The following is a 144,179-nucleotide window of genomic DNA, read 5'->3' on the forward strand; positions in this document are numbered from 1 at the left end:
GTACAAGGGATAATATGTAACTAATATAGGGGCAGATTTACTTAGACTGGCATTTCATACGCCAATCTTTTTCTAGAGACTTTGCTGGGCTAAAACGCACCAATTTTATTGAGAGGCGCACGTTGCTTAATACATTTGGTGCATATTTGGCAGCCAGAACTTGAAATCTATGCCGGCTATGAACAGGCATAGTTTTGCGCTATGACTTAATTTGTTAGTGTGTTTTGCGACCCTGTCCCCTTATGGCTAACGCCGCCCACTTTTGAAAAGTGGCGATAGGAGAAAAAAGTCACAAATTTTAGCGCAAATATTGCGTGTGCTAAAATATGCAACTTTTTATCGTTATATATGCGCCATAAAGCCGCTTTTACGTTCCCCCCCATATCTCTTATTATTAACATAACTCACATTGGTGGGCAGTTTGCAGGCAGACTAATTGCGTATGGCTATAAATCCGACAGCAAAGACGTTGGAAACTTGTGAGGATCAGACCTTAGTCTGAAAGAGAGATGGGAACCCATGATCCATAGAGTTCTAACAAACACCACAGTCCCTTTGTTCTAGTGAAGCTTGCGCATTGTACCAGAAAGATTTGGGACTACTTAAGAACATGTATGTATTGTGTGTGCTGCACTTGAGCTGTGTTGTTTGTTCATTTTCTTATTAGTGCACATGTATTCGGATAGGAAACCCGCACAATTGGCACACGGGCATCAGTTTGATCCACACGCTGACTTACATCTTATGCTATCACCATCTGTAATGTCTAGAAAATAATTGAATCCCTTTTCTTTTTTAGACCATAATATGCTCCACGTTAACTTTGCATGTATATAAGGAATTGTAGCTGCTATAGAATTTACCCCTGCATTGATATGCATGGGGACTTTTCTGCAAGTGTTAGCCTGACAGAATGCAAAAAAATATTTGTTTCTCTTCACACACTATGGGGAGAATTTATTAAGACTGGAATTTCAAACGCCTCCTAATAAATGTGTTGCATCTTTCGGTCGACCATGAGCCACAAGTGTGCGCCATGCATCCCTCCATTTCCCATCGGACCAACTGAACAATATAGAAGAAGTATACTCACATCTCCTCTTCTCCCTTCCGGGTCCCCTCAGTGTGCGCTGGCTCATACAAGATCCTGACGCCGAGCAGCATCAGGTTCTTATAAGTGTGACGTAGCACTTAACGTCAACAGTGCTGCGTCACATACAATGTCCTGACGCTGCCCGGCTTCAGGACCTTGTATGAGCCACCACTCGCTGAGGGTAGTTGGAAGGGAGAAGAGGAGCGGTGAGCATTCATTTTTAATTAATTGTCCGATGGAGGCAGGGAGATGATTGGGGGGCAAAACACGAGTCTCGGCACAGACCTCTACTTTGCTACATCCCACAAAGTGAAAACTACGCTAGCTAATAGCTGGTGTCGATTTCTACTTTATTTTACTCAACTTTTCTGGCCTAAATTCAAAAAAACATTTCAGGGTGCTGTGGCCCCACCCAGGGCCGCACCGTTCATGAGGCGAGGAGAGCATCTCGCCTCAGCCGGCGGCTTGCTGCCTTTCTGAGGGGGTGGCGGCGCCACTGAAACCAGCCATCGCCACCCCCTCCTGCACTATAATTGTACCTGCGTCTATAGGACAAAGATACCAATACATGCATAAGCTCTGAATGGTGGGGTACCAAACGTGCCCCGTCATTCAGAGCCTTTTAATGATGTAAGGAGTGCGATGACGGGAGCACTATACACAGGGGGCTATATGTGGGGTACTATCTACACAGGGGAGGCTATATGTGGTGCACTATCTACAGAGTGGGCTATATGTGGGGCACTATCTACAGGGGGAGTATCTATGGGGCACTATCTACGGGGAGCTTTCTGTGGGGCACTATCTATGGGGGCTATTATCAACAGTGGCACTATGTAGGGCACTGTCTACAGGTAGCTCTATCTGTTTACAGGTGGCTTTATGGGAGGGACTATCTACAGGGGGCTCTATGGGGGCCACTATCTACAGAGGGCTCTTTGGGGGGCACTATCTACATGGGGCACTATGTGTGTGTGTGTGTGTGTGTGTGGGACACAGTGTATGGCGCTATTATAATCAGGAACACAGTGTATGGTGCTATTATAATCAGGGACACAGTGTATGGTGCTATTGTAATTAGAGGTGCAGTGTATGGCACTTTTATATTTAGAAGTTTAGTGTGTGGCACCATGAGACTTTTATCTTCGTTTATAGGTGCAGAAATGTTTAAAAAGTGAGAAACTCTAGATATCTGAGCGGAAAACTGCAGAAATGGGCTGTGGCCGGGAGAAGTCATCATAGAAGTCTGGACCGGATGGAGAAAAGAGAAAAAGAACAACTAGAATCTGAGAAGACGTCACCTGAGCCGTCAATGTAAATGTTTATTATGCATCTAATCTGTACTGTAGTCACTGTATGATCTGCAGTGAGATGATGAGTGGTATGATTTTGGTTTTTTTCTATGAAATTGCAACTCCCAGCATATCCTTACCATTGTTCGGGTCATGCTGGGAGCTGTAGTTTTACAAGCTTGGTTCTGATGCTGTATTTATGTACTGAGCTTGGTTCTGGAGCTGTAATTATATAGGATATATTTATAATAACAAAATTGCAGGGCAGATGGAATTGTTTTCAATTCATTGTATATTTAATGGGTACATGTCAGGTACTTCTTAGTAGAGGAAGGATTAGTATCTAAAACTTAGCTTTTAATAGAACTCATATAAAATTGAATATCAATATAGTATTGTTTATACTGTTGTATTATTGGATATACACATCAATATCTATTCACAGTGATGAATACAGGGTTATAGTTCCTTGAATGTACAGCAGGGTAGGCTTGGATCATATGAGCTTGCACAATGGCATTCTGTCTGTCACTTAAACCTCACTCTCAACCCTCACTGTTGACAACACACCGGGCACTCGTTCTGAAATGAACGACCCTGTTGTCTCTGGAACCTATCCCTAATATTGTGATAGTTTCCCTAACTGAAGCTCCAGCTCCTACGCGTTTCCCCAGTTACATACTGGTTCGTCAGGGAGGTATTGAGCATAGCAGTGTAGCAGATCGCTGCCATATGATCTGCTACACCTGGCCCCACCTTATTTTGGAAAGCCATAACATTTTTTTAAAAAGTGGCGAGAGCGTCTTTAAAAGGCTAAAAGTCGCAAATTGTGACTTTTGGAACCTAATACAGCTTTTCAATGCCAGAAAATTGTCATAGAAAGTTAATACATTTCCCAGGGGTATTAGTCGGGGCTCCCTTGCCCCTCTGCAACATGAGAAGACACCGGTATTATAAATGGCACAGGGTACGTGGGGTCCCTGTTTACCACTATATTGACACTCATCAGTTAGTAGTGTTGATCTTAAGGATACACTTTTAGTATAAAAGTCCCAGAAATACCCTCATGCCTCCTTCAACACTATTAATAAATCTGCTCCTATCTGTTCAATCTGTAGAAACGCTGTGGAGATGCTGCTGGGACTTTGGTTTTATCTTTCTGTAGCTTTGGACTGCTCTTGCAGTGAGGACAGTATATTGCACTGTATATCCTAAAATCAGAGTCCCCCTTCATTTACTGAAACCCGAACAAATCCTATACAAAGTTTAACAGGCAGCAATCATACAGTATATGTTTTCCAGATCTGCACCAGTTCTTCACTTTGGAGCAGCTTCATGAGAAGTGGAACATGTATCATATCCAAAACAGGTATTCTGTCTGTCCACAGCTTCCACAAGGGGAGCTCATTGAATTCATATTAAGACAGCTAACATTGAAGTCAATGAAACACTTCCAGCAGCCTTTGCAAAAGATACAAAAATATATAACAATAGTCACATGGCATGCCCATTCTGTACAGTAACTGCCACTTAACATTCACACCAGCATAACTCACCTCCTGCACTCTACTCTTGTCCCACGGACATTACTAACAGAGCTGACACTATCTGTGGGTGATGCTGCCACATGATGGCTTTAATTAGGCATAGATCTACTATATGAACAGTACAATAGAAGGAGAATGATAGCAGCAAATTAAACAGAGCTATAAAGAGTGGTACATGCCTGCCATCACGCATAAAACTAGACAGATGTGTTCGTAATTAAAGCATTATCATCAAGTACCTAAAGATTCTGGGCTATTTTCGACGCCAGTTTTCTAGTGTAGAAAAGTCGAAATAGGCAGGGAAAAAATGGTGACTTGTGCCATTCCCGTCACTCACAACACTATTCTAAGAATGCCGTATGCCGCGCTACGTGTGGCCCTACCCTAAATTTATTATAACTGAATGGTGTATATAATTATTACTGCTAGGCAGGGTGCTTCTTCTCTCCACATAGAACTATAAATAATATCATATAGAATACTGCCATCTAGTGTTCAGTCAGGAAACCACAACATGATTTGTAGATTTCCTCTTTTCTTAATTCTTAAGAATAAAGTTCCATTTAAATTGTCGTTGCAGAAAATCCGCGGCATAATACAGTAGCAGCAGAGTGGATGAGATTTTATCAAAACTCATGCACACTCTGCATAAAAAATCAGCCGAAAAAAAAAAAGAATTTCTGAAATTATCCTGCTGTGCGTTTTTTTTTTTATAAGTTCTCTTTTTATTAATTCTCAAGAGTAAAAAACAAAACAATGACAATTAGAGTTCCAATGTAGAAAGTCGAAGTAGATATACAAGATATTATAAAATACAATTATACAAAACTGGTGAAAAAAGCAATGCATATATGACCCATAGATCCTGAACGAAAGGGATAGTAGAAGCTACGTTAGTAATAGGTCAAATTGCTCTGCTACTTTTAACTAGGCCAAAATAAATCATTGATTAGAATTTGTACATGTCAAAGAAATCACATAGAACATAAAACAGACAACAGACTTAATCTCAGTCTCCTTAATGTATTTGGTTACAAATATTCAATATATACTCAGGGTTCTCCTAAAATAATACAAATATAGGTTCTCACAATGATGTTGCCCTTCATAAAAATTAAGGGAGGGAAACCAACTAATTGACTAACCAAACAGGGAAGAAGACATTCAGAGAGTACTTCCAGTACTACCTTAACGATGAAGAAAATCTCTCCAAGGTTGCAAAGTATGAAGAAAATAATCCCTTGTGAAAATTCTTCTTTCTCCCACTCCACCAAAAAAAAAAAAACGTTTTGATGGGGTATGACAAAGAAAGAGGCCCGCATATATTTTGGATAATGGTTTGAGTGTGGCATTGAAGGCAAAAGTGTATAACTCTCCAGCCAAGTGGAATCCGGGTAGGGGGTGGTTTGTTAGCAGTAAATTTGCAGCATGCTGAAGGAGAGTTATAGAGGGAGAAGACAGGCCAGCCTCTGGTAGTTGTGTGAGGGGAGAATTCAAACCAGGAGTGCTGGAACTGTTAGTAACATCCCTTATTTTTAGAGCATTAAGTAAAGGCCACAAAGAGGAATTAATAGCAGTAGTCTTATCCGTATAGTGTGGAAGCACAGCTAGACATGTCAACGAAGAGAGATTACCCTTAGCCATGTTCAGGGCGGGTGATTTCTGACACATTTTAAACATTCCCCGTGGCTGATCACTTACAAGTGAAGAGGACGTCGTGGGAACCGGGATAGGTAAGTAATTATGTTTTATTTATTTATTAGGTACGCACATATGGGGCATTATACTGTGTCACATATGGGGCATTATACTGTGTCACATATGGGGCATTATACTGCGTCACATCTATGGGGCATTATACTGCGTCACATCTATGGGGCATTATACTGCGTCACATCTATGGGGCATTATACTGCGTCACATCTATGGGGCATTATACTGTGTCACATCTATGGGGCATTATACTGTGTCACATCTATGAGGCATTATACTGTGTCGCAGCTATGGGGCATTATACTGTGTCACAGCTATGGAGGCATTATACTGTGTTGCAGCTATGGAGGCATTATACTGTGTCACAGCTATGGGGACATTATACTGTGTCGCAGCTATGGGGGCATTATACTGTGTAGAGGCAGCTATGAAGGGCATTATACTGTGGGGCAGCTATGGGTGGCAATATACTGTGGGGGCAGCTATGGGGGACATTATACTGAGCAATTACTAGAGCTGCATGTCCAAGGGGGGAGACGATGTGTAGCCCAATATACAAGGGGGGATTGTTGTATAGCACTATATAGAAGGGAGCGCTGTGTATCACTATCTAACGGGGATTGCTGTGTAGCACTATATACAAGAGGGGGAGGGCTATGTGACGCTATTTACAGAGGGGGAGGACTGTGTAGCGCTATTTACAGGGGGCTGTGTGTGGTGCTATCTACAGTGTTTGACACAATTATATTCAGGGGCGCAGTCTATGGTGCTATAATATTTAGGGGCACAGTGTTTGTACTATTTTATTCAGGGGCGCAGTGTTTGGTGCTATTATATTTAGGGGCACAGTGTGTGGCACCATGATAATATTATCTTTGTTTATAGGTGTGGAAATGTTGGAAAAGTGAGGAGCCAAAGACATCTTAGTGGCAAATTCTGCAGAAATGGGTCATGGCCGGGAAAAGTCGTCATGAAGTCTGGACTGGATGGAGAAGAGGAAAAAAACTACGTTGTCACCTGTGAGTCACTAGATTTATAGACACTCTGTCATCTCTACTGACATGTTTATTATAGGAAATCCTTGTATTTCACAAAGTCCTTGTGCAGTCCAGGACTGATAGACAAATAAGTGTTACTATTCCCCTTGTCAGGAGAATGTGTCCCTACACGGTGCGATAAAGTCAGCGATGGTTGGAGACTGTCAGTATGTGGGGACACAGCCTTTTGACAAGGGGAGTAGTAACACCCATTTGTTAATGTCTGGACAAAAAGGAAGTGTTAACAATAGTTACAGGGCGGCGGTGGAGAAGGGGGGCCCAACTATGGGTAACAGCCCAGGGCCTATGGTCTACTTAATCCGCCACTGTAGGCAATGCAAGGTATACAGGATCTGGGGAAGTCCATAAGTGCCTATCCAAGACAGGTAGGGGATTTTGAGTTGAGAGAAAAAAATATATATTTTTGGGAGAAGGGGGACAAATTTCAGGGAATAAAGTTTAGTGGTGTCAGCCGGTATCATAACCCCTACATACTTGATAGCAGTTGGGGGCCACTTAAAAGGGGAGATAGCTTTTAGTTGTGTTATTTGATCTGTTGTAAGGGCGATTTCCAAGGCCTCCGACTTTTCGTAGTTAATTTTGAACTTCATTTGGGATTTGTGACAATTAATAATAAATAGTGAGCGAAAGACACTAGTTTCTGTGTATGGTTTGCCAATCGCAGGCCTTGTATGCCCTCGGATTGGCAGATTTTTTGGGCCAATATTTTTGCCCACCACTTCAGATCATAATTAAAAGTGAAATAGCTCTATAACTCCCACACTGCTCAAGATCCTTACCCTCCTTAGGGAGTATTGTGATAAATGCTTCTAAAGATTGATTAGGAAGGGGGAGCCCAACAGCAGGGGGTACAGACGTCTGTTAATTTGGGAATTAAGGGAATTTGGGATTTTTTTTATAAAAAGAGATGGGTAGGCCATCTGGTCCAGGACTTTTCCCAGATGGGATTGAGTCCAACATCTTTCCTACGTCCGCTTTGGTAGTCGGTGTCAGGAGCATGGAGCAATCTAAACCGGATAGCCTGGGTTTGGAAATAGAAGATAAAAATTCCTCCACTTTCCCCTTTTTCTACTGTGGCAAAATAGAGATCCACGGAGGAGTCATTCAAGTTATATAAAGATTAATAGAAAGCCTGAAAGGCCTTAGCTATAAGGGAGTGGAGTAACCCTAACACCTTAAACTGTTTTAATGGCTTTAATAAATGCCCGAGATTGTTTTTATTTGATCGAACGAGTCATCAATTTTGAAACTTTGTCCCCATGAAGGTAAGTCTGACTATGAGCTACTTGGAGTACTTTAGCAGTTTTAAAATTAAGAACATTTGTAAGCTCTTGACGGAGAGAGCAAAGTTCCCTATATTCTGAGGTAGAGTCTGTCCACTTGTGTGAGGTTTCAATACTGGAAAGCAACACATTAATTTGTGCAGTTCTCTGTCTTTTAAAGGGACAGGGTGATGATAATTTTTTTAATTAATTTATGTGTTTTTATTGAATAAAATATTATATTGACTTTATTGAATTTTTCACACACAAAGTTTTTTTTTATTAACACTTTCTTACTTTCCTTAACGTCCTCAGCAGCAGCACCCATGGGGATATTCTATCCTCCTAGAATATAGGACAGGTGGTATAAATGTATTTGAATTAATTGGCTACTCTATAAGAGCTAGCCTCACAGCTGGTCACATTGTGTTTTTATTTCTGTCCTTTCTCTAAAAGGACAGGTGGTGTCTCCGACCGAGAAGCGACAAGGCTGGGAAGTAAATTTTGATTGATTTATGCTCTATTTTCTTCCTTGTTATTGTGTACAGTTATGCACACATGCATGTGTGCATGGGTGTGTGTTGCTTTTATGTCCTCTCCTTGTTCCCTGTCTTGGGATCTTTCTAAGACCAAGGAAAGGAGTTGCCTGTAAACTTATATAAAAAAAAAACATCAGGATTACCTGTATGGTTTAGGAGGTGAAGCTTACACTCCAGACAGCCACCTAGCAGTATCCGGCTTTCTAAGTCCAGGACGCTGGGAATAGGGGATCCGTCTGAGCATGCACAGGCGTGTATCATGCCGCCGGCGCCATTTTCCTGTAGCCGGATTGTCTCTACTATCATTATTTACTGCACATGCGCCTATTCTCGGCCGCTGATTGGTCAGCCACCGAGAAGGGACACTAGGGAGCATTATTTAAATCAGCCAGGAACGTTCAGCTATCTGACCGTGTGTCCTGGCTGATCCTGGTATTGCAACTGCAATTTAAAGGTACAGTTCTCCCTATCTTACAGTACCTTTTTTTGCTGAAGCACAAAGTGTTTCCCTTCTAGTGTGCTGATTGCATATTCTCTATCCAAGGCTCTGGGGATAGAGGATCCGTGAGGAAGTCCGCTGGAAAACACAGGCATTTGTCCTGCAGGGCATGTGATATTCTGCTGCCAGATGGTAGCGAATATTTTTTCTGTGCTGATTGCAGATCCAACTAATTTCCCATAGAAGACCAAACCATGTCCAATAAGGAAATGTTATTATGGATGAAAGATTTTGTGCATGACTCCATCTCTGAATTTAAGGAATCCTTCTCCCATGAGAAAGAAAAATCAGGAGAATCATCTCAATCCCATCACAGACCAAGACCGTTAGGAGAAGGTGTGTCATCTCCTAGGGAGTCAGACATTGTGGATGGTTTCAGGGTCATCGATGAAGTTAACACTTCCCCATCCGAAAGTGACGATGACCAGGAAATAAATCTCTTCCCTATAGAAAAGATGTCCAGACTCCTTAAATCCATCCGTTCAGATGAACGAGTGCAATATGATGGAATTGGGGAAGATGGATTGCCCAAGAAAGTCAGGGCATTCAAAGTTGACTCCATCACTAAGAAATTAATTGTCAATGAATGGAAGTCCCCAGACAAAGCTCCCATTCTAAATAAAAGGTTTAAAACAATGTTCGTCATTGACGATAAAGAGGATAAGGAATGGGGGGACCACCCTAAAGTTGATGTTGCGATTGCAAGACTCTTTAGACATACAGTGGTTCCCAGTGAAGACAGTTCAAATTTTTATGATCCTATGGACCGCAGAATCGATAGCGCGTTACGAAGAGTGTACCTAACGGCCACAGCTCAAGCAAAGACGGCATTAGCCTCTTCTTCTATCACAAAGAATATTCCTCCAGATAGAGGAAGACATAGACAATGGCATTCCACGAGACGACATTTTAAAAAGTTTTAAATAGGTCTCATTAGCCTCAGATTTTCTTTGCAACGCCATGGTCCAGCAGTCCAGATTTGCAGCCCGTGCAATGGCCCTATCATCAGCTGGTAGGAGATCCCTCTGGATAAAACCATGGGGGGCAGATGTGCACTCTAATAATTCACTTTGCTCAATGGAGTTTCTGCCTAGTAGGCTGTTTGGAGCGGAATTAGATTCCCTAATGGAGAATCTATCTGACAAACAAGGTAAATCTCTCCTTCAGTCAGGGAAACGCAAGTGGAGAGCCTCCTTTCGTGGCCTGTCTAGAGGTCAAAGCCGAGGAGGGAGACAAGAAAATTCCTCCTCAAACAGTATACAATGCTCCCAGAGAGGCTATAGATGTCAGAGAGGTAGGGGAAGAAACCATCCAGTCCCTGGCAGGAAGCTGGATTTCTGACACCAGAGATATACCTGTAGGAGGAAGATTGTCATTCTTCTACCCCCAATGGGAAAGGTCTATAAAGGACCTTTGGGTACTAGACATAGTAAAAAATGGCTACTAGATTATGAATAGAGTTCATATCGCACCCCTCAGACAGATTCCTTACCACTTCAAAATTTGCCAGAACCAAACAGTCTCTCCTAGAGAAGGCTATTCTAGAGTTTATAGATATGAAAGCTCTAGAAAAGGTTCCCACCGCGGAACTCCAGACAGGAGTTTACTCAAGAGTATTCTTAGTTCCACGGCAAGCAGGAAAATGGAGAACAATAATAGATCTCAGATATCGAAACAAATTTATACGCAGAACAATATCCCGTATGGATACCATCCGTTCGGTACTCTCTCTACTGGACAAAGGGGATTTTCTCACCACCTAAAAGATGCGTATCTCCACGTACCGATTCATCCAAGATACAGGAAATTCCTGAGAATTGCCATCTGGATGCAGAGAGAGTTGGTACATCTACAATTCACGTCTCTACCTTTCGGGATATCATCGGCCCCCTATGTGTTCACCAAGGTCATGGTAGCAGTAGTAGCCAGTTTCAGGAGGAAAGATATTTCCATAATACCCTATCTGGACGACTGGCTGATAAATGCCAATTCAGAGGCAGCCCTCAATACTCATCTACAAATCGTGCTGTCAGAGATTCAAGCATTGGGATGGCTCATTAATAGGGGAAAATCCCACATTCAGCCATCGCAGGAGAAAAAGTTCCTGGGATTTCTCTTGAACACTCAACAGATGATGATCTACCTTCCACCAGAAAGACGGTGTCGTATACAAGAGGCCGCACGGCATCTCAGTCAGATCAGGCCAGTATGAATTCGTCTGATGATGAAAGTTTTTGGGTCTGATGACATCAGCCAGCGAGGCTATCGAGTGGGCGAAATGGCACATGCGACATCTACAGCAGGAAATCCTGCAGGTTTGGAACCGAGACATAAAAACTCTGGACAATAAAGTGATTATTTCCAGAGACACAAGAGCCTCCCTAAGATGGTGATTTCATCTAAAAAATGGCAGTTCCTTTGCCCCTCAGTCGTGTGTTGACATATCGACAGACTCGTCCAGCTCAGGTTGGGGAGATCATATGGCAGAACAAATGGTGAAGGGCACCTGGTCTCTGACCGAGAGATGTCTATCCTAAAATCGCAGAGAGATTCGAGCAGTCATAAGAGCCCTTACATAATTTCACCAAGCCGTCCAGGGGAAAGCGATCAGAGTTCGCTCCGATAATGCGACCACAGTCTCCTACTTGAACCACCAGGGAGGCACCCGATCCATAGCCCTTCTTATAGAAGTGGCACCAATCCTATCGTGGGCGGAAGTTTATGCTCAACAGCTGATAGCTGATAGCTCTGCATATAAAAGGGACCCTCAACATTATAGCAGACAGGCTGAGCCGCGACTTTCCACTACCAGGAGAATGGTCTCTAAACCAACAAGTCTACTATCAGATAGTGGGATCCTGGGGTCAGCCACAAGGTGGATCTATTTTGCTCCCTGTTCAGGGCAGACAAGCCCTGGGTCATAAACGCTCTATCCATACCATGGAAGTTCCACCTGGCATACATATTCCCTCCTATCCCAATGATCCCAAAGGTCTTACAGAAGATCAAACGGGAACAAGTCTCGACAATTGCCATCTGCCCTTTCTGGCCAAAAAGAGCGTGGTTCTCCCTACTCATGTCAATGAGCAAAGGAGTCTTCTGGGTTCTGCCCCAAATTCCATCCCTTGTGACACAAGGCAATCGCTATTGTCCCCATCTAGACCGTCTCCAGTTGACAGCATGGAGGTTGATCGCTCCCTTTTAGCCAACTCAGAACTGTCAGAGACAGTCATCAACACCCTCTTACAATCTAGAGGGGTTGTGACCAACAAGACCTATGGCAGGATTATGTTGGCATTTCTGAGATGGTGCAAAGATCACCAACTTTCCTCCTCCTTCCCATCCATCCAGAAAATACTGGATTTCCTACAGGAGGGTTTTGACAGATGGCTCAAGCCAGGCACAATTAAGGTACAAATAGCTGCACTATCAGCCTCCTTAGGCAAGAAGCCATCATCTGAACCCCTCATTCAGAGATTCGTAAAGGCAGTCCAGAAGATCAGACCAACTGTAACTGATCCAGTCCCTAAGTGGGATTTATGTGTGGTGCTCAATCACCTCTGTGAACCCCCGTTTGACCCCTTGGAGTCGGTGACATTGAAATATCTATCGCTAAAAGCCTTTTTTCTAGTAGCTATAACAACAGCCAAGAGGATCAGTGACATACAGGCTCTTGGATCGGCTGAACCTTATCTACTTTTTCTTCAGGACCCTGTCCTGATGAGAACATTACCTTATTTCACCCCGAAGGTGCCTTCATTTCTAAACATTAACCAACAGATTGAGTTACCCGTGTTCTTTCCAGAACCATCATCATCAGAAGAATGGAAACTGCACACATTGGATGCCGGTAGAGCCTTAAAAACATATATTCATCGAACCAAAGACTTTTTCTATCATTTCAAGGCCAAAATAAGGGCCAAAAATAATCTAAGTCATCCCTGTCCAGATGGATAAGGGAGGTGATTACTATCTGCTACACGCAGGCTGGTTTACAGACTCCACAGAGCCTCAGAGCTCACTCTACCAGAGTTGTATCCACGTCATGGGCAGAGAAAAGCTGCATTCCAATCGATCAGATTTGCAGAACAGCCTCGTGGACCTCTCCACATATGTTTGTAAAACATTATAAGCTACACATCAGAAAAGATGGAGAAATGGCTTTTGGTCGAGCGGTCATTTTGTCCGCAATTCAAGAAGACCCACCCAAAAATGGTTACGTGCTACATTCCCATGGGTACTGCTGCTGAGGACGTCAAGGAAAGTGTAATTTCTACTTACCGTAAATTCTCTTTCCTTTTCATGTTTTCAATAGACCTTGAGTCGGTGTGGGTTTTTTTTTCTTTTACTGTTAGAAATATACAATGTGACCAGCTGTGAGACTAGCTCTTATAGGGTAGCCAATTAATTCAAATAAATTGATACCACCTGTCCTATATTCTAGGAGGATAGAATATCCCCATGGGTGCTGCTGCTAGGACTAAAGGAAAGAGAATTTACGGTAAGTATAAATTACACTTTACAGGGGCTGCCATGTTTTATTTCATCTGTGTATGTGTCTCTTAACGACACATACACAGATGGAATATGGCAGCACAGTGCATAGGAGACAATGAACATGAGCCGTTCATTGAATCTGCTATCTGGCTCTGTACTGCCCAGGCCCAGTTCAGAGCTACCCAGCAGAGAAGCTGGTTTGTAGGGCGATAGCAGGCGCCATTATGAATACCGGCTGCACTGCAAGTAAGGTGTGTGTGTGTGTCTGTCCCTCTCTCTCACAGACCCCCGCTCTCAAGACCCTCCCCTCGGGGCCCATGACACCCCCCCCCCCGGCGCCCCACCCCTGTCTAAATATGTTTGTTTTGTTTATTGGCACATTGCTGTGTGCACATATCTCTATGACAGGATATATTGGCATGCAATGTGTGTGTTTTTAAGTAGTCATCATACACTATAGTTGGTAACTATTTTGCTTCATTTACTGTTTTATATGTAGCTCTGTTTTTATGGCAATCTTTCCTTGATGCTCTAAAAGTATCAGTGTAATTTTACTTTACCACTGTAGCACTGTATGTATATTTAGCAAAAGTAGATTTTTGGGCTATGTGTGAGATGTCTGTGTGTAGCAGATCTGAGTGTGTGTGTGTGTGTGTGTGTGTGTGTGTGTGTGTGTGTCTGTGTGTAGCAGTGCTGTGTGTGTGTGTGTGTGTGTGTGTGTGTGTGTGTGTGTGTGTGTGTGTGTGTGTGTGTGTGTGTGTGTGTGTGTGTGTGTGTGTAGCAGAGCGGAGTGTGTGTGTCTGTGTGCACCAGAGCTGAGTGTGTGTCTCTGTGTAGCAGTGCTGAGTGTGTCTGTGTAGCAGTGCTGTGTGTGTGTCTGTGTGTGTGTGTGTGTCTGTGTAGCAGTGTTGTGTGTGTGTGTCTGTGTGTAGCAGAGCTGAGTGCATGTGTAAAAAAGCGCGTTGTATGTACTAACAGCGCACTTTACCAATTATTTATATAAAAAGCATAATCAAGAGTTTTTTTATGCGGTTTTTGGCACGTAAAATGCGCAAAAAAACGTGTCAAATACACGCCATGTGAACCTGTCGACTGAAAAGTCACACGCAGTGTTTTCATCCGTTTTTTGGGCCGTAAACGTCCCAAAAAACGGCTGAGAAATCGGAAAAAGAATGCCTACAAACATCTGCCCATTGGTTTCAATGGGAAATACAGTGTTCTGTTCCGATGGGACGTTTTTTACGCGACCGTTTTCCGAAAACGGCACGTAAAAAGACGTCTGCCAAAAAGAAGTGCATGTCACTTCTTTCGACGTTTTTGGAGCCGTTTTTCATTGACTCTATAGAAAAACAGCTCCAAAAACGGCTGTAAAAAACACGGCCAAAAACACGAGTTTGATTAAAAAATAGTTGAAAATCAAGAGCTGTTTACCCTTTGTTTAGTAAGCGTGTGAACATACCCTTAGCCTTTTGGTGTGTCCTATAGCTTCTGCCAGTTGCCATTTGTACAATCACTCCCAAAATGACAGCCGAACACTGCTTAGCAATTTGAAGACACCTTTTCCTGGCTTGTAGGAGGGGGGGGGGGGGGTGAGATTCCCTCCGACATTTACGGCAGCTGTGAGTCAGGTTGCCTTGCCTTATTCACCTTGTTGTAATTCTGGAAAGTGCAACCTCTGGTGGCCAACATAGGAAAACATGTCAAATTAGTATTTAATTTTTAATACTTTCCACCATGTGGAAGAAAAAAAAAAAATACTGCAAAAAACTTGAAAAATATAATAAAAATAAGTAACTCACTTAAAAAAAAAATGTTTTTTTTGCGACACCTTCCCTTTAACCCCTTAAGGATGCAGCCTAGTTTGGGCCTTAAGGCTCAGAGCACATTTTTCAAATCTGACATATTTCACTTTATGTGGTAATAACGTCGGAATACTTAAACCCATCCAAACGATTCTGAGATTATTTTCTCGTGAGACATTGGGCTTTATGTTAGTGGTAAAATTTGGTCGATATATTCAGTGTTTATTTGTGAAAAATTGCAAAATTTAGAGAAAATATAGAAAAAATATAATTTTTCTGAATTTAAATGCATCTGCTTGTAAAGTTACTAGTTACTAGTTCACATTTTCCATAAGTCTACTTTAGATTGGCATAGTTTTTTGAGCATTATTTTATTTTTCTTGGACGTTACAAGGCTTAGAACATAAACAGCAATTTCTCATATTTTAAAGAAAATTTCAAAAGCCTTTTTTTTAAGATACCTGTTCAGTTCTGAAGTGGCTTTGAGGGGCCTATGTATTGGAAACCCCCATAAAACACCCCATTTTAAAAACTATACCCCTCAAAGTATTCAAAACATCATTTAGAAAGATTTTTAACCCTTTAGACATTTCACAGGAATTAAAGCAAAGTGGAGGGGAAATTTGCAAATTAAATTTTTCTTGCTGAATTTCAATTTGATTCTATTTTTTTCTGCAGCACAGAAGGTTTTACCAGAGAAACACTACTAAATATGTATTGTCCAGATTTTGAAGTTTTTAGAAATGTCCCACATGTGGCTCTAGTGCGCTCGTGGACTAAAACACAAGCCCCAGAAGCAAAGAAGCACCTAGTGCATTTTGGGGCCTCTATTTTTTTTTATTAGAATATATTTTAGGCAGCATGCCAGGTTTGAAGAGGTGTTGAGGTGCCAAAACATTAGGAATCCCCAAAAAGTGACCCCATTTTGGATACTGCACCACTCAAGGAATTTATTTATGGTTGTTGTTACCCTTTTTGACCCCACAGTTTTTTCACAGCGCATATTTGAATTGGGCTGAGAAATTTTTTCCAATAAGATATCATTTTTGATCAAAATTTCTTATTTTCTCAGGGAACAAAATGCCTGATTTTGTTGCCCAATTTGTCCTGAGTTTGGCAATACCCCATTTGTGGTGATAAACTGCCGTTTGGGCCCATGGGAGGGATCAGAAAGAAAGGAGCGCTATATGCTCTTTGGAGATCCAGATTTTGCTGGATTGGTTTTCGGGTGCCATGTCGCATTTGCAGAGCCCCAGAGGTATCAAAGCAATGGAAACTACCAGAAGTGACCCCATTTTGGAAACTACACCCCTCAAGGAATTAATTTATGGGTGTTGCGACCATTTAGACCCCACAGTTTTTTCACAGAATTTATTTGAATTGGGCTGTGAATTTTAAAAAATGACATTTTTTCCAATAAGATGTGGTTTCCAATTTTGTAAATTCAGTGTGCCGATCTGGGTCATCCTCGTTGAGATGCTGCAGCAGCTGGAGTTTGTAAGGGTGCCATTTGTGAGTAGCTAATATCCACCGAAGGGATGTTCGACTGATGCCACTCTCCAGTGACATGCGGCAAGTGCTACGCTGTGGGCTCTTGCTGAATGAAGCTAGGACAGCCACTGATGTTTCTTCATTAGTGACAGTTTTCATGTGTCCACATTTGGGCAAATCCAACACTGAACCAGTTTCACGAAACTTGGCAAGCAGTTTGCACACTGTAGCATGGGAGATGGGTGGTCTCGTAGGGTGTCTTGCATTGAAATCTGCTGCAATGACCCGGGTACTGCGTTCACCAGACATCAACACAATTTCTATCCGCTCCTCACGTGTTAACCTCTGCGACATGTCAATGGCTGTAAACAAAGAGAAGCTTGTAAATAACTCATGAAAGAATAAAGTAACGTTAAAACCAAGCACACCATTGTTTTTCTTGTGAAATTCTCGTTAAGTTTGATGTGTCACATGACCCTCTTCCCATTGAAAAAACTAAAGTTGGATACAAAATGTCCGACTTCAAAATGTCCGCCATGGTCAACACCCAGCTTGAAAAGTTTCCCCCCTCCCATATACTAATGTGCCACAAACAGGAAGTTAATATCACCAACCATTCCCATTTTATTTAGGTGTATCCATATAAATGGCCCACCCTGTATATTAGAAAATCCCCAGAAGTCGTTTCACAGGAATTAAAGCACAGTAGAGGTGAAATGTACAAATTTTATTTTTTTTGCCGAAATTCATTACTAATAAAAAAAAAATTGTAACACAGAAGGTTTTACCCGAGAAATGCATCTCAATATTTTATTGCCCAGATTCTGCAGTTTTTAGAAATATCCCACATGTGGCCCTAGTGTCCTAATGGACTAAAACACAGGCCTCAGAAGCAAAGCAGCACCCAGTGGATTTTGGGCCTCCTTTTTTTTAGAATATATTTTAGGCACCTTGTCAGGTTTGAAGAGGTCTTGTGGTGCTAAAACAGTAGAAACACCCCAAAAGTTACCCCATTTTGGAAACTACACCCCTCAAGGAATTTATCTAGGGGTATAGTTAGCATTTTGACCACACAGGTTTTTCACTAAATTTATTGGAATTAGTCTGTAAAAATGAAAATCTACTTTTATCTGAAAAAACATAGACATTTTTAATATTTACAAGGAATAATAAAGAAAATGCACCCCAACATTTGTAAAGCAATGTCTCCCGATTACGGCAATATCCCATATGTGGTAATAAACTGCTGATTGGATCCACAGCAGGGCTCAGAACGGAAGGAGCGCCATTTGGATTTTGGAGCACAGATTTTGCTGGATTGGTTTTCGGTGCCATGTCACGTTTGCAACACCCTGGAAGGACCAAAACAGGGAAATCCCCCAAAAGTGACCCCATTTTGGAAACTACACTTCTCAAGGAATTTATCTAGGGGTATAATTAGCATTTTGAAGACACAGGTTTTTCGCTAAATATATTGGAATTAGTCTGTAAAAATGAAAATCTATGCTTTTTCCGAAAAAAAGTAGAAATTAATTTTTTTTACAAGGAATAAAGGAAAAAAAGAACCACAACATTTGTAAAGCATTTTCTCCTGATTACGGCAATACCCCATATGTGGTAATAAACTGCTGATTGGACCCATGGCAGCGCTCAGAAGGGAAGGAGCACCATTTGGATTTTGGAGCACGGATTTTGCTGGATGTATTGCAGTATATTGTTATTTTTACAGGCTGCTGTAACCGCACGATCGCTTTTCCTGTCCGTTAGTCCTGGGTGTCAGCTGTAATACACAGCCGACACCCGCAGCGTATGGAGCGGGCTCAGCACGTGAGCCCGCTCCATAAATCAACTCCCCAGCCTTAAAGGGCCCCAGCCTTAAAAGGCCAGCGCACGCACCAGTCAAGATGTTCCCTAGACAATCGCCTTACTTCCTGGACTATATATACGGCTCTGCACTTCTATTCCTTGCCTTAGAATTGTTGTTGTACTCCCATAATAGTCTTCCAAATGATCCCTTAGTTGTTATCCTGCTCCAAATGTTCCCGTATCCTACTACCTGTATCCCGTAACTGTGCTTGTTCCTGAGTTGCATCTAGTGTTGGAGTCGTGTTGTCATCTTGTAAGGGGTGGTTCTTCAATAATCACAGAGGGCAGCAGTTTAAATGGGTTTTATTTAAACAAGTGGCAAACAACACGAGCGGTCCTAAAACGAGATTGGGCTCTCCACTTTGCAGGAGTTTTAACCAAGTCGGGCTGCGCCCAAGTGACTGCAGGCTCCGCAGCCTGTTCCCACCGTGCCGCTAGGGGTCGCTGAGGGGCTACCCTCTACCCACAGCCTGCCCTGCTATGCTATGCTATGCCTCAGGTGCACCAGTCGATTTGGAGGAATGCTCTGCGCCTCCGTGGGTCACGGTGGCTGCTACACCACTACCTACACGGATCCCAACTCCCTGAGCTGCGTTACGTGCAATGTGCACATCATGTACTGTTCATACAACACTCAGAGAATGGTACAAGGCCATGGAGTGACACGCTCACACAGTTCTAAGTCCAAGTCTTTGAATTGGGTACTATCTCTTTAAGGACCGCTCAAAATAATTGCAGTTGCTTTACATTAATTCACCCATTGACAGGTCTCTTCACAATAATGCAGGAGTACAAGCAACAGACATGTCCCCACATATCTCTTCTGGGGCATACTCCAACAGGGACGCCACATTCTAATTCCTCCTAGGCTTCTCCAACTACTCACAGGGTAACCTTCTTGTAGGGAGGACCTCCAACCTGCAGCTGCTTGCCAGGCTCAGGCACTGGGAGGCCATATTCTCTTCCTACTAAGTTGCAGAAGTCCTCTCTGACTTCCCTGTGTGAGGCACGCATGCACGCACGCACGCATACATTTCTGTTTCTTGCCAGGCAGCTCTATCTCACTCATGCTGCAGTGAACCCTAGTGGCTGCACATTACATGGCAGGCATGCAACAGATAACACATAGATGTAAACATCACCTCACACAGGAGGGAACACAGAACGCAGGTACCAACAAACATGGAGGCTGCACTGGCCAGACAGTTCAATTTAAAGGGGCAGCATCGTTCCGTGTCATCCGCCACATCTGGTGTCACCCACCACATCTGGTGTCATCTGCCACGCCAAGCATCACCTGTGCCACGTGTCTGCTACTCCGAGCATCTGCCTGAACATCCTCCCAGGTACACTTACCCTAGAGACTGTTATAGACTGTAGTTGGCTAGCTGCTACTCCGCTCCAGTGGAGCGGCATAGTGGGCCCACATAACCCACAGGCGTAACAGCCACAAGGTGTGCAAACCTGGATTTAGGGATTTTCTGCCATTGTTCTCTGCAGATCCTCTCAAGCCCTATCAGGTTGGATGGGTACTGTCTTTGGAAAGCCATTGTCAGGTCTCTTGAGAAATGTTCGATTGGACTCAAGTCAGGGCTCTGACTGGGCCACTCTAAGACATTCGCAGAGTTGTCACTAAGCCACTCCTCTGTTGCCTTGGCTGTGTGTTTAGTGTCATTGTCTTGTTGGAAGGTGAACCTTCGGCCCAGGCTGAGGTCCAGAGCACTCTGGATCAGGTTTTCATTAGGAATAGCTCTGTATATATAGTACTAATATAGAATGCAAATGCAAATGCCTGTGGCTCAGCTTAGTCACAGTGCAAAACGTCACAATTTTTTTTGTACAAATGCCTCTGCCTGTGGCTCTGCTGAGTCACAGTGCCAAGCATCACAAAGAATGACAAATGTTGCTGCTAGTAGTTCGGCTGAATCAGTGAAAAAACGCACAAAAAACAGACGTCTCTGCCTTTGGCTCAACTAAGTCACAGTGAAAAATCTCACAAAGATTGACAAATGTCGCTGCCTGTGATTGGGTTGAATCCCAGTGACAAACCTCACAAAGAATCACAAATGTATCTGCCTATGCTGAGGCAGAGTCACAGTGCCAAACCTCAGAAATAATGACAAATGTCTCTGCCTGTGGCTCGGCTAAATCACAGCGCCAAACCTTAGAAAGAATTTTAAATATCTCTGCCTGTTGCTTGGCTGAGTTAAAGTACTGAGCCTCACAAAGTATGACAAATGTCTCTGCCTGTGGCTCAGCTGAGTCCCCATGACAAACCTAATATAGAAAGACAAATTTCTCTTCCTTTGGCTCGGCTGGGTCACAGTGCCAAACATCACACAGAATTACAAATGCTTCTGCCTGTGGCTCAGCTTAGTCAAAATACCAAACTTCACAAAAATTGACAAATGTTTCTGCCTGTGGCTTTGCTAAATCCTAGTGCCAAACATAAAAAAAAAAGTCAACTATCTATGCCTGTGGCTCGGCTGAGTCACAGTGCAACATATCACAAATATTGACAAATGCCTCTGCCTGTGGCTCAGCCTAGTCACAGTGCAAAGCCACCAAGAATGGCAAATGTCTCTGCATGTGGCTCAGCTGAGTCCCAGTGGCAAACCTAATATAGAATAACAAATGTCTCTGCCTGTAGCTCGGCTGGGTCACAGTGCAACACTTCACAATTAGTGACAAATGTCTGCCTGTGGCTCAGCTGAGTCACAGTTCAAAACCTCAATAAGAATGACAAATGTCTCTGCCTGTGGCTTGGCTGACTCACAGTGCAAAACATCACAAAGAATAACAAATGTCGCTGCCGGAGGCTCAGCTGAGTCACAGTGCTAAAACCTTTAAACGAATGAAAAATGTCTATCTGTGGCCAAGTCACAGTGCAAATCTTCACAAATAATGACAAATGCCTCTGCCGATGGCTCGGCTGAGTCACAGTGCCAAACCGCACAATTAATGACAAATGTTGCTGCCGGTGGCTCGGCTAAATTACAGTACCAATCCTTAGAAAGCATTTATAGCATCTCTGCCTGTTGCTCGGCTGAGTTACAGTGCCAAGCCTCACAAAAATGACAAGAGATTTGTTTGGGTCGCTTTCAGAGAAAAAAATACCAGCAAATCAAGGTCCGCCTGAAAGGACAAAATTGTATGTGCCTGAGGCTCATCTGATTATATTTACCCATCTGGACTAGACCAATCTTTGTACTATAGCTCTATATACCCGTATCCTTTATGAAATAACTTCTCAAGGAAAGACAAATTTCTCTGTCTGTGGCTCAGCTGAGTCACAGTGCCCAAACTCTAAAAAAAATTCAGATGTCTCTGCCTTTGGCTCAGCTGAGTCACAATGCAAAACCTCCCAAAAATTGACAAATGTCTTTATTTGTGGCTTAGCTGAGTCACAGTGCAACACCTGACAAATAATGACAAATGCCTCTGCCTGTGGCTCGGCTGAGTTCCAGTGACAAACCTAATATAGATTGACAAATGTATCTGCCTGTGGCTCGGGTGAGTCACAGTGCAACAACTCACACATAATGACAAATGCCTCTGCATGTGGCTCAACTTAGTCACAGTGCCAAGCCTAAGAAAAATGACAAATTTTGCTGCCTGTGACTCGGCTGAGTCAGTGCCAAACCTCACAAAAATGTCAGCTGTCTCTGCCTTTGGGTCTGCTGAGTCGCAATAAAAAATTAACAAATGTCTCTGCCTGTGCCTCTCCTAAATCAGTGCCAAACCTCAAAAAAAGAATGACAAATGTCTCCGACTGTGGCTTGGTCGAGTAACAGTGCAGCACTTTTGAAAAAAAATAACATATCTCTGCCTGTGGATTGGCTGACTCACAGTGCCAAAGATCACAAGAACCTAATTTACCAACTACCCATGCAAAGAGATTCTTTATTTAAATTTAAAATGCAACTTTTATTGGTTCAATTAGAACATATTGGAAAACCACACATGATTAGAATAACTAATGCTCACTGACAGAGTATAACCTGTAAGGCAAAATGCCTGGATATGCTGTATTGATAGTGAATGGATATCCACTTCTGTGAACGCCAGCGGCTGCAGTACTCTGTGCCCACACTGTCTAGCTATCAGCAGAGCATAGAGCTAAAAGCAAACAAGCCCCCTGCATGTTTCGCTACATATGTAGCATCTTCAGGGGTATTTTGGGGTTAATGACTGCGTGCTCAAACTTCCCGTTTTAAAACCTCCGGATGACACACAAATGGGTGTGTAATGATGAAGAGCCAATAGAGCTGCGTGCAGGGGATTGAGCCCCTCTATAATAAGATTGACATATAACCAGTCCAATCAAAAGGCTAGAATGTCCATCCGATCATAAGACTCCCGATGCACATGGGCACCAAAGTAAATGCTGCGATCAGCGTCTATGTACAAAAAATGTCACAGAGCGCATGTCAATACACTTTGAAATCAGTACATTGCAAATGCTTTGGGACTTAGTTACTGAAGACCAAATTGTCCACTAGCCACATAAACAGAAAGTGGAACCTAAACATAAAGTGCCAAACCTAAAAATAAATGACAAATGTCTACCTATGGCTCGGCCGAGTCACAGTGCAAAACCTCACTAAGAATGACAAATGTTGCTAAATGTGGCTCGGCTAGGTCACAGTGCAAAACCTTACATATAATGATAAATGTCTCTGCCTGTACCTCGGCTGAGTTACAGTGCCAAGAAAAAAAAAAAAAAGAATGACAAATGTTGCTGCTTGTGACTCAGCTTAGTCACAGTGCAAAACCTCATAAAGAATGACAAGTGCCTGTGCCTCGGCTGAGCCACATTGCCAAACCTTAGGAAGACTGACAAATGCCTCTCCCTGTGGCTTGGCTGAGTCCCAGTACAAAATCTCATAAAGAGTGACAAATGTCTCTGCCTATGGCTCGGCTAATTCCCAGTGCCAAACTTCAAAAAACTGATTGACAACTGTCTCTACTTGTTGCTCGGTCACAGTGCAACACTTTACAAAAATAATAAATGTCTCTGCCTGTGGCTCGGCTGGGTCACAGTGTAAAACCTCACTAAAATTGACAAATGTCTGCATGTGGCTCAGCTGAGTCACAGTGCAAAACTTCACAAAGAATGAGAAATTTTTCTGCCTGTTGCTCGGCTGAGTCACAGTGCAAAATCCCACAGAAATTGACAAATGTCGCTACTTGTGATTTGGCTGAGTAACACTGCCAAACTTCACAAAAATTACAAATGTCTCTACCTGTTGCTTGGCTGAGTCTCAGTGCAAAACCTCACAAATAATGACAAATGCTTCTCCCTATGACTCGGTTAAGTCCCAGTGGCAAACCTCAAAAAAAGAATGACAACTGTCTACCTGCGGCTCAGCTGAATCACAGTGCAAAATCTCACTAATAATGATAAATGTCTCTGCCTGTGCCTCAGCTGAGTCACATTGCCAAACCTTAGAAAGACTGATGAATGTTTCGAACTGTGGCTCAGCTAAATCACAGTGTAAAACCTCATAAAGAATGACAAACATCTCTGCCTGTGGCTGAGCTAAGTCACAGTGCCAAACCTCAAAGATGGAATGACGAATGTCTCTACCTATGCCTTGCCTGAGTCAGTGTCAAATATCACAAATAATGTAAAATGTCGCTGCCTGTGGCTCTCCTGAGTCACAGTGCCGAACATCACAAACAATGACAAATGTTGCTGCCTGTGGCTCAGCTGAATCCCAGTGTCAAAGCTCACAAAGAATGACAAATGCCTCTACCTGTGGATCGGCTAAGTCACAGTGCAAAACCACAAAAATAATGACAAATGCTTCTGCCTGTGGCTCGCTTGAGTCACAGTGCAAACCTTATTAAAAATGACAAATGTCTCTGCCTATGGCTCGGCTAAGTCCCAGTGACAAACCGAAAAAACAGAAGGACAAATGTCTGCCTGTGGCTCAGCTGAGTCACAGTGTCAAACATTACAAAAACTGACAAATGTCATTGACTGTGGCTCGGCTGAGTTTCAGTGCCAAACCTAGAAAAAGAATGACAACTGTCTCTGCCTGTGGCTCGGCTGCAAAATCCCACAGAAATTGACAAATGTTGCTACTTGTGATTTGGCTGAGTAACAGTGCCAACCTTCACAAAAATTACAAATGTCTCTACCTGTTGCTTGGCTAAATCACAGAGCAAAATCTCACAAAAATGTACAAATGTCGCTACCTGTGACTCGGCTGAGTCAGTGCCAAATCTCACAAATAGTGACAAATGCCTCTGCCTGTTTCTCAGCTGAGTTACAGTGCCAAACCTCATAGAGAATGACAAATTTCGCTAAATGTGACTCGGCTGAGTCACAGTTCCAAATCTCACAAAAAAATTACAAATGCCTCTGCCTCTGGCTCAGCTGAGTCACAGTGAAAAACCTCACAAAGAATGACAAATGTCTCTGCGTTTGGCTCGACTATGTTCTGGTGAGAAACCTAAAAATAGAATGACAAATATCTCTGCCTGTGGCTTTGCTGAGTCATAGTGCAACAACTTACAAAAAATGACTAATGTCTTTGCCTGTTACTCGGCTGAGTTATACTGCCAAATGTCGCAAAAGATGACAAATGACTACCTGTGGCTCGGCTAAGTCACAGTGCAAAACCTCACAAATAATGAAAAATGCTTCTGTCTGTGGCTTGGCTGAGTCACAGTCCAAAACCTTATAAAGAATGACAATTTTCTCTGCCTCTGGCTTTGCTGAGTACAAGTGCAACGACTCCCAAAAAATTACAAATGTCTCTGATTGTGGCTCAGTTGATTCAAAATCTCACAGAAATTGACAAATGTTGCTACCTGTGACTTGGCTGAGTGCCAAATGTCACAAAAGTCTCTGCCTGTGGCTCGGCTGAATTACCGAGCAAAATCTCACAAAAATGAACAAATATCGCTACCTGTGACTCGGCTGAGTCACCAAGCCATATCTCACAAAAGAATTGCAAATGTCTCCATATCGCTCAGCTGAGTCAAAGTGACAAACCTCATAGAGATTGACAAATGTCACTGCCTGTAACTTAGCTGAGTGCCAGTGCCAAAGCTCACAAAGAATGACAAATAGCTCTGCCTGTGACTCGGCTAGATCACAATGCAAAACCTCACAAATAATGACAAATGCTATGCCAGTGGCTCGGCTGAGTCACAGTGCCAAACATCACAAAGAATGACAAATGTCACTGTCTGTGGCTCGGCTGAGTACAAGTGCAAGACCTCACAAAAACTTACAAATGTCACTGCCTGTGGCTCGACTGAGTCACAGTGCCAAACCTCACTAAATATGACAAATGTCGCTACCTGTGGCTCAGCTGAGTCAGTGCCAAACCTTAGAAAGAAGGAAAAATGTCTCTACCTGTGGGTCGGCTAAGTCAAATTGCAAAACCTAAAAAAAAAAAAATGACAAGGCCTCTGCCTGTGGCTCAGCTGAGTCACAGTGCAAAACCTCATAAAGAATGACAAATGTCTCTGCCTATGGCTCAGCTTAGTTCCCAGTGCCAAACCTCAAAAAAAAGAATGACCACTCTCTCTACCTGTGGCTAAGCTGAGTCACAGTGCAAAACCACACTAAGAATGACAAATGTCTTTGATTGTGGCTCAGTTTAATCACCGTGCAAAACCCTTACAAAGAATGACAAATGTCTCTGCCTGTCACTCGGCTGAGTCACAGTATTAAATCTCACAAAGAAGTTGCAAATGTCTACATATGGCTCAGCTGAGCTAAAGTGCCAAACCTCATAGGGAATGACAAATGTTGCTGCCTGTTACTTAGCTTACTCCCAGTTCCAAAGTTCACAAAGGATGACAAATATCTCTGCCTGTGGCTCGGCTAAATCACAGTACCAACCATCACAAAGAATGACAAATGTCTCTACTTGTGGCTCGGCTGAGTCACAGTACAAAACCTCACTGAGAATGACAAATGTCTCTGCCTGTGGATCGGCTGAGACAGTGCCAAACCTCCCAAAGAATGAAAAATTTCTCAGCCTGTCGCTCGGCTAAGTTACAGTGCTAAGCCTTACAAAAATGACTAGAAAGTTGTTTGGGTTTCTTTCAGAGAAAAGAGTACCAGCAAACGTAGGTCCGCCTCAAAGGAAAAAAATTATGTGCCTGTGGCTTAGCGGAGTCAAATTACACACCTGGACTTGACCAATCTTTGTACTACAGATCTATATCCCTGGAGTCTTTATGAAATAACCTCACAAGAAAAGACAAATGTCTTGGCCTTTGGATCGGTGTCACAGTGCAAAATCTCACAGAAATTAACAAATGTCGCTACCTGTCGGCTGAGTCAGTGCCAAACATGTGGCTCACCTGAATCACAGTGCCAAACCTTAGAAGGAATGTCTCTTGCTGTGGCTCTTCTAAGTCACTGTGCAAAACCTCAAAAAGAATGACAAATGTCTCTGCCTGTGGCTCGGCTGAGTCATAGCTCAAAATCTCACAAAAGATTGACAAATATTTCTGCCTGTGGCTCGGCAGTTCCCAGTGCCAAACCTCAAAAAAAGAATGACAACTCTCTCTCTGCCTGTGGCTCAGCTGAGTCACAGTACAAAGCCTTACAAAGAATGAAATTTTTTTTGCTTGTGGCTCAGTTGCAGTCACAGTGCAAAACCTTTACAAAGAATGGCAAATGTCTCTGCCTGTTGCTTGGCTGAGTCACAGTGCAAAATCTCACAGAAATGGACAAATGTTTCTACCTGTTACTTGGCCGAGTCACAGTGCCAAACCTCACAAAAACTACTAATGTCTCTACCTGTGACTCCGCTGAGTCACAGTGACAAATATCACAAAAAAATTACAAATATCTCTTCATATGGCTCAGCTGAGTCAAAGTACCAAACCTCATAGAGAATGACAAATGTCGCTGCCTGTGACTCTGCTGACTCCCAGTGCCAAAGCTCACAAAGAATAACAAATGTCTCTGCCTTGGCTCGGCTAAATAACAGTGTAAAACCTCACAAATTATGACAAATGCTATGCATTTAAGGCCGGGCATGAACATGCGCGTGCACCCTACGGGACACAGCAGAACGAAGCGCTCTTGGATCCATGGCTGTGGCCGTCGGGGGTTGAGTAATCCCGATGCTCCATGGCTATGGGCGTTACAGTATCCCCCCTCTTACGCCCCCTCTTCTTGGGGCCAGAGCTAGAGAGAAACTTCTTCACGAGGGTAGGAGCATTGAGGTTCTCCACTGGCTTTCAGGACCTCTCTTCTGGACCAAACCCTTTCCAATCCACCAAATAAAAAGTTCTTCCTCCTACTTTTTTTGGTGGCCAAGATCTCCTTAACTTCGATTGTATATGATGAACTGCTGTCTACAACTGCAGGACTAGGAGTCTTGGTGTAGCAGTTCAGGACCACAGGCTTCAGGAGGGAGACATGAAAGGAGTTGGGGATCTAGAGGGTGGGAGGCAGCCGAAGCTTGTAGGAGACAGGGTTGATCTGCTGTAGGATCTCGAAGGGTCAGAGGAACCTGGGGCAAACTTGTATGATGGCACCCTCAGCTGGATATTTCTAGAGGACAGCCAGACCTTGGTACCTGGAAGAAACTGAAGAGGCTCTCTTCTCCTCGTTTGTGCCTTTCGTTTCATGTGGTCGACCGCCAGAAGAATAAAGGATTGGGCTTGCTGCCAGATCTGCAGGAAGTCCCTGAATGCAGAGTAAGCTGCGGGCACCTGGGATGTAACTGACACTGGAAGAGGAATTTGTGTGTGTTGGCCGTAAACAATGAAGAATGGTGTGTCAGCAGTGTACTCGCTTGTGTGGTTGTTATAAGAGAACTCGACCCAAGGAAGAAGCTGAACCCACTCATCATGCTGCCTGGAGATGAAGTGTCGTAGGTAGTTCTTCATGATCTGATTGAGTCTCTCGACTTGACCACTGAACTGGGGATGGTAGGCTGAGGAAAAGTCCAACTCTCCAGAACTTTCAGGTGAACTGAACTGATCAGACACGATATGCATCGGTAAGCCATGCAAGCAGAAGATCTGTTGGATGAAGAGGTTGGCCAGTCGAAAAGCAGAAGGTAGGCTGGTCAGCAGAAGAAAATTAGCCATTTTCGAGAATCGGTCCACCACCAACCAGACCATTTCTATATGCTGCCATGGAGCATTGGGCACAGGCAGCATCTGAAGCAGGCCAGCAGGCTTGGAGTGAGCAACCTTGTTAGCCGCGCACACCGTGCCGGATGAGACAAAGTCCATGATGTATTTGGGCAGCGTGGGCCACCAGAAATGACGAGCAATCAGGTCTTGGGCACCCGCATGACCCGCCAGTTTGGAGCTGTGTCCCCAGCGAAGAATTCTTCCTCTGTCTGCCAGGCATTCAAAAGTCCTCCCACGAGGGATGTCTCTAACTGGCAGGGGATCAATGATAATGATGTTTTACAGAGACTCCATGGTGTCCTCTGTTTTGAACGACCTAGACAAGGCATCGGCCCTCATAATTTTGTCGGTATTGCGGTAGTGGTGCTTAGACTGGAACCGGGCAAAGAACAGTGACCACCTGGCTTGACGGGAATTCAGCCATTGGGCCGACTGAAGATAGGTGAGGTTCTTGTGGCCAGTAAATATCAGGATGGGGTGAGCTGTGCTCTCCAGTAGATGTCTTCACTCCTCCAGAGCCATCTTGATGGCCAGTAACTCCCGATCCCCAATCGAGTAGTTGTGCTCTGCGGAAGAGAAAAGTTTAGAATATTAACCACATACCACTGCCTTGCATTTGGGACCTCTCTGGAACACAAGTGTGCCTGCACCTATAGAGGAGGCGTCCACCTCCAACGAAGACTGTGAGACACATCAGGATGATGGAGGGTTGAGGCTGGCGTGAAGGCACTCTTCAGGCTATTAAAATTCAGATTCTGCCTCTGGAGTCCACACCTTGGCGTTCATGCCATTTTTGGTGAGGGTAGAGATGGGCACTGTCAGTGAAGAGAAGTTTGGGATGAACTGCTGGTAGAAGTTGGCGAATCCCAGAAAGTGCTGTATGGACCATAAGCCTTGAGGGCGTGGCCATTCCATTACGGACTTTACCTTCTCAGGATCCATCTTGAGACCCTGATTCGAGATGATGTAGCCCAGGAAGTGTATAAAATTCCCCTCAAACACGCATTTCACCAGCTTGGCATATAAGCGATTCTCCCTTAATCGCAGCAGAACTTGACGGATGTGTCTCAGATGGGTCGTCGGGTCTGGAGAAAAGATCAAGATGCCATCGAGGTAGACCATGACACAGATATAGAGGAGATCTCGTCATTGTTGAACTCTTGGAAGACCGTGGGGTCATTACATAGGCCGAAGGGCATTATAGGGTATTCATAGTGCCCGTCTCGGGTGTTGAATGCTGTCTTCCATTCATCACCCTGGTGGATCTGGATTAAGTTGTAAACCCCCGTAGGTCTAGCTTGGAAAAACTCTTGGCTCCTCGTATGCGGTTAAACAGTTCGGAGATTAGAGGCAAAGGATATATGTTCTTGACCATGATTTGATTGAGACCCCGGTAGTCGATGCAAGGTCGAAGAGATCTGTTTTTCTTCTTGACAAAGAAGAATCCGGCCCCGGCTGGGGAGGAGGACTTTTGTATAAAACCCCTCTCCAAATTCTCCTTGATATAAACGGACATAGACTGGGTCTTTGGCAATGAGAGAGGGTATACCCATCCACGAGGAGGGGACGCATCAGGAACCAGTTCAATAGGTCAGTCATATGCCCGGTGTAGGGGCAGCATCTCAGCCTCCTTCTTGCATAAGGCATCTGCAAACTGTGAGTAGTGAGGGGGCAATCCTGGCAACGACCGAGGCAGGGGAGATTGGGCAGGATGGATCTGTCCCAGACAGAGTGGAGAACCTCTCTTCCAGATCAGTGGAATTCCAGTCCAGGACTGGGGCATGTAGTCGTAGCCAAGGTGGGCCCAGCTTCACAGCGTTGACGGCCTTGGGCAGGAGAAGAAAAGAAATTAGCTCTGAGTGAAGGGCTCCAACTTGGAACCTCAGCGGTTTGGTCTTAGATGCGACTGGATCGGGCAGAGGCAGACCGTTCACTCAGGCAACAGCCAAAGGCGTCTCCAGAGGAACTGTGGGAAACTGGAGGAGATCCACTAGGTCTTTTTGTATAAAATTGGCTGCGAATCCAGAGTCCAGATAGGCAGAGACCGGGTGGGTCTTCCCGCCAGACACTATGGTCACGGGGATGGACAGTTTTGAAGAGAGTTTTTTTATCCAGCGCTATATCGCCTAGGGTTGTCTCCCCAACCAATCCTAGGCATTGGAGTCTTTTGGCTTTTGAGGGCACAGACGCACAACATGGCCACCCAGGCAGCAATACAGACAAAGTCCCGAGGTGCATCTGCGTTGTTTCTCCTGGACGGATAACTTAAGCAGGTCAATCTGTATAGTCTGCTCAGGTGGGCCAACTGGCAAAGGCAACACGGATTGCTGGAATGTGGGAGCCAGCATAGGGAATCTTCTCTACCGACGAATCTCTTGAGATAATTTCCGGAGCCTCATGTCAACCCGGATGGCAAGCAAGATGAGGTCATCCAGGGTAGATGGCAGATAACGAGCGGCAAGTTCGTCCTTGATCTCGGACGACAGTCCCTGCCATAATGTTGCCACCAAGGCCCTGTTGTTCCAGGGCAGCTCACCCGCCAGGGTGCAGAAGTGAATGGCGTACTCGCCCACGAAAGTATCTCCTTGACGAAGATTCAGGGGGAGGGAGCTGCTGACGAGACCCATCCAGGCTCCTCAAATACTGTGCAAAATGTCCGTTGGAACCCCTGGAAGTCACAGGTCTCTTGTCCTTGACGTTCCCAAATAGGATTCGCCCATGCCAGTAAGAAGAGAGATAATGAAAGCGATCCTTGCGCCATCAGAAGGGAATTCTCTGGCATGTAAAGTGAACTGGATCTGGCACTGGTTCAGAAATCCCCTGCAGGTACTCGCGTCTCCGTTGTAACGAGGCGGTAGTGGCAGCGAGAATCGGGGATCAGCGCTGGTACTGGCAGGAGGTGTAGCAAGAGGGACAGACGGGGCAACCAGAACGGAGCTGTGGAGACTAACAAAGAAAATGCACCCCAACATTTGTAAAGCAATGTCCCATATGTGGTAATAAACTGCTGATTGGACCCACAGCAGGGCTCAGAAGGGAAGGAGACCCATTTGGATTTTGGAACACAGATTTTGCTGGAATGGTTTTCGGTGACATGTCGCGTTTGCAACGCCCTGGAGGGACCAAAACAGTGGGAACCCCAAAAGTTACCCCATTTTGGAAACACCTCTCAAGAAATTTTTCTAGGGGTATAGTGAGCATTTAGATCCCACGGATCTTTTGCAGAATTTATTAGGCCGTGAAAATGAATATAACAATTTTTTTCCACTAAAATGTTGAATTTTCTAATTTTCACTAGGGATAAAGGAGAAAAAAAACAACCAATTTTTGTAAAGCAATTTCTCTCGAGTATGGAAATACCCCACATGGGGTCATACATTTTTTTCATTAGAAATGAACTAACCCTTTCATGACTGATCCATTTTTTGCGCTCTTATTTTAGTTTTTCACTCCCCACATTCTTAGAGCCATAACTTTTTTTTTCCCGTCAATAGAGTAGTGTGAGGGCTTATTTCTTGCGGGAGGAGCTGTAGTTTCTATTGACACCATATAAAGTGCCATAAAATGTACTGGGAAAATGAAAAAAAATTATTTGCGGGCTGATATAGGAAAAAAATCTGATTCTACTTTTTGGGGTTTTCGTTTTAACAAATTTCGCCGTGCGGTAAAAATGAAAACTTTACTTTATTCTGCGGCTCAATGCAATTACGGTAATACCAAATTTATATAGTTTTTTTTATATTATACTACTTTTACAAAGAAAAATGTAATTGTTGAAATAAAAATTGTTTTGTTTCACCACATTCTGAGAGCCGTAACTTTTTTATTTTTCGGTTGATTGAGCGGTGGGAGGTCTTAATTTTTGCAGGACGAGCTGTCATTTTTATTGGTACCATTTTTTGGAACATAAAAAGTGATCCAAAAGTTGTATTTCATTTTTTTTTTAGAGCTAAAGTGACAAAAAAAGACATCGATTTTGGCAGTTTAAATTATTTACGTTTTTTACGGTGTTCACCGTGCAAGTTAAATAATGGTATATTGTAATAGATATACGTAGCGATACCAATTTTGTTTCTTTTTTTTACATTACTTTAGAAGAAAAAGTAACTTTAAGCTTTTTTCTTTCTCACTACTAATAACTTTAACTCTTCTACACATTTTATTAGTCCCCTTAGGGGACTTGAACCAGCGATCATTGGATCACTGGTACAATACATTATTGTTCTTTTTACAGGCTTCTGTAACTGCACGATCGTTGTTCCTGTCCATTAGTCCTGGGTGTCAGCTGTAATACACAGCTGACACCTGCAGCGTATGGAGCGGGCTCAGCATACATCAACGCCCGCACCATGACGTGCTATTAAGTCATAGTGTGCAAAGGAGTTAATGCACAGCGGATGGTGTGAATATTGCAATTTTCCACTGGAATGCCATTTTAGTGCATAATATGTCGTGCCCAGTTTGTGCCACTGAAGACAACAATACCTCATAAAACGTTAATCGGGTTCTCCCGGGTATGGCGATGCCATATATGTGGGCGCAAACTGCTGTTTGGGCACTCTGCAGGGCTCAGAAGGGAGGGACGCCATTTTGCTTTTGGAGCGCAGATTTTGCTAGGTAGCAGCTGTTTGGGGTTTTGCTAGTATTTCAGTTTATAATGTGGGGGCATATGTAAACTGTGCGGAGTACATCAGAGCATAATAAGGGGGTATAATAATGCGGTAAATAAATAATAATTCATAGATGTGTGGCTGGTGTCGCACTGATAAATGGCGCCCGATCTTATCCGATTTTGGAACACTCTGCACATTTTGCATCGGCTTATTCTGAGAGCCAAAACTTTTTTATTTTTTCTCCACCGGAGCTGTGAGAGGGCTTATTTGTTGCGGGACAATCTTTTGATCAGTTTTTATTAAATTTTTTTGCAAGCCGGGTGACCAAAAACAAGCAATTCTGACAATGTTTTTTAGCTTATTTTTTGCAGCGTTCACCGTGTGCTATAAATGACAGTTTTACTTTATTTTGCGGGTCGGTACCATTACGGTGATACCATATGTATATAGGTTTTTTATGTTTTGCAGCGTTTGCACAATAAAATAAATTTTTTATAAAATAATTTATTTTCTGTGTCACCATAATCTGAGAGCCGTAACTTTTTTATTGTTTCGTCAAAAAAGCTGTGTAAGGGCTTGTTTTTTCGGGACGGGTTTTAGTTTTTATTGGTACTATTTTCGGCTACATGCGACTTTTTGATCACTCTTTATTCTTTATTTTGGGAGGGGTGGTGACCGAAAAATAGCGATTCTGGTGTCTTTTTTATTGATTTTTTTGGGGGTGTTCATAGTGCGGGAAAAATAACATTATAATTTTATAGTTTCGGTCGCTACGAACGTGGCGATATCAAATATGTGTACTTTTTTTAATGTGTTCATTTTTTTCCTATAATGAAAGTCTTATAGGAAAACAAATGCATTTTTTGTTTATATAAAGTATAACTTTTATTTTTACACTTTTTTTAAAACTTGTACGACGGCAAATTTGTATGACGGCACCCTTCATCGAATATTCCTGGAGGACAGCCAGACTTTCGTGCCAGGAAAAAACTGAGGAGGTTCTCTACTCCTTGTGTCCGCCTTCCGTTTCATGCGGTCGACCGCAAGCAGGATGGAGGATCGAGTCTGCTGCCAGATCTGCAGAAAGTCCCTAAAAGCCGTGTAAGCAGCTGGTACCTCGAACGTATCCGGCACCGGGAGAGGAATTTGTGGGTGTTGGCCATAGACAATAAAGAATGGTGTATTCCTAGTGGACTCGCTGGTGTGATTATTGTAAGAGAATTCAGCCCATGGGAGCAACTGCACCCAGTCATCATGCTGCTTGGAGATGAAGTGGCGTAAGTAGTTCTCTGATTGATCCTCTCGACCTGACCATTGGACTGAGGATGGTAGGCCGAGGAAAAGTCCAACATTACACCTAGGAGTCCGCAGAGGGCTCTCCAGAACTTTGAGGTGAACTGAACCCCCCGATCAGACACAATATGCTGTGGCAAGCCGTGCAGGTGGAAGATGTGTTGGATGAAAAGCTTGGCCAGTTGAGGACAGAAGAAAGACCAGTCAAAGGAACGAAGTGGGCCATCTTTGAAAATCGATCCACAACCACCAGCCAGACAGCACTGCATCCAGCAGAGAGAGGCAGGTCAGTGATAAAGTCCATAGCTATATGCTGCCAGGAGCATCGGGCACAGGCAATGGCTGGATCAGGCCAGCAGGTCTGGCGTGAGCAACCTTGTTAGCTGCACACACTGAGCAGGAATAAATAATGTCCAGAAATGATGGGCAATCAGATCCCAGGTCTTACAGCTCCTCGCGTGCCCTGCCAGTCTAGAGGAGTGTCCCCAGCGAAGGATTCTCCCTCATTCAGCCAGGCACACAAAAGTCCTCCCTGGAGGAATATCCCCAACTTGCAGGGGATTGACAGAGACAATGCAAGACGGATCAATGATGTTCTGTTGAATCTCCAAGGTGTCTTCCGTCTCGATAGACCTGGACAAGGCATCGGCTCTCACATTCTTGTCGGCTGGGCGATAATCGAGCTCAAACTGGAACCTGGTAAAGAACAGTGACCACCTGGCCTGGCGAGGGTTCAGCCGTTGGGCCATCTGAAGATAGGTAAGGTTCTTATGGTCCGTAAAATCAGGATGGGATGAGCTGCACCCTCTAGTAGATGTCTCCACTCCTCCAGAGCCAATTTGATGGCCAGTAACTCCCGATCCCCAATCGAGTAGTTGCGTTCTGCGGAAGAGAAGAGCTTAGAGAAATATCCACATACAATTGACTTGCCTATGGAACCTCTCTGGAACAGGAGTGCACCAGCACCGACAGAGGATGCGTCCACCTCCAACGAGAACTGTAGAGAAACATCTGGATGATGGAGGATATAGGCTGATGTGAAAGCACTCTTCAGGCTATTGAATTGCGTTCATGCACTTCTTAGTGAGGTTAGAGATAGGAGATGTCAGTGAGGAGAAGTTTGGTATAAACTGTCTATAAAAATTGGCGAATCCCAGAAACCGCTGTATGGCCCTCAAGCCCTGAGGGTGTGGCCATTCCAGGACGGACTTTACCTTTTCTGGATCCATCTTGAGACCTCTATTCGAAACAATGTAGCCCAGGAAGGGTAGAGCATCCCTTTCAAACACTCACTTCTCCAATTTGGCGTACAGACAATTCTCCCTTAACTGCAGCAAAACTTGATGGACAGGTCTCTGATGCATCATAGGATCTGGAGAAATAAATTAAGATGTCATCAAGATAGACCACAACACAAACATAGAGGAGGTAATAGAAAATGTCATTAACAAACTCCTGGAAGACCGTGGGAGCATTACACAAGCCGAAGGGCATTACTAGATATTCATAGGGTTCATCACGGGTGTTAAATGCAGTCTTCCACTTGTCACCCCGGCGAATCGGGATTAGGTTGTAAGCCCCACGCAGGTCTAGTTTGGAAAAATCTTGGCACGACTTATACTATCGAACAGTTCTGAGATCAGTGGCAACGGATACTTATTTTTCACCGTTATCTGGTTGAGACCCCGGTAGTCAATACAAGAACACAGGTAGCCATCCTTCTTTTTGACGAAGAAGAACCTGGCTCCTGCCGGGGAGGAAGACTTCCGTATGAAGCTGCTCTCCAAGTTCTCTTTAACATAGGCGGACATGGACAGAGTCTCTGGCAAGGAGAGAGGATATACCCTACCACGGGGAAGGGATGCACCAGGAATCAGCTCGATAGGACAGTCATACGCCCAGTGTGGTGGCAGTGTCTCCGCCTCCCTTTTGCTGAAGAAAATGCAGCATAATGACCAGGCAATCCTGCCAATGACCGAGGGAGAGGAGGCTAAGCCGATCTAATCTGCACCAGGCAACGGCCGTGACACTCGGGGCCCCACTGGAGAACCTCTCCAGAGTTCCAGTCCAGGACTGGGGCATGTAGCTGGAGCCAAGGCAGGCCCAGCAGCACGGGGTTAACGGCCTTGGATAGGACATAGGACGATAGCAGCTCGGAGTGGAGAGCCCCTACTTGGAGCATCACGGCTTGGTCATAGCTATAACTGGGTCTGTCAGAGGTAGTCCATTTACCGATGCAACCATCAACGGTCTCTCCAGAGGGGTAGTGGGTAATTGAAGAAGGTCCACCAGGTCTCTACAAATGAAATTAGCAGCGGATCCAGAGTCCAGATACGCAGAGACCTGATGCGTTTCCTCACCGCACACTATGGTCACAATTATGGACAATTTAGATGGGAGTCCCCCTTTGCCCAAGGTTGTCCCTCCTACCAACCCTAGGCTTTCGGGCTTTTGGGGACACAGATGCACAAGATAGCCTCCGAGGTTGCAATAAAGAGAGTCCCGAAGTGCGTCTGCATTGTCTCTCCTGGATAGATAGCTTACATTGGTCCATCCTCACAGACTCCTTAGGGGGATCGACATCTGAGGACAGCAGGGGTTGCTGCAAGGTAGTGACCGGACTAGGATGTCCTCCCTCCTGACGAACCTCTTGGAGCCGTACTCGGAGCCTTCTATCAATTCGGGTGGCCAGAATGATGAGGTCATCCAGGGTAGATGGCAGGTCCCAAGCGGAAAGTTCGTCCTTAACCACAGTACTTGACCGGGATAGCACGGGATACAGGAACAGGGAACACTGGGAACTAGAAAACACTAGGAGACCATTTGCTTAGACAAAATAGGATACGACAAACAATGCTCAGGCATGGAAGCAAGGGGCTGGGCCTACTTATAGTCCAGGGCACTCATGGGCTGATTATACATTAAAGTCCGGTGCCCATGCTGCCTCTGCCACCGGCCGAGGTGAGTGGAAGTGAGCGCTTCTGAGGAGGAGACTTGGGCCAGTGCTCGCAGACCCATGGCTGCGGCGGTCAGGAGGTGAGTGAACCTGAGGCCCGTGGCCATGGACATGGCAAACATGACAGCATGCGCCGGCCGAGTTCCGTCAGTGATCCGGGGAAAGATAGGACATGTTCTATCTTTCCACGAATCGGGTCAGTTTTCACGGATCTGATTCACCCACTAAAGTGAATGGGTCTGTGAAGAGTATCGGGTGCCACTCGGATGCCGTTAAATACGGCCCGAGTGGCACATCGGTTGTGTGCAACTGGCTTTAGAGTATCATGCAGTGTTTTATCATATGACAGCCACTGTTTACTTTATTTACCCAGCAGGAGCCATCTGTTATCAGTTCTACCGTGAGAGATGAAGGACAAATGAAAAGTAGAGATTTGTTTTCACTTATAAATTACAGACTAATCATCTAAAATCTCATGCACACAGCAGAGCTATGTGCACAGTGGCTGCATACTATGGAGCCATAGGAACTTAGTTTGCCACCTTATGTTACTTATACAAACATGCTACTGTGCAGGACCAATCACTAAAAACCAAGTGGAAAATCCTACTATTCATGTCTCCTCTTTATTCAGGAGTCTCCCTCTAATACTAGGAAAGTGTGCATGTGTGATATATACATGTAGGGTCAACAACACAACCTACAATTTAACCCGTTTTGGAATCATCATGTTCATGGCTCTTATAATAAATCCTAAACTGTCAGCATAAATGTAATTTCCTGCACAAAGCATAAATCTAAGAGCAATTGAGGTGTTACCATCCTTTCTCTAGCGTCATCAAAACCACAACTCAGTAAGCAATTCTGATCTCTGCATTCACCTTAATCCTTTGCAAGGTTTCAAGGCTTCAGTACAATGCTTGTTCTTTGGAATCTGTTGCTTCTAGCAGTGACTCTGCAAGGCCAAAATTGTAAGTATCCTACTTATGACTTTGACCAGGTCTCCTACATGTTTTGCTGTTTTCTAAAACCAATCTTTCATTTTTTTTGTTCTGAATTGAATCCTATATTTTCATTGCCACAAAATGAAATTAGTTGTAAGTGCAGGATAATTATAGTACAGGCAAGATGTTATAGATATAGAAGTCAAAAGCCTCCTGTCAATAAGCGTTGGGGGGGTACCATTCAGTGCACACATAATATAGCTATACAGTATGGCAGTGCAGTACAATATACAAATAATAGTGCTTCTGTAGTATCTAAATAATGCTCTTACCCAGTGCCTAAATGTACAACCATACAGTGTAGAGAACCTGTCTAGCACAGCCAATGGAGTGCCCAAATATTGGTGCTTTTCAAGGTGCTAGGAGGACTGACTGTGCGAACATGTATCTCAGTGGAAAGAGCACCCAGAGGATGGAGGCACATAAGTATAAACCCCTTTTCCCATGTTATAATCCAGCACTGAACATATTGCACCTGAAATTCAAAGACATATTGACATACCGGGATCCAATGAAAAAGAAGGAGAACAATGAGCTGGATTGTACATTGTAAAGACATTTAATATGGTTATGTTTTCTTAGTGTATTTCATTCAAATAAAAAGTTGCTAGCTTATTTAATTCTTAATTTCCATTTTTTTTTTGTGACTTGCAGGTGATTCTGCAGATATTGTAGGAGGTAAAGAAGCTCGCTTAAGTCCGTATATGGCTTTAGTGAGAACCCCCGGGAAATCATTATGCGGAGGAGCTTTAATTAAGTCTGACTGGGTATTAACATCTGCAGAGTGTTTCGTGTGAGTACTGTAACTTTCCTATACTTTTTAAATTCCAGCACGACCGTGCAGAAATGTCTGGGATATATAATAGTCCTTCTCAATGAATTAGGATATTATCAAAAAGTTAATTTATTTCAGTAATTCAATTCAAAAAGTGAAACTCATATTATATAGATACATTACACACAGAGTGATCTATTGCCAGCGTGTTTTTTTTCTTTTAATATTGATGAGTATAGCGAACAGTTAATGAAAACCCAAAATGTGTGTCTCAGAAAATGTAAATATTATATAAGCCCAATTTCAAAAATGATTTTTAATACCGAAATGTTGGCCTACTGAAAAGTATGTCCAGTATTTGCACTCAATACTTGGTCGGGGCTCCTTCTGCATGAATTACTGCACCATTGCGGCGCGGCATGGAGGCGATCAGCCTGTGGCACTGCGGAGGTGTTATGGAAGCCCAGGATGCTTTGATACCGACCTTCAGCTTGTTTGCATTGTTGGGTCTGGTGTCTCATCTTCCTCTTGACAACACCTTATAGATTCTCTATGGAGTTTAGGCCAGGAGAGTTTGCCGGCCAAATTAAAAATTATTTTTGAAATTTGACTTATATAATATTCTAATTATCTGAGACACCAAATTTTGGGTTTTCATTAACTGTTAGCCATAATCATCAACATTAGAAGGAAAAAAATTCTGGAAATAGATCGCTCTGTGTGTAATGAATCTGTAGAATATATGAGTTTCACTTTTTGAATTGATTTACTGAAATAACTTATCTTTTTGATGATATTCTGATTCATTGGGAAGGACTAGTATGTAGAAGTTTAAGTTCCCCTATATCCCATGTTAATTGATGCTCCTCTTTGAGAGGAGCAGAATTCAGACTACATTTGAAAACCCTGGGTTGGAGAAACTTGGAGACATTCAGCTTGCAACTTTAGTCATAGGTAAAATCTAAACCAATGTGTGGGGCATAGTCAATTCTTTACATTTCATGTGACTAAATAGGTGGGAAATAATGCAGCAGCAAGGAGACACACAACTGTAGACTAGCCTGGCTCACCAATTAGTAGACAAGATATTGTCCTGAAAGAGCTAACATCACATGGCAGTGATGCGGCTTTACTCAGTCCTCCATTCAGGCCAAGGACATAACTTGCACTTATAGGGCTCCATAACAAAGTGAAGCGAAGTGGGAGCCCACCAACTAGTGACAGAAAAATAAAAAAGCAACATAAGTAGCAATAATTAAAGTTATGGATAATAAAGTAATATATCAGATAATCCAAATAATAGTGCTAGATAGAAGAAAGTCACCAACTTGTTATCCCCTCCAAAAAAGTAACAGTTATTGCATCTGAATGGGCCCCCTCAACATCTGGGCCCCATAGCAGCTGCTATGGTTTCTACTGCTGTACTTGCGTCCATGATTCTGGCTAATGATGCCAAGCATCACCATGCACCACATATCCATAGGCTAGGAAAGATGACATGACATGACATTCTATTACATGTATAATTCATAAGATATACTTGATTTAATTTTTTATTGCTGCATCCTTTGTTGTGATCGATTAAAGAGGCTCTGTCACCAGTTTATAACTGCCCTATGTTCTACCTAACATAATAGTCGCTTTATTTCTAAATAAGTAATGTGTTGTTCTTTTAAAAAACGTTTATTTTTGACAAAGTTATGAACATTTTAATTGTTATTCAAATTTGTTCTTAATGCCCACTTGGGCAAGTGGGCATTTTTTTTTACTTTTGACCAAGTGGGCGTAGTAAAGAGAAGTGTATGATGCTGACCAATCAGCGTCATACACTTCTCTTCATACATGTCCAGCTTAATCCACAGCACAGCGTGATCTCACGAGATCACGCTGTGCAAGCGTAGAAACTACTGGAGTAAGTGACAACACAGCGTGATCTCGCGAGATCACGCTGTGCTGTGGATTAAGCTGGACATCAATGAGGAGAAGTGTATGACGCTGATTGGTCAGCGTCCTACACTTCTCTTTACTACGCCCACTTGGTCAAGAATAAAAAAACGTCCACTTGGGCATTAAGAACAAATTTGTATAACACTTATAATGCTCATAGCTTTGTCAAAAATAAATGTTTTAAAAAAAAATAAATATATATATATATATATATATATATATATATTGCTTATCTACATTAAAGCGCCTATTATATTCGGTAGAAGGTTATAAACTGGTGACAGAGACTCTTTAAGCAGAAACAAAATGGGCGCGTCATAGGGCGTCCACTGGCAAAAATGTTGACCACTTGTAAATATGTACATAGTGCAGCTCACCTGAAACAGATCTGCTGGGGTAACAATTCAGATGGAAGCTTCTACTGTGTATTAGACCCAGAACATGATAGTGTGCCCCTTCTGATACATGCTTTAACGGTTAAAAATAAATGTATTAACAATTGAAAAGTGTGAACTTTTCTGCTACAGGTGTCAAGAAAACATGACACCCACTCATTTATCACATTTGCCTCAAAAAGTCATCAGGCCCTAGCAAATATTTACACCTTCTTAACTTGTTACTGGCATTTATGTAATTAAGCCTACATTTGACAGCAAGTTATGGAAATCACAGAGATGAACATATTCATCATTAATAAATCAATCGGGCTCTTCCATCTTGGGTGGTTTACTTTGCACGCCATTGTATCAGAGTTTTTGATTGTATAGGTCTGTTGCTTTATTTATAATTTGTCCTGTCAGACAACAACAAGAGAGAAAAATCTTTAGAATTTAACATGTAATAACATTCAATCTCATGTAGAGATAAGATGACGACTGTTGATGTGGGTGTTCACTCTATCAAGAAAATTCAAGACATCCAAAGACAGCAATTCAAAGTTGTGAAAACAATCTCACATGAGAAATTTAATAAAGATAAACACATTAATAACCTCCAGCTTTTGAAGGTAAATTTTCTTTATACTTTTTCATTCCATAAAATGTACATATATCTTTGCAATGCTACAACCAGCAGGTCACCAGATTAATCAACCGTGTCCTTACTTAGTTGTCAGGTAAAGCAAATATAACTAAAGCTGCCAACACTGTTCGTTTTCCTGAGACATTTGGGGAAGTTAAACCCGGCACAGTCTGTACCATCGCAGGATGGGGCAAGACTGAAAACAAAAAACCCGACACCGCTGACAAGCTGATGGAGGCTAGGGTGACCGTCATAGATTGGAAGGCATGTGCTTCCCAGTGGAAACCAAATGTGAAGATTACAAAGGACATGATGTGCACAAGGGAGAGAGATGCTGTAAGGGGTTTCTGTAATGTAAGTGTCAGTTTTATGAATTTTTTAATCATTCATGTTAATTCTTATCTTAATCTAATATATTCTGTTTTGTTGTACTTGTGTTGTGGGAAGTAGTGTAGCTTGATGCTCTCAGGCCTTGTATGAAAACTGCACCTGGAGATTCCCAACTAAAGGTGGCCGTACACTTTAGATAGCTATTGACCGAACACTCGTCCAGGTCCGACTGTCAGCTATTCCTCCCGACTCCCCCAATAGACATGCTCGGCAGAACGTGCATGTGTTTTTAACTAAGAGAGGGTAATAAGCTGCTGCCAGACACAGGAACAAAGGATCGGGATGTTGAAATCCATTTAAATCTTCTTTTCCCCAACAACTTATGTCGTGGGAGCCGATCCCGCTGGTATCTCATATCTATTTACTGTTGCAGTCACAACCACTTTAAGAAATCCTCTTCACCCAAACTTCCTGGTACTGCAATAGGATCTTAGCGTTTGGGGGCGAAAGTCTCTAACACAGCAGGCTGACTCAAATGTTAGCAGTCATTAATTTATGTGACAGAGGGTCTTGCCAAGCATAGGGGTCCAGTCTTGATATCTGAGACTGCTTTAGCTATAGATTTGTTCCTTTCCTTTCTACTTATCTCAACATATTCTGAGTTGTGTGGATGGGGTAACCAGCTTTGAAAAAAAAAAAAATGATTTCGCCATACTTTGTCATAAGATGTATATTCTTTTTGAGTCTATGTGCGGCCACCCTAATATCCTCCACTGGCAATAAAAGATAAATGCCAGTGGAGTATATTAGTATTAGTCTGGGAACCCTTTATGTTTCCAAAATAAAGGGGCCACCTAAAAAGGTAAAATTCCCCCATAATTTACTTATCTATGTGACAGGGCTGTACCCAATGAACAAGAGTTCAGCATTTTGCAGAGAACATTAACTCTGCAGCAATATTTTGAGATGTCTTCTACTGGACTTCTTCTACACAACCTTCTATAAAGCACCAGTGAAATCTAATTGTCACGCAAATCACTGGACCCTTATTTTATCGTTCATTGTGTTGGAGATGTTCAGTGACAGTAATTTACAAGCATTGCTCTCCACATAATGCTAAATCTCCTTTGTTAAGGCATTGATGGGGTCATAGCTCTGTATGACACAAGTTGCTAAACATTCAATGGCCGGTTAAAGGAGTCTGTTGATGAGTTCCTCCATCTGCTGTGTGACTTATTTATTGAAATTAATTTTTTATGCGGTGCACAAGAAGCTGATAGGCACACCAAGATGACTTAGGGTATGTTCACACTGCATTTTTTCGGTCGTTTTTCGGGCCGCAAACAGCCGAAGAACGGCTGAAAAATCGGAAGCAGAATGCCTCCAAACGTCTACCCATTGATTTCAATGGGAAAAAGGCGTTCTGTTCCGATGTGCCATTTTTTTTACGCGGTCGTTTTGAAAAACGAGCGCGTAAAAAAACAGCTGCGAAAAAGAAGTGCAGTTCACCTCTTGGGACGTTTTTGGAGCTGTTTTTCATAGACTCTATTAAAAACAGCTCCAAAAACGGCCGTAAAAACCGCTGCGAAAAAACGCCACGAAAAACGCGAGTGGCTTAAAAAATTTCTGAAAATCAGGAGCTGTTTTCCCTTGAAAACAGCTCTGTACTTTCAGACGTTTTTGGTTAAGCGTGTGAACATACCCTTACAGTGCAGCTCAGATTTCAGAAGGAGAGAGGGCACAGAGGATGGAGTGGATAAGCAGTATTGAAGTACACTATATTAGTTTCCTTTAGGTGTCTACCCTAGGGAGTTTATTGGGGGTCCAAAGGGTAATTTTACCTATGACCTTTACAACCAAAGGGTCAGCAGTCTGTATTGCTAAAGAGTGTATGTATGTATATGTATATATATATATATATATATATATATACACACATATATGTTCCAATCAGCATCTACCATACCATGATTTTTATAAAATTTCGTAAGTAAACCTAAGGCCTCATGCACACGACCGTAGCCGTGTATGGCCGTGATTTTCGGGTCGGCCGGCAGAGGACTGTCAGCCGCGAGCCGCCCGCCATTCGCGGGCCATGCATATGGCCGCGGCCATTAATTTCAATGAGCCCGGACCGCAGAACACGGCCGTAATAAGACATGTCCGTTCTTTCTGCCGTGCGGGCTCCCGGGCCATGCAAGGACCGTAGAAACGACGGTCGTGTGCATGGCCCCATAGAAATGAATGGGGCCGCAATTCTCCCGTGGATTTTCGGGGGAATTGCGCCCGCAAAAGCACGTTCGTGTACATGAGGCCTAATAGTTTATAAAATAAGTATGTGCCCAATTTGTTGCATTATTTAAGAGATGTTTCAATAGATTGATAAGGAAGTTTAATTCATCTGAATCTCTTAATTGTAGGGTGACTCTGGAGGTCCATTAATGTGTGGAGGCTTTCTAAAAGGTATCATTTCCTTTGGACCTATGTTGTGCGGGACTCCAAGTGGAGCTGATGTCTACACCCGCCTTACTAAAGACTACATGAAATGGATTAATAAGAAGACCAAGAGAATGCTATAATTTTTTTCCTATTGACACGAAACTGTACTAGTATTTTTTTTTTCTTTTCAAACTTTATTAACTTGGATAATTATACCCACGACTCAGAATCTCACTTTGGGCTACTCTTGAATCTTTAATAATATCAGTTAGGATGATGCCACTGCTTTCCAGTTACAACAAAATAAGAAATATTTAAATTTGTCAGCAAATTCTTACAACTTTCGAACTGCTGTACAGGTTTTTTTTTACATTCTCTGCGCTGTTGAATGACCTTTTTTCTATATATATTGTCAGTATCGGACTAGGGTTCCTTTGACCAACCAGAGTAAATTATTCTGATAGTCTATCTTTAATCTACACAGAACATGTGCACATTGTAAACTTTGTTGTTGCCATTGTACACAGAAATGCAAAAAATTTGAAAGTTAATGTTTCTGATTTTGTCATCAGATCTCTGACTTACTGCCCTTCTGTGAAGATCTCACGTGCCCATGTTTTCTTTTAATTCTTTCTTTAACTCTTTCTGAAACTTTAAAAAAACTGTAACCTAACTTCTAAATAAACTTTTAATTTACTTTCACCATGAGAGCTTATTCAACATTTAGTTATCACAGGACATACCATCAAAAAGGTCTAATACTGTTGGTTACTTGTGACTCATCCCATAAGAAATAGACCCTAGTGGCAAGTAATTGGGCCCAAAGTCCCCTCCAAATGGGGTTGTCTTTTGCAAGACCTATGGTGCCTATTATTGTGTCAGAAGCACACGCCACCCAAGCCCTAATCTTTATTACCCATTGCCTCACCCCCAAAACCAACCCTGTTCTCTGTTCAAATGTGTTCTCTCAGTTACTAGACCTAGTGGTTGCCCTGAATTGTTCCAGTTATTTCACGTAGAACTACCCATAACATTGTGTCCACCACACATAATTACACACATAACTTTGCAAGCCATAAAACAGTTACAATAAAATTATCATATAGGCGTGTCCACTAAGTAGTTACGGTTACAGGAATGCCCAACTTCAAAAGGCGCCGTGTCCTATTAATATACTCGACTACTCTGTGGTTGCTAGGGTCTTGAAAGATCAGGGTCACAAGCCGAAAGGCATATGCTTTACCCCCCCCCCCACCTCCCACAAAAAAAAGAAAGAATGAAAGTGTTTGAAAGACAGTAGAGCTATAAAACAACTGTTCGACAACATGACAGGCTATATTCGTAGATGCATTAACCCTGCCTCCAAATATTTTGCCCCCTCATAAAAACTAATGAGAATATATACTATAGTATAACTGAATAATTCAGTCTCCAAATAATTCCTCCACACCATAAACCTGCCATAAAGATCAACAATATCACCATACAGTTATTGGATACCAGTTCTAAACTGGCACTCTGCAGAGTATAATTACTCTGTGTAAACAGTAAGCTAAATTCAGTAACTCACAGGTGATGTTCACTCTCCCAATTCTTTCCATCCAGCCCAGACAACTTTTCCCGGTTGTTACTTATCTTTGCAGAGTTTGCTGCCCAGATATATTTGGCTCTTCGCTTTTCCCGCAAATCCTTGAATCTACACATCCTTCTGCCCCCTTTAACATTGCCTTCTAGCTGCAAAAATGGAGCCACACATATAGTGTCCCCAAAATAATAGTGGAAAATAGATAGTACCCTAGATGGTAATAGTGGCCATCTTTATGCTGCACTCAGTAATAGTGCCCACTATGTTTCTTTACCCTACAGTAATAGTGCCCACTTAGAGCCCCCACATGTTAATAATGCTGCTTAAACGGTAGCAGTGATCCCATATTGTAATAGTACCCCCTTTAGCCCCATAGAGTAATAGTGCCCTCTTAGTGCCCCCCAACACAATAACTAGTGCCCCTACTGTGCCATACACAGTTATAGTGCCCTTTGAGCACCCCTACACAGTAATACTGGCCCTCACACAGTAATGACATCCCCTTTATTGTCCCTCAATCACAGTAGTGGTGCCTCAGTGCCCCCCACAGTATAGGTTCTCCCTTAGTGCTTTGAAAACCGTAATAATGTCCCCTTAATATCGCTCACAGAGTAATGGTGTCCCCCTCAATGCCCTCCCTCACAGTATTGTGCCCCCTTACAATAATGATGTCCCCCTTAGTGTGCCCGGCAGAGTAAAAGTATCCTCTTAGTGCCCATTACAGAATTGGTGGCCCCTTAAAATAATAACATTTATGGTCACCTAGCCCTGTTCTCTCGAAGAGCAGAGCAATCTTCAGTACTCTTCCAGTCTGTGCAGTTGGCACACACTTCAGCTCGCCGTTCTGCATTGGTGTCCTGTCCTGGGATCTTGTTGGCCAAGGTCAGAGTGAATGCTGGAGCAAAGAGTTGACAGTTTCCTGCTTCACCATAATATTCTACTGTATATGCTCACCCGAGGATCTGTGGCACCAGGCCAAAATTCCTGGACTTATGCCCTGGATGCCCAGTGCTAACGATACCACTAGGTCCTGTACCTCTGACTTCACAAATTAGACTGCAGCCAATCAGCAGTCATGCAAATGTAGTAATTTCTTTCTTTAGGCAATCTCAACACTGAAGAATCTGGAGAAACACTGGAGAAGGGAACTTTGATTGATGTCACACATAAGAGCAGATATATTGCATTCTGTAACAGTATTAGGAATCCTGGACTGCCTCACTGAATCCTGGACACTTGTTTAATAAGGGGCTTGGAGTGAGGCTACCCTTGGTATATAATAAAGTTAATATTTACAAAACAAGTTTGATTATTTATGATATTTAATCTAGATCTAGAGTTATAGCTATAAAAATGATCATGATGAGCTGAACAAAAAGAGGAGAGCGCAGAGGCTATGCTTATCAGATCCAGCCTGGGTGACAAAATGCTAGCTCCATGGCTATTATAACCTGGCTATTTCATGAAAACTATTGAAGGAGCAAGAAGAGGTCAAGACTATAGCATATGAAGAAAACACAGCACATAGTGATAGGTAACTTTTTTTGTTTGTTTTTTTTACTGTAGACGTGCTTTAATATTTTTATTTTATAAACTAATCTACAATGTTTTACCAACCCTGTTATCCGTATAACAGTTATGGGCTTCGTATGTTTTAAAGGAATACTCCACACTTTGCATATATTTAACAATACAACTATAGGTAGATATTCTAACACATTTGTACTAACAGCACACACAAATTTTCATCCAGATCAATAAAAATATATTGATTAGCTCACCCATTGCTTGGTATATCAGTCTTTAATAGTAACGGGTTCTAGTGGCAGTTGGATGTACAGTATATCACTGTTATATCAATCAATACAAAGATCAAAATTTCACCATAGGTCATGCTAATGTTGTCTCATCAAGACAACCAATTTTTTTTTAGCGGAAGCCAGTTGGGTCACTACTTGCATTTCCCTGGCAGCTACAGCTTCTCATGTTGACAACAGATGATCGCTGTTGGTTTCAGAAGCTGGTGATGAGCTGATTGCAGGCTTCAGAAACCCACGGTGGTTATCATTTAAATGAAAGGTCGACAATATAATAAGTGGACATGTTTCCAAGAGCTGCTCTTTTTTAGCGGCACTACACTCTGACTAATACAGGAAGGTCACTCCTCTATGACATCTGTATGTTCTAGCAGTGAATATGGAAAGGGGATGTCTTCATGAGACAACTCCTTTAAGTACACAGCAACTAAAATGATAATATTAAATACATATTTAAATGTGGTGCATTAGTCACAACATAAAACTATCCAATAATAAATCAAGTCATAATGATAAAGTATTCATTGTTAAACAAAGTGTTAGACACTCATAAAGTGCCTGTTAGGCTGGGTTCACACGTGGCGGAATTTCACTTAAATTCCGCTGCGGACACTCCGCAGCGTTAATCCGCAGCGGAGCCGTTTGTCCATTGACTTACACTTTAATTTAGCAGTGTTCGTTTAGACGAGGCGTAAAATTCCGCTGCGGAGCATAGGCTGCGGAGCGGAATTTGGTGTCCGCAGCATGCTCTGTCTGTTGCGGAGCAGTGGCGGACTCATGGCGGAATTTCTCTATTGACTTCAATGGAGATTCTAAGTTCCGCAATGAAGTCCGCAGCTGTCATGCACATGTCATGTGTGCTGCGGATGCGTCTTGCTTTTTTAACTTGACATTTCTTCATTCTGGCTGGACCTATGTATTTCTAGGTCTACAGCCAGACTGAGGAAGTCAATGGGGCTCCCGTAATGACGGGAGCGTTGCTAGGAGACGTCAGTAAATAGTCACTGTCCAGGGTGCTGAAAGAGTTAAGCGATCGGCAGTAACTGTTTCTGCACCCGGGACAGTGACTACCGATCCCAATATACATGTATCTGTAAAAAAAAATTAAGTTCGTACTTACCGAGAACTCCCTGCTTCTGTCTCCAGTCCGGCCTCCCAGGATGACGTTTCAGTCTAAGTGACGGCTGCAGCCAATCACAGGCTAATAACAGGCTGCAGCGGTCACATGGACTGCCGCGTCATCCAGGGAGGTCGGGCTGGATGCCGAAAGAGGGACGCGTCACCAAGACAACGGCCGGTAAGTATGAAATTCGTTTACTTTCACTAGGGAAAGTGCTGTCCCTTCTCTCTATCCTGCACTGATAGGGAGAAGGGAAGCACTTTTCCCGCAGTAGCTAGTCCGCATCAATTTTCTGCACATTTTGTGCAGATCCGCAGCTGTAATCCGCAACCCGGATTAGGTGCGGCATTGATGCGGACAGTTGCGGAGGAAATCCGCCACGTGTGGTCATGCCCTTAAACAAAAGAAGTCTCACAGGACACAACAGTATAAGGGTGGGATATAGAGTCTCAACCACCCACAATATCTCGGAGATACGGACTCCAAACAATAATATATAAACTAGAGAAAAAAAAAAAAAAAGAAGAGTCCAAAGTATCCAAATGTTTAAGAAAGTACAAAATCTTTATTGATCAATACATAGGAATCTAAAATGCAATATTTAACTAGATCAACAATGAAAATACATTCGATAAGAATTGGATACAGGTAATGCATGACATAGATAGAGGTTCAATACAAGTGATGTATGATATAAAGTGATTACTCTTAAAACAATACTCATGTAGGTGGGCATATGTCAGGACAGAAAGAAAAAGAGAAAGTGAAAATAGGATCTAAATAGTCACAAATCACGTCTAAAAGAGTGTCCTAGCTTTCAATAAAGCCTGACAAAGTCATAGTCAAATGCTTACCCATATTCAGTGGTGTAGTGGTATGACCAAGTAGATAAAGTGGTGCCCCAGTGAACCTCTATCTATGTCATGCATTACCTGTATCCAATTCTTATCGAATGTATTTTCATTGTTGATCTAGTGAAATATTGTATTTTAGATTCCTATGTGTTGATCAATAAAGATTTTGTACTTTCTTAAACATTTGGATACTTTGGACTCTTTTTTTCTCTAGTTTATATAACTCATAAAGTGCCGTAGGGGTGTGCAACGGCACAGGCGCATCACTCTTCCATCATGAAGGGGGTGCTGCCAGAGTTACTCTCTCTGACAGCCTGATCTTTGGTGCTGCTGTGTACAGTCCTGGCCAAAAGTTGAGCTTTTAGTCAGATGTTTCTCCCTCTAGGATCAGAATCCCCAGCCAGAGCATCGGCCGGGGATTCCGCTCCTAGATGCTACTGTTCATATATGGACAGTGACGTCACTAATGTTAATGTCCATATATGGACAGGGACGTTAGCTCTGGGGAAGCCCCAGACATCGCTGTTCATATGTGGACAGCGATGTCAGGGAATTCCAGAGTCTAGCGGCTCTGTGTCCTGCGGGCCACAGATGACAACCCCAGGGGTCGCATGCGGCCCGCGGACCGTGTGCTTGAGACCCCTGCTTTAATGTATAACAGTATGCAGTAAGCTCCCAAACTACCTCTAGGGGCGTCTGCAGACAGACCGAATGTTATTTTCTAAATCTATGTCTATGTAGAGGATTTGGTGCTCTGTATAAAAAAAATAATGCTTTCAAAATAATACGTGACTAAATATTAGATACTAAATATTAGAATAAAGGCATTTTAACTCACAACCAAAATAATCTCAATTGAAACTAAACATAAAAATAACACCTCTCCCATCACACACAATCAACTTAAAGATCTACGCTACCAACTTAATCAGCACAAATTTTAACATAACATGAGAAAATCGAAGGCAAAATTTCACTGGGAGGGCAACAGGGCTAACGCTCTCTTAGCCAACAAAATAAAAGCTAAAGCAGCTAGGCAAAAAATTCCTTTTATTTATGATCAAAATAATAATAAAATAATAAACCCCAAAGATATTGCAAACCGTTTTGCTAATTACTATGGCACTCTATATAACTTAAAAAACGACTGTGGTACTCCTCAGCCCACCCGTGAATTAATTAAAAACTTCCTGTCCCATGTAACACTTCCTACAATTTCAAAAGAAAAATGAGACAGTCTCAATGCTCCAATAACTATTATAGAGATACTAGTAGTAAGGTCCCTTAAAAACAACAAGACATCTGGACCTGATGTGTTTACTAATGAATATTTTAAAACCTTTAGTCTCCTACTATCCCCCCCCATCTACTAAATACCTTTACCTCTATTATAGAGGGTAAATATATTACAGAAGAATAGCTGCAGGCTCTTATAGTTACTTTACCTAAACCAGGAAAAAACACAGATAGGCCAAGCAATTTACGTCCTATTTCATTATTAAACTCTGATTTAAAAACATATGCCAAGCTAATAGCCAACAGACTTTCTAATATAGTCCTTTCTCTAATTAAAAATGATCAAACAGGATTTGTTAAACACAGGCAGACATTAGATAGCACACGGAGAATCATTGATGTTGCAGAGACTCGCCAAAAGCCTTCTTTGCTCCTCTTGTTGGATGCGGAGAAGGCGTTTGATAGGGTACCTTGGGGTTATCTACGGGAGGTATTATAAAAATTTGGTCTTGTCAGCAACGTAAATAACACAATCTCATCCCTATACACATATCCATCAGCCCAAATTTACACATCAGGTTTCTTTCCAATAAATTCACAATCACTAATGGTACCCGACAGGGATGCCCCCTGTCTCCCCTAATTATTTATTTATCCATAGAGCCACTAGCAAAGTATGTGCGCAGTTCCTCGCGAATATCAGGAATAGACGTAGGTCGATCCAATCATAAAATTGGACTATTTACAGATGATATTATTTTAATACTTACCAATCCTAATAAATCCCTCCCTGCAGTGATGCATATTAACACATTCAGCAATATCTCATATTATAGATTGAACGAAGCCAAATGCCAAGTGTTAAATATTGGAATAAACATTAGTTCACTTGACCCCTTAAGGTCTAGATATTTATTTTAATGGGATGTAACCTCTTTGACGTACTTAGGTATTAAAAACTTACCTTTCCATCCAACAACATCTTGTCAATTACAAAATGTTACTTAAAAAAAAATTAAAACGGATCTTCGATGATACAATCACCATGAAATATCATGGCTTGGCAGTGTGGCTATTGTTAAGCTGTTAATACTTCCTCAAATATTAAACTTAATTCTTAATATGCCAATTCATATTCCTATGAAAATGTTGAAGGAATTACATTCAGTGTTATGGTCATATATTTGAAAAAACAAAAAACCACGAGTACAAGCATAAATATTATTCCAACCTGTACGCTCAGGTGGACTAGGTTGTCCTTCAATAGTTCAATACTTTACTATATATTTTGGACCAATTGAGGACCATTTGGATAAAGGATATAGACAAACACTGGGTAAACATTGAAAAATATTTAGTCACTTCTGGTAGTTTGATTGCATATATATACGCCACACTATTATTTAAAATGAGTGACATTAAGATACCCGACACAATTAAATCTATTTTAGAAATTTGGAAGCTGATAATTTCCAAAAAACATTTAATAAATATGACATTGTCCACTATTCCCATAAGGGCATGTTCAGACATGGCGGAATTGCTGTGGAATTCCGCTGTGGACAGTCCACAGTGGTGTTCTCCAGCGGCCGTGTTTTTCATTTCTTTCTATACATTTTTAGGAAAGTTAGCTCAGACGTTGAGGAAAATTATTTCGCGGAAATTAGGCTGCAGTGCAGATTTTTCCTTCCGCAGCATGCACTTTCCATTGCGGAGAAGAAGCGAAATTTCACTGCGTATTTCAGCCTTTGCAATGGAAAAACTGAAATCTGTGGCAAGTCCGCTGTGATATCTGCAATGTCTGAATTACCTGTCAAATATAAAAATGTTGGTGCAGATTCGTTGCGTAATTGCCCCAAATCTGCACCAACATTTGCAGCGGAAATATTCCGCCACGTCTGAACGTGCCCTTAGAGTGGTAAAAATAGGTATTCAAAATATTAAATTACACATGGAATAACTGCAGTGGGTGTTTTATTTGATGAATTGGGCCTAATTTTATTTGAGGAATTAAAACATAAATATAGTATTCCAGATAGGGATATATTTAAATATTATCAGATTAGATCAGCTATTTCCAAATGGAAATTCCCTGTTATCGCCAACAATTCCGAGCTACTCAAGCTACTCACTAACCCAAGAAAAGTTATTAGAGGTCTCTCCCAAAGTTATCAGAAACTCCTTGATTCATGTAACAATGATAACTATTCTTCCATGCAAAAATGGGAATCTAACCTGGGGATAACAATAACCTCCAATCGATAGCAAACATCTTATACAATGGTTCCAAAAATGTCAAATTATGTTAATCGTTTTGAAAGTGCTGTGAAATTAAGATACAGATGGTATTTGACACTGTACAGATCTATGAAGATTATTCTGATAAATGCTGGAGATGTCAAAAAGGAAAAGCAAACATGCTACTCGTATGCTGAGAATGCAATGTAATTCACTCATTGTGGAGGGCAGTTGGGGCTCTTCTGTCTACAATATGTCACTTTAAAGTTGAATTGACACCCTCCGAAGCTATACTAGATCTGGATACCTTTCCATGAACCCACCTAACAGTAATAATTCACACCCTGATAGCCACTAGGATAAAAACAGCTAAATATTGGAGAAGACTGGATACCCCTTCCTTAGCTGAGATTATAGGTGCAATTAATGAAAACGGCCTTTATGAGCAGATCACTGCATCTAGTTTACATAAACTACCCCAATTTCTCAATAGATGGGACAGTTGGTTGGAATCTCCTTATAGTAAAATTGATATCAGTAATTTTTGACATATCTGATTTATTAAATAAGAATAAAATATAAGCTATAAAAATGTAATCCGTTGTAACTATTCAAAGACTATACAGTAAATTGTACCTTACTGATCATGTTGCTGCATTTACTTATTTTGTTATCTTTATTGCTTTATTTACTTTGCGTTTCTTTTATTTTGTACATCTGGAGATATATGGCAGAATGCATACTGTACTTCAATACATGGTGGAATTTGGTTAGCCACCATTGCTTGTATATTCTCTGCATGTACTTTAAACAATAAAAAGTTAATGTTTAAAACAAAAAAAATGAATAAAGACATTCACTTTAATTGCAAATAATTATTAGAATATCCACATTATAAAAAGAAAACAATGCCTTTTTAAAAAATATATATATATTAACGGTAAGTTACTTGTAACATCTTCTTAATTGTGAAATACCACAGACATCAACTGCCAGAGATTTGTAATGTTTAACATGAAGAAATACTGATACACTGTATACTACATGATGATGAGCTGATAATGCAAGATAATTTGCTGGAAGGGTTTGGTTGTAAAGGAAAAAAATGATAAGATCTCCTACATGCCGACGACCTATTAAATATACTTGAATAACACTAAGGCTAAGTTCGGATGAACGTGTCTGATTTGCGCGCAGAAAAACCGCAGCATTTTTCCTACATTTCTTGTCCGTGTGTGTTGCATGTTGGCATCAGTGGGCTTTGCGTGTGGCCTGCATTTATTACATCAATGCAAGCACTTAATTATTTTTTTTGCATTTGTTTCTCTGCTTTTCTATGTATTTGATGCCTGAAACACGGACAGTACACTGTCGTCCATGTGGCTTTCACGCACACAGACTTTAATGGGTGACTAGGAAAACGCACCAATATAGGACATGCAGTGATTTTAACGCAATGGACACACACTTCGTGAAAAACAACGCATGTATGAAAGGCCCCATTGTATTGCATGAGTCCGTGTGCTGTGAGTGATTTCTACGCACAGCACACGGGCGAGTATTACGCTTGTCTGAATGAGACCTAAGGCCCCATGCACACAAATGTATTTTTTCCTGTCCGTAAATACTGGCGTAAATACGGGTCCTTGGTCACACATATTCGACCCGTATTCCACCAGTATTTACGGGCCCGTGCCCATAAATACGGGTCCGGTGTCACCAGTATTGCACCCGTATTTGCAAACCCGTTTTCTCTGCACTAATCGGCAGCCCCTTCTCTCTATCAGGATAGAGAGTAGGGGCAGCCCTTTCGGGCAGAGTTTCCGCAGCGTTTGAAAGTAAAAAAAGTTCATACGTACCCCGGCCGTTGTCTTGGTGACACGTCCCTCTTCTGACATCCATGGTTGTGTTCAGATGGCACTGGTTTCTTTGGGTGCTCGAGGTAGGGTCCCAACCCGGGTATAGGTTAAGAATTTGTAGTCGGCACACCTTGCTTGTGTTACAAAAATATATATATTTTTATTGGATGGATGCCAGAGGCTACATGTGCGACGTCGACGTTTCGGTCAGACAGACCTTCGTCGGGCACTAGAGAAATGTACAAATGATTAGATCATAGCATGGGTTTAGGAGAACTATCACTTCAATTTACATGATAACATCATAAAATATGTCATACAGGTGCAAAAATAGAGCGTATAACTGGGTCAATTCAAACATAGTATACCTTACAAATAGGACTATGAAATCGACGTGAAAGTTAAAAACAAAAAGGAGGAAACAGAGCCATAGATCCCAGGAACATGCAACACATCAGGGAAAGTACCAGATGACTATGGAGAAATTTGTTGTGTCTAGGAAACTCATAATTTGAACACGAATCGTTATGTGAGCACAATGCACGGTAGAATCTCATGATGATCTATGACACTGATTAAGGCATAAATACAGATACGGTCGTCATTTTAGACGGACAATATGGAGGTACAACTCAGGTATATACAATGCAGAAATGAACACAGAATGCATCACGGAAGAAAGGTGAAATAACGGGGGTGTAGTACCCTAAATATCCTCAGATGATGTGTATCTTACCTGAGAGTTCCACACGTCTAGACACACTCACCATTTTATACACACATATAAACCAGGAAGTGACCAGGGTATACCAGCGCCCATTCAGAGCGGTAAGCCGCCGATTACTGACCACAGCAGCGCTACATTCGCATTATACTTTGCACCGATCCAGTCCCCAGCACGGCTCAGGTAAGATACACATCATCTGAGGATATTTAGGGTACTACACCCCCGTTATTTCACCTGTATCATCAATTTGCCTCCACCTTCTGGTCGTCTCTATATGACATGTCCATGCTTTCTTCCGTGATGCATTCTGTGTTCATTTCTGCATTGTATATACCTGAGTTGTACCTCCATATTGTCCGTCTAAAATGACGACCGTATCTGTATTTATGCCTTAATCAGTGTCATAGATCATCATGAGATTCTACCGCTCCGTATTTTCAGACGTTTGAGTTTGTGTGTGCACAAACCCTTATTCACACAAACGTGTTATACGTCCATGGGACGGCCGTCAAAACAACACATTGTATTTCAATGTGTGAAGGGTCCATGAGATAATAGAACATGTTCAATTTTTTGATGCTTCACGCATCCCTCCATAGACTCTAGTCCAGGGGTCTCAAGCACGCAGCCCGCGGGCTGCATGCAGCCCCTGGGGCTGTCATCTGCGGCCCGCTAATATCGGCTCTGCTCCGAGACTCTGGAATTCCCTGACATCCACATATGAACAGCGATGTCTGGGGCTTCCCCAGAGCCGGAGTCCCGGGCAGAGCGTTAGTATCGGCTCTGCTCCGGGACTCTGTGGAATTCCCTGAGATCGCTGTCAACATATGGACAGTGTGTGAGGGTCTTCCCCAGAGCGGAGTCCCGAGCAGAGCACTATTATCGGCTCTGCTCCGGGACTCTGGGGAAGCCTCTGACATCGCTGTCCATACATCAACAATGATGTCAGGGGCTTCCCCAGAGCAGGAGTCCCAGTGATGTCAGGAGCACAGCTGGAGTCCCAGGAAGAGCCTACTAGCGCTCTGCCCTGGACTCCAGCTCTGGGGTTGCCCCTGACATCTGTCCATATATGGACAGTGATGTCAGGAGCAGAGCTGGAATCCCAGGCAGAGTGCCCCTGACATCACTGTGGTAGCATCTGCGGAGGGCACTGTGGCAGCATCTCCGAAGGGCACTGTGGCAGCATCTGCGGAGGACACTGTGGCAGCATCTACGGAGGGCACTGTGGCAGCATCAACAGAGGGCACTGTGGCAGCATCAACAGAGGGCACTGTGGCAGCATCAACAGAGGGCACTGTGGCAGCATCAACAGAGGGCACTGTGGCAGCATCAACAGAGGGCACTGTGGCAGCATCAACAGAGGGCACTGTGGCAGCATCAACAGAGGGCACTGTGGCAGCATCAACAGAGGGCACTGTGGCAGCATCAACAGAGGGCACTGTGGCAGCATCAACAGAGGGCACTGTGGCAGCATCAACAGAGGGCACTGTGGCAGCATCAACAGAGGGCACTGTGGCAGCATCAACAGAGGGCACTGTGGCAGCATCAACAGAGGGCACTGTGGCAGCATCAACAGAGGGCACTGTGGCAGCATCAACAGAGGGCACTGTGGCAGCATCAACAGAGGGCACTGTGGCAGCATCAACAGAGGGCACTGTGGCAGCATCAACAGAGGGCACTGTGGCAGCATCAACAGAGGGCACTGTGGCAGCATCAACAGAGGGCACTGTGGCAGCATCAACAGAGGGCACTGTGGCAGCATCAACAGAGGGCACTGTGGCAGCATCAACAGAGGGCACTGTGGCAGCATCAACAGAGGGCACTGTGGCAGCATCAACAGAGGGCACTGTGGCAGCATCAACAGAGGGCACTGTGGCAGCATCTACAGAGGGCACTGTGGCAGCATCTACAGAGGGCACTGTGGCAGCATCTACAGAGGGCACTGTGGCAGCATCTACAGAGGGCACTGTGGCAGCATCTACAGAGGGCACTGTGGCAGCATCTACAGAGGGCACTGTGGCAGCATCTACAGAGGGCACTGTGGCAGCATCTACAGAGGGCACTGTGGCAGCATCTACAGAGGGCACTGTGGCAGCATCTACAGAGGACAGTGTGGCAGCATCTACAGAGGACAGTGTGGCAGCATCTACAGAGGACAGTGTGGCAGCATCTACAGAGGACAGTGTGGCAGCATGTACAGAGGGCACTGTGGCAGTATCAAGGGGTGTGTTGCATTATCTGCAGAGGGCACTGTGGCAGCATCTGCAGAGGGCACTGTGGCAGCATCAACAGAGGGCACTGCGGCAGCATCTACAGAGGGCACTGCGGCAGCATCCACAGAGGGCACTGCGGCAGCATCCACAGAGGGCACTGCGGCAGCATCCACAGAGGGCACTGCGGCAGCATCCACAGAGGGCACAGCGGCAGCATCCACAGAGGGCACAGCGGCAGCATCCACAGAGGGCACAGCGGCAGCATCCACAGAGGGCACAGCGGCAGCATGCACCGAGGGCACAGCGGCAGCATGCACCGAGGGCACAGCGGCAGCATGCACCGAGGGCACAGCGGCAGCATGCACCGAGGGCACTGCGGCAGCATGCACCGAGGGCACTGCGGCAGCATGCACCGAGGGCACTGCGGCAGCATGCACCGAGGGCACTGCGGCAGCATGCACCGAGGGCACTGCGGCAGCATGCACCGAGGGCACTGCGGCAGCATGCACCGAGGGCACTGCGGCAGCATCCACCGAGGGCACTGCGGCAGCATCCACCGAGGGCACTGCGGCAGCATCCACCGAGGGCACTGCGGCAGCATCCACCGAGGGCACTGCGGCAGCATCCACCGAGGGCACTGCGGCATTATCTACAGAGGGCAGTGCGGCATTATCTACAGAGGGCACTGAGGCAGCATCTACAGAGGGCACTGAGGCAGCATCTACAGAGGGCACTGAGGCAGCATCTACAGAGGGCACTGAGGCAGCATCTACAGAGGGCACTGAGGCAGCATCTACAGAGGGCACTGAGGCAGCATCTACAGAGGGCACTGAGGCAGCATCTACAGAGGGCACTGAGGCAGCATCTACAGAGGGCACTGAGGCAGCATCTACAGAGGGCACTGAGGCAGCATCTACAGAGGGCACTGAGGCAGCATCTACAGAGGGCACTGAGGCAGCATCTACAGAGGGCACAGCAACAGCATCCACAGAGGGGACTGCGGCAGCATCCACATAGGGCACTGCGGCAGCATCCACCGAGGGCACTGTGGCACTATCTAAAAAGGGGCTGCCCAATCTTGACATGTGTGCTAACTGAGCCGCTCGCCTGCATTTAGCGAAACTTAAACTGGAAAGCTGGATTGTTGAAATAAGCACGTGGAGAAATATCTCAAATTTTAAACCTAGCGATATTATAGTAATGTAGTATTATTATTATAGTAATATTGTGTTATAGTAGTTCAAATAACTAATTGATTAACAATAATTTTGTATTGTATCAAATTTAAAAGTAATGCGGCCCGTCAACTTCCCATTTTTTCTATATGCGGCCCACTTACCCGGCCGAGTTTGAGACCCCTGCTCTAATCTATGGGGGATGCGTGATATTGCATCCCGCGGCGCATAGCACGGATGCACCTCGGACGTGAAAAACGAACGTTTTTCACGTCCAATATGAGCAACGCCAGTGTGAATAAGCCCTAAGGGTATGTTCACACGGCTTATTTTCGGCCGTTTTTAAGGCTGTAGACGGCCAAAAAACGACCGAAAAATCGGAAGCAGAACGCCTCCAAACATCTGCCCATTGATTTGAAAAAACGGCGTCCTGTTCCGACGATTTGAAAAACGTCCGTTTCCCACTTTGAAAAACGGCCGTGTAAAAAAAAGCCGCGAAAAAGAAGTGCAGGTCACTTCTTGGGACGTTTTTGGAGCCGTTTTTAGACTATTGAAAACAGCTCCAAAAACGGCCGTAAAAAACGCTGTGATAAACGCGAGTGGCTCAAAAACGCCTCAAAATCAGGGAGCTGTTTTCCCTTGAAAACAGCTCCGTATTTTCCGAAGTTTTTGGTTAAGCGTGTGAACATACCCTTACAATGAGAATGCCTTTCAATAACAGATCAGCAATTTCTAAAGCTCTCTTTTTGGGGAGATTATTAATTCTAAAATTGTTGATTTCTAGGTGTAACCCTGTAGTGATATGCTGGAAACGAATGGTGGCTCAAACTATTCAGTATGAAAAATGGCAGTTCGATCAAGTTCACATCTGTGTAAGGCCTTATTCACACGAACGCAGCGTTTCTTTGCGTTGCAGTTCCGTGAGACATCCGTGTATGGTGCGCGACGGGGCGTTTTTTTATGCGTGTATTTCATCTGTATGTCACAAGTTTTTTACGTCAGCAAAAAAAACCTGAAGGAAGTGTTTTTCTTTTTCTCATCATTTCTTTAGCAACTTTTGCGTGAACCACGGACTACACTCGGATGACGGACACACGCTGCGTGAAAAACACTGAATGTCTGAATGGCCCCATTGAATTGCATATGTCAGTGTAACATCCGTTGTTTTAACGTTCGTAACTCGGACGTGAAATGCGCTTGTGTGAATAAGGCCTTAGACCTATGCAATTCAATGGTTGCATACAGACATTCAGTGTTTTTCACGCAGCGTGTCCGCTGCGTGAAACTCACTGCATGTCCTATTCTTCTGCGTTTCTTGCGCATCACTCACGCATTGAAGTCAATGAGTGCGTGAAAATCACGGACAGCACATGGACGCACATCCGTGTGCTGTCCGTGATTCATGCAACAGTTGCTAAAGAAATGATGAGAAAAAGAAATACACCTCCATCAGTTTTTTTTGCTGACGTAAAAACGCGTGAGATACGGATGACATACACGCGAAAAAAACACAGACGCGTGCCTTACACGGATGTAACACGGAACTGCAACACAGGAAAAATGCTGCATTCGTGTGAATAAGGCCTTAGGGTCATCCTTTCAAGATTTTGCCTAAAATACCAGAAACCATAGCGCAGCATTGTTTGCGGTAAAATCATAGATACCCTGACGGAGCCCATTAAAGTCAAGGGTTTCCGTCTGTGGCCTGTTGTGCAGTGGAACTGGTGCGTCTGGTTATTCCCTTGTTCTGCTCCTCTTACGGAACATAACAGAATACCGAACGCATAGCCTTAGGCCTTATTCAGATGAACATATTATACGTCCGTGTGACAGGTGTTTTTTTTAACGGCCGTCACACGAACGCATGTATTTCAATGGGACTGTTCACACGTTGTTTTAACGGATCGTGTGAAGGGCCTGTGAAAAAATAGGACATGTCCTATTTTCGTCCGTTTTCACGGATCCCTCAATAGACTCAAGTCTATGAGACTCGGACGTGAAAAACTACAGTTTTTAACTCGTTTGTCTGAATCTGGCCTTTTTGTCAAGGGTCGGGAAAAAAAATTAAGATGTGTTTTTAAAGTGATGGGATCTCCTCACTGCCACTTTTTTTTCTTCTTTTTTCTTTTGTCCCTTTCTCGTCAGTGTCTAGGCGTGGGGGAGCAATGTTTGTTTTTTGTTTGTGATTGTATTTAAAAATTGAATAAAGAAAAATAATAAAAGCATTCACTTTATCAATTGTAAAATATTTTTTCTATATTCACATTATAAAAAGAAAACAGTTTTTATATATATATATATATATATATATATATATATATATACACACACACACATATATATATATAAACGGTAAGTTACTTAAAATATCCTTATAATTGTGAAATACCACAGAAATTAACAGAAGAAATATTGGTACACGGTATATTACATGGTGATAAATACTGGAATGATGTGCAAGGGTGTGATGTAATTTTCCACAGGCTGAAATGTTACATTACATGTAGATAAGAAACTGTAGCAGGCACATGGGTTATAAAAGGACTTGTAGGTCAAAATAATATGAATTCATCAACCATGAAACGTTTCCTTGTCCTGCTTCTCTCTGCAGCATGTCTGCTGGTCTCTGAAGGTAGGGAGCAATACATTTTCTATTTCTATAGTTCTTCATTGATAATAAGGTGACATTGAGGGGTATGTGTCCAGGAGCTGCATGCCAAGAGGGGGATAGAGCTGCCAATAAATATCTGTGGCTAGGGTCTTTTTAAAAAAGTTCCCGTAATCACGGCTGTGCTCCTATTATAAAGTATGGGTGCACAGTCTGTAAAAGCAAAACATAGGACACGTCCTATCTTTTGCAAAGCCTTTCTCCGGCACGGACACCTTCCCGTAAATATACGGGAAGGTGTCCTTTGGCAATAGAAATTAATGGGTCTGTAATTACGGACAAATTATACGGTCATGTGCATGTGGCCTAAAGGATAGCTTCTCCTATGCTGTTTTCTTTAACCCCTTAGTGACCACCAATACGCCTTTTTACGTGATTCACTAATGGGCTTTAGGCTAGGCTGACGCCTTTTCACGTCAGCCTAGTCTAAGTCCTGCACGGGTCTCCCGTGCAGGCAGGAGCCGGGGCTCTGCTGTCAATGACAGCTGAGCTCCTGCTCCAACGCCCGCGATCGAAGTTTACTTTGATCGCGGCCGTTTAACCCGTTAAATGCCGCCGTCAATAGCGACCGCGGCATTTAACTTTGTTTACAGAGGGAGTGCGCTCCCTCTGTCACCCATCGGCGGCCCGCGAATGAAATCGCGGGTCTCCGATGGGGTGTCATGGCAGCCGGGGGCTTGATAAAAGCCCCCAGGTCTGCCCTGGACATATTCCTGTTAGGACGCGCCGGAGGCACGTCCTAACAGATTGCCTGTCAGATTTACACTGACAGGCAATAATGCTCTGGCATACGAAGTATACCAGAGCATTATAGCAGCGATCGGAACATCGCACAGTAAAGTCCCCTAGTGGGACTAATAAAATCAGTCAAAGTGAAATAAATATTAATAAAAAGTACAGTAAAAAAATAAATAAAACCATTTTTTTCCATAAAAAGTGGTTTTATTTAGTAAAAGTGTAAAAAAAAAAAAAAGTACACATATGTGGTATCGCCGCGACCGTAATGACTCCATTAATAAAGTTAATAGGTAATTTAAACCGCAGAGTGAACACCGTAAAAAAAAAACGCAAAAAACCATGGCGAAATTGGAAATTTTTTTCCATTGCCCCCCAAAAAAGTCATAATAAAAATGAATCAATAAGTCCCATGCACCCCAAAACAGTACCAATCAAAAGTACGTCTCGTCCCGCAAAAAACAAGCCCAAAAAATCACTACATTGATGGAAAAATAAAAAAATTACGGCTCTTGGAAAGAGACGATGCAAAAACAAATAATTTTAGTTCAAAAGTGTTTTTATTGTGCAAAAGTCGTAAAACATAAAAAAAAAAACTCTACATATGTGGTATCGCCGTAATCGTACCGACCCATAGAATAAGGGTAACATATTATTTACGTCGCATAGTGAACGGCGTCAATTTAAAAACGCATAGAACAATGGCGGAATTTCAGTTTTTTTTTAGAATCCCCCCCAAAAAGGTTAATATAAAAATTATATGTACCCAAAAATGGTGCCATTATAAAGCACAACTAATCCCGCAAAAAACAAGTCCTCATACAGCTATGTAGACGAAAAAATAAAAAAGCTATAGCTCTTTGAATGCGACTATAGAAAAACGAATAAAATAGCTTGGTCATTAGGGCCTAAAATGGGCTGGTCACTAAGGGGTTAAAAAAAACTTAACCTCTCAGTCCACAACCATTTTACATTTTTTGATTTTCACTTTTTTCTCCCCACATTTCAAAAGCCATAACTTTATTTTTATTTTTTTGCTGTCGTTATAGCCGCATGAGGGCAAGTTGTCATTAAGGCCGGATTCACACGAGGGTGTGCATGTTGCGCTCGCAAAAAAAGCAGCGTTTTGCGCGCGCAAAAGGTCCATAACAGCTCCGTGTGTCAGCAGCGTATGATGCGTGGCTGCGTGATTTTTGCGCAGCCGCCATCATTATGACACTCTGTTTGTATGTTTGTAAACAGAAAAGCACGTGGTTCTTTTCTGTTTTCATTCATAGTTTTTACTGCTGTTGCGCGAATCATGCGCGTAACACGGAAGTGCTTCCATGTGCTGCGCGTGATTTTCACTCACCCATTGACTTCAATGGGTGCGTGATGAGCGAAAAACGCACAAATATAGGACATGTCGTGAGTTTTACGCAGTGGACTGTCTGAACGGCCCCATTGACTAACATAGGTCCGTGCGAAGCGCGTGAAAATCATGCACGTTGCACGGACGTATTATACGTTTGTCTGAATAAGCCCTAACCCCTTCAGGACTGAGCCTGTTTTGGCCTTGTGGACGCAGCCAATTTTTTCAAATCTGACATGTGTCACTTTAAGTGGAAATAACTTGGGAATGCTTTTACCTTTCCAAGCGATTCGGAAATTGTTTTCTCGTGACACATTTGACTGTATGTTAGCGGAAAAATTTGATCAATAAATTCAGTATTTGTTTGTGAAAATCACCAAACTTTAGAGAAAATTTTCAAAAATTTGCATTTTTCTAAATTTAAATGTATCTGCTTGTAAGACAGATAGTAATACCACACACAATAGTTACTAATTAACATTTCCCATATGTCTACTTTATCTTGGCATCGTTTTTTGAACATCCTTTTATTTTTCTAGGACGATACAAGGCTTCGAACTTTAGCAGCAATTTCTCACATTTGCAAGAAGATTTCCAAAACCTATTTTTACAGGTACCAGTTTAGTTCTGAAGTGGTTTTGAGAGCCTTATATATTAGAATCCCCCAATAAATCACCCTATTTTAAAAACTTAACCCCTCAAAGCATTCAAAACAGTATTCAGAAAGTTTAACCCTTTAGGCGTTTTACAGAAATTAAAGCAAAATAGAGGGGAAATTTACAAATTTCATTTTTTTTTTTGCCGAAATTCATTTTGTAATACATTTTTTTCTGTAACACAGAAGGTTTTACCAGAGAAACACAACTCAAAATTTATTGCCCAGATTCTGCAGTTTTTAGAAATATCCCACATGTGCCTCTAGCGTGCTACTGGACTGAAACACCGGCCTCAGAAGCAAAAGAGCACCTAGTGGATTTTGGGGCCTCGTTTTTTTTAGATTATATTTTAGGCACCATGTCAGGTTTGAAGAGGTCTTGTGGTGCCAAAACAGTAGAAACTCCCCAAAAGTGATCCCATTTTGGAAACTACACCCCTCAAGGAATTTATCTAGGTGTAAAGTTAGCATTTTGACCCCACAGGTATTTTGCTATATTTATTGGAGATAGTCTGTGAAAATTAAAATCTACTTTTGTTCTGAAAAAACATAGAAATTTGTAATATTTACAAGGAATAAAGAGGAAAGTGCACCACAACATTTGTAAAGCATCTTCTCCCGATTATGGAAATACCCCATATGTGTAATAAACTGCTGTTTGGAACCACAGCAGGGCTCAGAATGGAGGGAGCTCCATTTGGCTTTTGAAGCGCGGATTTTGCTGGTTTGGTTTTCAGTGCCGTGTCGCGTTTGCAACGACCTGGAGGGATCAAAACAGTGGAAACACCCCAAAAGTGACCCCATTTGGAAAACTACACCCCTCAAGGAATTTTTCTAGGGGTATAGTGAGCATTTAGACCACACGTTTTTTGCAGAAATTAGTGGAATTAGGCCGTGAATATGAATATCAACATTTTTGCCCACTAAAATGTTGAATAGTTTCATTTTCACAAGGAATAAAGGAAAAAAAGCCGGCCAAAATATATGTAACGCAATTTCTCCCAAGTATGACAATACCCCACATGTGGTAATAATTGTTTTTTTTAATAGAAATTAATTAACCTTTGCAGGACTGATCCTTTTTTGCTTTTCCATTTTAGTATTTCACTCCCCGCCTTCCAAACGCCATAACTTTTTTATTTTTTCATCAATAGAGCGGTGTGAGGGCTTATTTTTTGGGGAAGAGTTAGTTTCTATTGACACCATTAAATCTGAAAATAAAATTCTGTGCGGGGTTAAATTGGAAAAAAAACGATTCCTCCATGTTTTTTGGGGTTTCGTTTTTACGGCTTTCACAGTGTGGTAAAAACAACAACTTAACTTTATTCTACCGGTCAATACGATCACGGTGATACCAAATGTATATCGTTTTTTTTATATTTTACTACTTTTACAAAGAAAAAGTATTTGTTAAAAAAAAATAATTTGTATCAACACATTCTGAGAGCCATAACTTTTATTTTTAATCGATTGAGCAGTCTGGGGGCTTATTTTTGGCGGGACGAGCTGTGGCTTTTATTGGTACCATTTTTTGTACATACAATGTTTTGATCACTTTTTATTACATTTTACATTTTCTGTGTCATCATAGTCTGAGAGCCATAACTTTTTTATTTTTCAGTCAAAAAAAGCTGTGGGAGGGCTTGTTTTTTGCAGGGACGGGTTGCAGTTTTTATTGATACTATTTTGGAGTACATGCGACTTTTTGATCACTTTTTATTCTTTTTTTTTTAGAGGGGTGGTGACCAAAAAATAGTGATTCTGGCATAGTTTTTAGTTTATTTTTTTTTCGGTGTTCACTGTGCGGGAAAAATAACATTATATTTTTATAGTTTAGGTCGTTACGAATGCGGTGATACCAAATATGTGTACTGTTTTTTAACGGTTTCATTTTTTTCCTATAATAAGACACTTATTATAGGAAAAAGAATCTTTTATTTTTACAATTTTGTAAAACATTTTTATTAACTTTTTTAACATTTTTTTTTACCTTTTACACTTTCTTTTTTTACTTTACTTTCAACGGTCAGTGTGACCAGGACCGGCCTTAGGATAGATGGTGCCCAGTGCGAAATGATCTTTCGACGCCCCACCACCATCATTAAAAAAAATGCCCCATAAAAAATTTATAATGCCCCTTTAGTGCCCCCATACAGTATAATAATAATATTTAATAATATAATATATTACAACCCCTTCAAGGACACAGTATTTTGTCCTCTAATTGTGGCCACAGTATTATGCCCCCTGTAGTACCCATACACAGGATACTGTCCGCTTAGTGGCCCCCACACAGTATAGTGCCCCGCTGTAGATTTTGCCATACAGCTTTCCTGTAGACAGTGGCCTAATCCCCCACCTCCTCCTTGTGGATTGTGCCATACAGCCCTCCCCCACTTTCCCCTTGTAGACAGTGCCCCCAAACAAAAACTGTACTCACCTAAGCCCCATTCCCACGATGAACTGAGCAGCTCCACGACGGTACCCTGTAGCCTAGTACAGAGTTTCCCAACCTTTTTGGACTCGAGGCAGCACTGTAAAAATAAAATTTCCTCATGGCACCCCTACCAAAAATAGTTTTTCGAGAAAGACAGGAAATGGCTAATTCCTTCAGGAAGTGACAGCGTTGTTTGTCTTTTTTTTGGTGTTTTTTCTTAAGCCGTTGAAGCGAATGCAAAAGATGCAGGCAAAAGAGCTCTAAACGGGCGCCGCAGGAATATTAATTTCAATAGAGGGTCAGAGACGGAAACCACTTGAAGACCATCAGCCCCCCACTCACAGTAAAATGACCATCAGCCCACCACTCACAAATTCCCCCTGTAGGTAAGGCCACACAGCCCCCTTTGTAGATAGCGCCACAGAGCCCCCATGTAGATAGCGCCACACAGCCCCCTTGTAGACAGCGCCACACAGCCGCCTTTGTAGACAGCGCCACACAGCCGCCTTTGTAGACAGCGCCACACAGCCGCCTTTGTAGACAGCGCCACACAGCACCCTTTTAGGTAGCGCCAAACAGACCCCTGGTAGGGAGTGCCACACAGCCCCCTGGTAGGGAGTGCCACACAACCCCCTGGTAGGGAGTGAGTGCCACACAACCCCCTGGTAGGGAGTGAGTGCCACACAACCCCCTGGTAGGGAGTGAGTGCCACACAACCCCCTGGTAGGGAGTGAGTGCCACACAACCCCCTGGTAGGGAGTGAGTGCCACACAACCCCCTGGTAGGGAGTGAGTGCCACACAACCCCCTGGTAGGGAGTGAGTGCCACACAACCCCCTGGTAGGGAGTGAGTGCCACACAACACCCTGGTAGGGAGTGAGTGCCACACAACCCCCTGGTAGGGAGTGAGTGCCACACAACCCCCTGGTAGGGAGTGAGTGCCACACAACCCCCTGGTAGGGAGTGCCACACAACCCCCTGGTAGGGAGGGCATCTCCCTGCTCTGCTATCTACTAGAGCCACTGTAGCTCCCTAATGGAGCGGAATCCCCATGTGGCTGGGGATTCTGCTCCTGGACTGCTCCGTGATGTCTCTGTCCATATATTGACAGTGACATCAGGGGAAACTCCTGAAGCGGAATCCCCGTCCACAGCGCTGCAGGTGCTGTGACCGGGAATTCCACTCCAGGAGTAGCTTCTGTCATCAGTGTCCATTTATGGACAGTCACGTCATTGGCTTATCCTGGAGTGGAATCCCCGGTCACAGCATCTGCTATGCTGTGGACGGGGATTCCACTTCAGGATTTTCCCCTGATGTCACTGTCTATATATGGACAGAGACATCAAGCGGAGCGCACTAGGAGCGGAATCCCTGGCCACACAGGGATTCCACTCCTTTAGGGAGCTACAGTGGCGCTAGTAGATAGCAGAGCAGGGAGATACCTCCCTGCTCTGCTTTAGTGCGGTTGCTACTGCTGTAGCAGCCGCATCAGCTGCGAGCGGCACTACCGCCCTCATGCCCGGTGTCGCCGCTAGCAACCGCTATGGCTGCTACAGTGGTAGAGATGGCCGCTAAGTGAAAAAGCGCCCGGGCAGAAAGGGCGACTGCTGAGTCGCCGGACCTGGGCGCTTCTTAAACAAGCAGGGGAAGGGAGCCAGCGCAGCGCCCCCTTCCACCTGCTGGAATGATGCTCCCTGTGCAACGGCACAGGTCGCACACACTCCTAATGTCGGCCCTGAGTGTGATGTCACAGTCACTCTGACAGTAAGTCTTCAAGGACCAGCTAGAGGCTGGTCCTCGTAGGCTTCCATACATGGCAGAACAGGAGGCCGTTATCTGGCCTCCGGATGACATCACAAGCATCAGCAACCCCCACAATTGCATGGGGGCTGCTGATGTGCTACAAACCCCCTAAATGCGGTGATCACAATTGAGCGTCGCATTTGAGGGGTTAATTGCCGAAATCAGCAGCGATGAGCCACTGATCGGCAACAGTGGAATGTCAGCTGTTGTGGACAGGTGACCTCTCAGTTCCCGATGCACAATGTCACCAACACTGTCGCCGACATCAGGAACGACTTCCGACAGGAAGCCTATCAGGAGGCTGGTCCTTATGGGCTTCCGTACATGGCAGACACAGAGGCCATTACTTGGCCTCTGGTCGCCATGCTAGCCATCTGCAAACCTCACAATTTCATTGTGATGTCTGCCGATGTGCTAGAAACCCCTAAAATGTGGCAATTGCAATAGATTGCCGCATTTAAGGGATTAATTGCCTAAATCAGCGCTGATCAGCAACAGTGGAGTGTCAGTTGTCGCCGACAGTGTGCACCGGGAACCGCGCAGTAACTGTACGTCCTCATGCGCTAAGACACTGACCACCAGGAAGTACAGTTGCCTCGTGCAACTGGGGTTAATTCATCTTTGGGTGTTGCTCAGCAGTGGAGAATATCATCATGGTAAAACAAGGCAATGGTAGAGAAGAAAAACGTGCATCACTCACCCAGATGCAGTGAAAAGTCCTTTATTATGCCATCCAACAAGAACTGTGGAGGGAAGACGAACAGATAAATATGGTTACAGACTGTTTCACGCCCGACAACACTTCTTCAGACCTAAAAACACGGCTATATCGGGGCTTTAAATAGCCCACCTAATGCCGTGATTGAACAGCACCCTCCTGACATGTAACAGCCAGCGCCCACTCCGTGGGCCAATCAGGGAGCTCTGCAGCATCCCGACGTCACAGGGGTGAAGCTCTTCATGACGTAGGTCCTCGTCCCGGATTGATTGGTTACTGGGCGCGCATGCGCACGCTAAGCCTACGCCGCTCGAGTGCGCACAACAAACAGTCTGGGACGAACAGACAAGAGGGGCAGTTTCTCTATGACAGCAAGCCAAGTCTCGCTTGGTTTTGTAACACTGGGGGAGAACTTAAGATCACAAAAGGGGAAGGAAACCTGAAGTGGCTACATCCCCACCGAGCGCGTCATTTGGCACGGCAGTGGGATAGAACCACGATTATCGAGTAAACGTCCTTAACAACATCAAGGAAACCAAGATTTAGGTAGTAACTCCACATTTCAAATAAATATAAGAACCAAGTTCAGCACCCTATATTTTGAAACAAACGGAGGCATGTGGAACACTCTGCCCTGATTCAAACCAACAATTACTGCCTTGAATATACCAGCTCTAAGCACAAAGATATATTTAATAAATACACTGTTTCAAGGAAATACAGCAATATCGTTTTTATTATTTAGGCCTGCTGGACCCATCTCATTGGTGCGAATGATCCATTTTGTGACGATCACCCGCATTTATAGGTTGAAGGACATGTTCGATCCCTGCAAATCTTAGAACATTTGGATCACCCCTATGTTCTTCACATTTATATGTTTAATAAGGCGAGGTACTCCTTCGCCTGGTTCCACTAATTTATAGTGTTCCCTAAACCGAATGTATAAGCATCTGATTGTTTTTCCTATATAAAAGCCCACAAAAGGGACAGAATATCCCGTAAACAAAAATTTTGTTTTACAACTAATAAAATGTCGAACCCTAAGGGAAAAGCCCGCAAATTCTAACATTTTTGCTTGGAGGTTAAAATTACAAAAAGCACAATTTCCACAGTGATTGTTTCCAATAGGAGTGGATTTTTCTAGCCAGGTTTTTCTTCTTAATTTCTTCACGAGCTATATAGCTACTTCTGACTAGTTGATCTCTAATTGTTCTACTTCTCCTGAATGAAATAAGGGGTTTATTGACAGCTATTTCTCTGAGAATAGGATCATCTTCTATCAGGTGCCAATGTTTAAAAATTGCGTTCTTATTGGCCTGTGCTTGAGTGTTATAATTAAGGCAAACGTAAATCTTTGCTTAGTTTTGTTTTTACTTCTGTCCTTTTTTTGTTTATTTTATTAGTCTTTCTGATTATTCTGAAGAGCTCTTTCAAGGGTCTTATCTAGCAAGTGGGCTGGGTAATCTCTAACTAGAAGGCGATTCCTAAGATCTTGGGCCTGTATCATAAAAGTGTCGTCTGTATCATTGATTCTCCTTAGTCTTATGAATAGTCTGCAGGGGATCGCTTTTTTACATGGTGAGGGTGGAAGCTATCATAATGAAGCAGCATGTTGGTGGCTGTTGACTTCCTTAACTCCTTAAGGACACGGCCAATTTTGGCCTTGAGGACAGAGCAAGTTTTTTACATTTCCCCTCTTTGTATCCCGACGCTCATAACTTTTATTTTTTGTACGACGTAGTTGTATGAGACTTTGTTTTTTGCAGGACGAGTTGTACTTTATGTAGGTACCATTTTTTGGTACAAATACATTATCGTTTAATTTCTATAAATTTTTATTTTGGCGAAAATGCAGAAAAAAAAAAAGCAGTTCCGCTGCAGTTTTAATATTTATTTTTTTACACCATACACCGATCATCATAAATAATGTTATACATTTGTTGTACAGGTTGTTACGGTCGTGGCGATACCAAATATGTCTATATTATTTCATGTTTTGGGACTTATATTTGAAAAAGTTTATGTATGATAAAAAATTGTGTGTTTGTGTATTTTTTTACTTTTTATTTATTTATTTATCATTAATTTTTTTTTACATTCATTTAACTTTTTTTTTTAATCCCATAAAGGGATTTATCATTTTGATTTTGTAACTGTAATGTACTGGCATAGATCTATATGCCAGTACATTAGCCTGTGTACTGATTGTACACAGGCAGTTGTTAGGGCACACCTCAGTATGCCCTAACAGGAAATATGTTCAGACAGCCCTGGGGTCCTTCAATGGACCCTGGGCTTTCTGGCCATACGAGTTATGGGCTTTGATCGCATCAGTTATATTCTGTGACGCGATCAATGTGCAGTCCCCCCTCTTTGAACGCTGCGATCAGCTTTCATCGTGGCGTTCAAAGGGTTAACGGCGGAGAGACGATGTTTCTCTCCTCTCCGCTGTCAGAGCGGGGCTGTGGCTGTGTATTACAGCCGTTGCCCCGCTCTCGATCGCGCGCACAGACGCGCGCAGGGACGGCTGTCACAGGACGAGTATGCTCGTCCTAATGCGCGAAGTGCTCGCCGCTCAGGACGAGCATACTCGTCCTGTGTCGGCAACCAGTTAAAGGGGTTGTACAGGAAAAAAAATTAAAATCTAAAAAGTTTCCCTTCAGCCTTGATTTGCCTTCCCTAATACCCCCTATTAAACTTCTAACCAGTTTCTGTTTGATCTCCATCGTCACTGCTGCTCTTTCTGTCTGTTTACATCCCTTACTGTCTGTTTCCTGTCTTGTAACCCACCATACCCATGATCCCCTGCTGCATCTGAGGAGACAGTTGCATTCCCCCCCTTCCTCCAAAGCATCTCAGTTATTTGCATACTGCCACGCCCCTCTATGGTCACAGTGTCCTTCCCTGCTCTAAATACAAATTCCAGGCAGACAGCTCCCTCCCTGCACACTGTCTTACACAGTAATAATCATCATTATCCTTTGTGCCTCCATCTATCCCTGATCTAAGTACAGGCACCCATCTCCCTCCCCCGCCCCTTTCACAGCCTGATAAATGTTAGGGTATGTTTACACGCAGAGTCAAAAACTTCTCAAAATACAGAGCTGTTTTCAAGAGAAAACAGCTCCTGATTTTCAGATGTTTTTTGTGCCACTCGCGATTTTCGCTGCGTTTTTTACGGCCGTTTTGGGAGCTTTTTTCACTAGAGTCTATGGAAAACGCCTCCAAAAACTTCCCAAGAAGTGTCCTGCACTTCTTTCGAGACCGTTTTTTTATGTGTAACAAAACGCAGCGAAAAACGCTCCTTCGGAACAGAACGCCGTTTTGCCATTGAAATCAATAAGCAGATGTTTGGAGGTGTTCTGCCTCCGATTTTTCGGCTGTTTTTCTGGCGTTTACGGCCCGAAAAACGGACGAAAATAGGCCGTGTGAACATACCCTAACTCTGCCCACTCTACCTAAGTCAGACATCTTGGTACACACAATCCAGTCAGCACATTTTCCTTATCTGCTGCTGGATCTGTTCACACTGAGTTTTTTTACTGGCAGAAAATTCTGCATCAAAATTCTGCCGTTTGCCACGTTTTTTGCCCGCAGCCATTGAGGGAAAAAGAAGCGACATGCTCTATCTTCGGGCGTTTACTCCTCTGACATCAATGTGAGGCAGAGAAAGCTTTTTTCGCAGCGTTTTAGCCCGTGGCGCTCAATGGCCACGGGCGAAAAACGTGGCATACAGCGTGCAGGCAGATCAAAATCTGCCTAAAAATTAAAATGGAATTTTGAGGCAGAATTTTCTGCCTGCAAAAAAACTCTGTGTGAACAGGGCCTTACAGTGAAGCAAACACCAAACAATGGTAAAACTTTTCTTTTTTTTTTTACATAATTTACTATAAATGTATGTAAGGCCCCATGCACACGAACGTGCTTTTGTGGGCGCAATTCCCCCGAAAATCCATGGGAGAATTGCAGCCCCATTCACACGACCGTGGTTTCCAAGGTCCGTGCATGGCCCAGGAGCCTGGACCGCAGAAAGAACGGACATGTCTTATTATGGCCGTGTTCTGCGGTCCAGGCTCATAGAAAATAATGGCCCGCAACTTGCGGGCGGCTCACGCGTGACACTCCGCGGCCGGCCGACCCGAAGATCACGGGCGTGCACATGGCTACGGTCGTGTGCATGAGGCCTTAGTGTGTTTCCCTATTATTTATAATATATATATACAGATCAAGCAATATAACCACATCCTGTTATTGATACGTATGTATATATATATTTTTGTGTGTATGTGTGTGTATGTGTATGTGTATATACACATATATAGAATTTGTGTGTGTGTATATATATATATATATATATACATACACACACACTGAGGGCTTAGCATCAGGAGAGGTTGGTACAGCGGTTTCTTTGTAGCCAGAGACACCGTGCATTAAAAGTCATAACAGGGCTTTGCCTGTGTTTTTATTCTTGTCAAAGAAACAGCCTCTTGTACAACAAGGCAAAATACAAAATAAATCCTGCTCGTCTGAGCACTAACTAAACAAGATATTATCTAACTATACCAAGTGCCTTCCTACCAGGCACTGGACACAAAGTAACACAGGTCTTTACTCACATAGAATACAAGCTACTCCAGCCTTAGTAGTCTCCAGTCTGAGTCAGGGGTGAGACTCACACACACTGTGTCTGCACCTTTTTATACACAGGCTACAGGTGCAGCTAATTGAGCAGCAGCCTTGTCCTACAAACAGAGATGGACTAAGGATTGGGGAACCCGCCCTGCTCTTCTCCAATCCAACTCCAGGCCCTTTTTTCCGGCTTTTCCTTAAGCCGAGATTGGAAAACTAAAGCTTTCTATTGCAAGAACTACTCATTCCCTGGAGCCTAGGATACATATGACAGGATTCTAGGGGAAATATACCTTCCCTCAATGACTTTACCTGTCACTGTCTCACAACACATACATGTGTGTGTGTATGTATATATATATATATATATATATATATATATATATATACACACGAGGGGGCGTGTTAGAGGAGAGACAAGGCGGCCAGGCAGTGCGGGAACTACAAATGTGAAGAGGGATGAGATGGCGTGGACGACGAGATTGTCGGAGGAGGGTGCGTGTTAAAGGAGAGACAAGGCGGCCAGACAGCGCAGAAAATCCTAGAGTGAAGGAAGAGGAGGTGTGGACGACGAGATAGGAGGGGGCGTGTTCTATCATTGATGAAGCTCTGTGTCTTTGCTAAGACAGCACTTCCGACTATGTAGAGACACGGCGCATCATCAACTAACTTTAGGCTCTATTTACACGACAGGGTCCGAATGTCGGCTGATAAAAATGGCGGTTTTGATCCGTTTTCCCGGCCGTTTTGCATCCCTTTCCGTTCCGGGCCATGCTTCCATTTTTAACCCGTTTTGCGCCTGTTTTTTTCCTTGTCCGTTTTAAAAACGGATGAATTTCATTTGTCATTTGTCAATTTTCTGCCACACACTGCCCTCTGTAGATAATGCCACACACTACCTTCTATAGATACTGCCACAGCCTCCTGTAGGTAATGCCACACAGCCCCCTGTAAGCAATGCCACACAGCCCCCCTGTAGGTAGTGCCACACAGCCCCCTGTAGGTAATGCCACACAGTCCCCCTGTAAGCAATGCCACACAGCCCCCCTGTAGGTAATGCCACACAGCCCCCCCTGTAGGTAGTGCCACACATCCCCCCTGTAGTTAGTGCCACACAGCCCCCTGTAGGTAGTGCCACACAACCCCCCTGTAGGTAGTGCCACACAGCCGACCTGTAGGTAAGGCCACGTAGACCCCCTGTAGGTAATGCCACACAGCCAGCCACCCTGTAGGTAATATCATACAGCCCCCCTGTAGGCAATGCCACACAGCCGCCTTGTACCTAGTCACCCCCCCCCCCTACTTTCCTGTAGGGGACGGCTCTCTGAGAAATCCCTCACTTCACTGTCCATATATGGACAGTGAAGGCAGAGACTTCTCCTGGAGCGGAATCACCGGCCACATTGCCGGGGATTCAGCTTCAGAAGTCCCTGACGTTAATTTGTCCATATATGGACAGTGAAGGCAGAGACTTCTCCTGGAGCAGAATCCCCGGCCACATTGCTAGGGATTCCGCTTCATAAGTCCCTGACGTCATTTTGTCCATATATGGACAGTGAAGGCAGAGACTTTTCCTGGAGCGGAATCCCCGGCCACATTGCCGGGGATTCCGCTTCATTAGTCCCTGACGTCATTTTGTCCATATATGAACAGTGAAGGCACAGACTTCTCCTGGAGCGGAATCCCTGGCCACATCGCTAGGGATTCCGCTTCATAAGTTCCTGACGTCATTGTGTCCATATATGGACAGTGAAGGCAGAGACTATTCCTGGAGCGGAATCCCCGGGGATTCCGCTTAAGAAGTCCCTGACGTCAATGTGTCCATATATGGACAGTGAAGGCAGAGATTTCTCCTGGAGCGGAATCCCCGGCCACATCACTGGGGATTCCGCTTCATAAGTCCCTGACGTCATTGCGTCCATATATGGACAGTGAAGGCAGAGACTTTTCCTGGAGCGGAATCCCCGGCTACATTGCCGGGGATTCCGCTTCATTAGTCCCTGACGTCATTGTGTCCATATATGGACAGTGAAGGCAGAGACTTCTCCTGGAGCAGAATCCTTGGCCACAACGCCGGGGATTTCACTTCAGAAGTCTCCAACGTCACTGTGTCCATATATGGGTCTCTTCCTGGAGCGGAATCCCCGGCCACATTGCCGGGGATTCCGCTTCATTAATCCCTGACATCATTGTGTCCATATATGGACAGTGAAGGCAGAGACTTCTCCTGGAGCAGAATCTCCGACCACATCCCCGGGGATTCCGCTTCAGAAGTCCCTGACGTCATTGTGTCCATATATGGACAGTGAAGGCAGAGACTTCTCCTGGAGCGGAATCCCCGGCCACATCGCTGGGGATTCCGCTTCATTAGTCCCTGACGTCATTGTGTCCATATATGGACAGTGAAGGCAGAAACTTCTCCTGGAGCGGAATCCCCGGCCACATCGCTGGGGATTCCGCTTCATAAGTCCCTGACGTCATTGTGTCCCTATATGGACAGTGAAGGCAGAGACTATTCCTGGAGCGGAATCCCCAGGGATTCCGCTTCAGAAGTCCCTGACGTCAATGTGTCCATATATGGACAGTGAAGGCAGAGACTTCTCCTAGAGCGGAATCCCCGGCCACATCGCGATCACTGCATTTAAGGTGTTTGCAGCCCATCGGAACCCCGGCAATGAAATTGCCGGGGTTCCGGTGGCTGCAATGGCAACTGGAGGCCTAATACTGGCATCCCAGTCTGCCTAGCATGGAAACCGTTTAGGACCCACCAGGTGGCAGAGCCTGAACGGCTTCTGTAGCTGCCGGCAAGATGGCGCTGGCTCAGGAGCTGAGCCAGCATCATTAGCGGTGAATGTCAGCTGTATGTTACAGCTGACATCCACCTGTAATGGCAGGAACCGGAGCTAGCTCCGATCCCTGCCATTAACCCCATTCGGTTGCTAACAGATCGCCAGCCCTGACAGACAATCAGGACTAGCGACTGCTGCTATTGCAACAGGAGAGCCAATGGCCTCCAGCTCTGCCATTACGTAAACTGATTAGGCCCCGTCAGGAGGCGAAGCCTAATCGGCTTGCTGTCAGTGAATAACTGAAAAATCTAATACATTTCACTACGTAGGTAGTGCAATGTATTAGAAAAAAAAAACAGACAGTTGGACCTTCAAGTCCCCTGGTGGAAGTTGAAAAAAAGTGGCAAAAAAGTATAAAAAAGTGAAAAAAAAGTTTGAAAACATAATAAAAGTTTCAAGTAATAAAATAAAACACAATCGCCCTGTACGCATATCAAGTAATTTATTATTGAAAAAAATAATAAACCATACGTACTTAGTATTGCCACTACCGTAACGGCCTGAGCTATAAAAATATTATATTATTTATGGTGCGAGATTAACAGCGTAGAATAATAACGTAAAAAACGATACCAGAATTTGTTTTTTTGATCACTTTGACCTACAAATATTGGAATAAAAAGTGATCAAAAAGTCGCACGTATCCAAAAATGGTACCTAAAAAAACTATACCTCGTCTCACAAAAAACACGCCCCCATACAGCTCCGTCAACTAAAAAGTTAAAAAGTTATGGTTCTCTCAACTTGGCGGCAGAAAAAATACATTCTTTTTAGAAAAGTTATTTTATTGTGCAAAACGTTGTAAAACATAAAAAAGTGATATAAATTAGGTATCGCCAGAATCAGACTGACCTGCAGAATAAAGTTAACATGTAATTTATAACGCAGGGTTAATGCGGTATAAAAAAACTATGCCAGAATTGCGTTTTTTTGGTTACCTTGCCACACAAAAAATAGGATAAAAAGTGATCAAAAAGTCGCATGTACCCCAAAATGGTACTAATTATAACTACAGCTCGTCCCGCAAAACAAAAACAACCCTCATACCACTACGTCTATGAAAAAATAAAATTAGTTAAGGCTCCAATAAGTCAGGAAAGAAAAATATGCAGTTGTGCAGGTCGGAGGGGAACATTTCTTCTGTTTCAAGAGGGGATTTATCAAGGCCTTAAAATTAGGGAACCAGGAAGGGTAGGGCCCAAACATATCTGCTGGAAGTGACGGTGCCCGTATTATACCAGGACAACACTTTCCTAGAAAAATTCCCTAAACTGTAACGGTGCGGAGTGTGGACCAAAAGGGGATAAGAAAGGACGCCATTTATCAGTGCGACATTGGCCTGTGCAGAAAGGAATGCTTCACAGCGTAACACACCTCTATGGATCATTTTATTGTATTTTTACCCCATTATTATACCACCTGACTATGCCCCTGATATACTCTGCCCGGCTTACATATGCCACCACATTATAAACGAAAACACCAGCAATAATCAAACAAAACTACTACCATGCAAATCTACCCTCCAAAAGCCAAATGGCGCTCCCTCCACTCTGAACCCTGCAGCGTGCCCAAACAGCAGTTTACTTCCACATATATGGCATCGACATACCCGGGAGAACCTTTATAACAATTTTGGGGTGGGTGTCTCCAGTGGCACAAGCTGGGCGCAACATATTTGCCACTGAAATGGCATATCTAGGGAAAAATATACATTTTTAATTTGCACCATCCGCAGCGCATTCATTTATGGAAAAGACCTGTGGGGTGAAAATGCTCATTACACCCTTTAATAAATGCCTTGAGGGGTGTAGTTTCCAAAATGGGGTCACTTCTCAGGGGTTTCTTTTTATTATTTCACATCTGAGCCTCTGCAATTGTGAACCAATACTTTGTAAATCGCCAAATTAGGCCTCAATTTTACATGGTACTCTTTCACTCCTGAGCCTGGTCGAATGTCCAGGCAAAAGATTAGGGCCACATGTAGGGTGTTTCTAACACCGGGAAACACCGCATAATAATTAGAGAGCTGTCTTGTTATGGTGGCACAAGCTGGGCACCACATATTGGCATATCTATGGAAAAAAAAAAAATGTTCACTCTGCAACATCAAGTGCACACTAATTTCTACAAAACACCTGCGGGGTTAACATGCTCACTACACCCCTAGGTGAACGCATTGAGGGGTGTAGTTTCCAAAATGTGGTTACTTCTGGGGGGTTTCCACTGTTTTGGTCCCACAGGCGCCCAGAAACCAATCCAGCAAAATCTGCACTCCAAAAGCCAAATGCCGCTCCTTCCCTTGTGAGCCATACTGCGTGCCCAAACAGCAGTTTATGACCACATATGGAGTATTGCCGTACTCTGGAGAAATTACTTTACAAATGTTGGGTTCTTTTTTACCTTTATTTGTTGAGAAAATGAAAAATTTTGAGCTAAAGCTACGTCTTATTGAAGAAAAAGGATTGTTTTTATTTTCACTGTCCAATTCTAATAAATTCTATGAAACACATGTGGGGTCAAAATGCTCACTACACCCCTAGATGAATTCCTCAAGGGGTGTAGTTTCCTAAATGGAGTCACCTTTTTAGGCGTTTTCATTGTTTTGTCCCCTCAGGTGATATGCAAATGTGACATGGCCTCCGCAAACCATTCCTGCTAAATGTGATCTCCAAAAGTCAAATAGCGCTCTTTCCCTTCTAAGCCCTGCTGTGTGTCCAAACAGCCGTTTATGATCACATGTGGGGTATTATTTTACTCGGGAGAAATTGCTTTACAAATTTTGCAGTGCTTTTTCTCCTTCAGACCTTGTGGAAATGAGAAAAAATTAGCTAAACCTACGTTTTCTTTGAAAAAAATGTAGATTTTCATTTTCAGGGCCTACTTCCAATAATTTCTGAAAATAACCTGTAGGGTCAAAATGCTCACTATACCCCTAGATAATTTCCACAATGGGTGTAGTTTCCAAAACTAGGTCACTTGTGGGAGGGTTTCCTCTGTTTTGTCCCCTGAGGGGCTTTGTAAATGTGACATGACCTTCACAAACCATTCCTGCTAAATTTGAGCTACAAAAGCCAAATGGCGCTCTTTCCCTTCTAAGCCCTGCCGTGTGTCCAAACAGCCATTTATTCTGCTAGATAATTTCCTTGAGGTGTGTAGATTCCCAAATGGGGTCACCTTTGTGGGATTTCCACTGTTTTGGCACAGCAAAAGCACTTCAAACCTGACATGGTGCCTAAAATATATTCTAATAAAAATAAGGCCCCAAAATCCACTAGGTGCTCCTTTGCTTCTGAGGCCGGTGCTTCAGTCCAGTATCACACTATGGCCACATGTGGGATATTTCCTAAAACTGCAGAACCTGGGCAATAAATGTTGAGTTGCATTTCTCTGGTAAAACTTTCTGTGTTACAAAAAAAATGGATTAAAAATTTATTTCTGCAAAAACATATGAAATTTGTAAATTTCACCTCTACTTGCTTTAATTCCTGTGAAACGTCTAAAGGATTAATAAACTTTCTAAATGCTGTTTTTAATACTTTGAGGGGTGAAGTTTTTAAAATGGGGTGACTTTTTGGACGTTTCTAATATATAAGGCCCTCAAAACCACTTCACAACTGAACTGGCCCCTGTAAAAATAGCCTTTTGAAATTTTCTTGAAAATGTGAGAAATTGCTGCTAAAGTTCAAAGCCTTGTAACGTCCTAGAAAAATAAAAGGATGTTAAAAAAAACAATGCCAATCTAAATTAGACATATGGGTGATGTTAATTACCAACAATTTTATGTGGTATAACTGCCTGTCTTACAAGCAGATACATTTAAATTGAGAAAAATGCTAATTTTTGCAATTTTTCGCAAAATTTGTATATTTTTCACAATTAAATACTGAACGTATCGAGCAAATTTTGCCAGCAACATAAAGTACAACGTGTCATGAGAAAACATTCTAAAAATTGCTTGAATAGGTAAAAGCATTCCGAAGTTATTACCACATAAAGTGAAACATGTCAGATTTGAAAAATGAGGCTGGTCAGGAAGGTCAAAAGTGGACAAAGAGGGAAGGGGTTAAAGCCTATTGAAGTCTATAGAAAAAGACATCAAAAATGGCATGAAAAAACACCATCTCCAGAGCATGCTGCTTTTATAAAACACGCCACTGATAACATAAAAAAGAACAATCACAAATAAAAAAAAAAATTTTGTAGAGATATACATATGTTCCTATAGACTAAAAGCAAAAATCCAGCGCAACACTTATGGCCTAGAACAATGGCCCAAAGAAAAGTTGCTGTCAATGCCGCAAAAATCGTATCTGAATGCTGTGTGTTAATACAGCTTTAGGGCTCATGCACATGGCCATAGTATGACTAATTGTAACAGGGCTTCCATAGAGGTGTGTGAGCCGTCTACTGTACCTCTCTATGCCTCGATTTCATACGTATGTGTTTGTACAAATCCCAAAAAATGGCATGCTCTATCGAACTCTATATGTATGCTCGAATCCCCCACGACTATTGGTTTGAGGGGAGAATATCTCCATACACATGGAGTCAGGTGGAGCCTGTCTGGCAGTGTACTCCATACAAAGGGAGCCATACAGCCTCCATTTACTGCCGTATCGGGTCTGAGTGCTCTGCCATATACACAACCCCTAAAGTGATTTTTACTGGATTAAGTACATGCATATTTTTGTTTGTTTTTAGTAAATTTCCAGGTAAAAAATGAAATTAAATCATGCCTAAAGAACAGTAAAAAAAAAAAAAACACCAGTAGTGTCCTCATGCACACAACTGTGTTCAGTCCATGATATACGGACCACATGTCGGCTGCATTTCCCAGACCGAACACAGTTCAGGGAGCCTTGCTTGTAGAATCGCAGTTATGTATGACGCTAGGTGTCCCTGCCTCCCCGCGGGAATACTGCCCCATACTGAAACATGTTTCAGTACGGCCTTGAATAGGAGCAGAGGTGCAGTACTGCAACTTGGCCGCTATTCTGGACTGGAGCCATCTGCTTTCAGCATGGACATCCGATGCCCGGAGGCAGCCGGAGCAGCTGATCAGTGCGGGGTCCGTGTATCGGACCCCCACTGACCATATACTGATGACTTATCCAGTGGATAGGTCATCAATTGTCCATGCCCCGACAACCCCTTTAAATGAGCCCTGGGGGACAGTAATCAGAAGTCTAGATTTAACCCATAAGTTGTCAGTACTGTAGGTGTGAAAATAAATAGAGAGAAACTATTACAAAAGTTTGCTCACCGCGTTTCCACTGTGTTAGTCCAAGCGTTAGTTTAATCCACGGCATAAATGGCAAAGATGCTCGAAAATATCCCAAGAAGAATCCTGAATCGACAGCAGGTATACAAGGCAATGGAGATAGAAAAAATGGTGTATCCAGCACTCTTGCAAAAAAAAAATAGGCTTCTTTACAATGAATATCCCTGGACCACGCTTACGCGTTTCAAACCCCTGGGGTTCTTAATCATAGCTATGATTATCGCTGTATATAACCCCCATCATTCCTGTATATAACCCCATCAACCCTCTTTATCGCCCCATCATCCCTCTATATTACAGCCATTATCCCTGTATATAACCGCCATCATCCCTGTATAAAACCAACATCATCCCTGTATATAACCAGCCATCATCCCTGTATATACCAGCCATCATCCCTTTATACGGAAACCTTACGGAACTGAGACAAACGGAAACCATTTGCAAAGGAAACATTACCATTGAAATCAATGGTAATGCAAACGGAAGCTATTGCTTCCGTTTGCCTTTCTGTTGATGGGTTCCTTTGATGGAAAGGTCTGACGGAAGCCATCAACGAAACCCCAACGCAGATGTGAACACACCCTTACTGTATCATTAATGCAGTAAATTCAGAAGGCAATGTGCAGAGAACCGCATCGCTGATTTCTAGCGAGTGTTGCAAGCCCCAAAGCATATGTCCCCTCTCTCACAAAAATTAATTATCTATATGCATATACAGTTATTAAATCATACCACTATACAAGATTAAATATTACCTGCGTACTGTTACTGAACACAACTCACTATTATAAGACAAATTTTACCAATGATAATACATTATAAGGTCCAAATAATACCGCCACACCATAACCACATAGTGACTGAATAATATCCCCATACTGTTACTGAATAATACCGCCACACCATAACCACATAGTGACTGAATAATACCTTCATACTGATACTGAATAATACCGCCATACTATTACTAAATAATACCGCTACACCATAACCACATAGTGACTGAATAATACCCCCATACTGTTACTGAACAAAAATCACTATACAAAGACCAATATTACCACCATATAGTGACCATATAGTGGAAGATTCCAGTTATACACAGGAGCTCTGCAGATGATATAAGTGATTTATATCTAATAGCACATTTATATCTAGTGACTCACAGGTGATATCTTCTCTGATTAGAGTCGTTCACTTTCCATTTTTTCTCCATCTGGCCCAGACCACTGTGACGACTTATTCCATCCACGACTCATCTCTGCAGAATTTCACGAACAGACATGTTGGTTTCTCACTTTTCCAGCTACCTTCACACCTATCCTCTAAACAAACTTATAATCCACAGTGCCCCAGATAGTAATAATGATCCCTCAGTGCTCGTCCCAATATAAGTGCCACATCAGTAACCATGCCCCCTTTGTGCCCGCACAGTAATAATGCCCCCTTTATGGTCCTTGTAGATAGCGCCATACACAGTCCCCTGTAGATAGCACCACACACAGCCCCCCTGCAGATAGAGCCACACAGCCCCTTGTATATAGTGCTACACAGCTCCCCCCATGTGTATAGTGCCACACAGCGCCCCTTGTATAAAGTGCCACACAGCCCCCTTTGTATAAAGTGCCACATAGCCACCCCTTGTATATAGTGCCACAAAGCTCTCCCCTTGTGCATAGTGCCACACAGCCCCCTTGTCTATAGTGCCACACAATCGCCCATGTATATAGTGCCACACAGCCTCCCCTTGTATATAGTGCCACACAGCCCTCTCTCCCTTGTATATAGTGCCACACAACACCCCTCCCTTATATATAGTGCCACACAGCTCTCCCCTCCCCTTGTCTATAGTGCCACACAGACCCCCTCTTTTATATAGTGCTACACAGCAATCCCCCCGCCGTATATTGCCACACAGCCCCCCAAAAAAGTTTAGCTTACCTAGCCCCATTCCAGCAACAGATGGAGTACTGCACAGCTTCCGGACGGGACGCTTAGCAGACCAGCGTGATGCAGTGACGTCATCACGCTGGCTTGCGCAGGGAGTCTTCCCAGCACCTTATAGCCTGTAGGCCTAACATGGCCTGCAGCCTATGGTATTCATTTGTATCTGCCTCCTGAGAACGCAGATACAAGTGATTGTGGCTGTCGCAAGCACCAGGGCCTCCTCTGGGCTAGCGACGCCAACAGGCATGAGGGGACCCATGCTGCCCTGTCCATAAATGCCTGCAAAGGCTCATCCTGCCCCACCCCCATCTCCTCACCAACAGTGGCCGTCAGCAACGCTAGCATGCTGCATAGTTTTTTCAGTAAGTTTTAAAATTATTTGCAGTTCGGGCACCATTGGCCCCCTTGGAGCCTAGGGCCCCTGGCGGCCACCCAAACCGCCCTTATGATGATCTGATACTGACAGGGATGATGGGGGTTATATACAGGGGTGATGGGTTAAATACAGGGACCCCCATCATCCCAATATATTACGCCCTCAACCCCGTATATAACCCTATAATCCATGTATTTAACCCCCACTCGTGATGTCACATGAGGTCATTACCAGGTGACTCACCAACCCAATGACGGTCTGTTTCTGACTGGGGTCACCTAAGTCAGAGAGAGTCACAGACCGTCATACACTCCTCCTGTGGGCTGCCGCGGGTCTGCTTCCTTTATTGTTTGCACTGCGTGTGCGTATATAAATTTTGGCACATGCGCAGTGCAAATTATCAGAGGGAACAGAAGAAATCCCGGACAGTGTTTTTTTCTGCTGGTCGGTACAGACAGCAGAAAAAAACACCGGTTCTTGCGGACTTTCTGTAAATTTACGGACGGTTGGCAACCCACAGGGCCCGTTGTGACACGGTTGCCCAAGGGCCCATAAACAAGTGGAACCAGCCTTTATCCTATGTAAAACTGCGTTTCATTTAACAATTCTGGAGCATCTGTTCTTAGAGTTCTGCATTGTGCCGTACTTCTGTTATTCCTACTAGAAATGTATGAATAAATTGACAACTGGGTGTTATCATTGCCCATATCAAAGGAGCGTGTGCCTACACAGTCTTACTCTGTCAGCTCTCATTGGGCAGTGTCAGACGGTGTAGGGAAACACTCTCAACTGGTAACACCCAGTTGTCAATATCTTTAACCCCTTCCCGCAATTTCACGTACAGTTACGTGATGGGAGATGGTCTTTTCCCACAACTCCACTTAACTGTACGTGAAACAGATGGAGCTGGCTCAGGAGCTGAGCCAGCGACATCACCGCCGGGTGACCGCTGTATGTTACAGCTGGCACCCTGAGGTATCGGCCAGGACCGGAGTTAGCCTCCGATCCGACCGATTAACCCCTCACATGCTGTGTTCAATAGAGATCGTAGCATGTGAGAAGTTTATAGCCACCGGCACCCCAGCAACGTGATCGCTGGGTTGCCGGTGGCTGCAAAGGCGATCAGAGGGCTAATACTTACCTCCCGGTCAGCCTGTGACGGAATCCTCCTAAGCCCCGTCGTCGGCGGGGCCCAGGAGGCTTCCGGTACCATCGGCAAGATGGCGCCGGCTCAGCTTCTGAGCCGGCGTCATCAGCAGTGGGTGTCCGCTGTATGTTACAGCGGACATCCCACTGTAAAGGCAGGAACCGGAGCCAGCTCCGATGCCTGCCATTAACCCCTTCAATGCAGCGATTCAATGCAATCGCTGCATCAAAGTGGTTTGTATGAAATCGGCAGCCCTGCGATGGCAAGGCTGGCGACTGTTACTATGGCAACAGGATGCCTAACAATGGCTTCCTATCTGCCATTACGGAAGCCGATTAGGCCCTGCCTGGAGGCGGAGCCTGATCGGCTTGCTGTCTGTCAGTGAACAACTGAGAGTTCTAATACATTGCACTACATAGGTAGTGCAATGTATTAGAACATCAAACAAACAGTTGGACCTTCAAGTCCCCTAGTGGGAGTAAAGAAAAGTGTAAGTGTAAAAAAAGTTAAAATAAAAGTTGTAAAAAATACAATAAAAGTTTCAAATAATAACACAAAACACAATCGCCCTTTTACCCTTATCAAGTCATTTATTATTGAAAAAAGAATAAAGCCATACATATTGAGTATCGCTGCGACCGAAACGACCTTAACGATAACATTTTATGTTATTTATTCCGCACAGTGAACGCCTTAAAAAAAAACTAAAAAATACTGACATAATTGCTATTTTTTGGTCACTTTGTCTTCCAAAAATTGAAATAAAAAGTGATCAAAAAGTCGCATATACCCAAAAATGGTGTCTATAAAAACTATAACTCATCTCGCTAAAAACAAGCCCTCAAACAGCTCCGTCGACGAAAAAATTAAAACCGTTATGGCTCTCACAACTTGGCGACAGAAAAAATCCATAACGCATGGTGAACGCTGTATAAAAAGAATTTTAAAAATATGCCAGAATTGCTGTTTTTTGGTCACCCTGCCTCCCAAAAAAAAAAAGGATAACAAGTGATCAAAAAGTCACATGTACCCCAAAATGGTACCAATAAAATCTACAGCTCGTCCCACAAAAAAAACAGCCGTCATACCACTACGTCTATGAAAAAATAAAATTAGTTAAGGCTCCAATAAGCCAGGAAATAAAAATATGCAGTTGTGCCGGCCCGAGGGGAAAGTTTCTTCTGTTTCAAGTGGCGAATTATCAAGGCCCCTAAAATTAGAGAACGAGGAAGGGGAGGGCCCAAACATATCTGCTGGAAGGGTGCCCGTATTATACCAGGGCAACACTTCCCAGCAAAATTCCTCAAACTGCAAAGATCCCGAGTGTGGACCAAAAGGGGAATAAGTAAGGACCATTTATTAGTGCGACACCGGCCTGTGCAGAAAGGATTGTGTCACAGCGTAACACACATCTATGGATTATTTTATTGTTTTTTTTACCCCATTATTATACCACCTGACTATGCCCCTGATGTACTCTGCCCAGTTTACATGTACCCCCACATTATAAACTCCAAACAAAACTACTACAAGCAAAATCCACGCTCCAAAAGCCAAATGTGGGGTTAATATGCACACTACACCCCTAGGTGAATGCCTTGAGGGGTGTAGTTTCCAAAATGGGGTCACTTCTGGGGGGAATCCACTGTTTTGGTCCCACAGGGACTTTGCAAATGCGACATAGTGACCAGAAACCAATCCAGCAAAATCTGTACTCCAAAAGCCAAATGGCGCTCCTTCCCTTCTGAGCCCTACTCTGTGCCCAAACAGCCGTTTATGACCACATATGTGGTATTGCCGTACACAGGAGAAGTTGCTTTACAAGTTTTGGGGTGATTTTTTTCATTTATTAGATGAGAAAAGAAACATTTTCAGCTAAAACTACGTCTTATTGAAGAAAAAGGATTTTTTTTATTTTCACTGCCCAATTCTAATAAAATCTATGAAACCCCGGTGGCTTCAAAATGCTCACTACATCCCTAGATGAATTTCCCAAGGGGTGTAGTTTCGTGAATCGAGTCACTTTTGGGGAGTTTCCACTGTACTGGTACCTTAGGAGCTTTGCAAAAGTGACATGGTGTCAAGAAACCAATCCAGCAAAATCTGTGCTCCAAAAGCCAAATGGCGCTCCTTCTCTTCTGATCCTTGCCGTGTGCCCAAACAGCAGTTTATGACCACAAATGGGGTATTGCCGTACTCCAGAGAAGTTGCTTTACAAATGTTAGGGTTCTTTTGTTCCTTTATTTGTTGAGAAAATGAAACATTTTGAGCTAAAGCTATGTCTAATTGGAAAAAAATGATTTTTTTTTATCTTCATTGCCCAATTCTAATAATGATCTAATCTATAATCTATGAAACCCCTGTGGGTTCAAAATGCTCACTACACCCCTAGATGGATTCTTCAAGGGGTGTAGTTTCCTAAATGGAGTCACTTTTTTGGTGTTTTCACTGTTTTGGTCCCTTAGGGGCTTTGCAAATGCGACGTGGTCTCCGCAAACCATTCCTGCTAAATTTGAGCTCCAAAAGCCAAATGGCGCTCTTTCCATTCTAAGCCCTGCCGTGTGTCCAAACAGCCTTTTATGACCACATGCGGGGTATTGTTTTACTCGGGAGAAATTGCTTTACAAAAGTAGTGGTGCATTTTCTCCTTTTAGTCCTTGTGGAAATTAGAAAAAATTAGCTAAACCTACATTTTCTTTGAAAGAATGTAGATTTTCATTTTCACGGCCTACTTCCAATAATTTCTGCAAAAAACCTGCAGGGTCAAAATGCTCACTATACCCCTAGATAATTTCCTCAAGGGGTATAGTTTCCAAAATGGGGTCACTTTTGGGGGATTTCCACGGTTTTGGCGCTGCAAGAGCCTTTCAGACCCAACATGGTGCCTAAAATATTTTCTAATAAAAAGGAGGCCCCAAAATCCTCTAGGTGTTCCTTTGTTTCTGAGGCCTGTGCTTCAGTCAATAAGTGCACTACTACATTTACTTTGCCGTAATTCCTGTGAAACATCTAAAGGGTTAAGAAACTTTCTAAATGCTGTTCTGAATACTTTTAGGGGTGAAGTTTTTAAAATGGGGTGACTTATCGGGTGTTTCTAATATATAAGGCCCTAAAATCCACTTCACAACTCAACTGGTCCCTGTAAAAAAAGCCTTTTGAAATTTTCTTGAAAATGTGAGAAATTGCTGCTAAAGTTCTAAGCCTTGTGATGTCATAGAAAAATAAAAGGATGTTCTAAAATCAATGCCAATCTAAAGTAGACATATGGGTGATGTTAATTAGCAACAATTTTGTGTGGTATTACTATCTGTCTTACAAGCAGATACATATAAATTTAGAAAAATGCTAATTTTTGCAATTTTTCGCTAAATTTTGGTGTTTTTCACAATTAAATACTTAATGTATCGAGCAAATTTTGCCAGTAACATAAAGTCCAATGTGTCACGATAAAACAATCTCAGAATCGCTTGGATAGGTAAAAGCATTCCGAAGTTATTACCACATAAAGTGAAACATGTCAGATTTGAAAAAATTGGCTGTGTCCCGAAGGCCAAAACAGGCTGTGTCCTTAAGGGGTTAAAACATTTCCAGAGGAAATTGCTACAGAATTGTTATTTCATAGGTAACACAAATATCAATAGGCATATTAGGCTAAGTTCAGAGTTTTTTTGCAGGCAGAAAATTCAGCCTCAGAATTCCGTTTGGAATTTTGAGGCAGATTTTGCTTTGCCTGCACGCCGATTTTCGCTGCGTTTTCACCCGCTGCCATTGAGCGCCGCGGGCATAAAACGCATGCGAAATACGCTTTCTCTGCCTCCCATTGGGAGGTCAGAGGAGTAAACGCCCGAAGAGAGGTCATGTCCCTTCTTTTTCCTGTGAGCCGGTTTTTACACACGCGGGAAAAAAACGCCTCCGCCTCCCATTGAAATCAATAGGAGACATTTTCGGACGTTTTTTGGCGCGTTTCCGCGTCAAAAAACGTGTACAAAAATGGAGCTTTAGAGAACAGAGGAAGGTAATAATCACCGTGGAGAGACAGATCGAATGCGCAGGAAATGGAGGAAAGACATTGGAAGTCAGAAAAAAGGAACAAAGCGTAGACCGTAATAATCATATTCTTTTTATTTCCTGAACTTACCTGCTGCTGATAGTGGTCTGGGTGGGATAGCATACAGTTGCATGTTTTTCTATGGGGCCCAACGATAACTTGTTATACCTCTGCATTGGATTTCATTTATGTGTTATGCCTAAAATCAAACTCAGCTCTGCTGCATCTGTATATACAGTACCTGTGTATTAGATATTTCTAACTTTGTGGTATAAGGTAATATATATTATTTTCCTAATTCACAGGCAAAACAGTGAAAATCATAGATGGTAATGAAGTTGTTCCTCACTCCAGACCTTACATGGCTCTGATAAAATTTGAGACAGAATTCGAAGAAATGATTTGTGGAGGAAGTTTAATAAGTTTAAAATGGATACTAACTGCAGGGCATTGTCAAAAGTAAGTACCAGTATATGTAATATCATCTATTAAGATGCAGAACACAAACCAGAAAAGGGGGATTATCGTCACAGAGGTTTTATGGACACTGAATAGGTTTCTCTTTTATGTGAGTGTCACTAAGGCAATATTCACACAACAGTGAAAAAAAATGTCAATTAACAGCTGGTCAATTGTCAGTTTTTCATGGCCATTTTGCATCAGTGTCTCTCTAAATTTTCATCCATTTTCAGTCCGTTTTTAATGGCCGTTTGACATTCATCTTGCATCAGTTTTCCATGGCCATTAAAAAAACTGATGAATTTCATTGGTCAGGCTTTTTTGTCCCAACCCCCTGGAAACACCAAAAAGAAGGTCACATGTTCACCTAGACACTAATTACAGCCTCCATGTATATGATGCCACACACCTCCCTGTATATGATGCCACACAGCCTCCCTGTATATGATGCCACACACCTCCCTGTATATGATGCCACACACTTCCCTGTATATAATGCCACACACCTCCCTGTTTATAATGCCACACAGCTCCCTGTATATGATGCCGCACAAGCCGACATGAATTCCCTACATACTCACCGATGCAGCGTTTTCTTCTTCAGGTAAGGTCCCTCGTCTTAACGGAATCTGCGGCAACGCGATAGACACATACTCACCGATGCAGTGCTGTCTTCCTCTGGTCTGCCACACACCACCTGTATATGATGCCACACAGCCTCCCTGTATATGATGCCACACACCTCCCTGTATATGATGTTACACACCTCCTGTACATGATGCCACACAGCCTCCCTGTATATGATGCCACACAGCCTCCCTGTATATGATGCCACACACCTCCCTGTATATGATGCCACACACCTCCCTGTCTATGATGCCACACACCTCCGTTTATATGATGCCACACAGCCTCCCTGTATATGATGCCACACACCTCCCTGCATATGATGCCACACACCTCCCGGTATATGATGCCACACACCTCCTGTATATGATGCCACACACCACCTGTATATGATGCCATACAGCCCCCTGTATATGATGCCACACAGCCTCCCTGTATATGATGCCACACACCTCCCTGTATATGATGCCACACTCCTCCTGTATATGATGCCACACACCACCTGTATATGATGCCATACAGCCCCCCTGTATATGATGTCACACAGCCTCCCTGTATATGATGCCACACAACTCTCTGTATATGATGCCACACAGCCTCCCTGTATATGCCTCATAGCCTCCCTGTAGATGATGCCACACCTCCCTGTATATGATGACACACACCTCCCTGTATATGATGCCACATACTTCCCTGTATATAATGCCACACACCTCCCTGTTTATAATGCCACACACCTCCCTGTATATGATGCCACACATCTCCCTGTATATGATGCCACACACCTCCCTGTATATAGCGCCCCCCCTGTAGATAACGCCATACAGCCCCCCTGTAGATAACGCCATACAGCCCCCCCTGTAGACTGTATGGCGTTATCTACAGGGGGGACTGCATGGCGTTATCTACAGAGGGGACTGTATGGCGTTATCTACAGAGGGGGTCTGTATGCCGTTATCTACAGGGGGGACTGTGTGGCGTTATCTACAGGGGGGACTGTGTGGCGTTATCTACAGGGGGGACTGTGTGGCGTTATCTACAGGGGGGACTGTGTGGCGTTATCTACAGGGGAACTGTGTGGCGTTATCTACAGGGGGACTTTGTGGCGTTATCTACAGGGGGGACTGTGTGGCGTTATCTACAGGGGGGACTGTGTGGCATTATCTACAGGGGGGCTGTGTGGCGTTATCTACAGGGTGGACTGTATGGCGTTATCTACATAAGGGGACTGTATGGCGTTATCTACAGGGGGGACTGTATGGCGTTATCTACAGGGGGACTGTATGGCGTTATCTACAGGGGGACTGTATGGCGTTATCTACAGGGGGACTGTATGCCGTTATCTACAGAGGGGGCTGTATGGCGTTATCTACAGGGGGGCTGTGTGGCGTTGTCTACAGGGGGGACTGTATGGCGTTATCTACAGGGGGACTGTATGGCGTTATCTACAGGGGGATTGTATGGCGTTATCTACAGGAGACTGTATGGCGTTATCTACAGGGGGACTGTTTGGCATTATCTAACGCCATACAGCTCCCACTGTAGAGAACACCATACAGCCCCAACTGTAGAGAGCGCCATACAGCCCCCCCTGCAGGGAACGCCATACAGCGCCCCCCCCCCTGCAGGGAATGCCATACAGCGCCCCCCCCCATGCAGGGAATGCCATACAGCGCCCCCCTCCTGCAGGGAACGCCATACAGCGACCCCCCCGCAGGGAACGCCATACAGCGCCCACCCCCCCTGTAGGGAACGCCATACAGCCCCCCCCCCAAAAAAATGCGACCTATAGTGTGTCCTACAAATAACATGCATCCCCTCTCCACAGGATAGGGGATACATGTGTGATCGCTGCCATTGATAGGGAGAACGGGGGACCGAAAGTCCCCTGAAGTTCTCCATGACTAACCTCTGACTTCCGGTGTCTGTGTCGCACAAGCGCGACCGGCGCTCCATTCATTTCTACGGAGCTGCCGACACAGACCCCGGACGTCCGAGGTTTGTGATGGAGAACTTCAGGGGACTTTCAGTCCCCCGTTCTCCCTATCACTGCCAGCGATCACACATGTATCCCCTATCCTGGGGATAGGGGATACATGTCTTTTGTTTAATGGCAGAGCGGGGAGATACCTCCCTGCTCTGCCGTAGTGTTCAGTGGCGTCCCGCTGTAGCAGCCAAAGCGGCTGCTAGCGGAGCCTCCGGCCATGGTGGGGGCCCGTGCCGGCGGGCGACACGGGCCCCCTCATGCCGCGGGCCCCGTAGCAGTCGCTACGGCTGCTACGGTGGTAGTTACGCCACTGTCCAAGAGATAGGTCCTGCACCTTATGGGCATGTAAGAAGTATACTGTAGATATCCCATATATGTTTATGATTGAAGTGCACTTTTTAAACGTCATTGTAATATGTGGCCATATACCTTAGATGAACGCTTGTTTATCCGACAGCTATTCCTCCCGATTTCCCTATACACATGCATGCTCAGCTAGGGCCGAGCGTTCATGTGTTTCCATGGGGAGAAGGGAATAAGCCAGTGCCACTTCAGGAATAAAAGATGTTGAAATCCAACATGTCCGATCCTTCTTTCCCGCAACATCTGCTGTTGGGATAGAGTCAGGACACATCCCTACACATTCGATAGTAGGCTGTCATCTAATGTGCATGGGCACCTTTAGTCCACTGGAACTGGAATGTGTGGCTCAAAACAGGAAGACTGAAAATGAGAATTGAAATGACAAATATGTGCTTTCTACATTAATGAGTAATCCTATCTATTTTCAGGCGAGGAAGCATAGCAACCATTTTACTTGGTGCTCAGTCAAGCACAAAATGGGAAAAAGGCAATCAGATTTTTGATGTTTCCAGATCTATCCAACATCCACAATACAACAGCTCAGATTTAAAAAATGACCTTCGACTTATCAGAGTAAGAATAGCACTTACACATATTTACTGTATTATCAAACCATGTGCTCTATTTTGTAGTGATGTGATCAGCCTAACAATAGTGCATGTATATGCAACATAGGTGTAAAGGATCTGCCAGACACAGCTACTGTGTCGACGCCTGTGGTTAATCAGTCTGCATCTGCTCCTAGGTCTGATAGTGTGACTCGATCTGCTACCACTCAGGCTGGTAGGCTGACGGTTGGGAGAACCTATGACAGTCTGGCCAGACGGTTCTAGATCCCGCCCTCGGTCTATGTATACCTTCATTTGCTTCTTGTCTTTGCCTGTGATTCTATCTTGTTTCCTGGCTCTGCTGTTCCAGCTATTACTATTGACCTCTGCTTCATTTTGACCCTGGCTTTACTGACTACGCTCCTGCTCTGCGTTTGGTACCTCATACACTCCTGGTTGACTCGGCTCGTTCACTACTCTTGTTGCTCACGATGTTGCCGTGGGAAACTGCCCCATTTCCCTTAGCTTCGTTGTACCCTTGTCTGTTTGTCTGTCATGCACGTATAAAGTGTAGGGACCGTCGCCCAGTTGTACGCCGTCACCTAGGACGGGTCATGCAAGTAGGCAGGGACTAAGTGGCGGGTAGATTAGGGCTCACCTGTCTGTCTCTCTACCCCATCATTACATAATCACAGGCCCATATACCTTTTCTACCCTGGTTCCTACTACTATGGACCCCCTTGAGACCCTGGCTCAGCAAATGCAGGGTCTCTCCCTATAGGTCCAAGCCCTGGCTCAGAGGTGCGACCAGCGTGATGCTAACCAGCTAGTGCCCTCCACCTCACCTCTTAAACCCCATCTCAAGTTGCCTGACCGGTTCTCAGGGGACCGGAAGACTTTTTTCTCCTTTCGGGAGAGTTGTAGACTCTATTTCCGTCTAAGGCCCCACTCCTCAGGTTCTGAGAGCCAGCGAGTGGGTATTATTGTCTCCCGGCTCCAGGACGGCCCCCAAGAATGGGCCTTCTCCTTGGTTCCTGACGCCCCTGAACTTTCCTCTGTTGACCTTTTTTTTTCCGCTCTCGGGCTCATCTATGACGAGACTAACAAGACTGCTTTTGCCGAGAGTCAGCTGGTGACCTTACGTCAGGGTAAGAGACCCGTTTAAGAGTACTGTTCTGACTTTAGGAAGTGGTGTGTAGCTTCTCGCTGGAATGACCCTGCCTTACGGTGCCAGTTTAGATTGGGTCTGTCAAACGCCCTGAAAGACCTGTTAGTTAGCTATCCCTTTTCTGACTCTCTAAATCAGGTTATGGCTTTAGCGGTACGTCTTGACCGACGTCCTCAGGGAACGACGACTTGAATCTTTTTGTGTCTTCTCCTCTGGCTCCCCCATGATGGCTCCTGAGGTTCCGTTACTTCGTTCTTCCACGGAAAACTCGGATGAACCAATGCAACTCGGGGCCTCGGTGTCTAACCAACAACGTAGAGAGCTCCGCAGGAAAAATGGTCTCTGCTTCTACTGCAGGGATGACAAGCATCAAGTGAAAGACTGTCCTAGGCGTAAGAATACTCCAGCCAGAAAACTTCCGCGCCTAAGTGATCATCGGGGAGGTCGCTTGGGCGCACAGGTATTTCCCGTAAACATGAAACCTAATAAGATCTTGCTTCCCTTTCAGGTCTCTTTTGAGGGTAGGTCTGCCACGGCAGTGCCTTCGTAGATTCAGGGTCTTCTGCTAATATTATGTCTGTGGAATTTGCTATGTCTCTAGCTATGCCATTGATTGATTTGCCTAAACCTGTCCCGGTAGTGGGTATCGACTCCACCCCACTTGCTAATGGTTATTTTACGCAGCATACCCCTGTTTTTGAACTCATTGTTGGCTCCATTCATTTGGAGCAGTGTTCTGTACTGGTGATGCAGGGATTATCGTCCGATTTGGTTTTAGGCCTTCCCTGGTTGCAGTTGCATAATCCCACGTTTAACTGGAGTTCTGGGGATCTTACTAAATGGGGTAATGAATGCATGACGTCCTGTTTTTCTGTTAATTTTATTTCTCTCCCTGAGGAGGTGAACACTCTACCTGAGTTTATTCAGGACTTCGCTGATGGTTTTTCTAAAAAGGCCTCCGAAGTGTTGCCTCCTCATAGAGAATACAATTGCGCAATCGATTTGGTACCAGGAGTTAAGCTCCCTAAGTGTAGGATATTTAATCTTTCTTGTCCCGAACGTGAGGCCATGAGAGAATATATCCAGGAAAGCCTGGCCAAGGGTTATATTCGCCCCTCTATTTCTCCGGTAGGTGCTGGCTTCTTCTTCGTAGGAAAGAAGGATAGTGGTCTTAGGCCGTGCATCGATTACCGAAACTTGAATAAGGTCATTGTAAGGAATCAGTATCCCCTTCCTTTGATTCCTGATCTCTTTAATCAGATTCAGGGGGCCCAATGGTTCTCTAAGTTTGATCTTCGGGAGGCTTATAACCTTATCCGAGTCAGAGAAGCGGATGAGTGGAAGACTGAGTTTAACACGCCCGAAGGTCATTTTGAATACCTCGTCATGCCCTTTGGGTTGTGTAATGCTCCCGCGGTCTTCCAGAATTTCATAAATGAGATTTTCTGAGACTACCTGGGGGTATTTCTTGTAGTGTACCTTGATGACTTACTTGTGTTTTCAAGGACGGGTCCTCCCACATTGAGCATGTCAGGAATGTACTCCAGGCCCTTCGGGAAAACAAACTCTTTGCTAAACCCGATAAATGTGTGTTTGGGGTGCAGGAGATACAATTTTGGGTCAAATCCTCACTCCTAATGAATTCCGCATGGACCCTGCCAAGGTTCAGGCTGTGGCTGAATGGGTCCAACCTGCCTCCCTGAAGGCGTTACAGTGCTTCCTGGGGTTTGCTAATTATTACAGGAGATTTATTGCTAACTTCTCGGTCATCGCTAAGCCTCTTACGGATCTTACTCGCAAAGGTGCTGATCTCCTCCACTGGCCTCCGGAGGCGGTCCAGGCTTTTGAGATCCTTAAGAAGTGCTTTATCTCTGCCCCAGTGCTGATTCAGCCTAATCAAATGGAGCCATTCATCGTGGAGGTTGACGCCTCCGAGGTGGGAGTGGGTGCTGTCTTGTCCCAGGGTACCAGGTCCCTCACCCATCTCCGTCCCTGTGCCTACTTCTCCAGGAAGTTCACGCCCACTGAGAGTAACTATGACCTGGGCAACCGCGAACTCTTGGATGGGGCTAGGCACCAGGTAACGGTCCTTACCGACTACAAGAATCTGGTCTTCCTAGAGTCTGCCCGGAGGCTAAACAAGGGACAAGCTCGATGGGTGTTGTTTTTTAATAGATTCAACTTTGTGGTCACTTATAGCGTGTAGCGCCCATGAAGAGCGGTAAGCAGCCAATTACTTATCATAGCAGCGCTACAACGCAGTATAGTTTCGCACCGATCCAGTCCCCAGTACGGCTCAGTGCCCGACGAAGGTCTAATCGACCGAAACGTCGACGTCGCACATGTAGCCTCTGGCATCCATCCTGAGAATCCAATAAATATATTTTTTGAAACACAAGCAAGGTGTGCCGACTACAATTCTTAACCTACATCCGGGTTGGGACCCTACCACGAGCACCCAAAAAACCGGCGCTATCTGAACACAACCATTTATCACACAACTTATCAGTGTTTATACACCCCGCGTGCACCTGTCCCACGACTTATCACATGACTTATCACACATTGTGCCCGCATATGACAGGTTATAATACTACCATTGACTTATCACACATTTATTGTGCCCGCGTTCCTCTGTATAAGACAGGTTATATTTTCTATCTAGTCCCTAATTACCCAGAGGATGGTTAGGCGGGCGCGACTAATTTCTTACGGGTTCATGACCACACAGCGGGGATGTCGCTCCTGTCGCCTGAGCTAATCCAGCCAATCGACAAGAGTTATACAGATTCCCTCAAGACCGTCCACTAACACAGATAAGTCGAAGATTTATAAAATCAACTGACTGATCAGGCTCCTTCAGTGGGCAGTCCCGGTCATCTGCTTCACCCTGTGATTGTCGGTTGTCCGGATTCCGAAAATCCCCTCGAGTGTAGCCCCACGTTGGGCGCCAATTGTCAGGGTAACTTCCTTTTCCCTGTTATTTCACACCGAATAGCCACCTCTGTAAATTGGAAACTGAGGGCATGCATGAAAGAGATATACCAGGCAGACATGTTGGTAGACATCCTCCCTCAGTGAAGCAGGAAGTAAAATTAAACTTTATTGAACAAAGAATTTACAATTTAGAATTTCTCCTCCCTAGAGATGTGGTACATGCTTAAGCCCTATTGGCTCTATTCAGCTGTGAGTTCATCTGTACACTCCTCTTGCATTCCAGGGGCGGTGTCTCCATAGGTGTGTTCCTTATGCAGGCTCCATCTTGTTACATAGATTCAAGTTCTTTGTGGAATATACTGATATTTACTTTATATAAAGTAATAATGGTTTTGCAAGCAATATACAGGCTAATGATTCCTGACAATACTACATTGCCATAACAATACAACATTACTATAACAATACTACCTTACTATAATTTTACATTACTCTAATAATGCTACATTACTATAATAATACTACATTACTATAACAAGACTACTTTACTATAATAATACTACATTACAATAACAATACTACATTACTATAAAAATACTACATTACTATAATACTACATTACTATAATAATACTACATTACTATAACAATACTACATTACTAGAATAATACTGTTACTATAATACTACATGACTATAATAACACTACATTACTATAATAATACTGCATTACTATAACATTACTACATGTGTAATGATGGGGGGTAGGGAAACAGACAAGTGAGCCCTAATCTACCCGCCACTCAGTCCCTGCCTACTTGCAACGACCCGCCCTAGGCGACGGGGTAGTACTGGGTGACGGTCCCTACGCTCATTAAGTGCACGACAGACAAACAGACAAGGGTACACAGAAGCTAAGGGAAATGGGGCAGTTGCCCACGGCAACACCGTGAGCAGCAAGAGTGGTGAACGAGCCGAATCAAACCAGGAGTGTACGAGGTACCAAATGCAGAGCAGGAGAGTAGTGAACACGCCGAGTCAAACCAGGAGTGTACGAGGTACCAAACGCAGAGCAGGAGAGTAGTCAGTAAGCCAGGGTCAATATGAAGAAGGGACAAATAGTTCAAGAAGCTAACCCCTGACGAAGCACCAGCGAAACGCTCGTCGGGTTAAGCAGAGGTCCCATCTCCCGGTCCTGGTCTCCTATTTTCATCTCCTGCTACGTAGGTCTAGGTATATTATATTGCCTTGCATGTTATGTATACTTAGGATTGCACTTTATATATATTTTTTATATTGCACTTATGTGTCCATCTGTGCAGGGCGTACCACGCCTAGCACCGCTCAGTAATATATATGTATGCACTTTAGCCGTTTATAGGAGGTATTGGACCATTTGTACATCTGGGGGGCCACTCTGCTTTCATGTTCGGATTCCGTTTCTGTTCGAGGGTCTATGGTATTTTATTATGTATAACTGTTATATGTTGTTTTTTACTGTGTGTCTAATTGACTTTAATAAAGATTGTTTGTATTTTTTCAAATACCTGGCCGTGACTTGTTCTTTTTTCTGGTTTTGTTAAAATTAGTCACTAGGACCACTAGTACCAATTGGGGTATTGTTAGGTTAGTTCAATAAGCTGCAGCAGGGCCAGAAAACCAACAGAGAAGAATCACAAGCAAGGAGGAACAGGAAAGGCAGGTATAAATAGACAGAGGGCGGGAGCTAGCTCCGTCTGGCCAGGCTGTGATAGGCTCTCCCACTCCTAAGCCTGCCATCCTGAGTGGTGGAAGATGGAGTCAGTCTCACAGACATAGAAGCAGGTGCAGACTGATTACCCATGGGCGTTGACACAGAAGCTGTGCCTGGCAGATCCTTTACAGTACCCCCCCCCCCCTTTTATGAGGGGCCACCGGACCTTTCTAGGTGGACCTGGTTTATTGGGGAATCGAAGGTGGAATCTCCTGACCAATACCCCAGCGTGAACATCCCGGGCGGGTACCCAAGTCCTCTCCTCAGGCCCGTATCCTCTCCAATGGACCAGGTACTGGAGAGAGCCTTGGACCATCTTGCTGTCCACAATCTTGGCCACCTCGAATTCTACCCCCTCAGGGGTGAGAACAGGGACCGGAGGTTTCCTCGAGGGAGCCAAGTACCGGGAGCTGCGTTTAAGGAGGGAGGCATGAAACACGTCGTGTACTCGAAAAGATGGGGGCAACTCCAGTCGGAAGGAGACAGGATTGAGGACTTCAATGACCTTGTACGGCCCTATAAACCGGGGAGCAAACTTCTTGGACGGGACTTTAAGGCGCAAATTTTTGGACGATAGCCACACCAGATCCCCGACCATAAACAAGGGGTTAGCAGAACGTCTTCTATCTGGCTGAGTTTTTTGTATGCTCTGGGATGCCTCTAGGTTCTTCTGAACCTGGGCCCAGACTGTGCACAGTTCCCGATGAACGACCTCTTCCTCGGGATTGTTGGAACTACCATGTGAAACGGAGGAGAACCGTGGATTAAACCCAAAATTACAGAAAAAGGGGGAGACCCCTGACGAGTTACTGACCCGGTTATTAAGGGAAAATTCGGCGAGGGGAATGAATGAGACCCAATCATATTGACAGTCAGAGATAAAACACCTTAAATATTGTTCTAGAGACTGATTAGTCCTCTCAGTTTGGCCATTAGTTTCAGGATGGAAGGCAGAGGAGAAGGAAAGATCAATCTCCAACTTTTTACAGAAGGCTCTCCAAAACAATGAAACAAATTGTACCCCTCTGTCAGAAACAATATTGACAGGGACCCCATGGAGACGCAGGATGTGTTTGACAAACAAGGAAGCTAACATTTTAACATTGGGTAGTTTCTTGAGGGGCACAAAGTGGCACATCTTACTGAAGCGGTCTACTACAACCCACACCACCGACTTGCCTTGAGATGGAGGCAAATCGGTGATAAAATCCATGGAGATATGGGTCCAAGGTCTCTGGGGAATGGGCAAAGAACGTAGTAAGCCCGCTGGTCGGGACCTGGGAGTCTTGGACCTAGCACAAACATCACAAGCGGCGACGTAGGCCTTAACGTCTTTAGGCAACCCAGGCCACCAATAGTTTCTGGCAATGAGGTGCTTGGTACCCAGGATGCCTGGATGACCAGATAGTGCGGAGTCATGATTTTCCCAAAGTACCCTTAGCCGGAATTGCAGGGGAACAAACAGCTTGTTCTCAGGAAGGTTCCTGGGAGCTGAACCTTGACCAGCTGCAATTTCAGAGACTAAATCAGAATCAATAGAGGAAATGATTATACCTGGAGGCAAAATACAAGCAGGATCTTCCTCCGAAGGAGGGCTGGCCATGAAGCTACGCGACAGTGCATCAGCCTTAATATTTTTAGACCCAGCCCTATAGGTGACCAAAAAGTTGAATCTGGTAAAAAATAACGCCCATCGAGCTTGTCTCGGGTTTAGCCTCCGGGCAGATTCTAGGAAAACCAGATTCTTGTGGTCGGTAAGGACCGTTACCTGGTGCCTATCCCCCTCCAGGAAGTGGCGCCACTCTTCAAATGCCCATTTAATGGCTAAGAGTTCGCGGTTGCCAATATCATAGTTACTCTCAGTGGGCGAAAACTTCCTGGAGAAGTAGACATAGGGACGGAGATGGGTGAGGGACCTGGTACCCTGGGAGAAGACAGCCCCCACTCCCACCTCGAACACATCAACCTCCACGATAAATGGCTCCATTTGGTTGGGCTGAAGCAACACCGGGGCCGAGATAAAGCACTTCTTAAGGACCTCAAAAGCCTGGACAGCCTGAGGAGGCCAGTGGAGGAGATCAGCACCTTTGCGAGTGAGATCCGTAAGAGGCAGTGGCGTAACTAACGCCGTAGCAGCAGTAGCGGCTGCTACGGGGCCCACGGCATGAGGGGGCCCGTGTCGCACGACGGCACGGGCCCCCACCATGGCCGCAGGCTCCGCTAGCAGCCGCTATGGCTGCTGCAGCGGGAAGCCACTGAACAGTACGGCAGAGAAGGGAGGTATCTCCCCGCTCTGCCATTAAATAAAAGACATGTATCCCCTATCCACAGGATAGGGGATACATGTGTGATCGCTGGCAGCGATAGGGAGAACGGGGGACTGAAAGTCCCCCAAGTTCTCCATCACAAACCTTGGACTTCCGGGGTCTGTGTTGGCAGCTCCGGAGAAATTAATGGAGCGCCGGTCACGCTTGTGCGCATGCGTGACCAGCGCTCCTTTCATTTTTAGTGAGCTGCCTACACAGACGCCGGAAGTCAGAGGTTAGTCATGGAGAACTTGGGGGACTTTCAGTCCCCCGTTCTCCCTATCAATGCCAGCCATCACACATGTATCCCCTATCTTGTGGATAGGGGATACATGTCTTTTATTAGGTCTGTAAAGTCTTTATCACACTGTAGGTCGCATTTTTTTGGGAGGGGGGACGCTGTATGGCGTTCCCTACAGGGGGGGACGCTGTATGGCGTTCCCTGCAGGGGGGGTGCTGTATGGCGTTCCCTACAGGGGGGGGGCGCTGTATGGCATTCCCTACAGATCCCCCCTGTAGGGAGCGCCATACAGACTCCCTGTAGGTAACGCCATACAGTCCCCCCTGTAGATAACGCCAGACAGCCCCCTCTGTAGGGAACGCCATAAACCCCCCCCCCTCCCCCCGTAGATAACGCCATACAGTCCCCCCTCTAGATAACGCCATACAGTCCCCCTCTAGATAACGCCATACAGTCCCCCCTCTAGATAACGCCATACAGTCCCCCTCTGTAGATAGCGCCATACGTCCCCCCTGTAGATAGCGCCATACAGTCCCCCTGTAGATAGCGCCATACAGTCCCCCCTGTAGATAGCGCCATACAGCCCCCCTGTAGATAGCGCCATACAGCCCCCCTGTAGATAGCGCCATACAGCCCCCCTGTAGATAGCGCCATACAGCCCCCCTGTAGATAGCACCATACAGCCCTCCCTGTAGATAGTGCCATACAGTCCCCCCCTGTAGGGAACGCCATACAGTCCCCCCCTGTAGGGAACGCCATACAGTCCCCCCCTGTAGGGAACGCCATACAGTCCCCCCTGTAGGGAACGCCATACAGTCCCCCCTGTAGGGAACGCCATACACCACCCCTCCATAGGGAACGCCATACAGTCCCCCCGTAGATAACGCCATACAGCCCCCCCGTAGATAACGCCATACAGCCCTCTCTGTAGATAGCGCCATACAGCCCCCTCTGTAGATATCTACAAAGAGGGCTGTATGGCGTTATCTACAGGGGGGCTGTATGGCGTTATCAAAAGGGGGGTTTGTAAAAAAGGCACTATCTACAAGGGGGGGTTGTGTGACACCCGGGGGAGGGGGGCACCAGTCAAAAGCTTGCTATGGGGCCCAGTCTTTCCTAGTTACGCCCCTGGTAAGAGGCTTAGCGATGACCGAGAAGTTAGCAATAAATCTCCTGTAATAATTAGCGAACCCCAGGAAGCACTGTAACGCCTTCAGGGAAGCAGGTTGGTCCCATTCCGCCACAGCCTGGACCTTGGCGGGGACCATGCGGAATTCATGAGGAGTGAGGATTTGACCCAAAAATAGTATCTCCTGCACCCCAAACACACATTTTTCGGTCTTCGCAAACAGTTTGTTTTCCCGAAGGACCTGGAGCACCTTCCTGACATGCTCAATGTGGGAGGACCAGTCCTTGGAAAACACAAGTATGTCATCAAGGTGCACTACAAGAAATACCCCCAGGTAGTCTCAGAAAATCTCATTTATGAAATTCTGCAAGACCGCGGGAGCATTACACAACCCAAAGGGCATGACGAGGTTTTCTAAATGACCTTCGGGAGTGCTAAACGCAGTCTTCCACTCATCCCCCTCTTTGATGCGGATAAGGTTATACGCCCCCCGTAGATCAAACTTAGAGAACCATTGGGCCCCCTGAACCTGATTAAAGAGATCAGGAATCAAAGGAAGGGGATACTGGTTCCTTACAGTGACCTTATTCAAGTTACGGTAGTCAATGCATGGCCTAAGACCACCATCCTTCTTCCCTACGAAGAAGAAGCCAGCACCTACCGGAGAAGTAGAGGGGCGAATGTAACCCTTGGCCAGGCATTCCTGGATATACTCTCTCATGGCTTCACGTTCGGGACAAGAGAGATTAAATATCCTACCCTTAGGGAGCTTAGCTCCTGGTACCAAATCGATAGCGCAATCGTATTCTCTATGAGGAGGTAACACTTCGGAGGCCTCCCTAGAGAAAACATCAGCGAAGTCCTGAACAAACTCAGGTAGCGTGTTCACCTCTTCAGGGGGAGAAATAGAATTAACAGAAAAACATGACGTCAAGCATTCATTACCCATTTGGTAAGATCCCCAGTATTCCAGTCAAACGTGGGATTATGCAACTGCAACCAGGGAAGGCCTAAAACCAAATTGGACGATAATCCCTGCATTAACAGTACAGAGCACTGCTCCAAATGCATGGAGCCAACAAGGAGTTCAAAAACAGGGGTATGCTGTGTAAAATAACCATTAGCAAGAGGAGTGGAGTCGATACCCACTACCGGGACAGGTTTAGGCAAATCAATCAAAGGCATAGCTAGAGACATAGCAAATTCCACAGACATGATATTAGCAGAAGACCCTGAATCCACGAAGGCACTGCCGGTAGCAGACCTACCACCAAAAGAGACCTGAAAGGGAAGCAAGATTTTATTAAGTTTCATATTTACGGGAAATACCTGTGCGCCCAAGTGACCTCCCCGATGATCACTTAGGCGCGGAAATTTTCCGGCTGCTTATTCTTACGCCTAGGACAGTTGTTCACTTGATGCTTGTCATCCCCACAATAGAAGCAGAGACCATTCTTCCTGCGGAACTCTCTACGTTGTTGGGGGGACACGGAGGCCCCGAGTTGCATAGGTACCTCCGAGTCTTCCGTGGAAGAACGAAGCAACGGAACCTCGGGAGGCTTCATGGGGGAGTCAGAGGAGAAAACACAAAAACATTCAAGTTGTCGTTCCCTGAGACGTCGGTCAAGTCGTACCGCTAAAGCCATAACCTGGTCTAGGGAGTCAGAAGAGGGATAGCTAACTAGCAGGTCTTTCAGGGCGTTCGACAGACCCAACCTAAACTGGCACCTTAAGGCAGGGTCATTCCACCGAGAAGCTACGCACCACTTCCTAAAGTCAGAACAATACTCCTCAACAGGTCTCTTACCCTGACGTAAGGTCACCAGCTGACTCTCGGCAAAGGCAGTCTTGTCAGTCTCGTCATAAATGAGTCCGAGAGCAGAAAAGAAAAGATCAACGGAGGAAAGTTCAGGATCGTCAGGAGCCAAGGAGAAGGCCCATTCTTGGTGCCCTTCCTGGAGCCGGGACATAATTATACCTATCCGCTGGCTCTCAGAACCTGAGGAGTGGGGCTTTAAGCGAAAATAGAGCCTACAACTCTCCCGAAAGGAGAGAAAAGTTTTCCGGTCCCCTGAGAACCGGTCAGGCAACTTGAGGTGGGGTTCAAGAGGTGAGGTGAGGGGCACTACCATGGTAGAATCAGGCTGGTTGACCCTCTGAGCCAGGGCCTGGACCTGTAGGGAGAGACCCTGCATTTCCCAAGCCAGGGTCTCAAGGGGGTCCATAGTAGTGTCAGGGACCAGGGTAGACTAGGTACAGGGAAGGAAATAAGTATTTGATCCCTTGCTGATTTTGTAAGTTTGCCCACTGTCAAAGACATGGACAGTCTAGAATTTTTAGGCTAGGTTAATTTTACCAGTGAGAGATAGATTATATTTAAAAAAAAACTGAAAATCACATAGTCAAAATTATATACGGCGCGTAAATAGACGCCCGCGTCAAAGAAGTGACCTGTCACTTCTTGGGGCATAATTGGAGTAGTTATTCATTGACTCCAATGAATAGCAGCGCCAATTACGTCCGCAACTGACGCGGCGTTCAAGCGCCTGCACAAGCCGTTACGGCTGAAATTACGGGGATGTAATTTCAGGCGTTACGGACGCTGTCGTGTGAACATACCCATATGGTAATACTGCAACCTCAGAACAGCAATACTTTTTCACTGCTATCCATTCTGGTTACCAGCTGAATATAGTACCAATTATGTAGATGAGATTTGACCATTTTGACTACACTGTATGAAATTTTCCTGCATGAAAATAGACCTGTTACAGTAATTTGAATATCCGCAACATGTCAATTTCTGTTGCAGATTTTCACCCCGGGTTTTCAGCAGATTTTTTTTACTATGTGTGCACATAAATAATGGCACCATAGAGTACTAATGTATAATGCTGCTATACTGTACAAAATAAATAGTGCCACTTCCCTGTACACATAAATAATGGCACCATACAGTATATATATATATAATTAAACCACAGGGAAATAAAGAGTGATTTAAAAAAATATTCCAAAGTATCTGATGGCTGCAAGGATCTCAAGATGATCTTCGCAGCAGGCAAAAAAGCAACTCTTCTCTGCTAGACGTGCAACACACATATACACATAACACAGACTCATATTGTACATACATATTACACACATACACATTACCCACATAAACCTATTAGTACACATTATACACATATACATACATAACAAACACACATATAAGTTTTGGCATTTTAGCTGTTTACTAAAACATATTGAATATAAAGTTATATAATCAATATGGGCTTAAAGTGCAGACTCTCAGCTTTAATTTCAGTAAGGGTTTAGGAATTACAGCTCTTTAATAGGTAGCTGCCTCTTTTTCAAGGGACCAAAGGTAATTGGACAGTTATCGCAAAAGCTATTTAATGGGCTATTCCCTTGTTAAGCCATCATCAGTGAAGCAGGTAAATGGCCTGGAGTTGATTCCAGGTGTCGCATTCGCATTTGTAAGCTGTTGCTGTGAACCCACAACATGAGTCAAAAGGAGCTCTCAAAGCAAGTGAATCAGACCATCGTTAGGCTTAAAAAAATGAAGAAATCCATCAGAGAAAAGCACAAATGTTAGGAGTGGCCAAATCAACAGTTTGGTGCATTCTTGAAAGAAAAAAGAGCGCACTGGTGATATCATGAACTCCAAAAGGACTGGACGTCCACGGAAGACAACAGTGGTGGATGATCGCAGAATCATTTCCATGGTGAAGAAAAACCCCTTCACAGCATCTACCCTAGTGAAGAACACTCTCCTGGAAGTAGGTGTATCAGTATCTAAGTCTACCATAAAGAGAAGACTTCATGAGAGCAAATACAGAGGGGTCACCACAAGGTGCAAACCATTAATGAGCCTCAAAAATAGAAAGGCGAGCTTAGACTTTGCCAAACAACAACTAAAAAAGCCAGCCCAGTTCTGGAGCAGCATTCTTTGGGCAGATGAAACTAAGATCAACCAGCACCAGAATGATGGGAGGAAGAAAGTATGGAGGAGGCTTGGAACGGCTCATGATCCAAAGCACGCCACATCCTCTATAAAACATGGTGGAGGCAGTGTGATGGCAAGGTCATGCATGGCTGCCAAAGGCACTGGGTCACTAGTGTTTATTGATGCTGTGACTGAAGACAGAAGCAGCCGGATGAATTATAAAGTGTTCAGGGATTTACTTTCTGCTCAGATTCAACCAAATGCAGCAAGGTTGATTGGACGTCGATTAACAGTACAGATGGACAATGACCCAAAATATACTGCGAAAGCAACCCAGGAGTTTTTTAAGGCAAAGAAGCGGAATATTCTGCTATGGCAGAGTCAGCCACCAGATCTCAAACCGATCGAGCATGCATTTCACTTGCTAAACCCATTTACGACGAAGGACGAATATTTCTGTAATGTCCGTGGTCGCTGACCATGAACTCCTTCCATCCAGTCAACACCCTTCCCTCATGAGATGTCTGCACATACGTACGTCCTGCTCCACAGTGACCACCAGGGTGCGCTCACGAGCTCAGTCCAGACTTAAGAAGCCAGAGCGCACGCATGTTGGTGATTGAGCTAATTGCTCCAGAGCACCATGGGCTATAAGAAGGTCCCAGCCCCATCCTCCCACGCCTTAGCTTTGTTGTTGTATTCCAATTCTGCCTTGCAAATGGTCCCCTAGTGTTTCCTGCTCCCAGTGTTCCTGTATCCTGTAACCTGTATCCTGATCTAGTGCCGTGCTTAGCTGTAGCCATGCTGTGCTGTATACCACGCCTGTCCTGCTTCTCCACGCCTGATGTCTACGTGCTGCCTAGTTCCTGCCTAGCCTGCCTTGCTACTGTCCGAGCTGCCACAGGTACTACCCTATATAAACTATAGACTGACCTGCGCCCTGTTGGCCAGCTGCCGTACCGCCAAGGCGGTACGGCCCAGTGGGTCCACGAACCCTACGTGACAATATCCATCCTTTGCAGGTGCTAGTTACCGCAAAAGGATGGATATATCCATCCTCTGATCGCGCGGGTACTGCCAGTGTACCCACACGATTAGCGGCAGGAGCACGGCTGTTATACACAGCCTGGCTCCTGTCGCAACTGCCGGAATCGAACACGCTCCGATTCCGGCAGTTTAACCCATTAGATGCCGCTGTCAATAGCGACAGCGACATCTAATGTGTTTGACAGAGGGAGGGAGCTCCCTCTGTCAACTCATTGGCGCCCCCGCAAAGAAATCACGGGACGCCGTCAGGTTTCCATGGCAGCCGTGGGCCTAACAAAGGCCCTCAGTTCTGCCTTTAGTATCTGCCTGCTAGGTCATGCCGGAGGCATGGCCTAATAGATTGCCTGTCAGTTTTACACTGACAGGCAATAATGCTTTGGTATACTAAGTATACCAAAGTATTATAGATGTGATAAGTCCCCGGGTGGGACTAAAAATGTAAAATGTAAAGCAGTTAAATAAAGTTTGTGAGAAAAAATAAATTTTTACAGTCAAAATAAAATAAAACTTTATTTAGTAAAAGAAAACAAGTAACACATACATATATATATATATATATATATATATATATATATATATATATATATATATATATACATATATATATATATATATATACATACAGTACATATATATATATATATATATATATATATATATGGCATCCCCGCGATCGTAACGACTTGAACAATAAAATTAACACTTTAATTGAACTGCCGGATGAACGGCGTCCAAAAAAATGCAAAAAACAACAGCAAAATTCCCTCTTTTCTCCCATTCCCCCCATAATAAATGTAATAAAATTTCATCTATAAGTTCTATGTACCCCAAAATAGTACTAGTGAAAACTACACCTTGGCCCACAAAAATCAAGCCCACATATCGGCCACATATTGACAGAAAAATAAAAAAATTACGACTCTTGGAATGCGTGATGCAAAAACAAGTCATTTTTTTCTAAAAGGGTTTTTATTGTGCAAACGTAGGAAAACATATAAAACCTTTACATATTTGGTATCCCCTAAATCGTGCTGACCCGTAGAATAAAGTTAACATGTTATTTACACTGCATAGTAAACGGCGTAAATTTATAAAGTGAAAATCAATGCTGGAATAGCTGCTTATTTTCAATTCTCTCCTAAAATAAAGTTAATAAAAGTTAATCGATATATTATATGTATCCAAAAACGGTGCAATTGAAAAATTCAACTCGTCCCGCAAAAAACAAGCCCTTATACAGCTATGCCGACGGAATAAAAAAAAAGTTACGACTCGTGGAATGCGACCGTGAGAAAACAAAAAATAATCCTTGGTCATTAATGCGCAAAATGGCCTGGTCATTAAATCCTTCCCAACATTTGACGTATCCATACTTCAAAGTCGGGTAGGTGAAGTATGGAACGGGCTCACGGAGTAAACCCGCTCCATACGATGCCAGTGTCGGCTGTATGTGCTCGAGCGCGATCCCGCTCGTTTAACACGTTAAATGCAGCGGTCAATAGCGACCGCAGCATTTAAATCATTAGAAAGAGGGGGCAACCCCCTCTAACAGCCCATCGTGCCCCCCACAACACAATCGCAGGGGGGAGGCGATGGCTGCCTGGAGGCAGGGCTTAATAGAAGCCTGTCTGAATCACGATACACTGCAATACATTAAAAAATTAAAAGTTAAAAAAAAACCTTCTCCCATATTCCCCCTAGAGCATAGTAAAAAAAAAAAAAAAAATAAACATAATTGGTATCGCCGCATCCGTAAAAGTCTGAACTATTAGAATATTTCATTATTTAACCCGCACGGTGAACGGTGTAAAAAAAAAATTGTAAGCGCCAGAATCTCTTTTTTTTGGTCACCTCATCTCCCACAAAAATGGTATAATTAAAAACTACAGCTTATCCGGCAAAAAATAAGCCCTCATACAACTTAATTGACAGAAACATAAAAATTTTATGGCTCTCGGAATTTGGCAACACAAAATAAATTTAATTTTTTACACTTAGGTTTTTACTTGTAAAAGTAGTAAAATATGGAAATAAAACTATATATATTTGGTATCGCCGTAATTGTATTGACCCACAGAATAAAGTTAACATGTTGTTTTAATTGCACAGTGAATTCCGTAAAAACGGCGCGCAAAAAACTTGGAGGAATCGCTGTTTTTTTCATTTTCTACCCCACAAATATTTTTTTAGTACATTATATGGCAAAATAAATGGTGCTACGAAAAACTACAACTCGTCCCGCAAAAATCAAGCCCTCAGAGTACTATATTGATGGAAAAATAAAGACGTTATGGCTTTTGGAAGATGGGGAGGAAAAAAACGAAAATTAAAATCTGAAAGTTGTTTACGAGGGGAAGGGGATAATAGTAATTGATCCCATCATGTTTCTCAGTCATAATGGGTTAATGTGTAAGGTACATGATGGGGTTAATTACTATTAATGTGAGGCACATGGAGGTTAAATTCATCACACCTCGTGCCCCACAATAAGTGAAAGAAAGCAGTTTTTATTTTATTTTTTTACAGCGTACACATAAATGATGCAAAAAAATTGTTGTGAAGGTTATTACGGCCGCGCCAATACCGAATATGTATGTTTTATATATTGAGGCTTATTTTAATGTTTATTGTGAAAAAGGTGTATGTGTAATTTTTTTTATTTAATATTACTTTATGTTTTTACTTTATTTTTAAGCTTTAATGTACTGGCATATATGATATCACTTGCATGATACACTATTGAAGTATATCGTGATTCTGACAGTCACCTTTGAAGCCCTGCTGGAAGCAGAGCTTCAAAGGAGTACAAAGATGGCAGACCTGGGGGTCTTTGTTAAGCCCCCAGACTACCATAACAACCGTTGTTACCGGCCGATCACGACGCGGGCGGTGCAATGGCTTGTTTGAGGGGGCGCCCCCTGATTGTAACACTTTAAATGCCGCTGTCGTGATTGACCGCCACATATAAGGTGTTAAATAGGCAGAATCAAAGTGAACTTTGATTCCGCACGCTGCAGTGAGGTGTCTGCTCAGCCATCACCCGTTGCGTATGGAGCGAGCTCAGCCTGTGAGCTCGATCCATACTTTCCCTTAACCCTTATCACGTACAGTTACGTGATTTTGCATGAAGGGGTTAAGCTACTGCTCCCTCTGTCATGGAGCTCCCTCCACTACATGTGCAGTTACACTATAAGGCTTGCTTGACTATGGGAAAGCAGATAAGCTCTGCATGCCTACCACCTTTACCTATAATAAAACACACAGGCAACGTATTATCGGTGAAAGGCCACAGCAGCCATCTTTATTAACCAAAATATAAGCATTACAATACAGCTGTAAACATAAATAACCATATAAATAATATTAAAAAAGGATAACACAGCTAAGGGGTCTTTTAAGGTATGTCTCCCTTATATTCCTAGAAAGGTCTTACCCTTGCCCTCATCCATTCTGCACCTGACCCAAGGACACCAACTTTCTCTAAGACCTGTAATTGTTCCTGGGGACCTTGCCTACAGGAAAAAAAACATCAGGGCTGAGTGATCCACCCAGGCCCGAAAAACTCCAACAACAAGTGTTTGGAGTTCATGCGACCAACAACCATATTTAACTTCAATTTATTTTCTCTCTGCCTTCAAAGACCCCCCTCTTTCATGCCACAACGATCATGTATGACTCCTTATGCATGATCATCCTTCCACAAACTAAGAGTTTTTTCCATACCCTCCCGCAGGCCCAAGGTCCACATGTCGATTCCGACATTGTTAATATGAACCCCATCTGGCCTCAAAAAACTCCCATCAGCTGCTTCCAACTCTTTATGGTGAATCCCAATACTACCATTACAATCAACAAACTTACCCATTACCTTATTCAGCTTCGCCCTGGCATTATTAATGATAAGCACTGACCGTGCCTGCCGCCACTCCTGCACCGCCACTAAATCGGACCAGGCAATAATGAGACCCGGAAAAGTAGCCAACAAGCTCAGCAAATCAAATTCAATGTCTCGCATGAGATCCCTGGAGGTCCGGACACCTAGATCATTACCCCCCGCATGGACCACCAACACCTCAGATACCCTATCAAAACCCGCATAAAACTGTATCTCCACAAGCAACCAACTTCACAAAAGCCCTCAAATCCCCAACAAACGAACCTGAACCTTGGCCCACTCAAACCTAAGTTGGCATCCAACTGGACGCGCATCAACTCGCACACCACCCCAATACAAAATGGAGTGTCCTACGATCCACAGTAAGCAAGTTCCAGTATCTGTAATAAAATAGAAAATGAAAACAACTAAGATCCAGTGCCACATTTCACTGAAAAAAAAACTTTCCAAACAACTAACCTCTGCAACACGTGAGGACGTACATAACATACTGACTCCCACCGTCCTGTCCGGTTTACCACATCAGAACCCAGACCCTATCTCGCCGCTTTAGTAGCAGTACTAATTCTAAAAGTGTGTGAGTTAAACTTCTGCCCCAACTAACCCAAGGAATCCAAGCATTTCCTAAAAACCTGCTCAAAGTGAAATTTCGATCGATAACACTCATCAGCATGTATCAGCAGCGCAAACTGTCCTACCGAGTATACCGCTAAATATTCCTGAAAACAACGCACAGGACACACATCAGAACAATGAAAAGCACTCAAATGAATAAGCGTGCCCCTACCCTGTTGATCAGTTTATCTTAATTAAAGGTTACCGTTTGTAATTTTTTTGATTAGCTGATTTTTTCTGTGATTTCTTTTTGATTACATAATGACTGACTATATTTTTGGCCGGCCCGTCTTCTGTCCGAAACTGGAGAGCCTATCAACCAAGTACTTCTGGTCCACGACGAATGCACCACAGCTCCAGCCATGGGGGAAATTCCTCCTCCGACACAAAAGCCAGCTCTCCCAGGTGGCAGCGCTGCTCCCACCGACTTCGGATCCGCCTGCCGAGCCCCCCTCCCGCCAGAGACATCGGCAGGAGAACAGGCTGCATTCTCATGAACTCGCCAGCGCACAGCGGGTTTGGACGCCGGTGGGGACACCCCGCTTGCCACCGGGACCAGCCGCAACTTAGAATTCATCCAAACCCTCTGACCCACCAAATAGAGTTGCTGGGCTGAGAGACTCCTGTACTTATCGTGCTCTCATCCCAGCATTGTAGACACCCCCTCCCTCTCTCTCCATCCAGACCTCTGTCCAGAGTACAGCTGCTCATTGGCTGACTGTGCTAGTAATGTCTAATAATGCTGTCTGGCGGTTCTAAATGCTGCAGACAGAACAAAGCTTCTCCACCCACAGGGAATGCCACAGAAGTACAATCCTGGAAAGGAGAGGTACCCTAGACAGTTGCCTACCCCAGCCTACCCCTTGTTCCTTTCCTGGCTGCTGCCAAGAGGTCCGCTGTCTTGGGGGGCCTGAGGTGGACTAGGGGCTGGCTTAATGCTGGATAGTTCTCTCTGTGGTGCCTTATGTTGGTGCCCCCTTGACCTATATAGAGTTCTCTAAATTAAAAAAACTTTACAGTGTCTCACCACCATACACTGCAAATATTATAATTTGTACAGTGCTTAAGTAGCTAGCTGTAAGCAAATACCAAAATACATCCCTCAGATGATACCAAATGATACCAACCTACAGTCACCAAATAACAGCTTAACGATGCATATTTTAATAACTACATTTAAATACATTACATTCTACACATTATAATTTTTTATGTCATTTCTATTCCAGTTGAGAGGTAGAGCAAAGATTGGAAAAACTGTTCAACTGCTCCCTTTACCAGACACATTTGAGGACATAAAAGAAGGAACAGTTTGTGAGACGGCCGGATGGGGATGGACTGAGGAAAATTCTGAAGCTGATTCTCTCAGGGAAGTTAATATCACTATTCTAAACAGAGAAAAATGTCAGACAATTTGGAAAAATAGAGCTGATATAACCAAAAATTTAATATGCACCACTGTGGGGCCAAAAGGACAAGATACCTGTATAGTAAGTGTCAGCTCTGACTTTATTACTCCTTAAAACATTTTTACATTAAAAGTCTACCCAATACATAATGTTCCATTAGGCACAAAGGCTCTGACTTTATTACTCCTTAAAACATTTTTACATTAAAAGTCTACCCAATACATAATGTTCCATTAGGCACAAAGGCTCTGGCCTATGTATTCAGGATTTGTGTAATTCTGAATACAGCCACGTGCCTGAGGTCTAACAGTGTCAGAACAGAAATGTACTAGAAAGCATTTATTGTGGAATTTATTAAGACTGGCATTTCATACGTGCCACAATGGTGGTGCAATGACCAGGATTGTGTGTCATACACTTTTCCCTATGTCGCCCATAACATAAAAAAGCACATACTCAACTCAGTGCTCCTCTTCTCCCCCTCCGGGTCCCTCATCACTCCAGAGCCACTCATACAAGGCCCTGAGGCTAAGCTGCATCAGTGCCTTAAATACAACCCATACAATGTCCTGGTGCTACCTAGCATCATTACATTGTATGAGCGGCGCTGGAGTGATAAGGTAATCAGAGGGGAGGAGAGAGGTGAGTACAATTTTTTATTTTTTTTATTTGACTGTCCAATGGGGGAGAGGGGCAAGGAATGAAAATACCAAGAGTACACGTATCAAGTCATCCCTCTAAGGCAGGTTTTCTGCAGCCCACAGGTCACCCCTCTCCTGCAGGCGCCTGCATCTGAGCAATCTGAGAGATTATTCAATTGTGAATAAATGAAGTGTCCCTAAAAAACCCACCACACTCAGAAAGGGATACAATTGGGCTCCAAGCATCTATCTCAACTACCAAACATTTCAAGACACATTAAAATAAGATAATTTCTGTAAAATTTCCTTCCAAAAGTTAATTTCTCTTTTATTTTACAGGGAGACTCAGGTGGTCCATTAATTTGCAATGGTGTTTTCAGAGGAGTCACTTCTTTTGGGGAAAATGTGTGTGGAAAGCCTAATGATGCATCCATCTTCACCCGCCTGACTAGGGAATATGTCAGTTGGATAAACAGCACCACTCTTGACCACATCTAAAGCTTCACTAACATAAGCAAAAATATTTGCAAAGATTATATTTTGCGGTGATCATCGATCTCCATTCAAGAAGAGATTTTTTTCCCCAAAAAAAAATACAAGGTGGCCAGGTAGAGACAAATGAGTTACAGAATAAAACATATCAATCCTCTAAAAATAGATTATGTGTATATTTTTTAAGCTTTTATGAGATCTAAGGTCCTATATCCAAATTCAGTGAGTTGCGCTTTAAGAATTCTACTTAGGTCCACTAAAAAGTCAGATCAAACGCACAATTGAACTGACTAGAACATTGACCTCTCAGGAGCATATCTAGACTTTTTATTTAGTCAGTGCATTTTACAATTTTGATGAATTTATGAATTTGACATGGTTAAAATCATAAACGGTTCTTAAAGCATTCTTATTGTTATATATTGTCCTATTGTTCTGCAGTTCTTCTCTCTCCGTTTCCTCATTCTCGGTCTCGGCCTTGCATATGGAGCGCAGTCTGCAAGTCTGAGACACGCCCCCTCCTTCACTGCCCTCTGATGGACTAGGGCTCATGACGTCAGCGCTGGTCCATCGCTACTGACACTTCCCCTGCAGGAGCTCTGGCTGGAGAAGCGTCAGTAACGATGGACCAGACCTTTGGCCCGCTCCATACTTCCCCTACCCAGCTATGACATAAGTATACATCATACGTCGAGAAGGGCTTAAAGTCCACTCTTGTCTTTATTGCAGTCCAAACATAAGCAAGTTCTTATCCAGCTTACAAGATTTGCAGCACATAAATAAAATAAATACCTTGCCCCTCTAGGCACTAACTAAACAGTATGTTTTCTCACCTATCATAGACCCTGAGCACAGTGTTCATTGGATCAGGCTTTCCACATTATACTTGTGTCGCTTCCCAGGCTCTAACCCTGGATTTCATTTACTGCAGCCCTAAATAGCCCAGTAAGAACACCTCTACTGATTTGGCCTAGGGATAAACCCTGTACTGGAGCGGGGAGGGAATGGCAGGTCCCTCTACCAATCCTACTTGCCATTCCATAGAAAACCAGGCACAGAAAACAGACTTAACAAAAGCCTCAGCAAACTAAGTTTTGCTGAGAAACCAAGTTTCCTGCATTCCTCATCTCACGCATCTTAACCAGCCAGGTGAGAAATACAACTTTCCAGTACTTTCTCTGCCACAGGCTCACAATATATACTAGTCCTCAATCAATTAGAATATCATCAAAAAGTTAATTTATTTCAGTAATTGAATTCAAAAAGTGAAACTCATATAGATTCAATACACACAGAATGATCTATTTACAGATTTTTTTTTTTTCTTCTAATGTTGATGATTATGGCTAACAGTTAATGAAAACCCAACATTTAGTCTCTCAGAAAATTTGAATATTGGGGAAAAGTTGAAGATTGTAGACTCATGGTGTCACACTCTAATCAGCAAATCAAGACAAAACACCTGCAAAGGTTTCCTAAGCCTTTAAATGGTCCGACAGTCTGGTTAAGTAGGCTACGCAATCATGGGGAAGACTGCTAACTTGACAGTTCTCCAGAAGACAGTCATTGACATCCTCCACATGGAGGGTAAGCCATAAAAGAACATTGATAAAGAAACTGGCTGTTCACATTCACTTTGTGCTCTATCCAAGCATATTAATGGAAAGTTGAGAGGAAGCAAAAGTGTGGTAGGAAAAGGTGCACAAGCAACAGGGATAACTGCAGCCTTGAAAGGATCAAAAAAAGGCCATTCAAGAATCCATGGGAGATTTACAAGGAGTGGACTGCGACTGGAGTCAGTGCTTCAAGAGACACCACACACAGATGTATCCAGGACATGGGCTACAATTGTCGCATTCCTTGAGACAACGTCAGAAGCGTCTTACCTGGGCTATGGAGAAAAAGGACTGGTCTGTTGCTCAGTGCTCCAAAGACTTGTTTTCAGATGAAAGTAAATTTTGCATTTCATTTGGAAATCTCGGTCCCAGAGTCTGGAAGAAGAGTGGAGAGGCATCAATCCAAGTTGCTTGCGGTCCAGTGTGAAGTTTCCACAGTCAGTGATGGTTTGGGGAGCCATGTCATCTGCTGGTGTTGGTCCACTGTGTTATATCAAGTCCAGAGTCAACGCAGACGTCTACCAGGAAATTTTCCAGCACATCATGCTTCCATCTGCTGATAAACTTTATGGAGATGCTGATTTCATTTTCCATTAGTACTTGGCTCCTGCCCACACTGCCAAAAGTACCAATACCTGGTTTAATAACCACAGTATCACTGCGCCTAATTGGCCAGCAAACTCGCCTGAGATTCTATGGGGTATTGTCAAGAGGAGGATGAGAGATAACAGACCCAACAATGTAGACGAGCTGAAGGCCGCTATCATAGCAACCTGGGCTTTCATAACAACCGCATCTCATACAACCGCATCGACGAAAAAATAAAAATGTTACGGCTCTTCAAATATGGAGACACAAAACCAAATAATTTTGAAAAAAAAGTGTTTTTACTGTGTAAAAGTAGTAAAACATACAAAAACTCTAAGTTATTCTGTTATTTATATCACACGGTAAACCGCGTAGATTTAAGACGCGAAAAAGAGTGGCGAAATTTCAGGTTTTTTTCTATTCCCTCCCAAAAAAAAGTTAATAAAAGTTAATCAATAAATAATATGTCCCCCAAAATGGTGCTATTAAAAAATACAACTTGTCCCGCAAAAAACAAGACCTTATACAGCTATGTTGACGCAAAAATAAAAAGGTTATAGCTCTTGGAATGCGACGATGGAAAAACTTAAAAAATAGCTTGGTCATTAACGTCTAAAATAGGCTGGTCATTAAGGGGTAAAGCTACAGTATATATTGTCAACCATACAGCTAAAGCCGCGTTCACATCTGCGTCAAGCTTCCGTTCATGAGTTCCGTTAGACCTTTCCATCAGGTGAACCCATGAATGGAAATGCAAACGGAAACCATAGCTTTTGTTGCAAATAGTTTCCATTTCTCTCTATTCCATAAGGTTTCCATCAAAAAAACAGACACCTTATAGAACAGAAACCATTTGCAATGGAAGCATTACCATTGAAATCAATGGCATTGCAAACGGAAGCTAATGGTTTCCGTTCATGGGTTCCCCTAACGGAAAGGTCTAACGGAACCCATGAACGGAACATGATGCAGATGTGAACGAAGCATTAAAATGTAAATTAACGTTATTTTTTTTGTCTGGAGTTGGTGAAGGTCCCCAAGTTAGTAGGGGGGCCCCGATAAATTAACTGTTCCATATCCTAGACACCCTTAATCTGGCCTTGATTACGGCATTCAAGGGCTTTAATGGTGGGTTTCAGGGGCTTCTCTGATTTTTATGGTTAGAGCGAATCTGCAGCTGTATATTATAGCTGTTGCCCCGCCACTTCTGATCACACTGGCACACTTGCTCTGCCCACGCAATCAGCAGGACGAGAATGCTTATCCTGATGCGAAACTGCCTGCCGCTCAGTACGAGCATTCTTGTCCTGCGACGTAAGTGAGTTAAGTGTAGAGAATTGATCCACATAATATAGAAATATGATACATTACACTGAATTAGAGCGACTGTCATATGGCTCACAAGGAAAAAAAATTTGAATTGTCATGCATAACATAAGGCAAGTCTCCCCGCACAAACATTAAAAAAAAAAGAAACACCGAAAAAATTTGCATTGAAAACACAACTTCTAAACATACCCGTAACTTACTAGTATATCTCCTATCTACTGAATAGGTGATACATTGAGGATACAAGTCTCGGGAGATAGTGAAAAAACCGCATGAACTCACTCAGTTGTTTTTTTAGCATTCATAGACTTGTAAACAGATGGCCACATCCATACAGCTGCTCCGTAGCACAGCCATTTATAGAAGGAATTGGGGTCCCCGTGTGTCAAACCCTTAATCATCTAACATTTATCTATGCAGTTGATCATATCAGGGGCGTAACTAGGAAAGACTGGGCCCCATAGCAAACTCTTGACCGGGCCCCCCCCCATGTGCCACAAGCTGCCCCCCTTTTAACTAGTGCCCCCTGTAGAATGTGCCATACAGCCCCCCTATAGACAGTGTCACAGCCCATTTGTAGATAGCGTCCCCACCTCCCCCTTGTAGATAGTGCCATAAAGCCCCCTTTAGATATCGCCATAAAGCCCCCACTGTATATAGAGCTATACAGCTCCCACTGTATATAGTGCCACACAGCCCCCCTCCCTTGTATATAGTGCCACACAGCCCCCCTTAGTAGAAAGTGCCACACACATATCCCTGTGGATTGTGCCACACTCAGCCCCATCTGTCAAGCATGGTGGAGGTAATGTGATGGTCTGGGGTTGCTTTGGTGCTGGTAAAGTGGGAGATTTGTACAATGTAAAAGGGATTTTGAATAAGGAAGGTTATCACTCCATTTTGCAACGCCATGCCATACCCTGTGGACAGCACTTGATTGGAGCCAATTTCATCCTACAACAGGACAATAACCCAAAGCACACCTCCAAATTATGCAAGAACTATTTAGGGAAGAAGCAGGCAGCTGGTATTCTATCTGTAATGGAGTGGCCAGCGCAGTCACCAGATCTCAACCCCATAGAGCTGTTGTGGGAGCAGCTTGACCGTATGGTACGCAAGAAGTGCCCATCAAGCCAATCCAACTTGTGGGAGGGTCTTCTGGAAGCATGGGGTGAAATGTCTCCCGATTACCTCAGCAAATTAACAGCTAGAATGCCAAAGGTCTGCAATGCTGTAATTGCTGCAAATGAAGCATTCTTTGACGAAAGCAAAGTTTGAAGGAGAAATTTATTATTTCAAATAAAAATCATTATTTCTAACCTTGTCAATGTCTTGACTATATTTTCTAGTCATTTTGCAACTCATTTGATAAATATAAGTGTGAGTTTTCATGGAAAACACAAAATTGTCTGGGTGACCCCAAACTTTTGAACGGTAGTTTAGATAGAGCCCCCACTATAGATAATGCCACTCACATCAGTTTTATGAGAAAAAAACTAAAAACTTTACATACTCACACGATCCCGTTCCCGCGCTGTCCGGTGGCGATGTAGATCTGCTCTCTTCTGAGCAGGTCTGCTGGAGCTGAACGACGTGTCATTCAATGACGCTAATTGGCGGGACAGAATGACTTGCCCCGTCAATCAGCGCCTTTCAAGCACGGAAGCAGCGCGATGACGTCATCACGCTGCTAGCCAATCAGAGTCATTGTAAGGCACTGAATTGTCAGGCATGCCTGGCCATTCAGCACTAATGCATGTATTTGGCTGTCGCTAGCACCGGGCCCCCATGAGAGGGCCTGTGTTGCCCGGCTGATACACTCGGCCCATACATAATAGTGGCGCTGTAGCAGCCATAATGGATGCTAGCGGCGCCACCGGGCATATGGGGGGCGTGTCGGCTGGCGGCACGGTCCCCCTCAAGCCGCGGACCCAGTAGCGGCTGCTACCAAGGTAGTTACGCCACTGGATCTTATCATTTCCATGTGTAGGTTTCATTTCCCTGTACTCCATGCACCACTGTATTATGACTCTGTGATGCTTAGTATTATTGCCTAGAAGCTACGCTCCGTAATATGGCCATATGCATGACACCTTAACTTTGGTAAAGACATTTGAGGTACTGGACCACCTGCCCTATATGATGTTTACATAAAATTGAATATCTAATCTTAGATGTGTGTATGTTTCAGATGTAATTATTTTGTTATTATTTACTCTGGGTGTATTTATGTTCCCCAGGGTTGCTGCATACATAACGTGCAGAGTAAGGGCTTGTTCACACGTAACATAATTGCTGCAAATTTTCCATCCGAAATTGCGGTCGGAAAACACATAGCAGAATACAGTAGCAGTAAAGTGGGTGAGATTTAACAAATCTCATCCACACGCTGCGTAAATTGTACGACCAAAAATTGACCTGCGGTGCGGATTTTTCGTATTGTAGCATGTCAATTCCTGCTGAGGAAAGTGGACTGAATTGCTGCGTTTTTCAGAGGAGATGTCACCATCTTCCAACATTGAGAAAAACGCAGCAAAATCCATACCATTTTCTGCAGTAAAGAAAACGCAGGAAATGGTGCTGTTTTTCCGCAGCGGAAATCCTGCTGGTTTCTGTGGAATTGTGCAGAAATTTTCTGCAGAAATTCCGTTACGTGTGGACAAGCCCTTATAAGACAAGAGTAGTTAGTTAAAGACAAGGAGGAGTGGTAATATCTATAACTAGGTAGTTGTATACGGGCCTTTGAAATTGGTTATGTGATATAGGCCTCCTTGGAGAAATTAGTTTTGAAGGCATGCTTAAAGTGTTCCTATACTTTCAAAAAAATGTTTACATGTCCGAGCACTAAGACACCCACCGATTGCTAAAACTAAGTGGCAGAAGCGCTCCCATGGATATGCCATGAAGGTTTAAGTTGGAAATATCCCTTTAATGACTTAACTACTGGATAAATCAGTCCTGTTTTTTTCAACTGCATATTTGCAATATCTTATTTCAGTGACTATGTGTAAGTCACATCAGATCCAAGGTCAAGTGTATATATTGATTATACATTCAACATATACAACATTATATACAACATTATGCAGTAAACTCCTAAGTTTAAATAGGGCAATGATCAGCCGATGAATGAGTAAACGCATCTTTATGCAGCACTTCATATTATTGTTGTCGACAGCACATCTCCCTCTGTAAACAGGGAGATATGCTGCCGACATGATGGAAAAGTATGGGGATGAACAATCGTAGTAACGATCACTCGTCCCCATACGTAGCTCCATGTGAAAGGAGCAAACAAGCGCCGATCAACAAGCTGTCTTGTTCATCGGCGCTCATTTTCAAGGCCCATATTAGCCTGTGTAAAAGGACCCTAACTCAGGGTCAGAACAGGTTAAGTAATGTATTGTATTTACAAATTTACATACCTCCTTACATAAACTACTTCAATATGTAAATTGTGTTAAACGATAAACATAATGCACAAAGTACACTGCACATCGAGACACAAATAAGAATACAAGCATTATTAATATTTAGTTATTTTTATTTTCACAGGGTGATTCGGGTGGTCCCTTAATATGTAATGGTGTCTTTAGAGGAATCCTTTCTTTTGGAAGTTCTCCTTGCAGGAAGCTAACTGGAGCGTGTATACTTGTCTAACTGAGTAATTAAATATGGCACCAGCTCTAAAGTATCCCTTTCCTGTTATATACTTTCATTTTATTGTATCATAGTCAAATATTCTTCAATAGCAAGTTAGGGTGAAAGAGTTTTTTCAACGCTTAAAGGAGTTGTCCAGGGCCTAAAAATTGATGGTCTCTTCTCAGGATAAGCCATCAATAGCTGATGGGTCGACGGATGCTGATGGGTCAATAGCATGTGTGTCGACGATTCACTCTGAGCAAGTAGAAATGAAGAGGAAGCAGTGCTCATACGAAAGCTGCACCCCCTTCAAAACAGCCGATCCACGGGGGTCCCGGGTGTCGGACTCCAACCCATCAGCTATTGATGGCCATCAATTTTTAGGGACTGGATAAGCTTTAAGGTTATGTTCACATCTGGCATTTTGTTTAAGGGGTTTTGCCTCATTTATCACTGATTTTTATTGTGCGTATGTTCCTATAATTTATTTTAAAAAAAGAAAAGAAAACACTGTGAAAATCAAAACACTGGATCAAACTACATAGGGTTTGTCTGTAGTTTGTAACCATGGTAGCACATAGGTCTGCATAGCAACTGTAGTCGAAAGGTAGGGACCGCAATCAAGGGTTGTTTTATGCAGTTAATGATATTATTATTGAATATAACACACTGCTAATGCACAAGGTACACAGAAATCTTTTTAAGTAAGGCTTCAGGTGTGGTGACACCGTTCTTCAGGCATTTGCAGCTGATGAAGTGATATGTAGTGACAAACACTCCTTTAGTGCTGTCTCTACATTTCGACTACGACTTATGGTAGAGGGTCCCTTGAGATGTCCACTCTTATTGTGCTTGATTTCTGCATAGGAACTGTAGCCATAAACAGTACTATATTTTTAATCATAAGTATTTGCAAACATTTTTGGATTTTCTTATTTGAGATGCATTGGTGCGAAATAAAAATCGTTGCAAAGGTATGCATATTCTTTAGTTTAACCCCTTAGTGACCACCAATACACCTTTTAACGTTCGTCACTAAGGGGCCTTAGGCTAGGCTGACGGCTAGGCTGACGCCTTAGGCTAGGCTGACGCCTGACAGCTGAGCTCGTGCTCCAACGCCCGTGATCGAAGTTTACTTCGATCGCGGCCGTTTAACCTGTTAAATGCTGCCGTCAATAGCGACAACGGCATTTAACTATGTTTACAGGGTTTACAGAGTGAGCTCCCCCTGTCACCCATCGGCGGCCCGCGAATGCAATCGCGGGTCTCCGATGGGTTGTCATAGCAGCCGGGGGCTTGATAAAAGCCGGAGGCACGTCCTAACAGATTGCCTGTCAGATTTACACTGATAGGCAATAATGCTCTGGTATACGAAGTATACCAAAGCATTATACAGCGATCTGAAGATCGCACAGTAAAGTCCCCTAGTGGGACTAGTGAAATAAGTCATCAATGTGAAATAAAGATTGATAATAAAAAGTACAGTAAAAAAATAAATAAAACCATTTTTTTCCATAAAAAGTGGTTTTATTTAGTAAAAGTGTAAAAAATAAATAAAAGTACACATATATGGTATCGCCGCGACCATAATGACTCCATTAATAAAGTTAATATGTTAATTAAACCGCAAGGTGAACACCGTAAAAAAAAAACGCAAAAAACAATGGCGAAATTGCAATTTTTTTCTTTGCCCCCCAAAAAAGTCATAACAAAAATGAATCAATAAGTCCCATACACCCCAAAACAGTACCAATCAAAACCACGTCTCGTCTCGCAGAAAACAAGCCCAAAAAATCACTACATTGATGGAAAAATAAAAAAGTTACGGCTCTTGGAAAGCAACGATGCAAAAACAAATAATTTTAGTTCAAAAGTGTTTTTATTGTGCAAAAGTCGTAAAACATAAAAAACCTCTACATATGTGGTATCGCCGTAATCGTACGACCCATAGAATAAAGGTAACATGTTATTTACGTCGCATAGTGAACGGCGTCAATTTAAAAACGCATAGAACAATGGTGGAATTTCAGGTTTTTTTATAATCCCCCCAAAAAAAGTTAATAAAAGTTAATAAAAAAATTATATGTACCCTAAAATGGTGCTATTAAAAAGTACAACTAATCCCGCAAATAACAAGTCCTCATACAGCTATGTAGACGAAAAAATAAAAAAGTTATAGCTCTTTGAATGCGACTATAGAAAAACGAATAAAATAGCTTGGTCATTAAGGCCTAAAATGGGCTGGTCACTAAAGGGTTAACTTCACATTTAGAGTCAAAAACTAAAATACTAAATTTGTTGAAAAGAGGGGCAAAAAATATATATTAAAGCCTCTATTAAATGTAAAGTGTAAAGAGAATATCGTATCCCTGGTTATTTTTGCTACTGACTATCTGTGAGAAGAACTTTTGTACCTGTGTTCCCATGACAACTCTTCTTTTTTTGTGCGCTGACAGCTTAGCATTATCATGCTAGGTTTTACTTTTTGCTATAAGGCCCTATGTTCCTATGATAGCATTGAGTTGTCAGAGCTCTAGAGCAGAAAATGTTGTGTGGACACGGGCACAGAAGCTCTTCTCACAGGAGGCCTGTAACTTCAAGTCCACATAGAAGTAAGACATTTTAAAGGATTTTACCATTTAAAAAAAAAAAAACAGAAATGGAATCAATATAAAAATTCTTGTAATGTTCCTTTAAAAAAACTTTAATGTACAACATAAAACTATTGCACAAATTATTTTCCACTACAAGATACTAAACTGTAATCTATGGACTGCAGACAGATAGGATTATAGACCAGATATAGTTTTTATGATTTATCTTTGGCTGGACACTGCCCTGATGTGTTTATTAGAAGAATATCTGATTAAGATGGAAAGATATCTACTGTTCTCGTCTGTGTTTTTATTACCGCCATGTGACTGCCACTATCTGACACCATCATGAATCACATTGGCTCAGTATGTGAACTCATTGCAAAATAACGAATATAAACCGTTTGGCATAAAATCGAACGCAAACCTCAGTGCTCTTCCTGTTTAATTTGAAGGTCCACATTATAGGGAATTGCATATAGAGCATCAGGGGCAAACGCAGGATTTTTAAAGGTTTCCAAGTGCCTACAACAGAGGTGGCAAAATTCCACTCCTTTCACATTTATACTTACTTTGCCTTCTTTCTACATGTACTACGTCACAATTTTTTTTTTGGGGGGGGGATTAGGGGAATAGTGATAGCATTCCTGTAATAGGTGATGAAAGAGTTAATATTGATATCATTATCGATGGCGATCTAGAATGGCTATGGGTTGATATCTAATACCCTTGGAGTTAGAGGCTGATTTATAATTATAATTATATAATAATATAATTGCATAACTTATTATTATATGGATTAGGATAGTGAAAGTGTTAATATAGGTGGTCTAGGGCAGGAAAGTGCAAGGCCCCATGCACACGACCATATTTTTCATCCGTAATTACTCACCGTACTTACCGATCCATTCATTTTGATGGGCTACGGACACCTTTCAAGATTTTTACTGATGGGTGTACAAGCCTTAGAAATTGTAGAACACTCGCATTTACGCTGGATTCACACGAGCGTGGGGTTTTTGCGCACGTAAAAAACGCAACGTTTTGCGTGCATTGTAGTTGCGTGTGGCATGCCTTATGGCTCAGTTTCTGCGTTTTTTACGCGCGTATGCCATACGTTTTTCACCTGCTTGATGTGAGCACATGTTCTCATCCTTTTTGCACCTTGCAAAATACGTTGGGTCGTTTACTGTGTTTCTTGGCTTGTTGGCGTCTAAAAGCCAAATTATGCCATTGACTCTGCTGGGCCGTGTGCTGCTATGGTGGATGGTTTCTCGGCGATTTGGCGAGCGCCGACCCATGCTTCAGGAGGGAACCCAGAGAAGAGGGAGGATTTGGGTTCATCCGCTTGTGGCACAGCGCACCTCCAAAGGGCACTTTCATACTCTCTATGATGACCTCCGCCGTCACCCTGAAAAATGTAGGTAGTTTTGCCGCATGTCTGTAGCCACGTTTGATATTCTGCTGGAGCAGATTCATACAGGAATCACCTACCAGGACACAAACATGCGGTGCTGCATTTCCCCCGAGGAGCGACTCCTTGTGATGTTGAGGTATGTGTGTTTTATACAATTAGTGCTTACAGGATGGTGTGTGGGTGTCATGTCCTACCTATAAAGTGTATATTTGTTTGTGTCTTTTTTTCTCACGCATTTAGATTTCTTGCAACCGGAAATAGCTACCATTCATTACATTTTGAATTCCTTCTGGGAGTGAGCACAATTTCGTGCATTGTGACAGGCACATGTGTGGTGCTTTGGCAGAGATTAAAGCCCACAGTGATGCCTCAGCCCACGGAGGAGCACTGGCTTCGAATTTCCGACGATTTTCTGTCCGCCACCCAATTTCCTCATTGTATTGGTGCCCTAGACGGGAAGCACATTCGTGTGAAGAAGCCCCCCCACTCTGGCTCAAGATACTATAATTACAAACAGTATTTTTCCATCGTCTTGTTGGCCTTGGCCGACAGTAATTATTGTTTTACAATAGTCCACATAGGGTCGTATGGAAGCTCGGCCGATGCACGCATATTTCGCTCATCCATAATGGGCCATCGTCTAATGAGCAATCAACTTTCTGTTCCGGTACTGAGCATCCTCCCTGGCTTGCGAGGACCACCAGTCCCATATGTCATCGTTGCAGATAGGGTTTTGGCCTCACAAGCCAAGTTATGCATCCTTTTGCAAGAAGGGGCTTGGATGACCGTAGGCGCATCTTTAATTACCGGCTAAGCGGAGCTCGAAGATGTGTTGAATGTGCATTTGGCATTATGAAAAACAAATGGCGGTTGTTTCTCACAACAATGCAACTGACGCCGCAGAATGTGACCCGTGTCATACAAGCGTCTGTCGTTCTTCATAACTTCAGCCGCATACATGACGCCGGTTTTGATGCTGAATATATTCGGAGAAATGCAACCATTCTGGGCCAAATTCAACTAGGAAGGGCTCAAACATCTGGTATCCGAGTGCGTGAAATTTTTGCAGAATATTTTGACAGCCCCGATGGAGCACTGCCATGGCAGGAAGATTCTCTATGAAGGGTGGCTTCGTGGAGATTATGGCCACAATTTCTCATTACTGAGGGCAATGATATGAATTTTGGGTGGGAATTTATTATTAGGTACTCGCAAGTCATGAGAACCCTTGACGTGGGTTGCGAGCTTATATCTTTTGTTGTTTAGCCGTATTGTTTTGCTGACAAACAACTAATTGTATGTGAATCACATTGGCCAATCCAATGTTTGCAAATACAATCACAAATGTCCTTAGTGCGTCCATTATCATAGAACTGCAAGGCCTCAGAGAAGTCGTTTGTGTTTCGAGCAAAACCGCAAAAGATACACTAATACCTCAATTATGGCATGCAACTACCTTGGGCCCCGGGCAGCATGTTGCAACCTTACCTAAGGACATGTTTGGGAAAGCATGTTACAGTACATATATGTAGGGAAACACACACACTTTTGTTGCTCCACAAAACCACACTTTATTGTGTAATGGGCCAACAAAACATAACATACAATATAGGTAAAAAAAACAACAAAACAATGCACCAACATGATGCACAATGTGGAAACATTTGGCCAAATAAGGCCTAAATTCGGCACCAAAACTATGCTGCGGCACCAGCACTACAATTGCTGATAATGGTGGGATGGGGAGTTGTAGCTGCCCATTTCAGCACCACTATGCTGCCCATGGGCCTGCAGAGGATGTTCCTCAACAGCATAGAGGTGCTGATGCTGCGTGTGGTAGCCTAGAGGTAGGTGAGTCGTGTGGAAAGTTTACCACGGGTCGGCTGTAGGCTGGTACAGGCCTGTCCCGCATCGGCACAGGACCAGGTGACATGTGGGCCGGCATTGGGGCGGTGGAAGTGTGGGCGTGCCAAGGGGGTGGCAGGCTGTGAAGGGCCAGGTGCAGTGAACGGCACCGATGGCTCGGGCAATCCACGCCAATGCTCAATTGCCTGGAAGCACTGGCGTGGGTTGTTAGGAGGTGTGGCCGCGTCTATCAGTCTGAGTATCGAGCCTTGGAGGCACGCCATACGGTCGTCGGGTACTCGCTGGAGAAGCGGGGCAATGCTGCGGCCAAAGGTGTCACAGCCGTCCTCCTCGGCGCTGCGACGCAGGTACTCGAGTACGCTGGAGTCCACTTGGGCACCTGCGGATCCAATGTGGCCGCGCCTGCGCCTGGCTGCTGCGGTGGTTTCAGCCGGAACGTCCCGTGGCACCTGGGGTTGGCTGGACGCCTGTGGGGCTGGTTCTGGTGCAGTCGCCTCTGGGGTTAAGGGCAGCACGGGATGATCTTCTTGTGGTGCCTGCGCCTCCTCATGGCCAGTCTCCTCTTCCGTGTCCAGAAGATTGTCACTGCAGCTGTAATAAAAAATTTACAGTTCTTCGTAACACTGCCACAACGGACATACAAAGGGTTTGGGTTGCATGACATGTGAGCACAGACATGTCTTCAAGGTATAGTCATTACTTACGGCCGCATCTCCATAATGTCCTTGAGGAACATTAGCTGCTGGGTGTATATGTATTTACGCTTTTTGCTGGCCCCGTCACCACTGCGGCCTCTAGCGCCATATTCACGGCGGAATTGATCCCGGGCAGTTCCTCCACCGGGTTTTGACATCATCAACTGTAGAAAGGACCAAAAAGACAAAATTGTACTGTCACCAGGTGGCATAACCGAAATATGCACTTGGTGTAAACTGTGGCATTCCCTTACACACCAAGATACATGATACACAAGCTCACTGATGCTGTGACACACCCGCAACGTTGGCCATTGGGAACATGTTAACACAAAGATACCCTACAGCATGTGGGTTTTACAGGGCATAGATAAAACAATGTACGTACCAATGCTCTTGCGGTCTCGTGTGCTGCCTTTAGCCCACTCATGGCTGAAGAGGGTCTGCGCTACCTCATCCCAAGCGACCTCCTTGCCCGTGCAGTCGTGGTAGGCCTCAGCCCGCGTGTCCCACAACTGTGGCCTCTCCTGGACCAGGCAGATCATCTTCTCGACATCACAAGCACGAGGCATTCCAGCAGTTGTTGGTTTCAAGATCAAGCATGTGTCCAACAAGTGAAAATCCACTTCCTGGTTGGTGCTTGTTTGGCCACGTTTTCTCAACTCATTTACATAGACTTAACAAGTCTTGCGTGAAAAACGCAGTCCGCACGGAAGTGCTTCCGTGTGGCATGCGTGGTTTTCACGCACCCATTGATTTCAATGGGTGCGTGATGCGTGAAAAACACCCAAAGAACGGACATGTCGTGACTTTTTCGCAACGGACCAACGCTGCGTAAAAATCACGCACATGTCTGCACGGCCCCATAGACTAATATAGGTCCGTGCGACGCGCATGAAGATCACGCGCGTTGTACGGACGTATATCCCGTTCGTGAATAAGGCCTTACTGCAACTGCATATATAGGTCTGCGTGCCGATGTTTGTGCTTCTCATGTAAGCACCTTATTTCTTTGTGTGTTTATGGAAAATGGAAAATAAAAGAATTTATTAAAAAAAAGAAATTGTAGAACACTCCCCGTAGAAGTTTTTGGACACTTCCGTAATTACGGACGGCTACGGATGTGCACCCGTAGCCGTCCGTAATTACGGAAGCGTTGCTAGGCGACGCCAGGTTTTCAGATGATGCATATCATTTGTGGTTTTCTTCTTTTTGCGGATCCGTAAATACGGATGAATTACGGATGCACTATGGACTGTATTTAAGGACACCATTCCTTATATGCGGATTATTTACGGATGACTAAAAATTACTACGGATCCTTATTTACGGATAGTATTTACAGATGGATGAAATCTACGGTCGTGTGCATGGGGCCTAACTATTTAATTTGATTTAATCTGAATAGGTTTAGAATTTTTAGAGAGTCCTGAATCACCTTCTTCATATATACAGTGAAGGAAATAAGTATTTGATCCCTTGCTGATTTTGTAAGTTTGCCCACTGTCAAAGACATGAACAGTCTAGAATTTTTAGGCTAGGTTCATTTTACCAGTGAGAGATAGATTATATAAAAAAAAAAAAAGAAAATCACATTGTCAAAATTATATATATTTATTTGCATTGTGCACAGAGAAATAAGTATTTGATCCCTTTGGCAAACAAGACTTAATACTCGGTGGCAAAACCCTTGTTGGCAAGCACAGCAGTCAGACTTTTTTGTAGTTAATGATGAGGTTTGCACACATGTTAGATGGAATTTTGGCCCACTCCTCTTTGCAGATCATCTGTAAATCATTAAGATTTCGAGGCTGTCGCTTGGCAACTCGAATCTTCAGCTCCCTCCATAAGTTTTCGATGGGATTAAGGTCTGGAGACTGGCTAGGCCACTCCATGACCTTAATGTGCTTCTTTTTGAGCCACTCCTTTGTTGCCTTGGCTGTATGTTTCGGGTCATTGTCGTGCTGGAAGACCCAGCCACGAGCCATTTTTAATGTCCTGGTGGAGGGAAGGAGGTTGTCACTCAGGATTTGACGGTACATGTCTCCATCCATTCTCCCATTGATGCGGTGAAGTAGTCCTGTGCCCTTAGCAGAGAAACACCCCCAAAACATAATGTTTCCACCTCCATGCTTGACAGTGGGGACAGTGTTCTTTGGGTCATAGGCAGCATTTCTCTTCCTCCAAACACGGCGAGTTGAGTTAATGCCAAAGAGCTCAATTTTAGTCTCATCTGACCACAGCACCTTCTCCCAATAACTCTCAGAATCATCCAGATGTTCATTTGCAAACTTCAGACAGGCCTGTACATGTGCCTTCTTGAGCAGGGGGACCTTGTGGGCACTGCAGGATTTTAATCCATTACGGCGTAATGTGTTACTAATGGTTTTCTTAGTGACTGTGGTCCCAGCTGCCTTGAGATCATTAACAAGTTCCCCCCGTGTAGTTTTCGGCTGAGCTCTCACCTTCCTCAGGATCAAGGATACGCCACGAGGTGAGATTTTGCATGGAGCCCCAGATCGATGTCGATTGACAGTCATTTTGTATGTCTTCCATTTTCTTACTATTGCACCAACAGTTGTCTCCTTCTCACCCAGCGTCTTACTTATGGTTTTGTAGCCCATTCCAGCCTTGTGCAGGTCTATGATCTTGTCCCTGACATCCTTAGGAAGCTCTTTGGTCTTGCCCATGTTGTAGAGGTTAGAGTCAGACTGATTAATTGAGTCTGTGGACAGGAGTCTTTTATACAGGTGACCATGTAAGACAGCTGTCTTTAATGCAGGCACCGAGTTGATTTGGAGCGTGTAACTGGTCTGGAGGAGGCTGAACTCTTAATGGTTGGTAGGGGATCAAATACTTATTTCTCTGAGCACAATGCAAATAAATATATATAATTTTCACAATGTGATTTTCTTTTTTTTTTTTTATATAATCTATCTCTCACTGGTAAAATTAACCTAGCCTAAAAATTCTAGACTGTTCATGACTTTGACAGTGTGCAAACTTACAAAATCAGCAAGGGATCAAATACTTATTTCCTCCACTGTACACCCACCAAGTTACATGATAAAATTCTGGCTGCCTGCACCTGTCACTAGAGGGAGCTCACTGCAGCGAAATTCATACAGTTCCTATTGTGCTCAATAATAAATCAGTATATAGTTAGCTCTCTAGTGGTGATCATTGCAGTTTTTTTGTAGCCAAAGCTAAAAGTGTATCATAAAGGAAGAGAAATTTTAAAGAAAAGACTGTCTCCTGTATTTTTGGATCCACCTCTGCATCAAAAACGGCATGTGTGATTCCAGCCTTACTGTCAGCTTTCATTTTGCAATATACAGTTACAATCGGTTGTGTTCAATGCCTTATCATGTAAGATATTTGGAGAACATCTGTGCACAGTTCTCTTTTACTAAAGTTTACTTCCAACAATATCTTATGTATTTCATTTAAGTTTCATTACTTAAATGTAAAGACCCTTTTACACAGGCCGATGATAAGGCCCGATCATCGGCCCATGTAAAAGGGCCTAGCAATGAGCCGGCTGATCACATTTTTTATGCGGTCCTAAAATATAATCGTTGGCAGCACATCTCCCCGTGTGAACAGGGGATGCACTGCCGACAATGATGCAAAATGTATGGGGTCAATTGGTCTTGTTCGTCCCCATACAGTACTATGATTGCTCCATGTAAATGAAGCTAAACGAGCGCTGACCAACATTCTACATCGTCGATCGGAGCTAATTTATTTTCAGAAATATCACTGCTAAAGTACCGTAAGTCTGTAGAAAATAAATAATGTTTTGTTTTGTTTTTTACAAGTTGTTAATATTGATTTTTGATATTTTAAAACTTCCCTGGGGGTGGCCATGTTGAAGACACACGCTACCTTCCTGAATTGCCGATATACAGTGCAGCAGAGTATGTGTGCTTTTTGGCACCTTACATGGAAGGTTAATTAATTAAAAAGAGAGATGTCATAGACTAATACCGTCTCTAGGAAGGGATAGAGTACAGCCCTCTTCCCCAGTGACCAAGGATTGAAAGGAGAGAATCTTATCTGTGTGTATATTGTTACTATCCTGCCTCATCTAGGATTCCAGAAATACAATAGAGCTATCATTATGGGTATGTGCACACGATAGCAGGCATTTACGTCTGAAAAGACGGACTGAATTCAGGAGAAAACAGCTGCCTCGTTTCAGTCGTAAATGCTCCTCCTCGCATTTTGCGAGGCTTCTCTGACAGCCGTAAATTTTGAGCTGCTCTTCATTGAGTTCAATGAAGAACGGCTCAAATTACGTCTGAAAGAAGTGTCCTGCACTTCTTTTGACGAGGCTGTATTTTTACGCGTCGTCGTTTGACAGCTGTCAAACGACGACGTGTAAATGACAGGTTGTCTGCACAGTACGTCGGCAAACCCATTCAGATGAATGGGCAGATGTTTGCCGACGTATTGTAGCCCTATTTTCAGACGTAAAACGAGGCATAATACGCCTCGTTTACGTCTGAAAATAGGTCGTGTGAACCCAGCCTAAATCCTCCACCCTCTGCTGACTATGACCCAGTCTACACAACAAAGCTGACAAGGGAACTACTGAAAACACGAAGCGTCAATCAGTTGTATCTTAGTGGCCAGTGTAAAAAAAAATGATATATTTGTTGTTTACTATTAAAGAAAATATGAAAAATTTCAATAAAATTTGTACCTCATTTAAAAATGCTTTTTAATGTGGATAGTTACATTTAAAAAAAAAACACCAAACAGTTCAACAGTGTAATATTTTGTGATTGTGAAATCAGGGGCATATGAAACAACAAATGTGATTTCACACACCCAAGAGGTTAACACTAATGGCGGTAACGTCTGATATTACTACGCATAGTATCACTGCAGAGTCAGCGCCTGAGGCCTTGTTCACGCAATGGAATTATCACGCTGATTCCAACGTGTTTTACAAATAGGCTTAATCTGTTGTGGAAAACCTAGCTGTAAATTGCCAAATACTGGCAGCAATTTTAGGGTCAGCCTTGGATTTCTGCCTCGGGAATATCAGCAGATTACACATTGGCTTTTTCCACTGGAAAAGTCAATCATCTGAACATAGCCTGATTGTATCAAGGCAATCCTTAGGGTATGGAAGGAATGTTTGTGAGTCATTGTATAAAAAGAATAAACTATTATTGCATAGTTATTATATTCATAATTCAGTTTATCTTTAATCTCCAGGCTGGCTGATAGCATGTACAATACTGTTTGGCACCAATTCTACTTATAACAAAAGTCAGTTAGATCATTATCCAAAGAGAAGTTTATTGTAAACTCGACTTAAGATTCTCTCAAAAAAGTACTTCAACATATAAAGCATTGACAATGACTTGTAACAATACAACCGTATATTATTATGAGGATTTTAAAAATATAATTATATCATATTATGATATTTCAATTACATATATATTAGAGCAAAAATAAGACAAAAATAAAGTTTATAAAAGTCTAAGTACAAACCCCCAAATTAACCATAGTTAATTTAAGCAGCTAGGAAACAGGTAGTTTTTATTTTATTTTTTTCATCACTGCATTTCGAAAACCATAACTTTTATTTTTCCCTCAGCAAAGCCGTATGAGTGCTTGTTTTTGTTTTTTTTGCGGGATGAGTTGTATTTTTTAATGGCACGGTGGCATCAGACAGGCAGCCTATTAGGCCCTAATAGACTAACATACATGGCAGGGCCTAATAGGCACACATTTGTGGCGGACATTTGTTAGGCCCTCGGTTGCCATAGAAACCCATTTTCACCCCACAATATGGGCTAGCAGAGGACGTTCCCTCCCTCTGTAAAACCAGTTAGGTGGGGCAGTCGCTATTGACCACGGCATCTAAAGGCTTAAACTACAGGAATCAGAGTTAGATATGCAGATATATACTTTCAATCCAAATTTCAAACATAAAAAAAAACAACCAAAAAATAAATAAATAAAAAATAAATATATATATATATATATATATATATATATATATATATATATATATACAGTGCCCACCAAAAGTTGCGGAACACCCTCATAACTTTTGAACGGCTCGAGGTAGAGGGTTGAAATTTGGTGGGATTTAATGGGGTCATAAAATCTTCCAGTTTAACGGCAAAAAAAAGCAAAATCTTAAATGGCATGGGGGTCAATTTAAAAGCTCTTTTCAATACAAAAACAATGCCGCAATCGATTTTTTTGCTGAGATATTTAATTTTAAAGTTATCATCTTCATTATCGGCTACCGCCGGTGTTAGCATTACCCAAAATGTACCGCGCGGGTAAAATCCTAAATGTGTGTGAGCACTCGTGCGCGTGTGTGTGAGCTTGGGAATGACACATCAAGGTGACTTTAAAGTACGTATTATTACAATCAGCCTAGGCGATACAAAATGGACCTTGTCTGAAATTGTAACATGATTTCATGTGTACACATTTTGGTAGTTGCTTGTGAATTTCAGAGAGCGCTAATTTGGAGAGTAATTTGAATTTTTGTACATTTCTATTGTCATATAACAAAATGCATTTGACCGAAACGGAAAGGATCACTTTATTGATGATGAGAGGGTATGGCGAAGAAAAAATAAGATCCTATCGAGAAGTAGCGGCTTTATTCAATGCCACTTATCCTATCCGTGATCCAATTTCATTGTCAACTGTTAAAAAAACTGTTCATTTTTAAATAACCGCTTCAATAAAAGACGCACCAATATCCGGAAGACCCAAACATGCTAGTAATGATGAAAAAGCTTTAGATGTTCTGCTCACTGTACATGATAATCCTCATACATCTGCCTCGAGTGAAGCACAACAAAATGATATCAGCGCCACATCAGTCCGTCGAATTTTGAAGAGGCATCATTATCATCCTTATAAAATACGTCTAGTTCAGGAGCTATCCGAAGATGATTATGACAGAAGAGTGGAATTTTGCGATACAATGATGACACAATTTGATGATAATCATCAGATTTTCAACAGGACCTGTTTTTCGGATGAAGCTACGTTTGAACTAAACGGTTCTGTAAATCGAAAGAACATGAGGTATTGGGCAGACGAAAATCCACATTGGACACACATACACAAAAGTGAGAGGCAAGGGGATTCACATTAATCTAGCACTCCGATGAGATGTAAATCCGACCGTGCGACCTCCGTGCGGTACATTTTGGGTAATGCTAACACCGGCGGTAGCCGATAATGAAGATGATAACTTTAGCATTAAATATCTCAGCGAAAAAACAATCCTATCTCAAAATCGTTTACAGCATCATTTTTGTATTGAAAAGAGCTTTCAAATTAGCCCCCACTCGACCCCCTGTGCCATTTAGGATCTTGCTGCCCCTGCCCACCCCACTGCCCCCAAGGGGGTGGGGGTGGTTTTTTTTGGCGTTAACTGGTAGATTTTAAGACCCCATTACATCCCATCAAATTTCAATCTCCTACCTTGAGCCGTTCAAAAGTTATGAGGGTGTTCCGGAACTTTTGGTGGGCACTGTATATATGTACAGCATATCTCTAATAGTACAGCCCCTATAGCTACACCACTGTATAGAATTAGATACATTGTCTCAGCAGACAGTATCACACCTGATAGGCTTAGATACTTACATACAGGGTCCAAGAAGCTTAGATATAGAGCCCCAGCAATTAGTATCCTTGTACTTACCCTCAGGGGAAAACCCCTGTAGATGGTGCCACACACAGTTCCCCCTGTAGATAGTGACAAACACACCCCATGTAGATCGTGCCACAATTCCCGCTTGTAGATAGTGCCACAGACAACTGTATAGATACTGCCAAAACCCTCATAGAGAGTGCCACAAACCCCACTGTAAATAGTGCTACACTCCCCCTGTAAATAGTGCTACACATGTACAGTGTCACAGTCTTCTCAGCCTATTCAAATCTGATGTGTCACTTTACTGTATGTGTTAATAAGTTTGGAATGCTTTTACCTATCCAAGCGAATCTGAGATTGTTTTCCTGTGACACATTGGACTTTATGTTAGTGGTAAAATTTGGTCGTTACATTCAATATTTAATTGTGAAAAACAACAAAATATAGTGTAGAATTGCAAAAATTAGCATTTTTATAAATTTAAAGGGGTTTTCCCACCAGGGACATTTATATCATATCCACTGGATATGTCATATATGTCAGATAGATGCGGGTCCCACCTCTGGGACCCGCACCTATCTCTAGAATGGGCCCCCTGAACCCAGTTCTACCTTCTTCTGCTCCCTCTGCCTCCCCGGCCACTTCCTGACTTTATGGTCGGGATTTACGACAACAGCATAGCTCGCTGAGCTACGCTGTTTCCGTAAGTCCCACACTAGTGGATGGCACTTACAGAGGCAGTGTAGCATGCGAGCTACGCTGTTTCCATAACTACTATTCAGTTCTATGGGACTTATGCAAACAGTGTAGCTCCGCGAGCTATGCTGTTTCCTTCTGTATGGTCGGAATTCTCCTGCTTCAGCCGCAACACAGAGCAGCAGAACAGGGTTTAGGGGGCCCCGTTTTAGAGAAAGGTGCAGGTCGCAGAGGTGGGACCTGCATCCAGGGCCGGCACCAGGTTTATGTGGGCCCTTGGGCGACACAGGCTTAATATGCTATTTTGCGGGGGGAACTCAAAGCGGCAGTAAAATGGCAGAAAACATTACTTTGTGCCCCCATATAGACATTAGGCCCTGTTTATGCCCCCATATAGAAATTAGGCCCCCAGTTTGTACCCCCATAAATTTAGTGCCGACTGTAGATAGAGCCACACAGCCCCCTCTCAGGTAGTTCCACACAGCCCCCCCTTCCCACATAGTGCAACATAGCCCCCCCTCCCAGGTAGTGCCACACAGCCCCCTCCTCCCAGGTAGTGCCACACTGCCTCCCTCCCTGGTAGTGCCACACAGCCCTCCTCCCTGGTAGTGCCACACATCCCCCTCCCTGGTAGTGCCACACAGTCCCCTCCCTGGTAGTGCCACACAGCCCCTCTCCCTGTAGGTAACGCCTTTAGTGTTCCCTCTAGAAGTGGAATCCCCAGACAGAGCATTGCCGATGCTCTGGCTGAGGATTTTGCTTCAGGAGAAGCCCCTGATGTCACTGTCCATATATGGACAGTGTTGTCAGGGGCAACCCCAGAGTCATAGTCCTGGGCAGAGCACTTGTAGCTAAAGGCTCATGGGCCCTGGTGCAAGAATTCAGCTTGGGCCCCCCTACCCCTCCCCAACACCACCAGACCCCTGCGCACGCTTATGCTGAGCTGCCTTGCCCGACAGACCCCATGAATGCCTCCACAGTATAATGCCTCCATAGCTGCCCCCTACAGTATAATGCCACCACACAGTATAATGCCCCCCACAGTTGCCCCCACACAGTATAATGCCCCCCATAGCTGACCACCACAGTATAATGCTGCCATAGCTGCCCACACAGTATAATGCCCCCATAGCTGCCCCCTCACTGTATAATGCCACCACACAGTATAATGCCCCATTGCTGCCCCCACACAATATAATGCGCCCCATAGATGCCCCCACACAGTGTAATGCCCCCCATAGCTGACCTCCACAGTATAATGCCCACCCATAGCTGACCACCTCAGTATAATGCCCCGATAGCTACCCCACAGTATAATGCCCCTATAGCTGCCCCCACAGTATATTGCCACCCATAGCTGCCCCATACACTATAATGCCCCATACAGTATAATACCCTCCATAGCTGCCCCATACAATATAATGCCCACCATACAGTATAATCCCCCCATAACTGCCCCATACAGTATAATGCCCCCATAAAGTATAATGTCCCCCATAGCTGCCCCATACAGTATAATGCCACATCAGTATAATGCCCCCATACATTATAATACCCTCCATAGCTGCCACATACAGTATAATGCCCCATGCAGTATAATGCCCCCCATAGCTGCCCCATACACTATAATGCCCTCCATACAGTATAATGCCCCCCATAGCTTCCCCATACACTATAATGCCCCCATACAGTATAATTCCCCCCTACAATATAATGCCCCCTCAGCAGCTGCCATATGAGCCCCACCCCCCATACCCAGTATAATGCCCCATATGTACCTAATAGAAAAATAATAACATAATTACTTACCTATCCCTGTTCCCACGACGGCTGGAGGAGATCCTTCTCCTCCTCTGCACTGTGCTGTGGGTGACTCGGCGCAGACAGGCGAGATGATGTCACTACATCGCACCTGCCTGCGCCGAGCTGCTCGCGGACGCAGATTCAGTTGTAAGCGGAACAAGCGCGGTCAGCGCTGTGTGTCAACGGGGGGTCCCTGCACAAGGTCTAAAGGAGAAAAAACACCCCAACATTTGCAAAAACATTTTCTCCGAAGTACGGCAATACGCCATATGTGCTCATTAACGGCTGTTTGGACACACGGCAGGGTTCTGAAAGGAAGGAGCGCAATTTGACTTTTGGAGCGCAAATTTAGCTGGAATGGTTTGCGGAGGCCATGTCACATTTGCAAAGCCCCTGAGGGGCCAAAACACTGGAAGCTCCCCACTGTCACGGCTTGGGGTGTGGACCCACTGCGCCGTACCGTGTAGCGGAGTAGCAGCTGGCCAACAAGGTACAAAACAATGTCTATAGTTCTGAACGGGTACCTGAGGCAATGTAGACAGTGGCAGGAGCACGACTTGACTTTCACAGCAGGTGACGCCGCAGATGCAGCGGGAAGACACGACTTGACTTTCACAGCAGGTAACGCTGCGGATGCAGCGGGAAGACACGACTTTACTTTCACAGCAGGTAACGATAGCACGGGATACAGGGTACAGACAGCAGGAACGGGTAATACTCGGAACTGGAAAACACTGGGAGACCTTTAGCAAGACAAACTAGGGTATACAACAACACTCAGGCAAGGAACCAGTGGGCAGAGCTCCTTTTTATAGTCCAGCAGCCATTTGGGCTGATAATTGATCTTAGACAGCTGGACGCGTACTGGCCCTTTAAGGCCGTGCAGACGCAGGCGCGCGCGCCCTGCAGGAAACAGTATGAGGACCAGGAAGAGAGTGCCGGCGTCTCCTTGGAGGGAGCGGACGCCGAGAAGAGAGATGTCCATGACCGGGGTCGTCAAGGGGTGAGTTTGAACGACGACCCCTGGCCATGGACGTAACACCCACAAGTGACCCCATTTGGGAAACCACACTCCTCAAGGAAATTATCTAGGGATATAGTGAGTATTATGACCCCCACATGTTTTTTGCAGAAATTATTGGAAGTAGGCTGTGAAAATTAAAATCTACATTTTTAAAAAAAAAAGGTACAGTGAAGAAAATAAGTATTTGATCCCTTGCTGATTTTGTAAGTTTGCCCACTGTCAAAGACATGAACAGTCTAGAATTTTTAGGCTAGGTTAATTTTATCAGTGAGAGATAGATTATATTTTAAAAAAAAACAGAAAATCACATTGTCAAAATTATATATATTTATTTGCATTGTGCACAGAGAAATAAGTATTTGAAACCTTTGGCAAACAAGACTTAATACTTGGTGGTAAAACCCTTGTTGGCAACCACAGCAGTCAGACGTTTTTTGTAGTTGATGATGAGGTTTGCACACATGTTAGATGGAATTTTGGCCCACTCCTCTTTGCAGATCATCTGTAAGTCATTAAGATTTCGAGGCTGTCGCTTGGCAACTCGGATCTTCAGCTCCCTCCATAAGTTTTCGATGGGATTAAGGTCTGGAGACTGGCTAGGCCACTCCATGACCTTAATGTGCTTCTTTTTGAGCCACTCCTTTGTTGCCTTGGCTGTATGTTTCGGGTCATTGTCGTGCTGGAAGACCCAGCCACGAGCCATTTTTAATGTCCTGGTGGAGGGAAGGAGGTTGTCACTCAGGATTTGACGGTACATGTCTCCATCCATTCTCCCATTGATGCGGTGAAGATCGACTTACCTGCAAACGCTGATGCTGCTGCAGAATCAACTGTAGCCTCTGGTGCCGATGTGGCCGACACGATGCAGGACCTGTGAGTGACGTCACAGATCTGCACTGTCAGAAGCTGGGCGTTCTGAAGAGAAGTGGATGATACTTCTCTTAAGAAGCGCCCAGCTAGTAAAAGTATTAAAAACGCCCCGATGTACGCACATAATACACGCCCACTTGGACTTTTACTTTTAAACACACCATTTGGACTTTTGCAAGCCTCATTTGCATAACTACAAAAATGGTCATAACTTGGCCAAAAATGCTCGTTTTTTAAAAATAAAAACGTTACTGTAATCTACATTGCAGCGCCTATCTGCTGCAATAGCAGATAGGGGTTGCAAAATCTGGTGACAGAGCCTCTTTAAGCTGTAAAAATTAAAAATTAAATTTTTTTCAAAAAAGATGAAGTTTTAGATCAACATTTTTCATTTTCACAAGGAATAAAGAAGAAAAAGGACCCCAACATTTGTAAAGTAATTTCTCCCAAGTATGATAATAAACCGCTGTTTAGACAAATGGGAGGGTTCAGAAGAAAAGGAGTGGTATTTGACTATTAAAGCGTAGATTTTGCTGGAATGGTATACAGAAACCATGTCGCATTCGCAAAAAAAAAGTGACCCCCATTTTAGAAACGACACCCCTAAAGGCATTTATCAAGGGGTGTAGTGAGCATTTAGACCCACAGGTGTTTTTCAGAAATTAATATACAGTGGATGATGCAAAGTGAAAATTTCAATTTTTCCACTGATCTGCCCTTTCACTGCACAACATGTTGTGCCCAGCTTGTGTCACTGAAGAACCTTACCCCATAAATTGTTGAGCGGGCTCTCCCGGGTATGGCGATGCCATATATATGGATGTAAACTGTTGTTTGGGCAAACTGTAGGGCTTAAAACGGAAGGGGTGCAATTTGGAGCGTGGATTTTGATTGGTAGTAGTTTTGTTTGAGTTTTACTGACAATCCGTTGTGCACAGCCCAGTGTCGCACTGATAAACGGTGTTCTTTCTTATCTCGCTTTTGCACATTTTGGCGACTTTTCCTCCTTTGTAGTTTGGGAAATTTTGCTGGGAAAGTGTTGCTCTGGTATAGTACGAGTGCCCTCGCTTCCAGCAGATGTGCTATGTCCCTTTCCTACCTAGTTCCTAAATACTACGACCCTGAAACTGAAGTAATGTTCCCCCTCCGGCCTGCACACCGGGATGTTTTTTCATCACCGCATTACTAGTACTATAACTTTTTATTTTTTGGTTGATGGAGCTGTGCGGGCTTGTTTTTTACAAGACAATCTGTAGATTTTATTGGTACTATTGGGACACAAACAACTTTTTGCTCACTCTTTAATTAATTTTTTGGAAGAGGAAATTACCAAATTCAGTATTTTTTATTGGGGTTTTTTTTGGCATTCGTCGTGTGCCATAAATTAAATGTTAACTTTGTCCTGCGGGTCGATACGATTACAGTGATTTATACAGTAGATTTAAATTTATATATTTTTTTTATGTATTGCAGCTTTTGCACAATAAAATCACTTTTTTTTGAAAAATCATTTGTTTTCTGTGTCACCATATTCTAAGACCCATAACTTTTTTCATTTTGCGTGGACAAAGCTGTATCAGGGATTTTTATTTTTTTTATTTTTTGCAGGTTGTTGTTTTTATTGGTTCTATTTTGGGGTAAATGTGGCTTTTTGATCACTTTTTATTAATTTTTTGGAGAGGAGATGTGACCTAAAAACAGCAAATCTGGCGTTGTTTTTCATTTTTTTTTTAACAGCGTTCACCGTGCGGGATAAATTACATAATAGTTTTATAGTTTGGGTCGTTACGACGCGGCGATACCAATTAAGTATATTTTTTTTAATTTGTTTTACGTTTTTCCAATAATAAAAGCCTTATGGAAAAAAAAGACAATTTTTAAACTTTTATTTTTTACAACATTTTTCTTACCGTTTTTTTTTTGTCCTTCTCGACTTGAGGGCCTGAAGCCTGTAATCACCGACATTCGCTGACAGCAATCCATACAAGGAAGACAGGGAGGCCATTATTAGGCCTCCGGTTGCCATACCGATTGCGTTGCTGGGGTGTCGGTTGGGTAAAAATCCCTCAGATGCTGCGCAGCAGATTGCAGCAGATTGAGCGCAGCATCTGAGGGGTTAATCATCCGGATCGGAGACTAGCTCCGGTCCTCGCCGTTACAGCAGGGTGTCAGTTGTAA

General features: G+C 43.7%; 2 protein-coding genes across 2 annotated transcripts; both read left to right on the forward strand.

Annotated features, from left to right (window-relative positions):
- The first annotated feature begins 39,310 nt into the window (after window positions 1-39,310).
- Window positions 39,311-45,822, forward strand: LOC142746550 (granzyme A-like). The gene is made up of 4 exons (XM_075854923.1): window positions 39,311-39,443; window positions 42,234-42,378; window positions 42,480-42,746; window positions 45,143-45,822. The coding sequence occupies exons 1-4, from the start codon at window positions 39,355-39,357 to the stop codon at window positions 45,299-45,301; spliced, it is 660 nt and encodes a 219-aa protein (XP_075711038.1). The 5' UTR covers window positions 39,311-39,354; the 3' UTR covers window positions 45,302-45,822.
- A 16,699-nt stretch (window positions 45,823-62,521) lies between these two features.
- On the forward strand, window positions 62,522-117,272 carry LOC142746566 (granzyme A-like). The gene is made up of 5 exons (XM_075854924.1): window positions 62,522-62,617; window positions 90,946-91,099; window positions 94,505-94,649; window positions 114,895-115,155; window positions 116,055-117,272. The coding sequence occupies exons 1-5, from the start codon at window positions 62,548-62,550 to the stop codon at window positions 116,211-116,213; spliced, it is 789 nt and encodes a 262-aa protein (XP_075711039.1). The 5' UTR covers window positions 62,522-62,547; the 3' UTR covers window positions 116,214-117,272.
- The last annotated feature ends 26,907 nt before the right edge of the window (window positions 117,273-144,179 follow it).

The sequence above is a fragment of the Rhinoderma darwinii genome, chromosome 1, assembly GCF_050947455.1.
Source record: "Rhinoderma darwinii isolate aRhiDar2 chromosome 1, aRhiDar2.hap1, whole genome shotgun sequence".
NCBI classification, from domain to species: Eukaryota; Metazoa; Chordata; class Amphibia; order Anura; family Rhinodermatidae; genus Rhinoderma; species Rhinoderma darwinii.

What these genes read in the sequence shown, in the direction of transcription:
- LOC142746550 (XM_075854923.1), top strand. Translation starts at nt 39,355, where the DNA reads ATGGCTTTAGTGAGAACCCCCGGGAAATCATTATGCGGAGGAGCTTTA. An exon ending in ATAACCTCCAGCTTTTGAAG is followed by an intron (nt 42,379 to 42,479) that starts GTAAATTTTCTT and finishes GTCCTTACTTAG; the next exon opens with TTGTCAGGTAAAGCAAATAT. An exon ending in CTGTAAGGGGTTTCTGTAAT is followed by an intron (nt 42,747 to 45,142) that starts GTAAGTGTCAGT and finishes TCTTAATTGTAG; the next exon opens with GGTGACTCTGGAGGTCCATT.
- LOC142746566 (XM_075854924.1), top strand. Translation starts at nt 62,548, where the DNA reads ATGAATTCATCAACCATGAAACGTTTCCTTGTCCTGCTTCTCTCTGCA. An exon ending in ATGTCTGCTGGTCTCTGAAG is followed by an intron (nt 62,618 to 90,945) that starts GTAGGGAGCAAT and finishes CCTAATTCACAG; the next exon opens with GCAAAACAGTGAAAATCATA. An exon ending in AAGGACAAGATACCTGTATA is followed by an intron (nt 115,156 to 116,054) that starts GTAAGTGTCAGC and finishes TTTATTTTACAG; the next exon opens with GGAGACTCAGGTGGTCCATT.